The sequence below is a fragment of the Ascaphus truei genome, chromosome 7 (genome assembly GCF_040206685.1).
Source record: "Ascaphus truei isolate aAscTru1 chromosome 7, aAscTru1.hap1, whole genome shotgun sequence".
NCBI lineage: Eukaryota > Metazoa > Chordata > Amphibia > Anura > Ascaphidae > Ascaphus > Ascaphus truei.
Window position 1 is genome coordinate 59,745,039 of NC_134489.1, and position 118,143 is coordinate 59,863,181.

Genomic DNA, 118,143 nt, shown 5'->3' on the forward strand with positions numbered 1-118,143 from the left:
GATTTGGGATCCCCGGGAGGGCTTTTCATGCATCCTAATGCAAGTCGCTCGGAAGAATTACCTGCGTGTACCAGGGTGTCACTAGACAGCATTCCAGATGCGAAATACAAATAGTCAGAAATGACATTAATAAATCCACGCTGGAAAGACAGAACAGGAGAAAGAAAAAGAAAAAAAAACACACACACACAGGTCCCGATTCAAAGTGCTGTGAAGCCGTCTTTCCCTTTCCTGGAGATTTTAGCCCCAGTTATTTCAACAGAGCTGAACTCTTCTCCAGCACGGGGAAGACAGCGTTACGGCATTATGGGGAGAGGAAAAAGGGAGGGGAGCGTTTCTTAAGAACAAAGAATGAGAGGTTGAGTTTACACGGCTTGCCTATGAAGTGGGAGATGCGAGACAATGTGACAGCTCTACCGACAGAGTACGGGCATTACATGAAAGCATTGCAGAGGTCCCTCTGGCACTGAAGCAGTTGACCCTCTCGCTGCCCGACGGGTCTGTAATGTGCAATGCATGGCAGGCCTCCTCTGGCAGGGAAAGGGACACGTCGCTGCTTTCTGCCTGCATCATGCTAGAGGTAAAACAAAGGGAATTTCCTGTATGCAGACAGAGGAACAGACGCTCCTAGGACCAAAATTACACCTGGGTGATTGAGAACTTTTTTTATTTATTTTTTTTAAACCAAACTCCGACGCCTCTATGCAGTTTTAAATCACTTAATTAAAGTCAGTTTGTACACATGGTAAACGGAGTTTTGGAAGGGGTTTGATTTCCTTGTATCTGATGTCACTGTTCATCAAGAGTTTGTGCAGCCAGGACACCCCTCTCCTCATCATTCTTGGTTCTCTGACAAGGACAGGGAGGATTATGGGTAAAAGAAAGCACACGATTGGCAAACACTTCCTAACTCGGTGGTCCCTAAGAAATGCAATTTGCAATTAATATCCAGAGATGGAAAATTAAACCAAATCTTTGCTTTTAGCCCGATTAGATTATCTGAAGGAAGCCAATTAGATTAAGATTTTTTTTTTTTTTTTCTTTAAAGGTTGTTTTGGGGAGCCGGATATTTAGGATTGAACATTTAAAAAAAAAAAACATAAGAGACCGTTTTGGTTGCTGACATTTAACTCTTTCACTGCCAGAGAGACCCCACATAGTTTGGCGTTATAATGCTTTACTTACGGTTAGCGGTGATCACGCACCCCGCCAAAGAGAAGATCATGCTGTCTTCTAAGACCTAAAGAATACAACGGTCTGAATCTCCATAATTGTACCGACTAACAGTAAAATCAGGGGGAATATAAAACTTTACAAGGCACTTAAGGGAATTACAGTTAAAGCAAATCAGAATCGCCTGCAGTAAACGGTTTCACTAAATAATAGTCTGATGTGACTGAAACTCAGATTTTATAGACGTTACTTTCACCAACCATTAAAAGCAGCAATCCAACCCATTCATACGGTACCGGAACTAGGGGGGAGGGGAACCTGTGAACCGCACAATTTTCAGCTCCGGGGGGAACCCCTTGTTCCTGAGATACTTAGTTTCGGCTGTTGACGCACCTCCAGGGTGTTTAACAATGGCAGTCGTGGTCGTCCAATAAAGGCGCCACAATGTCATTATGTGTCTCCCGGACATAAAGGAGAAAAGCGGAACCAAAAACCTGTGCGGATCTTAGGAACCAGGGGGTTCTGTTTAAAGGATTTATTGCACCAGGATGCCTTTTAATTCTCTTTTATATACATCATTTTGAGTTGCGCTCCCCTACTTCGAATGTCGTTCTACTAGACGCAGGCTTGCACAACTCCAGTCCTCGAGGGCCGCAAACAGGCCAGGTTTTCAGGATATCCCTACTTCAGAACAGCTGGCTCAATTAGTGGCTCAGTATAACCGAGCCACCTGTGCTGAAGTAGAGATATCCTGAAAACCTGGCCTGTTTGCGGCCCTTGAGGACAGGAGCTGTGCAGGCCTGTACTAGAGTGAACTCTACGGACCGTCCCTCAATGGGTTTTTGAGCAGCACTGACACACTTTGGTGGTCACTTTTTTATGCACAATAGTTGTCACATTATTTCACTTATTGTGTTATTATCACTGTTATTCACCAATTGTGCTTTGAATATAACTAATTTATATATTATTGTCACATTGTATAGTGGTAAAGTGAAATAAGGCGCAAACAAATAAAAAGTGAACACTAATAATAAGTGACTAATCAAAATCTTAAATAGGTGATAATGTGATAAAATTTAAATGAATACAGCTTCACCCCCTGCTCTGGAACCCACTGGAAGGGGTAGTCTTCACTCTTCCCCCACAGTAACAGCAAAACACACAAAATCCACGGGGAGCATGGGGAGGAAACAAAAATAAATTTAAGTGCAGCAAAAAAAGGCAACGTGGAAAAAAGCCTTCAAATGACTTGGCTCTAATGAATTAACTACTTACAAGATGTAAGAGTCAAATAGGCAGGGTTGACTTAAACAGTCACAGGTAAGTGGATGATGCAGTTGTCATCAGAGTGGATCGGGTCCCCAGGATCACGTACCCCAATGTTGAGAGAAAAACTGGCATAGCACAGATCACTCGAGATAAAATAGCTTTATAACAATAAAATATTATACTCACATTCTAACAATAAAATACGGGCATATCACACTGCATTAGTGTAGGAAGATTTTGGCCAGCTGGCTCACCGTCCTGCAACGTTCCCCCACTCCTCCACCTCAGCCCCCGGTCAGCTGTTACACTGCTCCGACTGGCGTCTGACGTCACTTCTGGGTTCGTCGTGCGGTGAGTGCTGGATCTTCCTGCAACTTCTCTGCTGTATGCTCCGGTCTGAATGAAAACTCCCACTCTACGCGTTTCAAAAGCAACTGCTTTCTTCCTCAGGAGTGTGTTGCTTTTGAAACGCGTAGAGTGGGAGTTTTCATTCAGACCGGAGCATACAGCAGAGAAGTTGCAGGAAGATCCAGCACTCACCGCGCGACGAACCCAGAAGTGACGTCAGACGCCAGTCGGAGCAGTGTAACAGCTGACCGGGGGCTGAGGTGGAGGAGTGGGGGAACGTTGCAGGACGGTGAGCCAGCTGGCCAAAATCTTCCTACACTAATGCAGTGTGATATGCCCGTATTTTATTGTTAGAATGTGAGTATAATATTTTATTGTTATAAAGCTATTTTATCTCGAGTGATCTGTGCTATGCCAGTTTTTCTCTCAACATTGGGGTACGTGATCCTGGGGACCCGATCCACTCTGATGACAACTGCATCATCCACTTACCTGTGACTGTTTAAGTCAACCCTGCCTATTTGACTCTTACATCTTGTAAGTAGTTAATTCATTAGAGCCAAGTCATTTGAAGGCTTTTTTCCACGTTGCCTTTTTTTGCTGCACTTAAATTTATTTTTGTTTCCTCCCCATGCTCCCCGTGGATTTTGTGTGTTTTATATTATTGTCACATCCAGTACGTAGGAGCGCCTTTTCCTTTTTTCTGTCACTGGACCCTGGAGCTGAAAATTGTGTGGTTCGTCCGGTTCCAATGCCGTCATAAAGAAATAAAACCGCTGCTGGGATTGCTGATGGAACGGGGGGAATTCACCCCAAACACAGGTGCTTGCATTTAGTTTCCTAACCTTAGAGCGTTTGTTCTGATGCAAGACGCCTCAAACATTATTTCCACAGTAGACTCATGCAAGAATTTTAACGCGCAGCCAGACCGGCTCAAGGCAATGCGCTCTTGGATCAGCCTCAGGCAGGTTTAAACCCTTCCCTGCTGGTCACCGACTCACCTGTTTGTCACTCAGGTTCCCTTGCAGCAGCGAGTCCATGAAAACATGCCTCCCGGGACTCTTCCCTCTGCGGTCCTTTATGGCTCTTTTCAGCGCAGATTCCATGTCCATCAGAGCTTTAAATAAATAAATAAATGCAACTAAACCATTAACTCCTTCCCTGCAAGAACAACGGCGTGCGTACAAAATATTTGAGGTGCGCCATTCAATTGTATGAAAATCTGCACACTGCAGGGTTTTGGTTACCATTTACAGAGAGATTAGATCATAGCAACACATGATCTGACATCAGCACCAGAGAGAGACAACCTGTGCTAAGTATGGAGCTTTCATTGTGCAGGAAAGACACGGGAAAACACCCAGATCTCTTACATCCCAATTCCCTTTGCTAACACATGCTCCAGTGTTGAGTTAGAACATCTTTTATTCTTATTTCTGTCTGGTACAGTGCTGTATACATTGTGCTGTAAGTAACGCAAACAAGCCCTTAAAACACATCTCTTTACTGAAGCATTTGAGCATCTGTGTTGGCGGATACTGTACATCTCGCATACATTTACCATGACCCCTTGCAGATGCATTTACCGAAACACCCTCCTACTGTCTCCAAGGTCTCCCTATTACCCAATTAGATTGTAAGCTCTTCGGGGCAGGAAATCCTTGCCACAATATTTACTTTTGTGCATGAAGCGCTTATTCCTATTAGGTCTATTATTATTTCACATGTATTACTGCTGTAAAGGGTCATGTACATGGATGACGCTCTACAAATAAAGATATACATACATTCACACCGTGAGGCAGCAGCAAAGTGAAACTAATCTAGTTTGAACGCACAGAAAAGACAACGAACGCTCACCCGCTTCATAAAGCTTTTTCCGGGACGCACTTCTGTCTATTGATCCGTCCAGGAAACCCTTTCCAATTTCTGACCAAATCTAAAAACAATAAGCGAAAAGTAAATACAGATATAGCAGGCGGTATTGGACATACAGATATAGCAGGCGGTATTGGACATACAGATATAGCAGGCGGTATTGGACATACAGATATAGCAGGCGGTATTGGACATACAGATATAGCAGGCGGTGTTGGACATACAGATATAGCAGGCGGTATTGGACATACAGATATAGCAGGCGGTATTGGACATACAGATATAGCAGGCGGTATTGGACATACAGATATAGCAGGCGGTATTGGACATACAGATATAGCAGGCGGTATTGGACATACAGATATAGCAGGCGGTATTGGACATACAGATATAGGAGGCGGTATTGGACATACAGATATAGCAGGCGGTATTGGACATACAGATATAGCAGGCGGTATTGGACATACAGATATAGCAGGCGGTATTGGACATACAGATATAGCAGGCGGTATTGGACATACAGATATAGCAGGCGGTATTGGACATACAGATATAGCAGGCGGTATTGGACATACAGATATAGCAGGCGGTATTGGACATACAGATATAGGAGGCGGTATTGGACATACAGATATAGCAGGCGGTATTGGACATACAGATATAGCAGGCGGTATTGGACATACAGATATAGGAGGCGGTATTGGACATACAGATATAGCAGGCGGTATTGGACATACAGATATAGCAGGCGGTATTGGACATACAGATATAGGAGGCGGTATTGGACATACAGATATAGCAGGCGGTATTGGACATACAGATATAGCAGGCGGTATTGGACATACAGATATAGCAGGCGGTATTGGACATACAGATATAGCAGGCGGTATTGGACATACAGATATAGCAGGCGGTATTGGACATACAGATATAGGAGGCGGTATTGGACATACAGATATAGCAGGCGGTATTGGACATACAGATATAGCAGGCGGTATTGGACATACAGATATAGCAGGCGGTATTGGACATACAGATATAGGAGGCGGTATTGGACATACAGATATAGCAGGCGGTATTGGACATACAGATATAGCAGGCGGTATTGCACCTGCTGGTGCATTAGCCCCACCCCTTTAGAAGATTAGCTCCACCCCTTTTTCACACGCAGCTAATACATTTACAATGGCGGTTGCTCCTGTCTGCACATTGTGCGTGTTCCACTGTAACGCGCCAGCAATAATGGCTGCTACATCTGTACACAACGCCTCAGCGGCAGGAGCGGCCATTGTTTTGCGTCAGCCGGAGCGAGAAGGGGGAGGGGTGAACGCGCCTTTTCACCCGCAGGAGCGCGCCAAATGTTGCAAAAACGTTGGCTACATCTGTAAATAAATACAGTAGGCCCCGCTTTACTGCGCTCCCCTTTACAGCGTTCCGCTCATACAGCGTTCCCAATGTATACCCATATTCACTAGGTTCAGCGTTTGTTCCGTTTTTCCGGCATGACGCGCACAGAAGCAAAGTATCCGGCTGTCACTAAACTGTCACTAAACAGTTTTAGCGCGTGCGCAACTCCTTCTCAGATGCCATTTGTCAGCGAAACAGTCAGTTTACCGCTCTGCATCTCTGTTTTCAAAGGTACAATACAGTACAGTAGGGCCCGCTTTACGGCGGCCTGGAACAGAACCCGCTGTATGAGAGGGGCCCTGCTGTATGAGAGGGGCCCTGCTGTATGAGAGGGGCCCTGCTGTATGAGAGGGGCCCTGCTGTATGAGAGGGGCCCTGCTGTATGAGAGGGGCCCTGCTGTATGAGAGGGGCCCTGCTGTATGAGAGGGGCCCTGCTGTATGAGAGGGGCCCTGCTGTATGAGAGGGGCCCTGCTGTACATCATTTCTTGTTCATATCATAGATATATAACGTGCCAAATGTTTCTAGGAGAAATGTAAATTTCTTGTAGGTCGATCCCGTTTAAGGGACTAATGATCGTTCTCTATAGGTAGCAATATGGTGTACAGAGATGTTTAAGCCTCAGTAGACTCTTTAAGGCCGCGTCCATAATGGACACGATGTCGCGAGCACCAAAACCAAACCAGTGGAGGCCAATGCGCGTGTCCAGCGTGCGCCCCAAAGCGGTGAGACAAACTTGTTTCTCTTTGCCGCTCGACAGCTGGGTCATGTGCACGGTTCAGCCAATGAAGGTGAACAGCTCACGTGACGTCACGGGCACGCCCCCCCTCGCTAAATTAGCACTTTTTAAGTAGCAAGGTTTTTTTCCCCATGTTCTTGTGAAGTAGAGGTAATTGTGACAATTCTCCCTCCAGCAGAGGTAATTGAGAATGTTAAAATCAGGTAGTGTTAGGACCTGCTTACTGGTTTATAACGCTTTGGCCAAAGGGTTTAACTAAATGACCCTTATTCAAGAGAAGAAGTATTTCACTGTGTATTTTTGTCACATTGGATGTAGCATTGGGCTTTTCTGTGTTTTGTTTCAAGCCTGCAGGACACAGAACTCGGCAAGTACAGGCTCACGTGACATCACGCGCGCCTGATCTATGTCCGAGGCTTAAAGTGTACACAATACACTACAAGACCTTTGCAATGTTTCTGAAGCTCTATGGTGCAATATAACAAAGTCTACTTTCTTAAAGCTAGCTGTGATAATATATATTGTGATTTCCAATGTGCTATTTGGAGATTCACTTCTGAGGCTAGATTTGGAAAGGTATGAGACAAATACCAACCCCTGTAGCACACTAGGGATAGCAATAGAGATGGGAAAACTGTTCTGAAACAGCTAATCATGTCACCAAACGAGTAAGCTTCCAGTGACATATCGAAAGAAAAAAGCACCCACGCCTGTGTGTATCAAGGTGTGCTAGGTGTGAGCTCCATGCACGTCCAAGAATAATTAACTCTATTTGTTAGGGAAGGGCTGTGAAATAAATGCATACAATTGAATAAAAAATATTTGCAAAAGAATTGCACCCTAGGCTGTATATATATAATATATAATATATATATATATACTAGCTGATATAACATATTGAAATAAACACTGATAGATAATGTCCCTGTAACTGCAAATTGGCAGCAAACACAAAACGTGACACAATTATGCATAGGTAACAATGTATCCACACAATGCAAGTATTGTGGGATGGGATGTACTGTGTAGAAAAGTATCCACTTTCAGTGTCCCAAAGTTTATGTATAAAAAGGTCTATAGCTGCTGCCCCAGATGTCAGGATACCTACCAATCCTCTTCAAACAGAAACTTCAAAAACAAAAACTAGGGGACGCAGACAGTGCAAACTCCTTTATGTAGAACATATTCAATAACAGGTGTTAAAAAGTTTGCACTCACACAGTATAAAAGTTAATGAGAGTCTAGTCGCCTGTTCTGATAGACTCCAGTCTCTTGTCTCCTCCGTGGGCAATCAGCTTGTGCGCCTTGTAGTTTTGCTCTGGCGCTCGGGACATATGACCGCTGGATGCCTTCCTGGTCTGTGGGATGTGGCGAGGTTCAGTTGCAGGCTGGCGACTCCCGTTGGTTAGCAGCGGTCGCTCCTCTGCTGTGCGATATCCTCTCCTATGCCCGGCCAGCGTCCTGGTTGCTGCGTTGACATCCTGGATGTGAAGTCAGAGAGCCGGAAGGTCTTCCCTGCGTGCGCTCGGCTTTGGTCGGAGCTAACAGCTGATGTTGAATGCCGGCTGAGTGTTAGAGACAGTTTTGGAGTTTGCCAAGATCGTGTTTGCTGCTTCTCTCAATCCTGCGCGTTTCTCCACTTGGTGCGGCTTCGTCAGGGATCCCTTAACTTTTTTACTGTGCGAGTGCAAACTTTGTAACCTGTTATTGAATATGTTCTACATAAAAGGATTTTACACGGTCTGCGCCCCTATTTTTGAGGTTTCCAGTGAAATATCGCCAGTGAGCAAAACATGGTATGTGCCCTGTTCCCAGTCTGAGCATTAGGCCAATCCACTGAATTTAGAGAATCTTGCAAATTAACATATTAAAACGAAATTGTAAAGCTTGGCGAATGGGCGAACCCCAACTGAGCTGCGTTTGTTTCCGCGACAAAAAGGAGTTCATTTTGCATGGCTTGGGACCTCATGCGAAGGGTTTGCCCATCTCTATACAGCAATGCCTTGGAAGACTCATGGAAGCAAAAGGTTAAAATGACGATACAGTGCTTAAAAATGGTACATTAGCTGTTTCATGACCAAGTTTCCACTTGATTGCAACTCCATAATACCTTATGTCAAGTGGGACTGCAACCAAGGACAACATAACTATAAAACACAAGATAGTCTAGTTTCAGGTTCTAATTCTAGTCGAAGTCACTTTTATTTTTTAGAGCTTATTTCCTAGTAATTTCTGGACATCCTTCCAGTCCTCTGACCTTATCTACGTGGCTCTGATATAAGCAAAGAAACACAGGCTCCCAATGTTAGCAGTATGAGCGCGTGCAAGTCTGCCTTTCTTTGTACATGCGTGACTGTGAAATTCTATGCACATCCTTGTGTCTGCGTTTAGGCTATGTACTTATTATTACCTTTGTGTGTGTTCATCAGTGTGTGTTAGTGAATTTGTGCAGTTATTAAAGAGCCCCAGTTGTTGGCATTACAGGGTCAGCAGCTATAAATGGCAGGACCCTGGGAACTCAACCTTTTGCTGCCAGAGGGGTCAGCAACCCTCTGCTCTGCTTGTTATTATATTGCTTTGGCTGCAATGGGGTGATAATGTTTGCTTACAGAATATCTGCCCAGCCTGACCCCCCCCCCCCATCTTATTACTCACAGCATCGTGGTTCTTGCGGAACCGGATCACCTCCTGATCGTCCTCAAAGCTTCCCCCCATGGCAGTCTGTGTGATGGACTTCATGGCAAATCCAAGCATGTGTTGGCAGAGGGGCACATGCTGAGACTCCGGGTATGAAATCCACTTCGCCAGCAATTCCTCTGAAAGCTGCAAGAGAAAAGGAACGAAACAGAAGGTAAGAAGAACCGGGCGTTTGCACACGGGAGGTATATGGGGGGGGGTCGAAGCAAGTGAATAGTCCCAGGCTCCCTTCTAACTTGCCTATTCTCTCTTTGTACTAAAGCCAACACTTATTGAACCCGAAGTTCTGTATGCCATTTATTGGTTGACTTGCTTGGAATACTAACATTTGACAGACACTGTGGCCGGGGCAACACCCTTAGATCAGGTTTAACATGTGATATCTGTTCTTATTTAGCTCCATTCCATGCAGTGTGCTTATATTGCTGCCATCGGTGGCACCGCAAGACAGCCGGGGAATTTACCACCTGATTGGAAAGTGAAGATCAACAGTTGCCTGGTGTAAATGTCCAGCTCGGAGACTGGAAGCCCCCAGTACCTTGGTTATAACGCTGAAGTTGCTTTGAAGGGCCGTGTTTATGCCGTTTTCATAGAGCTTTTTCCGTATGTGGCTCTCGCTTGCTTCCCCAATGACACCAGACTGATACCCCAGTAATGATTTCAGCATCATTTGAAACGGATCAGCTATAAGAATGAGAGAAGGGGGGGGAGAGCGTGAGAACGGTTCCACTTGGGTTTTCCCAATAAACGCTCCCTGGATATCACATGCAATGTAAAAAGGTTTGTCGACTAAGGCAGGGACAGGGATAGCCAACTCCAGTCCTCAAGGGCCAGCAGGCGGCTCAATCAGTCCCAGCTTCAGCACACGTGGCTCAACTAGTCCCTTCTTTGACTGAGCCACCTCTGCTGTAGCAGGGATATCCTGAAAACCTGGACCTGCTGGTGGCCATTGAGGACTGCAGTTGGCCACCCCTGCCCTAAGGGGCCGTCATCATTCCTGATAAAAGGTCCATTTAACATGGGGCTAGATTTGGCTGGTAAAAAAGTTCCTCCTTGATGTACTTTACAAATGTTTCCTATTCTGGCGCATTTTGTCTGCCAACATCTCCTTAGGTTTAGACTTCGTATTCGTGGATATTTTGTGGCTGTTCTTGTAATATTCGTTATTTATTGGGCTTTATGTATTATTTGCTACTTCATGAATTAAGAATGTCCTTTTAAAGCAGCAATCCCCCCAGAGCCCTGTAAGTGTTTAACTCGCACAATGTTGGGTTCTTGCTCTTTCCACCCACCCCCACCTCCCTTTTTTTTTTTAGTGTTACAAATCATAATTTTCTTAATCTCTAGCTTTCTGGGTTACCATAGTAATCTTTACATGGCTCTGGGGAGAGCTCCATTTTAACCTCCCCGACACGCAATAGTTTAAATGCATATCTCCTGAACAGAGCAGTTTACAAATAGAAAAAGGGCAAAAGGAGATATTTTAAATGAAGAAAAAAAAAAAAAAGTTAATTAAAATAACATGGCGATCAGTGACTGCTGCTCGAAATTTATGAGCATTCTTTTTTTTGTAACTTATTTTTTATTTATATTTTGAAAAACTTGGAAAGGATACAGAAAATAAAAGGGGAGGTGAGAAGGGGAGGGAGTAAAGTACCACAACACACACACACGGTGGATAAAAATCAGGCAATAACAACCACAACAAGCCCCAACATACATCAACCAAATCTTCAAACATGATTTTGACTCATTCCCCATTTCTGATCATGTATATCCCCTGGAGGACCATGGCTCCAAGATTGTGTAGAATTTTCTGGTTTTAGATTTTAGAAACACTTAATTTCTCCATTGTTTGTACCTCATTTAATCTCTGAATAATCTCTCTTCTAGATGGGGGTTATTGTTTTCCCCCATGCCCTTGCAATTGAGCATCTTGCCCCGGTCAGAATATGCAACATCAGTTAACTTGTTTTGGTTTAAGTTTTCTAAAGGTTTCCCCAATATTTGCGTAAGTGGGTCCAGAGGAATCCTTTCCTCGATAATTTCTTGTATTAGATTCTGTATCATTTCCCAAATCTTCGTATTTTTTTTTTTTTTTAACAGAACCACCAGATATGGGCCATACCCCCCACACTTCCACATCCTCTCCAACAGATATTCGTGGTCCCCGGAAAGATCTGTCTTAATCTTTGCGTACAGGAGGGCCCCCAGTCATGCGACGGGTTCCATTCTAAGGACCTGCAACAAAGCAAAAATCGCCGGAAAGCGGAACCGGCGATTTTCGTTATGTGTGCATGCGCAGACCGGCAATGCGCCGTTCTACGCATGCGCAACATCGGCAAAAACCCCCATGCTGCGCATGCGCGACCCCGGACCGGCCCATTCTGTGCATGCGCGACCCCGGACCGCCCCGTTCTGCGCATGCGCGACCCCTGTCTGGCCCATTCTGCGCATGCGCAGACATGGCGGCCCCCTTCTCGGTACCGCCATATCGTCGAAAAGCGGGGCGCCGAGAAGCAGGGCCTTGCTGTATAAAACCATCTAAAAATAATGTTATGTTTTCTTTTGTTATTGTGCAAATGGATGTATTTGTTGCATTATCCCAAATATCTTCACAGTCCTTCCACATTATCTCTGTTTGAAAATCGTGGGCCCATTGTTCCATATAACGATGGGTGTAGGAGACATTTATACCCAGAGCGGTGTAAATTTGAGATTTTGAGATAAGCCCCCTTTGATAGTTACCGTTTTTGCATAACTCTTCAAATATTGTGCATTCTGAAAAAATCCCGTAACATCATATTTATAACAAAATTCCCAGACGTTCATTAACGGAGTAGCAAATCTCCTATATTTATAATATTCTTAGCCTTCCATGAGTCAAGCCCATTAGTATGCAACCCCGGACCAAAATCAGGATTATCAAAGATGGGGATACATCTCGAGGGGGTTGATTTTATTTGATATTAAGATTTAGCCCTTTGACAAATTTTAAGGGAACATTTTATAACCACTGAGTCAAAGTGGCCCAGTCTAAAATATTTTACAAATTTTCCATTCCATAAAGGAGCCGGTAATACCACTGAATTGTTGAAGCTTTTTTCTAGGTCTACACATCTGTATTGGTTGTGCTAAAAGAATAATCTGCTTCAGATGGGATGCCAAATAATATTTTGTAATATCTGGGACTGCCATCCCACCTCTTCCTTTGAGTGCAAGCATAACGGATCTCGTTATTCTTGGTCTTTTAATACCCCAAATAAATTGCATGATTTTATTTTGTAAATCCTTAATAACTTTTATCGGTATAGGGAACAGAAGTGTTTGGAAACAATACAACAATTTTGTAGGGACATTAATCTTATAATACCGATATAATACGATCCATCCAAGAAATCTGATGTCCATTCCATATTAAAAGATCACGCTTAATTCTCGTGAAAAGCTCTGGGTAGTTATATTTATATAGTGATTGGTAGTTTTTGGTAAAAAAAACTACCCATATATTTTAATCTTGTTTTGTTCCAGTGGTAATTGAAATTTTATTTGATTAGCTTTACTTCAGAGTCTGAGAGAGTTAAATTAAGAGCTTCTGATTTAGCAGTATTCATTTTATATCCAGAGAGGGAGACAAATTCAGATAGAACTTCTTGTACATTGGGAAAGGAAATCAGAAGGTTTGAGATGGTCAGAATTATATCATCCGCAATCAGGGACAGTTTAAAATTATCCCGACCAATTTGGATACCTTGTATGTTTGGGCTCTTCCCAATTGTGGATGCGAGTGGTTCAATCGTCAAAGTAAAAAGCAATGGGGATAAAGGACAACCCTGTATGGTACCATTTCTAATTTTAACATGATTTAGTTCCCCTCCTGGCATTTTCAAAGTAACTGTTGGAGAACCATATAAAGCTTGGACGCCTTTCAAAAATGGATCTGTGAAACCAAACGCTACCATTGTTCTATCCAAGAACTTCCATTTAATTCTATCAAACGCTTTCTCGGCATCTAGACTCAATAGCATCACTTTAGGTCTAGAGTAGTTTATATAGTCAATTATATTAATGATCTTACAAGTATTATCTGAGGCTTGTCATTTACTTACAAAACTTACTTGATCATTATGTTTTAAAATCGAGGTAGATTTGGATTTAGTCTTATTGCCAACATTTTACTAGAAATTTTCAAGTCTGAGTTAAAAAGAGAGATTGGTCTATAACTAGCACAGCTCAATGGGTCTTTACCTTCCTTAGGGCTGGGTCCCGCTACCTCCGGCGGCGCGTGCGGCCGCCACTCACCATTTCCTTGTAGCCTCCCGAGCCGGTCCCAATCCCTCCTCACTGCATAGCTGACTACTTGCTGTGACGCGTCAGCCAGCAGCGGATACACGAGGATCGTGTTCCCGTGCGACGACGCGTCACATGGTGCGCGAGGGAGCCAATCACAAACTGGCTCCCATCAACCAATGGCAAGCCAGCTAGTGATAGCCAATGAGAGGACATCATTTTAAAACCAGGAAGAGGGAAAACTTCAAACTTGCAAACAGCAGTTACAACACACACACACACCACCCTCCTCCCCTTGGGCTGCTGCAGTGCTGTGAGGTCTATTGTTGTGCTTGGTTGGGCCCTGCCCCCTGTCATGGCCACGCCCCCCAACCCGTTTAACCACACACCCCCCCCGCAAAAATGATCCCTATGGACCGCAAATAGCTTTAAGTGCCTCTCCACGCGCCGCCTGTCTGCAGTGCGGGCGCGTGGTCTGAGGCAGCGGGGCCTTAGCCTTAGGCTAAGGCCCCGCTCCCAGAGTCAGCGCGCCCGCACTGCAGACAGGCGGTGCGCTGACATATAGACCGCGATATGCGGTCTGTAGGGAGCGGGATGTGGGCGGGAGTGGGAGGCTTGACAGGGAGGGGGGGCGTGGCTTGAGAGGAGGGACCCGCTACTCTCCCCCCCTTCCCTCCACGGACTCGGGCTGGAGCTGCTGATGGTAAGTAAAACACACACAGGCACACACATACACACAGACAGAGGCAGGCACTCACGCACACACACACACACACACATACACAGGCACTCACGCACTCAGACACATACACACACACACAGACAGGCACGATGCTGTCACTCCACACTCCTCCCCGCTCCCCGAAGCCTCTCCTCCTCCCGAAGCCTCCCCTCCCCATTGGCTTACAGCCACACCACGTGACGCGTCAACGCTAGGGATCACCATTTTCTTGTGTCCCATAGCGGCTGACGCGTCACAGCGTGTAGTAAGCTGTGCCGCAAGGGGGACCGGCTCGCGAGGATTCCCCTGTTGGTGGGGAACTCGCGTGTGGCCGCCCGCGCCAACGAGCGCAGCGGGACCGAGGCCTTAGGGATTACTACCAGATTTGCCCTAAGGGAAAGCAAGTGCTTTCCCAGGCCTTGGTTAGCGCGCCATCCGGGGGCGTGTCGGTGGGCGGGCCAGTGACGTCACGGAGCTGGTTCGCCCTCATTGGCGTGACCGGCCCAGCGCTCCCATGAGCGCGAAATGTAAAATTTGGATAAGACCTACGCTTGCGGAAGCGTGCGCGAGCCCCTGCTAAAGCCGCTCTCATTGCGGTTGTCAGCACGCGTCAGCGCCTAAGCGCTGACCATGCCCGAGGCCTTAGTTTGCTTGCAACTAATCGGCCTTTTTACCCTCATCATAGTAAGGTTGTCGAGTCCATTTTAGTGCTTTTTCTGTGTCTTCTAAATTAAATCTTTGTAATTAGTCTCTGGATTGACATAGAAATGTGGAAATCTTTTTACACGGGTGACTTTTATGCTTCTGTTTTATGAGCATTCTTAATATAATATTAAATAAATATATGCTTTACGGTTATAACCAAGGGTATCCTAAATGCGAAACATGCTTTTATTTTTAACACTATACAATGTAAGCAGCTGTACATGAAGAGGGAACAAGACTCACAGGTCTTGTTGGGGTTGATGTGCTGCCTTAACAGGTCGAGAGAGCCCAAGCTGACCACGAGGCGACGGCCAAACCAGAAGGAAGCGACGGGCCCGAACTTCTCGTGCAGGTTGACCAGGAACTCGTGCAAGCTCCCGCTGTTGACAATGTCCTGAAGATTCCCATCTCTGAGAAGCAAAGAAGGGTGAGTAGCCGTACTGTTCCTTTCTACCATGTAGTAACAAAGGAGGGAGTAGGTAGTATCCCTTGAATTGGACCACTCTGGATACTTTTTGTTGGATCAACGACTTGTTGATCCAATAAAAGATATACCACCCACCCTCTCCCTCCTTTGTTACTACAGTACATCTCCGAGAGGCGGCTTATATCCGGGTCTGGCAATACAACAAAGCAGACCCACAACTTGAGGGTATGGATAGAGTGCTCTGGAATCCATAAAACACTTGCTGTATAAGACTGTAGGTGTATTGATCGACATATTTGATATTCAATATAGGTAATGTAACATGTATGCCTCTTTCTACCCTGTTTGTTTTCAGCTCTTTCCTGGATTATTTTTCCTTGGTTAAAGAATTTGTTTCGGACACATCATGGAATTGGATAGTGTGTTCATTGGGATGTTATAAAATGGTTACAGTGTTGTGGAAACATTAGTTAGGAAGAGTGCACACTTGTAATTCAATGAACAGAAGGATAAGAGCACATGTAAGAACAGCCTGTAAAGAATCAACATGACTGAACCACTGAATGAAAGCACTTCTACTCATTAATGCTTTACATTAAACCTAAATGAGTAGCTCACTGGTTCAAATCCCAGTGTCAAGTCTTTTTGACCTTGGGCAAGTCACTTTACCTCACTGTGTCTTAAGTTAGATTGTAACAGAGGAGGGGGTATTATGCCTACAATATTTGACATATTAATAATGATGTATATTATTTTACATAGTACTACTATTGAAAGGATGATATAGGGGTACATATTGAATTTTAAATGCTGTTTAGGAGGATTTAGAAAATGTAAACTTTGGAACTGAAAGGTAATTGTAAAAGGTAGATCATGAATTATAAAAGGTAGGTAATGAAGAGGATCACTCACTTCTCCTCTGTAGGGGTGAGACCTGGGATGCCACATGCCTGTCTGGAAGACTTAAGGGGAAGATCAATATTAGAAACAGATGGATATGATACGACACCCTTATATTACTCTTACACTTTAATATTAAACCGCCCACTGCCTATGGTCCCATCCTAACACTGACTCTCCAAAATATAAAATAATCCTCCTTATCCTAAGAATGCCCCCTACATAATACCTACCCAAGCATTGCCCCCTCCAAAATAATAAGTGCCCCACTCTGCCCTAGCACTCACATTTTAAATGCCACTCTCTGTACTAGCACCCTAATTGCCCGTCAATGTATTCACACTATAATAATAATAATAATTGCCTGCCAATATAATCACACTATAATACTCTGAGGGGCAATTATTCACACTATAATAATAATTGCCCCTCCTTGGTTTAGCACTCCAGTAATAGTGACCCCCCCACCCTGTACTAACACTGCCTTCTGCAGAATAAATATCCTTCCCTCCCCCGCAATCATATTAAATGCTCCCTCTGACCGGGTACAGGTACAGCACGGCCCCCACGAGGATGAGGAGGAAGGTGATTGCGAATATCGCGAAGTCCAACATCCTGCCCCACTAGGGCCACGTCCACTGGCCGCTCGGCGAGCGACTCCTCCCACTGGCAGACCTGAGCAATCGATCCACGCGAACCCGGAAGCAGAGTGGACAACCATGAATCCCAGGGGATCACCACGTGGTTTGTGGAGAGGAGACTGCACTAATGATTGAGTCCAATTCACATCTCGCTGGGGAAGAGGCTTGGATGGCGGGAATAAAGATAATGTGATGATGGTCAACTGTCCTGAATTTAGCAGGACAGTGTAATTTGTAAGAAGTGTTAAATGCGCCTAACTCTGTTTAGTGACAGACTGGAGATGCAGTGGGAAACAGAGTCAGATCTATTTATAAAGAAGTGCACAAACCAAAGAGCTTTCAACCTCCCAAGATCTCTCAGATCCAGGGTTTTCTGGACAATGAAAACGTACTAATTTTATAGGCTTGAAGCGCCATTAAAATCTATTTGATGTTGAATGCAAAAAAAAAAAAAATCAACGAGACTGACTCCAAAGCAGTGATACTCACTGATAATATCATTGGTAATTGACATGTTTGTAGAGAAACAGTCTGCTTTCGGTATTTGAAAGCTGGTGACAGACTGTCAGTGATGGACTGTCCTTTTTAATATTAAGTGTCACATACACATCCTAGCGCTGCCCCCTACCTGTCCTTTCTAAATAAATGATAATACAATACCCTCCAACGGTACCCGTTTTTTTTTCTTCCAGTATCCTGTGCATATTATGTACACACACACGCACGCTTCAAATAGTCAATTCAGTTAGAGACCTCAATAAGTAAGGTAGTATTCGAATGAATGAGGCATAAAGATTAAAATATAGTTTTCCATGTAATGCTTATTCCAGCAGATTGAATTGTATATCAGTGACACTGCTTAAATTACTATTACTATTTTCTGCAAGTAGATGGAATTTGTACTTTAAAGGTGCACTCAAACCTACCAGATCAACTTTTTAGTGTACTTTGCTTCCTTAGAAATATTCCATCCCCCTTAAAGTGACCGATGCATTTATTTGAAACGTAAATTTTTGGTTTGGGTTGCTGACTTGAAGCATATCAGCTTCTTACCACCAAAAGACATAAGATAAAGTTCATAAGAACCCTCCAACCTTTTTTGGACGACCATAAAAAAAAGTTTTAAAATGATTTAACAACAAATCTGATTTAATCTGAAAATGAGAAATGTACAATCGGAATGCATTTCATGTGGCACGCAAAAACTGCCGTAATCCATTAGGTAATTCATTGTATACATCACTTTTTTTCAATAACATGTCGGAAGAAAAATCATGTCAGATTTTTTTTTAAATTCTGTGTCAATCAGCTTAAAGCAGCAGTTCAAGCAATATCCTATGTGGTTTTTTATTTTAATAAATCAGTTCTGTACTATGAGAAAATACTTGTAGCATTTAAAAAAAAAAAAATGTTTTAAAGACATTTTTGAACGTTTCTAATGTAGGAAGCATTTCCAAAGTGACAGCCCACATCCCCTTCTGATAGGCTCTGGGTCTTGAGCCCCGCCCTTTCTCTAGCATTCCACCAATTGTATCTAGTAACTGCCCAGTCACTCATATTCCAGGAACTACATTTCCTATAATGCTGAATTAAATAACCCAGAGCAAGCGATTGATTACAGGAGAACGGATTGATCTGCAGCTTAGCAAATCACTTGTCAGTGTGCAGATTGTATTGATGCACATATTGAACGGGAAAAAAAAAATATTTTTTTTTTAAAAACGGCAGCTTAAACTGCAGCTTTAATTTAACCTATGGAACATGTCACTGTCTGTAGATCACTTTAACCCTAGGAGGGACTGCCCCTGTGGGTAGAAGTATCCTCCAGCCTCACAGGGATAGAAATTGCAGATCTCAGCTGTTCTGAAGGGAGTGAGTCACTGAGACACTCGCACTGTCCATTTCCTCCTCACCCAGCAGCTCCCGGAGTCACTGGAACTGTTGTAGCTCCTGAACAGATTCACCGTTAATGATGGCGACAAAGAGGCGACTTCTGCTTATTTCCAACTCCACGCTGCATGGAGGGAAATACTTGGAGCACTGCCAGGACCACATCCAAAAGTTTTTGGGGGCGTAAGTAAACTGAGCCTCTGATGTTGCTTCGGAAAGCGAGCATGGTTCAGGGTAATTACCGATTGCTGCTATTACTCTCTGGTACATGTAATGATGAACTTCTAAAGTGGCAGAGGGTCCTGCCAGGCCACGGAACCTTCAGTACTGGTGGATCATGTGATTGCTTCAAGGTTCCAGCAGCCAAACTGGAAGGGGAGTGTCCCTCCTTCAGTTTAGTCCACGATCAGGGGTGGTCAACTTCAGTCCTCAAGGGCCACCAACAGGTCAGGTTTTAATGGCTCAATCAGTAGCTCAGACAAAGACACAGCTACCTGTGCTGAAGCAGGGATATCCTTAAACCTGACCTGTTCATGACCTGTGAGCAGAGGTTGCCCACTCCTAACCTAAACAAACGAGCAAAAGACCATCATGTACAGCTGTCATAAGGGCCTCTAAGGTGGCACTTTTTATGAGGTATGCTGTACATTAATAATCTGTACTGAAGTGGTTAACAGGTCTGTTTTTGTGCCTTTGCGCTCCTGTGTCTGCTAGTGAGTCTGTTGCTAATGTAGCTCATTTCCTTGTACAGTACCTCTGGTGTGGAGAAATCCTATTCTAGAGATCGAAGAAGTGCGTGCGGTACAAATCTCTGGGGCGGCGTTAGGATGATAAATACAAAATATAGGCAGAGAACATTGTGCCGGAGTTCCATTATTGTGATGCAGACTTGCTTCTGCTCTGGGCTTCATTAACCCGCTAATAATATAAGAAGTCATTCGGTATTTACTAAAGGGAAGTTTACGTTAAACATACTCAAGAACAAATCCCACTGAATGTACAACATTGATTTTACCCAGATGTCTTATGTTACAGGGAAATAATAATACAGAAGTTATCAGGGGCGAGAGAATCCTGCACAGCTACTACATTTAAAAGTCCCTTCAAATATTATTTGAATACATATGTATGGATATTATTATTTATATTTCGCCAACAACATACACAGCACTTTCCCAAATAGATATTAGACAACAGGGAAATTATAATACAGTAAGTGCATTGGACATGATAGGAAAGGGAATCCCTGCCCTAGAAAGCTTACAATCTAATTATGGTGGGAGACAACGATATACTATAAAGAAACCCCCACTTCAGCTTAGTAATGATGCTGATTGAAGAGTAGAGCAAAGGAGCACTGCTGCCAGAAGTAATCCTGAAGAAACAAATATCACGGGCAAACTCCAAAGGTAAAACTGAAGGTGTTTAATGAATAATGGAGACAAAAAAACAGCGCACAACGCAAATAGTGAAGTATGAAAGTGACAAGTGTATATTAAAATAGGGGATAAATATTCTGCGTACATCAAGGTATTAGGTCATAAACATTGAGTGTGTTAAACACACAAGTTACCACTCGGCGACTGCTGGTATAGGAGTCAGGAGTTTACTTCTCTCAGCAGGCGTCTGGGACAGCAGCTGCGATGTTATCCTTTCTCACGATCACCGTCTCTATAGGGGACTCCCCTCTGATCAGCTGGGCTCCCGATCCGTCTGGCAGTCTTTAGCCTACAGATGCGCTCTGTGGTCGCACTCAGAGGGTCCCCAGATTAGTCAGAGAGGGCTGGAGCGGTTCATAGAGCTCTCTGGTTAATGCAGTCACACACGGAGGTGAATCAGTTGGCTGTGAGTGAAACTCCAGTATGCCACGCTGCCGCTCCGTAGCGGGACGCTGCGTGGTGACGTCACCATATCGGTTAAACGGAGTGAAACAGCAAGAGTGTAAAATAGTCTCTAGAGTGCCCAAAATTGCACACAGTGATAAAATAGCAATGCCAATGATATTAGCAATAAACACATAGACCAAATATCATCCTACGCGCTTCGTAGTAACAACTACTTCTTCAGGGAGTTGCGTTCCAGGGTGGATTCGGGCGCACACTAGTGACGTCACCTCATGTGCCGAGGTGAGGGGTTGGACATGATGGGATGTCACAGTGATGCGACGCGTCACTGGTGCGCATGCGCGGTGCGGCCCTGCGGGGCTTTTGTCGCAAAATGGTGGCTACATAAAGAAGAAGGTATGTTTTTACATTACTCCTTGATAAAGTCCCACGGGATGAAATGCGTTGGTGCGTTGGCAATGTTCATTTCCTTGTGAGCTTATTCATTAAACACCTTCAGTTTTACCTTTGGAGTTTGCCCGTGATATTTGTTTCTTCAGGATTACTTCTGGCAGCAGTGCTCCTTTGCTCTACTCTTCAATCATTGTTTCTACACATCAAGATTGCACGCAGTGGAACTACTACTCATCATTGGATTTCTGGACTTCAAGATACCCCCAAGGGCAGGTAATGGGCAATAGCCCTTATACTACTACCTCTGACCCTGTATTGGGGAAGTTTATATTTTGAGAGGGGTGAAAATTTTGACCACGTCTGCGGAAGTCTGGCAGACTGACCGCTAGGGCTTTATTTTGCCCCCCCTTCAATGCATAATTCCTATATGACCTTATGGATGTCATAGTGTTCCCATCTCCAATTATTTCTTCAATATTATGATGATTCTTCAACAGTGTACAGGCAGTCCTCGGTTATCCGACACAATGCGTTACTCAAAATGGCGTTGTAAAGCGAAACGTTGTAAAGCGAAACACGCTTTCCCATAGGAACACTGTTTAAATGAAAGGTTCCGTTCCTGAAGGCATTTTTAACACTAAAATACACCAAATATTTTATGCAGGCAATAAGATATGCAGCGCACACATAAATTATACAGTGTATATACTGTATTATATATATAATATAACATAATAAATAATATATTATATAGTATAATATAATATTATATAGTATAAAATTATATATATACGCTCTTACGACGCTTTGCAACATTGTTTATGTGAATGTGTATATATATACACACATACACAACGTTGCAAAGCGTTGTAAGAGCGTTGGATAAGCCATTTTGGCGTTGTAAAAATGAATATAGGTATGCACTGCACAGCGTTGGATAAGCGAAGCGTTGTAAAACAAGGACTGCCTGTACACACTTATATTGAGCGTCACTCTCCACACTACTTCACATTAGTAATGATGCTGTGATGGTGCTGGTTGGGGCAAAAGTTTTAATCACAACTAGAGAGAAAAGGACTCCAATTGTATAGCACATTTTAACATATGTTCAGTATTTTAATTGTTACATTAATCATCCAATTAGGTGTAAGAGTGCTATACAATTGGGGTCCTTTTCTCTATAGTTGTGATTATGGTGGGAGACATTTAGGAAGGAGTAAAAGCAATTAATACTCAGAGATTTTCAGTGTAACTCGGTGCCGGGGGGTCCTGGCACCTTTGTGGTCACGTACCCTCTGGCACTAACTATCATGGTATTGAAACAGGAGAGTCCTCTCCTTCCGTTTAGTTTGTGGTCAGTGTGGATTGTGAATGCCACCTTTAAAAAAAAAAAAAAGTCAAGCAAAAGGCCATGATATACAGCGTACGTCATGAAGGCCCCCAGGGTGACCCCCTTCAGGGGACAGAAGGGATTAAGGTAGGATCTCAACGTGCACGGTCTACATAAACCTGTCTCTTTTCAGACCAGTGAAACGGGTCCTTTTCGTCCCATACGCTCTTCATGACCGAGACGCTTACGCCCAAAGTGCAAGACAGAAGTTTGAAAGCCTGGGTAAGTGTAAACATTACAATCAAGGTTCTGACCGGTGGGATTTGGCTGTAGATACAGCGGCAAATTGAATCCTGCATGCAAGTTTTAATAACCAAGTTAAAGCCACCATGGGTTTTGTTATTCCTCTCCACAAGTTGTTAAATGCAGGAAGCGAGTTCTGCAAGGCAGCTCCTGGTAGGCAGGAAATAAAAATAAATTAAAAATCGGCTGTGTGTGAAGCTGCCGGAGGTTGCACAATTTGCTTTAAAGTTTGCACTTTAAAACATTTAAAAAAAGCTTGCTGTGCATATATATATATTTTTTTTTTTTTAAATTCCAGCTACGTTTGCAATAAATAGTCACTTGGGATCAATGCAGGAACACTACCTAAGATATTGGGCATTTTTGGTAACTTTGACGTTTTCACAACTTTTGTGAAAGCCATGGATACCCAGAATTGGCCAAGTCTTTCAATGACTGCAAAAATTCAACCTGTACTAAACATCACAAAATGCAGAAGTGTATTTACAGCCCTTCATGTTGTTTAGGCGTTGGAGTTTGTGTTGCATTCTGTGTTTTAGGCACACAGTAGGAATGCAGTTTCGCCCTTTACAACTGCATAGCGATGGGCTTGGGCTAAGGCCTCGCTGCACGCGTCCGCACGGCCGCCTTTCTTGCCGGCGGTGCGTGCAATTCGCTGCACCGCGATCTGCGGTTACATTTTACCGGCGCGGGGGGCACTTAGTCTTATACAGATCGTATGTACACATTTGCAGTGAGCTCTCGAGGGAATGCCCGAGACTGTTAATCTGTAACCTCATTACACACAGAAAAAAAAGTGGGGGATATGCATTAATCTGGCGCAATTTGCTCCCAAACACGGAGCAAAAACTGTTTTCCGTGCAAATTTGCACCAGGGCCACGTGTGTGCAGTTTGTTCTTGTTTCTTATATTAGGTGCAGATATCTCAGCAGCAGAGATTAACACCACCATAGACCTAAAAAAAATAATTTGACGCATTAATTGCAACTATTGATCTCATGATAAAATTATGCAGATTCTTTCCTCCCATAACTACTCCCCTAAACGCTCACTGGTGTAGGACAGGGCTCTTTAATTCTCCAAATGGGCCAGATGAGAAAATATTTAGGAGTTGAACGGCTACAAGCTTATTGTGTAATTTCAGAAAAATGGAGACTTGAAAATTATATTTCAACATTTTGCAAGAATGTATAACGTCTGTACACACCGATACACTTAACTTACAAGGTCATTTCAGGTTGAAAAACTGCACTTAGCTGGCTAAGCAACTAGTATGAAATTTAGCATGAGCAGAGAATTAAAGGGCCACATTAAGGGCTCCCTTGCGGGCGCCAGTTGACGTGCCCTGGTGTAAGGAGCATAATTGGGGCAAAGCATCCTCAGTGATGCAAAGTGATGCTCAGTCAAAAACACACAATTTACACTTTTTTTTGGAGCAAAGCTCCAGTTTGCGACACGTGATATATATTAACTGGAGGGTGAACCTCACTCTGGGAATGAGGAGCTTTAACACTGGGGAATGATCTCAGTGCTGTGCAGAAGAGCAGTTAAAAGGTCTCTCTTTTCTTCTCGTAGGTTACAGCCTGGACAGCGTTCACGAGTCTTCCGACCCTGTAGATGCTGTAAATAAATCTGAAGCGATATTTATTGGTAACACTCTTTCCCCTTCTCCCTTAACCCTTTCACTGCCACAGGGGCATTCAACACTATCCCGCAGGGGTTAAATATGCTGCTATCTCTGTGGATATTGAACAACCCTGCTCTCCTTTTGCCTACAGGTGGTGGCAACACATTCCGTCTTTTAAAAGCTCTGTACGATAATGGTTTGATTCTTGCTATCAGGAAGAAAGTGTTTGAGGTAATGTCTGTTCCTGGAAGGCCTGTGGTATCTGTGAAAGTGCTATAGTAATTTGTCTGCTCATTAAACCTTACAGTGTCGGGACATACGCCTCAATGATGTGCATGACTGTTTTCTGATGTTAATATTTAATGTTTTTCATATGCTGTATCTTGTCAGTCTTTTTTATATATAATTTTCAAAATGCTACAGCACGTTTGTCAGCCTTTTTATGTATTTATTTAAAGATGGGCAACCTCTTGTGGTCCTCTTTCTGACCCCCATCCACATAAAGAAATGTTACTTATACAAGAAGTAATACCTCCGGGTGAAGTTTTCCACTAGATTAATACTTTGGGGGAATATTACATGTAAACTAATAGTTTTGGGGACTTTTAAAAATGGCTGTCCTCATTGGAATTGCTGCAGCATCTTTTTTTCTCAGCTCCATAAAAATCAGTATTTTCAGCCATAACCTGAATTTCACATCCCAAGATCTGTTGCTAGATAGGACAACACCGTGAAAGTCAATAAGGTGTGTGTCTGATATCAGAGTATTATCACACTTCTCTCTATTTCCAGGATGGTGTCCCTTACATAGGCTCCAGTGCAGGGACCAACGTGGCTACCATCAGCATCAACACAACCAATGACATGCCTATAGTATACCCACCTTCTCTAGAGGCCCTGGGACTGGTACCTTTTAATATCAATCCTCACTACTTGGATCAAGATGCAAACAGCAAGCACATGGGGGTATGTTGGACCTCACAAAGACAGACCAAATGACCCATGCCTCATGGGATGAGTAGACAGTAGGCTCCTGTTACAACACATTCTGTTGTAGCCATTCAGGGTTTTTATATGGCAACAGGTGCCAGACCCTCATGCAAAGAAAAAATGGGCTAAACTGCAATAAATCGGCTTAAGGAAATGTGGTATAAAAAGCATGTGTCCCTCTCCCCCAGTTAAAACTTGATCCCATTCCTCAATCAATATTGAGACTGAGCCCTAAAGAAAACCATGCACTTCTCCCACAAAAATATATCTGGTCTAATAAACTAATAGTGAGTGTTTTCCTTATTTCTAATTCCTTTAATCAGAATTCCTCTGGGGACGGGCTATTTTAGAAGATTTTAATTGTTGACAGGTTGTGATTCATTTTATTAGATAAACATAATCAATTATTCATAGTGTATGTGCATAAGCCCTTCAAGGCTGTGTACATCCTTTCCAGTAAAATATTGTACAGCAAGTGTGAACCTTTTGTGGGTTTCACATTGAGTATATTTCACTTGAATCCAGTAAAAGTTATCACAGCCTGAATGAAATTCACAAAGTTGTACATCAATACTCGATATTAAGAGTTTCCCAGTAGAATTATATTAAAGTGAACATTCTCTGGAATGACGGGCTGGACATGCGGTTTCACTGCAGCTTTGTAGCAGACAAAACTATTCTCTACGTTAGTGTCTACTACAGATACTGTAAAAATAATAAATACAGGTTTAAAGCAACAATCCACTTTGCTTGAATGTTTTATTTACTTTATATTTACGTTTTATGAACCAGGGGGTCCCCATGTGCTCAATACCAGTGAAATTACACCTTTTTTATTTTGCCAGTATAGAGAGAACTAAAACTATCGCCATGGCTTTACCCAATATAAAGCTGTTACATCATCTCCCTATGACATTGTGGCTATTGGCCACTGGACTCAAAGCTGACCCCAACAGCCATATTATTCTCCCGGGCAAGTATTCATGTCCAGTGGGAGCCAGGGGAACTCGGTTTGACTCAGGGACCGCCTGGTTCACAAAAGGTAAGAGGGGGGCGGGGGAAGTGGGTAGTGTCTAACAAAATATTTTTAAACAGATGTACTCTATAGGCATGAGCATGTGCATCACTTATTTTTTTTAAGGCACAAATAAGCAAGGACCATTGTCTACTCTAGTACAGGTGTGCTCAACTCCAATCCTCAACCCCCCCACCCCACCCAATAGGTCAGGTTGTAAAGATCTCCCAGCTTCAACACAGGTGGCTCAGTCAAAGTCTGAGCTGACTGTTGGGGGTCTTGAGCACCACTGCTCTAGTACACTGGTTCCCAAATTCAATCATCAAGAACTCCCCACAGCTCAGGTTTTAATGCTTAAGCACACGTGGCCCAATAATTAACAGAACCACCTGTACCGAAGCAGGAATATCCTGAAAACCTATCCTGTTGGGGGTTGTTGAAGACTGGAGTTGGGAACCACTAGTATTACAATGAAGTACTTACTATAATTACTATAATTAATTTTTCTTTTGTCGCTACATTTGCTTGGGAAGGTGGAATAAAATGCTTCAACACCTGCTTTTCATTTTTTCCCCCTCTACCCTCCTCGCAGGAGACACGAGAAAAGCGTATCTCCGAATACCATGAAGAACCGGATACGTCTCATGTCCTCGTATGTATTGCTTTCTAGTGTATATATACATGGTAACATAGTATTGGCATCCCGGCTGCATGTCCGCATGAGCCCGAATTCCAATTTTGATTTTGCAAGTCTCCATTATCCATAGAAATCCTATCAATAACCAGAATGCACTGGAATTGGTATTGGAATGGGAACAGTCATCATGACGTGGATCCGAGTTACATGTAGATGGTGTTACAACCATACTTTCTGTACATGCAAGGCTTTCTAATAACTATCCTAAAAAGACATTGTTTTCCAGACCCACAAATAAAGTAGAGAAAGATCTACTGCATTTTACTCACTCATCTGTGATCAGAGTGGTCACATGTGGAACAGTAACACACTAGACAGCAATGTAGAAAGAATAGTACAGCCCTGAAAGTGTTTACAAGGTAATTGAGCATACAAGTGAAGAAGATTGTATTTTCCCACCTGTTTGTTGCGTACTCTGAACACATGATACATAAAGCTTGGCCCCCTGCAGACGCACTTACCAGAACTCCCTCCTACTGTCTCTGTACTTTCTCCCTACCTACCAATTAGACTGTAAGCTCATCTGGGCAGGGACTCCTCTTCCTTAATGTTACTTTTATGTCTAAAGCACTTATTCCCATGATCTGTTATTTATATTATCTGTTATTTATTTGATTACCATGTGTATTACTGCTGTGAAGCGCTATGTACATTAATGGCGCTATATAAATAAAGACATAAAATACAATACTCTATGGGGGTGAGGAGTGAAACATGCATCTTGTGGGTTATAGTTTGTAACGTGTGCAGCTTGAGAGAAGTCCCATTTATGTCATGCTGTGGTTCACTTCCAATACACCTGTATGGTCTTAAGGTAACAGCTATTTATTTTTTGTTTTTAAGGGCCTACGAGAGGGTTGTTTGCTCTTAGTGGAAGGGGAGAAAGCGACTCTTCTTGGAATAACGAGAGCCCGGTTGTTTTTAAGGTAATGTGTTCACCCAACAGGAATTGACCCAGTGACCCTGTCATTTCCCTCAACACCTTCAAAATTTGGTCTTGTATGCTGGTGTTTCTAAATAATCATGCTTGGTGTGTCAATGACAGTTGCTGAAAATATATGGAACAAAAATTAACTTTTAATATGAACATGTTATTTTTCTCTTTTATAAAAACTTAAAATGAATATAGTGAAAAGCTTTAACAATAGGCCAGTGAATGAGTGCGATATGCAGCATCGCTCAAAAATTCACATGTTGTCTGTCTGTAGTATATAGTTGTGTAGGCTTGTGTATACAGTATCTTTGTACACAGTGTGCATGAGCAAATCTGTTTGTTATACTGTAGTTGATATGTCAAGTGGAACTGTCTCTCCCATACAATGCATCTCTTCACATAAGTGGTGACCAGGAATAAAAGCCATAAGATATATAGAAAATGACAAGCCAATAAAAATCACTGCATTGTTTGTTTGCTTTGTACTGTATAATCAGACATCAGCACTATGTTCTAATTTTCTTTGATGCAGGGGCAAAGCTGCCACAGAGCATGAACCCGGAGAAGACTTCAGCTTCCTTCTTGCCCAATCCTAAAGTCGTCCATTCAAAAGAAGTCTGATAGCTTCTCAAAGCTTGGATCTTCAGTTTGACAATAAATGAATCATCTCTAGACAACTATCTGTGATATATAATAAAAATGTAAAAAATAAATTGTGTAGTAACTTCAACTCTTGCCCTGAAACACAAACTAGAATTTTGTTTACCTGCCTTAATTTAAAAAACAAAACAAACAAAAAAAAAAACCCAGAACATTTTTATTAACCAATTTGCTTCCAGAGGGGCCACAAAATGCTTTAAATGTATTGCAGCTCCTAACAGTAAAGTGGTAAAGGTTTTTCAGCAAAAAATTATCTCCATTTATTTCTTATTGATCCAATTTCCCTGAAGACATCTATAAGTCTCAGTGATGTCAACGTGGCTTGGAGCAGAGGTACACATGTTTTAAGTGGTATTCCACATTTCTGTGCCTTGCAAAGCGTCCAATTGTTTTTAAACAGTATTAACGAAAACTAATGAATACAGCTAGATGTGATTAGTGGTGATAAACATGTGCCAGGTGGCAGTATCTGAGCCGGCACACTGACTTCTCTGATCTTCTCAGGGACCTCTTCCTACGCCCAGGAGGTAGGTTAAGTAAGGGGGAACGGAGCACTGGTGCGTGAGTAAGAAGGGGAGGAGGATTTTGAAAACAGCTCATTGAGAAAACAAAAGCATTCTGCTTTGCCATACTGTACAGAAGTACCAAGAATCCAGTGTATGCCAGAACAAAATGAAGGAACAGCCTACATTCCAGTAGAAAACAATGGTAACAAACCCATTCCGGCTCAACAACTCAAGGCAAGCTTCATTTAATGCACTTATCAATACACACAATGGTATAGATACTTTGACACACTTGGAAAACAGTGGTCGTACTGAGAATCTGGTTGTAGCACAGAACAAAATAAGATAACCACGGGTTGGAAGTTTTTAGGGAAAAAGTGCAATATTAGGGTATAAAATTAACATCAATCAAGATTTCATTTCAAACTTTATTGGCTCCAGACCTGGTGGTACTGTAGTTATGTACAAATATAAATTCAATTATCATAGTCTGTACAAAATATTAAATTGTTACAGTTTACAAATGTTAAGGTTCTAGAAAAGTGCAAAACATTTTAACATCCACATTCACCCTGTACAGAAAGTATAGCCGATATACACAAACGCACACTTAAAATGATTAAAATTAGTACAAAATAGAACAGTTTGTAAAAGACAGGTATACCTAACCTTATACGCTTCAAGATAAAAAAAGAAAATTATTGCACCAAAGACTAAAATCGCAAATTTTATACAAATCAGCAAAGACATAATATTTCAGACTCATTCATTTTATAGATCACGTCATTGTACAAAACATTTTTAAATCATCAGTTAGATATCACAAACAAATTAGGCATAGTCTATTTGTACACACTGCAAATTAGAAAATGGAGAGGCACATTTATAACATCTAGATTTCTGGAATTTCTCCAGCGTATTGCAGACCTATACTTTGCAGCAACGGTATTTTAGTTTGCGCAGAAAGTTAGAGGTGGTATAGGAGTTATTTTATGTGGTTTCGGCTTGTAAAGATCATGATTGCAACACACGGAACTGAAACGATTATGTACACTTTTTTAAAGCAGCAGTTTCTCCCCCCAGACCCACTTTTTTTTTCTTTTTACATAGGTGGAAAGCAGGGTTCAGTGTTATCTCCGGGAACCCCTTAGTTAAGGTGTGGTCAATTCCAGTACTCAGTGGCCACCAACAGGTCAGATTTTCAGGATATCCCTGCTTCAGCACAGGTGGCTGTCTTCAACTGAGCCACCTGTGCTCAAGCAGGGATATCCTGAAAACCTGACCTGTTGAGTACTGGAATTGCCCACTCTTGCCCTAGCTCCTGGAATACATACTGGGAAAGCTATCAGTGCTATGTCCTAGTTGTTAAACCCCCGCGTCATGTAAGCCAATAGGAAGCCGCAATGGATGACATAGCGGCTTCCTATTGGCCCGCATTATGCTGAGATTTAAACCCCATTTGTGTCCCTTGGAATGTATGGTACCAGCGTTACATTTACAGGCAAGTATCTCAGAAAGGGGGGGGGGGGGGGGAGAGAGGTCCCTGGAGCCAACATTAAAGCAGTTCAGCTTCAGGGACTTGCTTCCCACCCATGTAAAAAAAAAAAAAACCTATGATGATCTTCCTTCTCCTTTAAACCCCATGGCTATCAGGGGGTCAGAAATGCATTGCAAAGAAAATGGGTTAAGCTTCCTATAACAAATATTATTTTAATGAAGCAGTTCCTCCTACTTCTCCTTTTTAAAATGTATTCTCCTCCCCCCCCCTGAGATTAACACCAGTATTTTCAGCTCTAGGACCCCCCCAGTTCCTGAGATACCTACCTGAAGTTATTGGGTTTAAATCTCCTTCAGGGGAACAAAATGGCTGCCAAATCTCTGCCCAATCGGAAGTTGCAACATTATCGGTTGTAGCTTCTATCAGATGGCAATTTAAATCCCCTATAAAAAAACGGGCATTAATACCCGTAACTTCACCTGTAAGTATTTTGGGAGAGGGGATCTGAAGTGGAAAATAGTGCAGTTTAGCACCCCCTCCACCCCTCCCTCCCCCCGCTAACTTGATTCTAATCCTGTAAAAATATGGAGGTTAGTTAGGGTGGGTTGCTCATCTGAAGAGTGCATACTGTATGTTGAAATTATATGCAGGTACCCAATGCTGAAAATTTGAATCACCCTTTTTATATCAGCCCTTTCCACAGTCCGAATACTGGAAGACATTGGATTTTGATCTTATTATGTATATGAATAATATATTTTGTAGTTACAGGACACTATTTTAACGAATAAATCAGGGAAATAATTGAATTCCCTTGAGCAAATAGAGTTCAGCAATACAAAACCAGCTATTTAAATTCAGAGTTGTATATCTTGCAAACCAAAATCTATACTTACTATGACATTTATGTAATGATTTATGAAAAATACATATCACATATGTTCATTGCTTGGTATATTTCACCATGGATTCTGCATCAAAAAATTATATTTCATTTAGCAAATCACATAAATAGCTCTTTATCCCATAATATACACATCACAACTATGTAGATATAGTACATTAAATAAAGTTATAGCTTAATTTGGTATATAAACTATATTGACGGCAAATAAAGGTGAAACCAAAGTTTAACTACTATCATTCATGTTTTACAAGATTTGTTAAACTTCCTTTGTGTATAATGAATTTGATTATATGGATACATTTTGGGAGAAATTGTAAACCCAATTCGGTAATGGCGTTAACTGTACTGTATTGATGAACCTGACAGCATTAAATAAATTATATCCTCAAATTGATGTTGATGGGAGTTTTTTGCCATGGGTTTCTCTGATATATTTGTATATAAATATGTTAACTAAAAGACTTGCCTGCCACTGCACTTTCACCAATACATTAAAAAACAGAAGTTATCCATTTGATTTTGAGCCAAATAAAATGGCAATAATTCAATTTAGATTTCACCCCCTTGGATTTGCAATAACTTAAGAGGTATAAATGTTAAAACCAATGCGAATATATACATGCTCAATTCTTCTAATAATCTGAAATACATGCACGCTTAGCACTTTCCTGTCTCCCAACAAGAAGCTTGAAAGAAAATATCATCTGTAATAAATGTTAAGTCAAACCAGTATTCAGTGTTAAAATACACACTTCTAATCTTTTCTGTATGAAATTACAACCGACTTGTTTTGCAATTTCAGTCGTTGCTATTTCATGGTTTTCACGCTAATCTTCGTACTACACTAGTGCTTTGTTGTAGTGTGAAATGGGGTTTATGCTGCATGCTACCAGCATGGCAGTTTAAGAGGCAATTTGAAATACTTTATGAACATACTGGGGCAACGTCCACACTGTATTACTTCTTATTATTTCAAAGTTATTAAGAATAAAAAAAACTGCCCGATTGTGGCAAGTGCAACAAAGATAATATATGTATTCTTAGATACAAATGTAATTATGTCTGCAGCTTCTTCCAGTTTGGTTTAACCCCTTTTTTGCCAGTGGTGCCTGCAACTCATTGATTAACCAGTAGGTTCTCTCTCCTCAAGGGAAATTTAGTTATTCTACCCTCTTCAATGCAAAGCAAGTCGTTGCAATGACATCAGGAAATAAAACGAAACGAGCGTACACACAAACAAACTATTGTTCTGTACATTACAAAGTATCATTTAGACCGCAGGAACATTGTGCCCTACAAGTGGAACTGAAGACTGGACAACAAGAGATTTTGGGTTTAATGACAGTGTCTGTAACATGCACCTTGATTAGTAAAATCAACTTGTATATGTATTCCTTTAGAAATAAAGGAAAAAGCCCCATAGATCTGGTAGCAGGACTTTGAATTATATCCTGCCATTATATTTATATTGGCAAAAGGCTTAATTATGACTTTCTATAGACTCTGTAACATGCATTACATCCGACGGTCACTTATATTAACCTCCCGTACAGAAAATCCAGCTTTTTGAAGGCAGCTAAAAATCCAGCCCTAGAGTAAAAGAATAGTCCAATGCATATGCTACTGCAGCTGTAAAAGGAGTTACATATTAGTGTTGCTTATATTTTTATAATACCTCCTATACCAAGGAAGGAATGTAGTCACACATCCACATAGTGTTTGTAAGCCCTTGAATGTTAACAGTGATGTGCTTAATAAAAATGCAGGAAGCAAACGTTTCTTTCAACTGGTCCAATTATGGTCAGTAAATGAGACATCTTTGATCTCAATAAAGTCATTTCATGTAGTGCAATAAAAAAAATGCCTGTTAATTATAAAAAAAGAGGAGATCTATGTAGGATCCTGTTAACAAGAGGGCATTTTGTAGCAGTTTAGTAATAAAGCAGCAATTTGACTGGGCAAAATAATTACTTGGGATCACATCCTCTCAACCCCACATGATGTGCCCATATCAGCCTCTCAGCCTTAACATAACACAGAGGATTTCCATCTACAGGTCAAACAAACAGTTGTCCCGGAACCCAGCTGAGCTTGTTTTCTCATACTGAAGTTCACCTTTCAATAATGGTGGGGGCACCTGGGGCACACCCTGACATGAAGCAACAACTCAAACAGTGCCCCATATAGAACACAACAGGAAGTAAAGAGGTGGTCTCTTTACCAATCCCACTTTTTGAGCATTTCCAGGAAGTAGTGCAGGATCTTTACGAATCTTGAGTGTTATATTCGGTCTCCCCGGATGAGATCTGGCTAAGCCGCCTGCTGGATCCCCAGAGCTTTCGGGAGATTTGACCCGATCTCGCCTGTTTAAAGATAATCAAAGTTAGAATGTGAATGTATTGCAGTCACAATAAGGCACTGCAGGAACAAAAAAATGTCGCCTTCGTTACCAAATTAGAAAACACTTACAAATAAGAACAATGATTAAATAAACCAGCTCATTGTCTTAAGACAATTGCACAAAACAAATAAACATTTGAATTAGACTGTACCCATTGGAAAAAAGGCACCATCTTTAAAGTTAGGCAACCTGTATTAAAGCAGCAATCTCCCCCAGAAGCCTCTGAGTTTAACTTGTATAATGTTAGTATCTTGCCCCCTGATCGTTCCCTGCTTTTTTCCCCCCTTTCTTTTTTTAAATAATACTTTTTTTAGTGTTACAAAACATGATTTTAATCTCTAGTTTCTCATGGTAACCTTTAAACTGCAATGAGCTCTGGGGAGAGCTTAATTTTAACAACTTAATATTTTAATCGCTTACATCTCCTGAGTGAAGCATCAGATTTATAAATTAAAAACAGTTGTGGACAAGAACAGACCTGTTCAATAAAGTGGTGATCAACGGGGATGTCTGCTTTAAGGTAAAAGCTTTCTGCGACCTTAAGCAATACACTTAACATCACTTTTTCTCTCAACCAACCATTCCACTGTGTGAAAAACTGCATAGGCTTTAGTTGTTGTGCAGGAATAAATGATAAGAATACAAGAGAAGGGGGTCGTGGAATACATTAAACCCATTAAAGAGAAGCGACAACAAAAGGGAAGATAGAAGTAGATTTAGTGCAACATCTTGTTTTATGTTACAAGTGCCAAACAACTTGCAATGTTAGCGCTGCTAATTAAACTAAAGTTTAATTAATAACAGGAGTTACCTCTGCTGGTTTGCCAACACCCACGATGATCAATTTGCCGTCATCCAGCCCCACCAGAATGTGGCTGCTCTCTTTGGTTACGGAAACGCAGTGGATTGGGACTCGCATGGCCAAAGGGGAGAGGCTGAGATTTAAGCTGTGACAGAGGAATGGGGTAAAGGGAAAGTGATGTAGCATTGCTTGCATGCATCCTTACCAGCATGTTATATAGAGTTGTGGGCCCCAAGAAAAGCTTTAAATCAAAGGGTCTCGCAGTCAGTTGTGGTATCCCCATAACAGAAAAATCCAATAGCTAAAACCCATTCATTTGCAACGACCCTTCTTACTGAGCAAGGTTTAGCACTACTTTGACTATAAGACACTTTCACCTGAATGGGCCTTAAGGTGTCCCGGAAGGTGACTAAGGTAGTGGCAACATTTAACTTATATGTGTCAATGTGGGGTTTTTTTACACTCCAAGCTGCTTTATTCTACCTTTAGATGCCTCAGTAGGAAAACTACATTAAACTGTAAAATTCTTCAGTGGGTTTCTGCTATGAAAATATTAACAGAACTTTATTTTGCGGTCCGCTAAAAAACAAAAACAAAAAACCCCCACACATAATATCTAAAAACTGCTTTGTACTATGACTCAGCCCTAGTCATAGCAGAGTTATTTCTTGAATTGCAGTAGATCAAGGCCACTACCTGGAAAACATGGTGTGTTATAGGATATTTTTTGTCCTGGTACTAGAATCAAAGTTTTGAACCTAAATTTACAACCCAGTCAAACATGTTTTGAAGTATAAAACAAAGGCTAAAGGGATGGTTAAGGAAAGCAATACAAATCTTACCCCTTTTTGGAACTGCACTATACGTTGCAAAGTGACACTGCCACTATAATATGCTAAATATTTTACTCCCAACTCGAGAAATTATATGATTCTGCTAAATAGAGTATGATAATCAGGTAGAAGAGGCAATGGCACGGTGTTTGTAGTGGAAGAACAAAGTTTTAACTCGAGTGCCAGCTCTTTATTATTGTGGGGAAATCATTTACACCGCCCATGCTTCAAGGTTGCCTCTAAGGTCTTAAGGGAAGAGACTCATTGCACCTGAGAAATGCTATATATAGTGCTCTGTCAAAGTATATACGACGAAGATTCATTCTTCATATTAACCTTTCGAGATCTCGTATGGAGAGAAACCCTTGTCTGCTTCCCAGCACGATGTTCTCTCCACTCACGCACATGTCTGTCACTTGCTCCTTTAGGCTTTCAGAGCCCAAATACTTGCCGTTTACACTATACAGATGTAGGGCATTCTTGTTCTGCAATGACAGGGAAATCACTAAAGGAATCCCCACCATTGCTATGCAAAGCAGGTCCCTTCTGACAGCAATCGGGTTAAAGTAAGTTCAAATTGGAGGGGAGGAAAGTGACACAGACTTGTTATTCTTAGTTCTTATATAGCACTCACGCATCAGTGTCATACAACACAGAATGCAAACATTGGGAAGACAAGGATATGCACGGCCAATACAAGTTAAATGCTGCATACATGGATATCCAATGGCTACAAGATTTGATTACCACTATCTGTTGTGCTTAGTACACATTACTGCCTCAAGATGAGCAAAGTACAAAGTGCTACAGGATATCTCCCAGTGTTTAACAGGACAATCCCCATATAGAAGTCCATGTGTGGACATCATCCTGATAATAAGAACATTAATGACTTGCATTCCATTTCCCTTAGTTGAAAACATCTGCTATGTGCAGTTTGTACCCATGTGACGCAAGACATGGTAACTCTTTAACATACCTTGAGAGTACCTTTCCCTTCAAGACTACTGTGGATGACAATGTGCCCATCCCAGGATACAGCTAGGTTAGGAATAGTTAGGACAAGTGAACTTTCACAAGGAGGTTTCAATGTCCTCATATACTGGCCTCTTCGGATGGTATGAATGATTACGGTGCCATCCTGAAAAGGAAACAACGATCAGCTTGACAGCAAAGCACCCACTCTACACTTGAAATGAAAAGGTGTGAAACACTTTCACTTTGGAGTCACACTACATGGTCACTGTTTTTCCCCATAATAAATAATTGTGCCTAGATACACTTTACATTGCTTTTCATGATGAACTTCTTTGTTTACAATTTTAACAAATGTCTAGATTATATCAATTTAAATCGTTTTATTAATTTTTTACTAAATTCAAGTGTACTCAAAAACAAAACTATAAAAAGCTAGAATGTAATGCATCGTAATTACACTATTGAATACTGATGGAGATTAAAATAGTTGAAGATAGGGAAGTTGGCATGTGAAAGGCAGGGACTGGCCTGTATTAATCTGCTGTTTTACATTACACAAGGGATAAAAACACAAACTATGCTACATTTTATAAAGATATTGCTGTTAATTACAGTTATTTTCCATGAGAAGGCAGGTGGTGGAGAGACACTGGAGTATAGGATCTTGTTTGGGTAAGTACATCATATCTCTTGGCCTCAAACACAATGAAAAATGTATTGTAAGGTCTTTGACAAAACTGTGTGTGTATAGAAAGAGAAATGCTTACTCTGGCCCCCGACACAGCCATATCAAGCTCTGTGCTGATGCTAACACTGGATATTTCATCTGTGTGCCCGTAGAGAATCTGCATGGGTTTGGGAGACACGTCCCCAGAAGCGCCACCCTGTCAACAAGAAATAAGAAGGAAATACTTATATTATGAACCAAATCTAATTAGGTGTAGCCTTTCAGTCTAGAGCAATTCAGATGTTTGGGTACCATTCTATAAAACTCTAGTTAAGAGACAAAAACTTGGTCATTATCTGAAGGTACCCATCTCCTGAAGTGCATGTAGCAGCGCTCAACCAAAGAGCTGTGAAAGGGTCTCTAAAACTGACAAAGCAGTTATATCCTGCAATAAGATACACTTCTGATGCCGAGATCTCTACAGTCTTGAAAGCTAATGCACAAGAAAACATTGTACGATTGATATGTTGTTTCATTGAAAGGTATCACAACCTACAAAGTATCTTACTGTTTCTGGGACCAGTACAGGTAATAGGCCCTTATATCCTGGAATGAAAGAACATCATGTGACGCTTTTTGAAAAATCTGTATTACATTCCTGTGGTTCTAGATGCTACAGGAGCCTATACAGTGTTTCAGTAATTTGGACAGCTCACACTAGAGGCAGTATTCTCAGAGTTGACACTCTCCTAATGGGCAATAGTTGCTGTGTAACACAACTGTTTAAGATAAGGAATACCGTACTGTGCCAAGAATATTCTGTCAATATCAGTTATTTTGATGACCAAGGTTGAAAACGTTTGCTTTTTCCAAAGGGCAATAAAACAGTGTATATTCTGGCATTACTGGAGTAAAGGGATGACTTCTAAATGGGTGCAGTAGTACAGATTCTGCATTGTATAAGATCTATCACAGAATATAAATATGTTGGACACTACCAATATACAAATTTACTTTAAATCTTGCTTGTGCACTATAAGCAAAGCAGGAAAGAACAATGCAAGTGCTTTCTTGTCTGTGAACAGTTGATTAGACGTAACATGATGTATTTTTAATTAGACTTATTTCTTCATTGTTTGAGAAAGCCCTAACCTAGAAGAACAATAGGTGAAATCTTGCAACAAAGTTATCCCCAATTTACTCACCTGTTGTCCTATTTGCCAGATCATGCACGTTGTGTCCCTAGATCCCGATATTAAGTGAATTCCACAGTAATCGGTAGATAAACAAGTCACAATGTCTACGAAGATAACAGAGAAAGAGATATAGCCTGTAGTGTAACAGACTAGTCTAGAAAAGAATGTGTTACTAATCAGTCACACACTAGTTATCATTTGCAAATACTGCAGAGACAAAAGTTTGCCTACCCCTCCACCACTGAAAGGATTAGTTACCTTGCTTTTGCTCCTATAAACTGTAATGAATACTACTAGACATGCAATGCAAAAGAAAATAGCAATGACATTTCTGAGACTTAATAGTATGTATACAGTATATTTCCAAGAAGGCTGTTTCTCACTGTTCTGCTAGACTTCACCACTGCTTTAACTTGGTGAACTATGTTACACAAATGTGACGGTACAGCCGGGCATCATAATGTAATAGCTATATACTACTATGGACTTTGTACTCCAATTCACGTGATCGCAAGTGTCGGGGGAGCCATGGAACTCTGGGGCTCTCAAAAGGATTAAGGTGAATGGGCTATAAGGTGTTTTATGGCTTAATAAATATAGCTCTAAACGTTGAAAAGGTTATTTACACTTGTCAGATTTTCTGAATGTGTAAGTCACCTACATTTCACCTATTAAACATGTTACTCCCATTAGCTCCATTTTGTTCTAGGAGGGAATGTCACTTTTTTAACATTTGCTGAAAGACTGAAAGCTTTATTACTGTGCTACGTTCCTGATTAATTTCCGTTTATTCTTTTTTTTAGTCATTGAGATCAAGGTTGGAATATTTGCATGGCTTGCCATTTCTGTTGTAAAAAGTCTCGGTTTCATGCACTAAACCGTGCTATGGTGTAGTTCTGCGTCAAGAGGGTGGTGTGGTTTAGTGAATCAGACCCTTCTGTGTTTTTATGATACCTGTGGGACTACAAGATAACTGCAAGCAAAACACATTTCTAGAAATCACTGGAAACAGAAGAAATATAACATGCAAGGTGACTTTTCAGGGCACAGAATTTCAGAAACTTTTCAAGTGAAATTCGGCATTGGATACCATCAAGCTGACGGTAGTGAAAAGGTATATATCATGGATACTCAAATTGCAGACTTGAGTCCGGATTCACATCTCAAGTCTACAGATAAAAACTGGACTTAATCAGAGGGCTGAGGCCTGTGCCTTATTGTTCAGAGACTTCTAACTTGACAGAAAGTGGATCTTTGTGGAAGATAATTAAACAGTCCTGGTTCATGTTTATACATTTAGACCTTCAACAATAGCCCCATTCACTTCAGTGCCTTGTAAGCAAAGTGGCTTCCTTATTAAGACTAATTCTATACACCTTTACACCAAACCATGGTCAACCTGACACAAATGCAATTTAAGGTGGCAAAGTATGTAGTGTGTAAAAAGGAAATTAAAAGATTCAGTTCCTTACCCATGTGCCTAATGTGCTGCCCAATTACTTTTCCCTTGGTGAGAGATGTTACTCTGATGCTGTTGTCCCAGTGACCACCACTGAACAGTAACTTCCCATCGTGTGACACCACAAAGAGTTTGGAGGTGATCTCAAGGCCTGGTGCAAAGGGGCCAGTCAGGAGACGTTGGGTTCTGCAGGCAAGGTTTACAGTCGTTGTTTTAAGAGGTTATCATGACACTAGTAAAGTTCAAGTGGCCATAATGATCTTTGGGGAAAACATACGCATGTTGCAGGCGGTTATATCTTTTTCTTTCAACCAAATGATTCATTTCTGACGACCAAGCACCACGTAAACACAACATAAAGTGGTAGCACTGTGGCTTTTTGGAATAGAAATAGTGTACCCTTATAAAATGTTATCTTATTAATCTGATCTGCACAATCCACACAAATCATCAACATCCTCTTTAGGTTGCGTTTATAGTTACAGCTACAGTGACGTGACCGCGTGACGTCAGCCGTCGCTTTAGCGTTTCCTGTACTCTGGTACAGGAGACAAGAGAGGGCGACAGGGAGGTGTGGCCGTGAGCAGTTCGCCCTCATTGGCTGAACCGCTCACGTGCCACCGACGTCACACGGTGATCGCTGAAGAAATCAAAATTGTTTGACTTCCACCGATCGCGTGACGTCAGCTGTCGCGCCCAGTCTGGGCACCTGCGACGGACTGCATGTACTTGCTACAGCGCTGCGCAACGTCGCAGTAGCAAGTACTATAACCACAACTTAGGCAGAATTCTCGGAGGCTTTACTCACTTTGGATTAGTCACAGTCGGATCCCTGATGAACGTAAAATAGTTGGAGATGGTTCTATCGTAAGGCAGCCAACCATGGGTTCCAATAACTGAGTCCCGACTTACTGTCACCTGCAAGGAGTTACAGAGAAAAGAAAAAACACAGATGAGAACTGGGAAATACCAAAGTGCATTTACTGCTAAATATTGCATGTGTTTTTGTTAGGCAACATAAACAAGGCAAACCAAAATAGTTTTATAAATAATGTTAAGAGATTTACATTCTAACTTGTTATCACAGTGGAATACAATTAGTTTTTACATCCACTCCCACCGTGTAACCTATTTGTCCAGGCAACATACATCTTTCATTTGTTTTCTGTTATCATAACAAATGATCCGGCGGGTAAAAAAAAAAAGCTCACCAATACTTCTGGGCTCCCCTGAGACATAAAAGAGCGTAACTGATTCTTTGGGACGATGGCTTTGGCAACAGGAATTCCATCACTAATCCCCTAAAAGAAAAGAGCGACACGTATGTTTTATTTCTCTAAATCTACAATATTTTGCACAAATATGGAGCACAGGCTTCATCTAAACATTTGGCAGTAAAAATGTTGACACTACAACTAAACAGTAAGTGTGAGAGGAGCCCCCCCCCCCCCCAAAAAAAAATAACATCTTGCATAGAGAACTAAACACAAGAACAAGTGTGGATATATTATGTCTTTGTTTTATTTTAATTTTTACAGCAGTAGCAGAACAAAATGATCTGTACCCAACAATGCCATTCCAGGATTGTGTGTGTGATTTCCTGCAATTAACTCTTCAGGGACTGGTTCCAACTGTAAAATATCTGTGATATTGTGTACCCCATTATTGACATTAAATTAACTCAAACACAGAAGGGCAAATTCTATATACTCCGCAGCGGCTGGTCTGAAAATGACCCGAAGGGTGGCTTCAGAGTGTATACAATTTACCCAGAATGTTTTTATAGGTTCAAGTTGAACACGCTGGATTAGAATCGTGTCTCATTTCATTGGCTGATTTGTTAATGAATAATGTGGTTTGAAAACGAAAACACAGCATTACAATCAAAATGGAGATTTATTTCGTTTTCCAAGCTAATCCTGACATCTTGATAGTGGGTATGAGGAGTTCAATGGTTACCTTTATAAAGAATGACTTCAGTTCGGGAAGGTTTTGGAACAGGTTCAGTGTTGTGCTCTCTAGTTTGGCTTGTTTTAGTATGGCTTCTTCCGCAGAGAGACGCACAGGGTGAGGCTCCTATGTTGCAATTGAAAAAGAAAACAAAAACCTAAGAGCCATGTCCCTCTAAAAAAGATGGGATTTATCATTTGGTGGCAACAATGCACCTGACATTAAAACAACTTAGGTGGAGTAGGGGTTACTTCAAGTATAGGAGATCTGAATTATGTTTAATGAAATGAACAATGGTGACAGTACACAAATTAGAATAATGGGGAAAACCGAATCAAGCATGCAATGTCTTGCATATAGTATTATATTGAAAACCTGCTTAGCGAAGACATTATTGTATAACAAAAAAAGTTTTCACTACTGCTTTGCTTACAGACTATGGGGCCTATTAAAACCCAATCAGATTTATTAGAGAAAAGAAATCCGATAGAAAGCGAGAGTTTTTCCTTCGGTAAATCCAATTCTTTTGCACTGGTTTTGCAGCCAGGTGACTATAGTAAACAACCCACTATGTTGATTCCAGGTATCCAAGGCTATGAATATCATATACCTTTAGCAGCTGACAAGGCGTCTGTCCAAAATTGTTGATCATCCCTTCTAAGGCTTTCCTTTCTTTTTCATCTGCCAAGGCATCGAGATCCACGGCTCCTGGTTTGGCATTTATGGGAGCAAAAAGTTAAAATGTACACAGATACACAAATGTTCTAAAAAGCACCTTCAAATATACACCTCCTATATTACCTATCATGCCTCAAGATTGTCTTTTTAGCACATATCAGATAAAGAAAAGACTATACACGTGAGTGATTAAGAAGATGGATAGAGCAGAGTAGGTAGTATTTGACAGTCTCTAAATGGTATTACACATTCTCTGTCCATGATCCCAGGTGTCCTTCAAAAGGTGTTCTTTGCTTTGTGAAAGGTGATGGATTCAAGAGTTTACTCAAGAAAAAATAGGGAAGATGCCCAGACTGTCTTCTTGTCTGGAGCACTTTCTGCTACATTATGTGCTCCTATATTAGAAATATTGGCACAGTCATTTTTTGTCAAGGATGATGTACATCAGTCCAGAAATAAATGGTACTAAAGAGCCAGATACAATACCTTCATAGCTACAATAATAGAACACATTAAGTGCCTCCACTGCAGCTGGTCCCCTCTGCTTGTAGCCAAAGATGAGATCTATCCATTCATGGAGGTGGGCGGACACATACTCTGACTCCTGAGAACATAGATATTGTGTTTAATAATCAATACCCATGATCTAACAGACCATATACAGTGCATACAAGGCCAGATGATCTTACTAGTGCCTTCCTGTGCTTATGGATGAAATCTTCTGGTGTTTTGGCCCATTTAGGAAGAATGACGTCATTCACTTTTTCTTTTGAGATCTGTAAACGACCCAAATCAAATCCTGAAAGAGAAAATTCACTTGGCTGCATAAGAGGTTTAGCGAGATGATTCATAATAAGTGTGTGCTATGCTGTAACATTACTCAGGGGGGGTGTCTTCAGAAAAAAGCTATTCTATATTACATACCATGACATTCACTATTAGAAACGTGGATAGGACGTGGTTTGATATTAGTGCCCCAATGCCTGGGGGAGGGGGAGGTGCTGATTACAATGCAGCACAGTTGAGAAGTTGGTTTGACAAAGGGATCACTGTTGCATGAAAACTTGGGAACTCCATTCTGCTCAGTTTCAACCTCTTTCAAATCTGTTTTGGAGACTGTTTAGAACATTATAGACATTGTAAAATAAGATTATTTTCCTTAAGTTTAGTATGTGCATCATTCGCAAGTTTATTTCGTCTGATACACATGTTCTTCTATTTATTATGGTATTTGTTAGAACAATGTCTCATCTCAGAATACGTACTTCATAGTACAGGTGTGATTAAGTGCAAGCAAGTCATAATAAATGAAGTGGCAATTAAAAGATTTACCATTCTTATTTTCCAAGAATTCTGGGAAATAGAAAAACTCTGGTATAAGTTCCTTCACATCGTTTGGGTTATCTATAAGAGCCTGCCAGGTTGCAGGGATGGAATGGAACTGGCGATCAGCACAGTCAAATCTATATAGTGACAAAGCAGAGAGACGGTTAGGTCATAGCGATGACATCAAGTGGTGCGCACTATACCCAAATTGCGTTGGAATTACTGAAAACAAGCGCTTTACTCAACCAGAGACCAATAATTAAATACTCCACTGCAAATCCTCTTCCACCCCTTCGGCACAACAGCATATTTATTGTAAACATTGTCTCCCCGTTTCTCCCCCAAGCGATCTTTCTAACCTCTTTCATTACATGTTGTATGCCCGATTATTTTGTTTTGCGTCAATGTAATACAATATAATGCCTATAAATTCCTGTAAATCAGATGCCAGCATTCTCTTTTTTATTATATACAGACAGTAAAACTAATCTGGATTGACCAAACCCCTTCAAATGGCTATGAAGCAGTAGTAAGAAATATCCAGCAGTTTCACATTAATGGTGGTGCAGAGCGTTTCTCTTATTGTACTTGATTTCCTTGCAGCCAAATAAAAACAATATCTAGCATTTTTTTAAGGTACCTTCCACTCTGGAGCTGGATGTGCAGCGTGGTGAAGGGTTCCACTCGGATCAGATAATGCATCACGCCAGCAGAGTTCGAGTAGTGAGTGCCATAATGGAACTTGTCAATGGTCCCCAGGGGGTCTTCAAAATTTTCAAACCTGCAATTGCACATGATATAGGTAACTAGAATGTCTTTGTTCTAATTCTCCTACATGGGAGGTTGATGCCTTAAAGCGGCAATTTGTGTTTAGGCGATACAATTATCTTCCCCAGTCTACAGAAAATTTCAGTATATCTATACACTTTTGACCATTCTCCTTTGCAAAGAAAATTCTACTTCTATAAAAGATATAATTTAGCAGCACATAGTTATTACTGCATTTTTAACTCCCTGTTATAAATGTGTATTTGGTCCAGTTTACTGGTTTGTATATGGCCCTCTAACCACTACAATATACAAGAGAATCACTCCCTTACAGCATATTATTTGCACATTAAAGGCAGAAATTCCAGGCTTTTCAGAGAATTTCAATGTTATTTTTTGAAGATCTGATCTTGAAAGAGAAGAAGCTTTGTGGTAGCAGAAACATATACAGTAGCAGTTCTATAGTATTACTTTAATCTCCAGCATGATCAAGGTAAACTATGAGACTAGTAAGCACCCAGAGGTGAATTCATGCGTCATCTGTATTGTTTAACTGGAATTTGTTGCTCAAATGTGTAAGCACAAACTAAGAAGAAAAAAAAAACTCACTTTTCCTGCACTGCTATTGCGTTTTTATCATTTACTACTCCGATGGGTTTGGATAGGTCCCTAAACACTGCTGGGTTATTCAGGTCCAACTCTTCTGATGTATAATCTCGCAGCACCCAAGGGAACTAAAATAAACAAAACATTTTTCTTAGCAAGAATAAGCCTACAGTATGTTTCTCATTCTGGGATCAGGCCATGCAAGGAAGTAAAAGCAAAGCAATTTACCAAGGGAATTAAAAAAAAACAATATAAAAAAATACCAGTGATGCACCTTAGGAATTTACCTATGATCTTAAATGGAAATAAGAAGTTTGCATGAATATGTTTAGAACCTTCAGAACACTTATTAAAGGGCACTCCGTACAATGCAACTTACCACAGGGTATTGTGCAAGATCATTATATGTTCTCCCGGCTATTGTGTTTAGCTGAATAAGGTAGTCAAAGTTTGAAATCTCTCTGTTCACCCATTTCTAGAACGAACAAACAAATACACAAACAATAAACATCACGATTCTGTCAATTTGAAGGTGCAGTTAAAACGTTACCAGTTTTTTTCCCCCACTTACTATCTTGACAACCTTTCTAATCATGAGCATGTACATCTAAGCTAGTTGCTATTTTAAATATAACTAGCTGAGAGACCCGGCGTTGCCCGGGATGTTTGTGGTTTGGGGGTGGCATTTGGGTGGTTGGGTGGGGAGTGGTCCACGCGGCCCATGGCGGTGTGCGGTGGTACTGCAGCTGTGGCTGTAGTGATGGTGATTGTATCGGGGTGCTGATTTGGGAGGGGTTGGTGTTGATGTGGGGATGCTGATGTGGGTGTGGTGATGGGGGAGGTGCGAAGGTACTGATGTGTGGGTGCTGATGGGGGCTGGGAATGGCGGGGGGCAGAGAATGCCGGTGTGCTGATGTGGTGGTGTTGGGGATACCGTGTGTGTGTGTGTATATATATATATGTGTATATATATGTGTGTGTCTGTGTCTGTGTCTATGTGTGATATATATATATATATATGTGTGTGTGAGTGTGTATACGTGTGTGTGAGTGTGTATACGTGTGTGTGTGTGTATACGTCTGTGTATACGAGTGTGTGTGTATACGTGTGTGTGTGTATACATGTGTCTACATGTGTGTGTGTACATGTGTGTGTGCATACGTGTGTGTGTATACATGTGTGTATACGTGTGTGTATGTATACATGTGTGTGTATACATGTGTGTGTGTGTGTGTGTATATACATGTGTGTATATACATGTGTGTATACATGTGTGTGTGTGTGTCTACATGTGTGTGTGTGTGTGTCTACATATGGGTGTGTGTGTGTGTCTACGTGTGTGTGTATGTGTGTGTGTGTCTACGTGTGTGTGTCTACATGTGTGTGTGTGTGTGTGTCTACATGTGTGTGTCTACATGTGTGTGTGTCTACATGTGTGTGTGTCTACATGTGTGTGTGTGTCTACATGTGTGTGTGTGTCTACATGTGTGTGTGTGTCTACATGTGTGTGTGTCTACATGTGTGTATACATGTGTGGGTGTCTACATGTGTGTGTGTGTGTGTCTACATGTGTGATTGTGTGTGTCTACATGTGTGTGTGTGTCTACATGTGTGTGTGTGTGTGTACATGTGTGTGTTGGAGGAGGGACGGAGGGATGAGGCCAGAGAGGAGGGAGTGTGTGTGTGGGGGGGGGGGGGGGGGGAGCTGCTTACCTTACAGCATACAGCCAGCAGCAGCTCCCTCGTGCAGCCCGGGGGAGTCGCACCCCAGCTCAAGTCATCTGCTAGGGAGGGGCGGGGATCGGACGGGAGCCGGACGGAGAGCACAGAGGGCATGTGGAGGGAGAGGGAGAGGGGGGGGAAGAGCTGCACAGAGAGCACAGAGGGCATGTGGAGGGCGAGAGGGGGGGGAGCTGCACGGAGAGCACAGAGGGCATGTGGAGGGAGAGAGGGGGGGGGAGCTGCACGGAGAGAGCTGAGCCCGGAGAGCTGCAGAAGGCATGTGGGGGGTCCCTCCTGCAGGTGAGGCGGCAGCTCCGAGGAGCGTGCGCCTCTGCTCGCTGGTAGTGTTGCTGGAGGCGCTGGGGTTTGCTGTGACGGGGAGTGGGGAGAGGTGAGGCGGTGGCACCGAGGAGCGTGCGGCGATGCCCGTGGGTAGCGGTGTCAGTGGCTGGTGAGTATGACCAATGAGAGGTGTGTGGGGGCGGGCGGGCCAGGGGAGCAATCTGACTGGCCAGAGGCTGAGTGACAGACCGACGGACCAATCAGATTGCCCCTAGACACGGACATACAATGGTTTAAAAAATATAGATATAGATATAAATAATACATAATGAATACTATACAATATCAATGTAAAAACATATATTTGTTGCCTTAGTTTAAAGCCCAACCAGCCCATAGTGAAAGTCTGTGTTGTATAATTTGTGATATTTGTTGTACTGCATGAGGTCAGGGCTTGAGGCTTAATCCTTTGAACCTATAAAGCAAACATTTAAATATTTTGAAGTAAGGTGATTATATGAATAAGGGCTTTATTTTACTGCAACCCCAATATGTGTTGGCACCTTTAAATCGTCTTGACGTACATTTGATAAGCTGTACACATTACAATCTTGAAAAGTACCAGTACAACGGAGAACTAGCATCACATTTTCTATAGGATAACTCTGGGCTCTCTAACCTGTGTAAGGCCAGATGTTTTCAGTAATTCTTGTGGTGACCGGGTCCCATATATATTTGGAAGGCGAAGAGACAGAATCCGACTGTACACTTTATTTCTCACCTGTAACAAAGGACAATCATTGTGCAACATGTAAGAAGGATCATAAATGCAATTTTCCATAGGCTGAATATTTTGTGATCACAAAAAGGACAAAGAATCACAATGTGCATGTCCGGACTTCTAATTGGGTCCAATTGTGCCCTTGCAGAATTGGACTTGTTAAGGCATAATAAACTTTACCAATGCGTTGCTCACGGTATAAAAAGCACCTTGGAGGTGGACAAACTTTGGAGAGAAACTACCATTACTGGCCTCGCGAGTACATTTTTTTTTTCCTTTTTTTTTTTTTAAATGAATTCTGCCTATTCAGTTATCTTAACAGTTATTACAAGAAAATAATACATGTAATAGTGGAAGAAATATCCCAATTCACTAAATGAGGTTATAATGTATTTATACTTGCTAAAGAATTGATTAAAAACCGTTCTAGTTTTATCAGAGAGGGATGAAACATTCTAACAGCGGCACAACACTGTTTATGTTAAAAAGAAAGAAACAATCTTTCTCTTAAAAAGTTATTATTTCCATGCCATTGTATGTTTTGGTAGCGTGTAATCCTGCACACTGGATTAAAAACTCCCTGTAGATTCCCACACAACTCTGTAAATTCACTAGAAATTGACTCATACCTCTTTCTTGAAATTCAAAAAGTAATTAGTCTGGTCAATCAGAAAAATCTCCAAGGCGGACCTCCTTAAGTTGTAGCGACGCAAGTGCACCTCTCGGATTTGGGAAAGGAGCCACTTAAAATCGAACCCCACACCTACAAGCAAATGAAGGAATGACCTAAACATGAACTCAACTTGTAAACCATTTCAATGAATAAATCATATGTGTCAGTGGACCCCATGTCCTTCAGAGCCAATAACAGGCCATGTTTCTAAATTGCCTTAGTGATATTCAGAGCTAGGTTAACTTATTAATTATGTGTTAATCCTGGAAACCTGGCCTAGTGTTCGCCTTCGAGGATTGAGCTTTAACCAGTCTGATCTATGTGGAATCAAGGAGGACGTCAACATTTAAAAGTGTCACAATTAAATATTTTCATTGTCTACAAGAAGATTTAATGATGTTCACATATCTAATGGCTGGTGTCTAATATGAAAATGCCTCTAATTTTTACTCTTAATTCGTGGATTTCTGTCTTATTTTGGTCCACAAACATATCATAGCGCTAGGGCCTATAAAGCTATTAGATGTCTACGCCATAATAAGTCAGTGCAGAAAAAAGAAATGTCAAATATAAGCACAGCTTCCCACCTTCCTCTTTGTCAGTGCTGCCGTCAGAGAAATAAATGTGCTGAGTGGTGACTTCCAGGCGGCCAGGGATCACATCCATTACTGTGATGAGCTCGCAGTCCTCCAACAGCACTAGCTTTTCCTTCTGACTCTGCTCCTCCTTCTCATTTCTAAAGCAACCACAAAAAAACTGAATTTGAATTCAGAAAATAAAGTAACGGAGAATCTTTGGCAGCAAAGAGGAAATGGTGCAAATGTTGCCAGTCCCTCACATCTTAGACAGAAATCTGAATGCTGATCTGTTTTACGTACACGTTTCCTGTAATGTCCTCCTCTGGGAGTTCAAGTCCGTCATCCTCAAGGTCACTGACTTTAACCTGCTTCACGGCTTCCAACAGCAGTGAATCACTTGTAGGTTCAGACTGCAGGACACCTGCAGGATACATACAGAATCATTTGGACTATAACTTGATTAACCTTTCAGACACAATTATTATGGCTTTACGCTGCTGTTCTACTCTGTGTGATATAGTCCCCCCAGTCACATGGGACTCCTGAAATGTTGATTAAAAACCTAGCCCACTGTTACCCAGCCGGTGGTTCACGCACCCTAGGAGTTTTTGAGGAGTATCCCAGGGAGTGAACAGAAAAAAGGGTAATGGTGGATGCAGGGCAGTGGAAGTAATTCTCTGCACTCTGCAGTATCACATGCTAGCGACTTGAAGAGTTGCCTGCGTATCCCCTTAGGGTAAGGGGTTAAGGTAACAATTGCCTGCAGCGACTAACTGCCGGTGACCAAATGTCCTGGCGAGAAAGAAAGAGTACAGGCGGGGGGGGGGTCGAGAGTGAGAGGACGGAGGGGGGGAGGAGAGGACAGGGGAAGGAGAGGAGGCGAAAGAGAGAGGACAGGGGGGGGAGAGAGGGGGAGAGCTGGGAGAGAGAGAGATAGGAGACTGGGAAAGAGAGGGAGATGAGGATGGGAGAAATGGTTTCACTGGGGTGACGGACTATGCGTGGCGCCCAATTGTTCCAGTTATAGGGATTAACCAAACAAATATTTTCTAGCAGGCGGATTCACAATGTAAAAAAGGTTGGGAACTACTGGCCTAGATCATCATGTTCCAAATAGGTCTATAACGTTGATCATGTTTGCACATTTAACCTTTTAATTCATACGGACTCACCTAGGTTGTCCCTCAATGCACTGGCTTCCAAGTGGGGATCAAAGTTGTTATTCTGCACTAGTTTAAGCCTCATGCGCGAGAAATTTTCCACGTTGGAGAGTTTCCAGTGGTTCACATTTTCTTTCCTATATAAAATAAGGAAGCAGATAGATTTAAAAAAATAAAAAAATAAAAAAAACTGTGATTGGGAACGTATTTAGAACTGCAAACAATGTGGCGCTAAAGTCACAAATATATCAATAAAGCCAGAAATTGCTGTCGATTCATCTGGATTGAATATCATAATGAAACCACAGCAAAACATGTTACAAATAATAAATGCAATTTTAGCGTACAAAGATGCACAAAATGTGGTACATTCAAGTAATATAATCAAATCAATATGTGAATGTAAACTCACCAAATATAGAAAGCAAAGAAGGGTGGGAAGCCGGACTGGTCCTTTCTGCCATGTAGTAACTAAGGAGGGAGAGGGAGGAGGTGGTATGATACCTTTTGTTGGACCAACAAGTAGTTGAAATGTTAGAAGCTTTTGAACCTCTCGGGACCTTTACCGGGGCACCTGATGAAGGACCACAAGAAGCTTGAAAGCTTGCAACATATCAACTACTTGTTGGTTCAATAAAAGGTATCATACCACCTACTCCCTCTCCCTCCTTAGTTACTACAAATATATACAGAAATGTATTTAGAACACATTTATCCAGATAAAATACTATACTACTGTATATAAAATGAACAAAGTATAAACTCAAGTGTGGATCACATTGCAAGTTTGTATTAGAAAGAAGGGATATCTACACAGACTTATTGACGTAAATCACATTTAGTTCTTCTTTTTAGTCTCTTTATTTAGACTAACAAAACTAGCTTCAGGCTGCAATTGAAAATTATTTTTTTGTTAAACTAATGTAACCAATTTGGTGCAGATGATGATCAGTTGGCCATATAATGGGGATGTTAAATTAATGTCAAAGAGGATAAAAAGTAAGTGTAAATCCAACCTGTCTGCCCATGGTCCACGTTCCCAAGAGAGGTATCTCTGTGCTGCTTTCCACTGCCGTAACATGGCTGTGCACTGGCTGTTGATTTGCTTCAGCATGCTGTTATAACGCGAGTTCTCCTGACGCCCCTTTCTGCTGAATGGCTCTAAAAATAATTCCTGAATTTTAAGAAAAAAAAAAAGTTAACCCATGCAAAATATATTTAAAGACGTGCATTTCGGGAGACTTATTTTATAGAACGTAAATGTTAGCACTGGTTTTAATCTGACAACTATGAAGGAGGCCTGCCCAAAAATGCACTATATGCACCTCAGAGAAAACATTACACCAGAAATCCCGTCTGCTCGTTTTTAATGTTTGTTTGTCCGGGGATACTTTTCATCCTGGGAAATCAAACTGCATACCAAATCACAGACCAAAATAAAGTGGCAACGGATGACATCTTTAAAAAAAACAAAAAAAACAGGAAGTGCAAATGTTTGGCAGGTGTATTGCGGCTTTAAATAACAAGGTGATTGCAAGCTGGCTTCCATTTCGTGATACATGATGGTGATCGAAAGCTCATGTGTAAACTATATTTAGGAAGAACACCTATATTAGCAGTTCCAAATTGTTCTTTATCGCCCACCTGGCAAAACTCAAATCAATTATGTGCACTGGGTTTCTATTCCAAAAACTCCCAAAGTAATGATTGCTAAAGATTGGAATGCGCTGGTAACACCAACACAGATATAGATTTGTTTCTTGTATTTCATTGCGCACTTGATACTATTTTCCATTGTCGCACCTCAGTAATGAATTCATTAAGAAATCCTATGGCTGGCTTTAAACCCGATGGGATCCATTAGGTATTATGACTTTGTTTTTTTCTTATTCTCTATTCTTTTATTTTAGCTGCAGAATTTCTGTCTAAAAAATAAAGATTTAAAAAAAGAAAATGCAATGGGTTGCAGGCCCCTTTAGTAGCAAAAAAAAAATATATAACAGCATCTTACCCTGCACAGCAGCTATATGAGAGGGAGATAAAATATATATGTGCGCTTTACCTGAAATTTCAGCTTGCTCTCACCCCGTTCTCTCTCTCTTTTGTGCATGTTCACCATTAGTGCTTCATAGCAGTCCTTCCAATATAGAGCCATTTGTTCGTGGCCTCTGCTAAATGTGGTCACTTCATACTGCTTCATGTATGGAATAATCTGGTGCAACAGAATCGAGACTGAATATGAATACATTGCAATAAAAGAAAATCTTCAGCGACACTTTACATATGACTAATCGCTGCATTTAAAAACGTCTCTCTCCATTACGGTCTTAAAAGGAACAATCCAAATTTTGTTTATTTTTTAACATGGGAATCAAGCAGTGGGTTTCTGGAGCTGACCCTCATTAATTTCAGCTACGGGCACCCCCTGCTTCCAGAGATATTTACCGCCAAAGCGAGTGCTGAGATCTCTTGCAAATTTAAAGCTCCCACACCCCGTGGGCCAATAGGAAGCCTCGCCAGATGTCACAGCGTCCTATTGGCCTGCAGGGGGCGGGAGCTTTGAAAAGCGGCCATTACGTGATCCCTGCTAGCCGAGCGGTGAAATTAATGGGGTTCAGCTCCGGAGACGCCCTGCTTCAAACCCATGTTAAAAAAGAAAAACATTTGCAAAAAGAAATTGCCCGCTTGGATTGCCTCTTTAATCACTTCTATATGTCAGGCCATGTACTGTAGTGTTTTGACGCCGAGGATTGGCAGACTAATACGGATAACGTTTCCCTTACAATGTCACACTACTGTAAATGATCATTTTACTCCTTTCAGAGGCGAGGTGAAAGTAAAGGACAGCTTGAGAGACACATAAGGATCTCTAAAGAGTTAGGAAGTAAACTAAAGGAGTAGCCGAATGGTAAAAAAAAAAACACTGCCTTGGCATATAAAAAAGGCAAGAAGTTTACTGTATTATAATGAGTCGTTAGCGAAAATCCCGAAACACCAATATGGACTGAGGTCGGGAGGACTGCAATATTGTACTGTCATTGTGTCAAATATAGGAGAAGATGGTGAGCAGGTCAAGACAAATATTTAGTAAAACCCGCAGAATATGCATATTCCCAAATCTAAAATAACATGGTCTATAAAAATAGACTGTAACATCAAATAACGCCACCAATGCCAGAGAAAAGGTAAGGGGGGGAGGAGAGCAGGCAGGGAGGCGCAAACAAAAAAAGTTTGCGCACCCGTGATGGAGGTAGTTTCAAGTGTTGACCTGAAACCCACACATCAAACAATATTTGTGAATCCCAGGATAGGGTCAGCAGTGCTACACGCAAAAGGAACCCGCACAGCTAGTGTTAGACCACAGTGAGGTGCTGACTGGATGGAGACGTGATAATATCATACAGAAGAAAAAGGACCCAGTCTTGCAGCACTCAATCACTCGGAATGTAATGTTGTAAATTTAAAATATACTTTATTGATAACCTTGAATAAAAAATAGGGGGTTAAAACGTAATTAAATGATGATAAACAGCTCGTGACTGTATCCTATATACCCCACCTACGGTAAGGTGGGTAGGTGTAAATAGAATCCCTAATAAATATTGGGGATCAAGCGCTACGGATAGTAGCTACCTAAAAATATAGGAAAAAGGAGCCTCTGAGAGCCCACTTGAAGACACTCTCCTTGCGAGTGTATCCAGGCGTATGATACGTACTAAATTGATACACTGAGGATAGGTACAATATTTAGTATGGCATAATGTGCGCTTGGTTAGACCTATATGATGTCTGTCCCTGATATAGATATACGCTGTGTGAGCCAGGTCTATGGTGAGAACCTGTGTAGCCCCCACTATTGATCATAGGTGCAGGCTCATGGACATACTGCGTAGAAAGATACAGGATAGTATGGCATTGGCTAAGGCATAAAATAATCCTCTAGACACCTAAACTGTAGGTGAGGTAGGTTGTTGTTGACCAGGGTAAACCTTAACTCGTGTCAATATAGGTTGTCAGTGTTATCTGCTGTTGCTGCCCAATGGACGCTGTATAAGGAGCCAGATGCAGATACTAGGTATATATATGCAAATACCCTGACGTGAGCGTGATACTGTGCTGCGCACAAAGGGTGAATTATGGCATAAAGGCAACTTCCAACGTGTATGCAGCGGCACAGGAGGGTTAGCACTAATCAATGAATGTGATGTTGTAGGCTGTAACCCCCTGCATTGCTGTTCAGCAGATAAAGGGTTAATATATAATATAAAGCCAAATGTTCAGCTCAAAGGAGTGTGGTGTAAGGATGGTTGAACCAGGGTTTAGTAAGTGAAACCCATAAGCGCACCACCCTCCCTCTCAAAGATCAGATGACCTGTATCTGTAACCAAGTGGAGGAACTAACTAATAACGCACAGTCCCCTACATCAGCGCTGGTCCTGGTTATATCAGCGCTGATGTGCTCGAGGACTTGCCTGTCTGAAGGTGAGCAACTCAATAGCCCCTCTGGCTGGAGGATCCCGCGATAGTGTTATATAGCGCGATCCCATGTAACATGCACAGGCAGGGAAGCTTAGGATGTACACAGACGCTGATGAATATCAGAATGCTGCTGCATTTTAAATAAATGAGCTTCCCGCGTGTGCAGGAGGTAAACTGCCGACGCGCGCGTTTCACGTAGTGAACGCTTCTTCAGGGCACGTACGTACGTGCCCTGAAGAAGCGTTCACTACGTGAAACGCGCGCGTCGGCAGTTTACCTCCTGCACACGCGGGAAGCTCATTTATTTAAAATGCAGCAGCATTCTGATATTCATCAGCGTCTGTGTACATCCTAAGCTTCCCTGCCTGTGCATGTTACATGGGATCGCGCTATATAACACTATCGCGGGATCCTCCAGCCAGAGGGGCTATTGAGTTGCTCACCTTCAGACAGGCAAGTCCTCGAGCACATCAGCGCTGATATAACCAGGACCAGCGCTGATGTAGGGGACTGTGCGTTATTAGTTAGTTCCTCCACTTGGTTACAGATACAGGTCATCTGATCTTTGAGAGGGAGGGTGGTGCGCTTATGGGTTTCACTTACTAAACCCTGGTTCAACCATCCTTACACCACACTCCTTTGAGCTGAACATTTGGCTTTATATTATATATTAACCCTTTATCTGCTGAACAGCAATGCAGGGGGTTACAGCCTACAACATCACATTCATTGATTAGTGCTAACCCTCCTGTGCCGCTGCATACACGTTGGAAGTTGCCTTTATGCCATAATTCACCCTTTGTGCGCAGCACAGTATCACGCTCACGTCAGGGTATTTGCATATATATACCTAGTATCTGCATCTGGCTCCTTATACAGCGTCCATTGGGCAGCAACAGCAGATAACACTGACAACCTATATTGACACGAGTTAAGGTTTACCCTGGTCAACAACAACCTACCTCACCTACAGTTTAGGTGTCTAGAGGATTATTTTATGCCTTAGCCAATGCCATACTATCCTGTATCTTTCTACGCAGTATGTCCATGAGCCTGCACCTATGATCAATAGTGGGGGCTACACAGGTTCTCACCATAGACCTGGCTCACACAGCGCATATCTATATCAGGGACAGACATCATATAGGTCTAACCAAGCGCACATTATGCCATACTAAATATTGTACCTATCCTCAGTGTATCAATTTAGTACGTATCATACGCCTGGATACACTCGCAAGGAGAGTGTCTTCAAGTGGGCTCTCAGAGGCTCCTTTTTCCTATATTTTTAGGTAGCTACTATCCGTAGCGCTTGATCCCCAATATTTATTAGGGATTCTATTTACACCTACCCACCTTACCGTAGGTGGGGTATATAGGATACAGTCACGAGCTGTTTATCATCATTTAATTACGTTTTAACCCCCTATTTTTTATTCAAGGTTATCAATAAAGTATATTTTAAATTTACAACATTACATTCCGAGTGATTGAGTGCTGCAAGACTGGGTCCTTTTTCTTCTGTATGATAGGGTCAGCAGTGCACAGCAACCGGAACAGTTCCGGTTGCTGTACACTGCTGACCCTATCCTGGGATTAACAAATATTGTTATTTTCATTGCTGGAAGCACACCAAAAGGAGTCAAGAATTTCTCATCTACTGTGAGTACTAACCAATACCAAGGTGGTTTCACCTATCATCTGGGATTTACTATCCACATTGTGTTTTGCTTCATATACTGTAAGTGGTTACTCCGTGTAAGTGGGGTCGAGAACAGTTCAGACTGGTCTAACAGGCGACATCTGTCCCTATTATCCATAAACCCCATTTGGAGAGAAAAACATTTGTCTTATTTTTCCACTAAACTTTGAGTGAGATTATTATCACACACTACTATCAAAACAGATGAACGGAAATCTCCTGAACACCTTAAATATATAATTCTATTTTCTGGACTGATATGGGAACACACAGACACACACAGACACACACGAGGTTCTGTAGCACTGGTTTTCTGGACTGTGGTTCGATATCTGCTATACATCAAACAAGCCTGCAGTTCCCACTCCCTTCTCAGAGTCGCTTGGAAGAAACTCTGCTGACTTCAAGGGTTGAACAATCATTACTCTTACTTCAGACTTTAAAGAGTGAATGTGCGGACCCAATTTAATTAAAGATATTCCAGTCCAAGGGGCTTACTCAATAAAGTGAAATAGTCCTGATTAGGAACTACCACATGGAGCAGGCATTGGAACAAACCAAATACTGTGTGCGAAGATGTTACCCAACTGCCTTGTAAAATAAAATAGGGCCTGGGAGTGACTTACATATTTATCAATGTAGATTCTCCATTCATCAAAATTGCAATACTCCTGGAAGTCTTCAAAAAAGGAAGGGCTGCCGTTGGTTATGGGAAGTGCGGGAAGGTGCAAGTTCATGTAAAGCAGGTTGTAAATCTTGGACACCAGAGTCCGCACAATTGGGATAAGGAATGTATACGTTTCAGTCTTCTCCCGGATAGATTTGCTGAGAATGCCTTCCAGTTTCCCTAAGAGGTAACATGCTTCCTCTTGATTCTCAATCACTTTGGTCTGTAATAGGGTATTCATCTTTGCTGTAGCCATAGCACATATCTAAAGGGAGAATACACAAGCCATAATACAAAGAGATCAGCATGTACTTTGTGTAAAAGCGATGTTCAGTAAAATAAAGTTTGTTAGCTTCAAAGGAACAATCTAAGTGGGTGATTTTTTTTGGTTCAAAGGTTTACATTTTGTAATATAGGATTGAAGCAGGGGGTCTCTGGACCTGAACTCCATTAATTTAAGCTCCAAAGACCCCCTGCTTCCGGAGGTACTTACCTCCAATGTGGGTGCAGGTTTCCCTCTGCTTTTTAAAGCTCCCGCGTCATTTGGGCCAACAGGAAGCTCCATCGGATGACGTCACTGCTTCCTATTGGCCCACAGGATGCGGTAGCTGTGAAAAGCAGTCATTACGTGATCCCTAGAACAAACAAAAACTGGGGCGCTCCCTAAAAGATGTAACGTGCATAAGAGTATAACACAATCAAAAGACCAGAAAATCAATACTGTACTGGACCCTTCAAAATGCTTTGCAGCTTGACCCAGAGAAGATCAACCCCAGATCTTCTTAGAGCGGCATGGAAACGGGATAATGGTCAGCGCAGACTGTCAATCTCAGAGATTTAGAAAGACAATAATAAAGGCAACTTGTTAAGGTGTTAACAAGTTGCCTTTATTATTGTCTTTCTAAATCTCTGAGATTGACAGTCTGCGCTGACCATTATCCCGTTTCCATTACGTGATCCCTGCTAGCCGAAATGAGCAGCTACCAGCACTCCCTACGGAGGTACAGTAAGTATCTCTGGAAGCAGGGGGTTCCCGGAGCTGAAATGAATGGGGTTCAGCAAAAATTGCAAAACAAATTGCCTTCTTGGATTGCCTTTTTAATTCACTAGGCTCTCATTCAAAACTGGAACATGTGACGGGTAAGGGGTAAACAGGCTACATAATAAAGGTTACGCCCTCTGGTTACCCCTGAAACCGTGGTGTCCCTGGTAGCTACATAAGCACCATAAACCAGGGATAATACATGTAGAAAATAAATTGACCCCTGCTTTTTCTGTTTTCATGTTCCCTTGGCCTTAGAACTGTGTGAGTTCTTGGGTGTCAGTTTTAGGGGGGATATTTGGGTAGAAATGCAATTACTTTGTTTGCAGGAGTAAGGGGGCCGAAGTTACCGGTAGTCCTTTAATTCTCCCCGGCGCGCAGGCATGATTTGCCGGTACGTGGGGTGAATAACACCGGGGCAACCCAGTGTCCCCCAGACTCCTGGATTTCGAGCCCAAATATCCCAAATCCATTTCCCTTATAAATATAAGGTTCCTCAATGTGTATACTTTATTAAAGTATACTTTATAATGTTTTAGACATTTACTATAAGGCTCTATACAGTCAGCCAGGGCATCAATATAGACGCCGACATGTCTGTATAGAGTCAGTAGTTCACAGAGGAGAGAATGTCCAGAGTTGAGAAGACCGTTGATGGGCGAGGAAGGGCAAATTGTCAAGTCTGGAGAACAATGGGCACACTGTGGGGACACCTTTTGTATCTGCTCAACTTGGTGAGCCTGCCCAGCGGGTGGCAATGAGTTAGCTGGGGGAGATGCAGCTCGTAGGCGCTTCTCCCATTGGCTAAATCATATTTCCCACTCACCCGGCTTTTCTAGCCGGCTTGGCACGCCTCCTCCTCTGACGTCAGCCCAGAGACGAGCCCCTGTTTCTATTGGCTGGCGGGAGGAATTCCCACACTCCGATTGGTCACTCCTCCTTCCTCCATGCTGAACATGGCTTCACGGAGGATAAGTAAGGAGAAGCCACAGTCAGAGAACCAGATGATTTTGTGGCTTGAGTCGATGAAGCTAGGGCGGGCTTTTCAAAGTTGCTCTGTCCCAAATAAAAGAGCAACCGGCTTCATTTTGAAGCTAGGAAAGCCTTCCCTGCAGATACTAAGTCAGACGTGAGGACTAAGTTCTCATTTTAGAATGTAGTGGTCGCGGTCAGGAGTTCCTACCGAAAACAGTTCCAGGAGTATCGGGACTAGATCCCGGTCAGGAGTTTCTGCTGAATCTCGGTCCAGGACGTCCGGAACAAGGTTCCGTTCAGGGTAAGCCCTTGCAAGCGGCAGCCCTGCACCTAGGAAAGGCTAGATCTCATACCCCAGACCCCAGTAAGTGTGCATATTTCTGCATTTTGTTGTATTTCCGAGGTTTTATCCAAATAAACCCCATTTTATTTCACTGCCTTGTTTTACCTATTCACTGATCCCAGAAATATAAATGTGTTAAGAGACATGGTCTACCGTGACAGCATATAATGGAAGACAGTGGCAGAAGGTGACTACAGGACACGTCAGCCATGAGAAATATACAAATATAGGATAAGTATCTGTCATCTAAATTTAACATATATTGAACTAGACATAAGTATTTTTTCAACCCCATCTACGATGTAACTATGTAAGAGTAGGAACCTGGCACATGGCTAATAGCACCCCCCACCCCCCAAAAAACGGGACAAGAATTGTAAGACAAAGTGGATGGAAGAAGGGAGGACATAATGAAAATAGCAAGAGAGGCTGAAAAGTCCGGGGGATAAAATAACCTCTTTTACCACTTGTTGTAAATCAAGAATTGAATGCTGTGAAATGGCATGTTCTCCTTTCAAGAAAAGAAATAAGGCAGAAGCAACTGTTACACGTTTATAAAATCAGTGTGAGAAAACCTACGTCGTCTCTGACGAGATTCGGTTTCTAATTTTTTAAGGTTGCTTACCACAAATTCAATACCCATAACACCATGTACAGACAAAGCATAAATGAGCCATTTATGAAAGGTACTTCGTACACAACCAACCTGCAGATTGTCCTGTGCAATGAAACCAAGCAAAAGATGAAACTCAACTTGGGTGAGGGTCTCCCATTCTGGGCCAGCCGAATACCACACTGACAGGCTGTCCATGAGAGTCACGACCTCTTCCAGCAGCTATTAAACAAATCAGACATACGCTGTAGATTAGGAGAATGTTGTCAGATCAGCTACTTCTATTAAAATGATACTATGGCACCATACATAAAATGACATCTGTCTACAAGGTATAGGTAATATTGGGACTGAAATTGGCAGGCATGCTTTTAAAATCTGTAACCTGGGTGCCAGCCATATACGTTGACCAACCTTTTCAGTCCACAGGCGGGAGTTGACCAGTCCCTCGGCCCGTAGAAAATCCTGAAGAATGTGCAGCAACCTGTTTGCATTTTCAGCATGAACGGGTAGCGATTTCGTCTCCGTCACTACCCATTCTGGCATGTTCTCTAACAAGCTGTAAAAAACAAAAACATGCATTTCAACTGAGTGGATACATCAATATAAAAGAAAAATGAACTATCTCTATATAGTCTATAAATGTAATGTGACATGTTATAAGTGGAAATGTTGTTGCCATGAAGCAGTGCTGTTAAAGCAGCAATAGTTTTTTTCATTTTTTATGTATTATAGGATTGAAGGGGGTCTCCTGAGCTGAACCCCATTAATTACCAGCTACGGGAACCCCCTGCTTCCAGAGATACTTACCTCCGTAGATGCTGCCGGTATCTCTGTGAAGTTTAAATGTCCATCTCAGGTGGGCGAATAGGAAGCCGCAACAGATTATATCACAGCTTCCTATTGGAATGCATGTCGCGAGACATTTAAACACCACCATTATATTAGGCGCACAGGCTCCCTGGCTGCAGAGATACCGGCACCCCTATGGAGGTAAATATCTCTGGAAGCAGGGGGTTCCCGGAGCTGAAATGAATGGGTTTCAGCTCCGGAGACCGCCTGCTTCAATCCTATAACAAACAAAAAAGAAAAACAAGCAATGCAACATGGATTTGTGCTTTAATACACCGTCCATGAGCTCTGTACACACTCAAATGCTAAGATGTTTTATAACACATTCACTGCAGCCAAGAATCTGCCAAAGATCATTTGTTGCAACAAAGATTAAAATAAACATATGCAATCAGTCTGTCTGTATAAAATAGGGTGGGAGGGTGAGAGGGGTGGAGAGCCGGGACAAGTGCCCCGGGCCCGGTGACTGCAGGCGCACTGGGTCCAGCTTCCAGCGCACACCGGCATGAAAGAGAGAGGCCCGGCGTGCACCGGTGTCAGAGGCTCAGCGTGGGACAGTGTCACTGTCAGTCAGGGTGGTCCACAGCTGGGGAGAGCCAGGGCACGGCGGCAACGAGAGAACCGGCAGCCGGGCAAAGAAGTTGGGCCCAGCCAGAGATCGGCCCCAACTGCTTTGTCCGGTCGCCAGGCCCCGGCTATCCCCAGCTATTCCTCTCTCTGAGGCCCACACAGCTGGGGAGAGCCGGGGCACCCCCCAAATGAGTATGTATTTGGGGGGTGAGGGGGGTTGTATGTATTTGAAGGGGGGGTTGTATTTGGGGGTTGGGGTTTGTATGTATCTTGCTTTTTTATTTTTTATTATGTACTTGGGGGTGTTTTTTTAATGTATTCGGGGGCTGGGGGTTGATTGTATGTATTTGGGGGGGGTGGGGGGGGGGTTTGTATGTATGTATTTGGGGTTGTTTTTAATGTATTTGGGGTTTATATGTATTTGGGGGGGGGGGTGTTGTATGTATTTGGGGCAGGGGTGTAGCTATAGCCTGGGCAGTCCCCTGTGTTAAAGGCACTAGCTGCTGAGGAAGATGGCAGGGGAGGATCGCCCCCTAGCAGTCTGACCCGGAAGTCGTCTTTACTTCCGGTGTCTTCTGCCACATCTCCTCTGCCGGCTGCTCCTCTGATCATCTCCCGCCAAAGAGAGGGGGAGAGGGGGAGAGGGGGAGAGGGAGAGAGGAAGAGGGAGGGGGAGTTCAGCTCTCAGGGCCCCTGGTTACCAAAACACATACCGGGAACGCTAGCACCGTTACTTCCTAGTTATTTAAATCCCCCACCATGGGCCAATAAGGAGCTGCAACGGATGACGCTGCAGCCTCCAATTGGCCCTCGTATCGCTGGAAATTAAAATCGCCATTTTGTTTCCATTGGAGTTATCGCAGCTAGGTTTACAGGTATGCATCTTGGGAATCAGGGTGTCCCCCGAACTGAAACGCCCCCTTGCCTCCCATCTATGTTAAAAAGCTGGACGTGAGGTAAAATTAAAGAAAACGAGTAGGGGAAACTGCTGCTTCAAAATTAGACACTGTCTCTCTCGTCCCGTAGAATCAGTGTGTATGATTTTGGGAAACTTTACTTCAGTTTAAGTTCATCAGAAGGTCGTAACAACTCATTGGTCATCCCCAGCTTGGTCAGTGCGGAGAATACTTGTCCCCTTTCAATCCAGGTGGCTTCATCGGACTTGTCAAGGCCTTTCCACATTAAGTAGAGCAGAATCTCAGTCAGCAGTTGCAAAAGTTCCTCCTCACAATCCTAGGGGGTCAGAATATGAAAACATGAACAATACCTAACTATAGCTTTATTTACCTAAATGGGCACAGCCACTTTTAACAGAAATTGAAATTAGGGCATCCGGCCCAGCTGAAATTCTAGCATAAAAAAAAATCCTAAATCATTTACAAAATTACCAATATGGATTCTGTCCAAGCTGTATATCTGTTGACCCTTTTTTCATATAAAGGAGACATCAGAACATGTTTATGTCATAAGCTACACCTTGACCCACCTACAGCACAGAGTAATGTAAAGGTGGGAGTGAATGTATGCTTTGACCATACCTCTATACCCTTCGAAAGAAGATACTGCATTGGGAAAGTTAATTTATCGACGGGCAGATCATGGTTGAAGTTTGAAGTCAAGGGAATTTAAGCTCTTTACTGTGCCTGTAAACTATTCTGTGTACCCCATCAGTGCTAAATAAGAAAACAAAAATATTATTCAGTGTGATGCTGGAGAACTATACTACAATTTCATACTATCAAGTTCCACGAGATGACTATGCAATGTTACAGGCCTCTATGGCAACAAAGAGGACTCAGAAGAATCTGACAATTCCTTACCTCTCTGCTTTCCAAGTTCACACTGAGAGAGAGGTCATCACTGAAGAGTCCGTCATTTGAGTTGCTGAACTCTTTATCCGACTGATTCATACTGAACGACTTTGACGTCTCTAGAGGTGATGGAGTACTGGTCAAGCTTGCTGGTGTTTGGTTTCCGCTATCTCCCACCAAATCAAAAGGAGCTAGCTCCAAAGTCAGGTGTGAATGGTCAATGGGCCACAACTCTTCTTGGTCCTCCACCTTTAGCTGCGTCTCACTAAATGACGCCTCCTCCTCCTCATCCAGCAATGTGCATGTTGACTGGATACTTGAATTCAGGGATTTACTTTCCCCAGAACACCAGTTTTCACACGAGTTGTTGGTTGAGGCAAAGCTGTCTGCTTTATCCCCATCTCCCCACTCAGGCGAAGTCTTCTCTGGGGTCTCACTTATGGTGTTCTTGTACTCCTCCTTTCTACAGTCCCCATGGTTCGCTCTAAAGATGTTCTTGGACTCTGAGTTTTCTTTGAAGAAGAATCTCACCCATGTCTCCTGCCAGCCTATTTGTTGAGTAATCTGATGAACTGCATCTGGTTGGAGCTTGAAAAGCTGCAGGATCTGCACAGGATGCAAGAAACTATGTGTTACAGGTATTTTGAGGCATATGCTACCAAGCTTGATTGAACCTCTTCCCTACCAGAGATACATGCAAAGCATTGAATAACATCTGCAAGTAGAAGGTCTAATTAATAGTTAAGTATTTTAATTATGTTAGGTATAAACCGAAGATAAATAATCAATGTCCAATGAAGCAATACAAATTGGTCATAAAAATAAAAATAACTAAGAAATTTAGCGCCACCAGACTCGTTTCACAGATTCCAACACCAGAGCAATATCTAAAAAACTAAGTAACATCTAGAGAAGTGACCGTCCTTTGTCATTAATCACCTATGTAAGTTACAATAGTTTGGTATATTTTGGCTATATCAATTGCTTATATAAATCTAACATGTTATCCCTTTTGGCTTAAAAGCTGTTATTCAGAGGTTTTCACAATCATCCCCTAACAGCCACTTAGTGTCAGGGAGGAGGCAATCAATCCTTTTTTTTAATTCAGATTGGTGACATTTAGATTCAAACACTTGAACTGGTCATCTCTCTCTCTCTCTCTCTTCTCATTTTAATAGCTCAGCTAAGAACAACCTGACAGACTATAAAAGCAGAATGAAGACTCTATGGTTCTTATTCTATAAAATGCAATCATACCCATGAAAAGCCCTATTGACTTCAATGGGGCATTCCATATGCTACAGTCAGATTCACACTAAGGCAATTTATAGAATAAGGGCCTGTGTGTTTTAGGACTCCTGTCACATTAGTTGCCAAAATTAAACAAATGAAAAATGTGTTAAGTAAACTGACCTTTTTGCAGATGGTGACTCTCACAGCTAGGGGCGCTCTGTGAGCCAAGTATACCACAGCTAGTAGGTCCTTGTAAATAACCAAGTCTGTTTTTTGGGAAGAAAACATTTTGGATTCATTGACATGAACCTAATACAAATGCATATTTTATACTATGCTCTACATTTATATTGTGCAATCCATCTATTACCTGTATTTTAAATAACAACAATTTGTTTTTCCACATTAAGAAGTGGCACTAGACATTATTATACCTCACCAGGCCCTTTAAAAACTGCTCCCACTTCAAAGATAACACAAGCTATGGTCTGGAAATGTTCACACACTGTCTTTTTAATCAATCAACTGCTGTTCCCTTTTAAACTATAATGGTTAGAAAAAGAAATGCTGTTCATCATTGTGTAGTTATTTCAGGTTATTTAGCATCTAAAAAAGAACAAAATCTTTCAATCAAAATGCAGCTGTAAATGTAACCCCATTTTAGTTAACGGGAGCGGGTTTGGCATAAAATATGGTTTCATAAGACAAGAAAAAATTGAAGGTTAAAGGGCACAATGGATTTTCAATAGAATTTATCATCTCATGAACACATGTTCACGAGATAATAAATTCTATTGAAAATCCGTAGTGCCCTGGAACCTGCAATTTTTTCTTGTCTTGGAGTTTTTTCACTGACAGGAACTCCCCTGGACCAGGAGCACCGGTAACAGCAAGTATCTATTTCCAGTTTATGGTGTGCAGCATTGTACTTGTATATTCATAAGACAAGAAACATTATGGTTGAGTATCTTTCACTTTCGAATTTTTAATTATGAGACGATAAAACCTTGGCCTTGTAGAAGGGGATGCAAGAGTAAAACATTACAACATGATATTGATCTGAACTTTCCATCCTCTAGATACATTTTTGAGGGCATTGGTACCCTATTAATAAATAGCATATGGCTATATACTAACACACAAGTTTCTTTATTATACATTTTAGGAGCTTACACCACATTGCAAATCTGATAATGATGCAATAGCCAAGGTTAGGGGCGATACACACTAGTTATTTTCCTGTACATATCTATTAAAGAAAGAACATCGGGCCATATTTGCCAAACAGAGCTATTCCATAAGACACCTTCCAGAGACACCAGGGGTGATATTCACATTTGTAACAACTGGTTTTCTCCTAACAAACTTATGGCCTCCTGGAAAGACATAGCGCTGCAAATGGTCCATATCATTCCCCGCCCCCACCTCACAATGCCCCCCTCTCTTTTTCCTTCCACCCCCACATTTCGCCCAATTGCTCTCTCAACAGCCAGCTCTTCCTCCACCTCTCCATATCTGCTACTCCAGCTGATAATCGGGGCTAATGAATTCACAGCAAAGTTTTCAACATCTAGTTCGAGACCCAGTGGAAACCAGCTACACTTGAATAGTCCATAAAGTGTCTTCTGGTGCTGGACGGTGCCTTGTGGAATAGCACCTCGTAGTAAATATTGCCCACTAGGTGCAACACTTCCTCAAATTACCCGAATTGAGAATTTGGTTCAGAAGTCCTCTTATTAGTAAAGTGGTAACAGGAGCTTCATTCAGGAGCAGACCCAGACCGGAGTATCCAACTTCTCGAAGACGCATGCGTTGTTTACTCCGCTCATAAACTTTATTACACTTCAGCAGCTGTTCTAATATCTGCAAAGACAATGGGTTTTAAGATCGTTACACAGTAAATGAGGTTGAAAACAGTCATATCTCCATCGATTCAACCTATGTTACATTTAGACGACAGATACTCCTCCTATATTTGTATTTACAGTATTTTGATCCAGAGGAAGGCAAACAAAAAACCCCAGTGAAACATCATCCAATGATGCCTGATAATATTTCCCCTTAATTCCTTCCTGACTCCAAATAATGGCAATCAGATTACTCCCTGGATCAACATCCTTCCGATGTTTAATTATTTGGTATATCCCTGTACACTTTCCCTTTCTAAAATAAAATGTCTGATTTTTATTTTTTTTATTTTTTAAAGATATCTATTGTAAAGAGGAACCATTATTAACATAAGAACATCTGCACACTTTATCTTCCTAAGAACAGACACGTTCTTAGTGGACACATTTGTGCATGATAAAATATTGACATTTCTGAATTGTAATGGTGTTCCGTCTGCTAATTCAATTAAGAAAGATCAAATAGAATTAAACGACCAATTTGCAATTAAGATGTACCTCCTTTTGTAGGGAATACTGTAAAAGTTAATTAAATGTCAACCATTACAGGAAATAAATCCTCATTAAGTGATACTGCACAGCTATTATCTGTAGACAGATACTTACAGTAGATATATTTATACATCTTCATAGCTATCTGGATATTGACAGTGTGTGTGTGTGTGTGTGTGTGTGTGTGTGTGTGTGTGTGGTGTGTGGTGTGTGGTGTGTGGTGTGTGGTGTGTGGTGTGTGGTGTGTGGTGTGTGGTGTGTGGTGTGTGTGTGTGTGTATCTGTGTGTAAAATACATCTTCAAAATAAATGTCAGGAGCACATTTTCAGCCCATCTTTATAACCAAGTTCTGGCATATTTCAGGTAACGCAATTATTAACGATTACTTTATAGCGGGTTGGCATTAGCAGTTTAGTTGATACTGTACCTTGAAGACAAGTTCTTTCAGTCTATCAGAGTACCTCTGATTCAGCAGCAAAGCATAAAGAATGTCAGCATTTCCGGGCTCGAAGAGTAGTAAAAAAAGCTGGTCCTGTGTTGGGCTGGTATTAAGTAGGTTAAGGAGCATCTCCAGAATACCACAAAGCTAAAAGAAATACAGAAGTGAAGATGACAGGGGATTTGCTGCATGTTCCTTAGCACTTCTACTACTTTAGTAGGATCTCTAAACCACAGTCTGGCCTGCCCTCTGCACAATAGGCTGTGGGTCAGGAAGGATCCTTCATCCATGTGGTGGAACTGCTCAAAGATTACTCCTCTGTGGAAATGCATCTATAATTTGATTAGTAGAGTCCTTAGTATTTCAGTTCCGCTTGACCCATGGTCAGACCTACTGGGAAGACCAATTCAACATCAAACTGATCACCCATATGTATATATGGCTACCCGTCTTAATAGCCACATAATGAAACAGAGACTACATCCCTTCCATCATAATAATTAAAGCAAAGATCTGGCACACCTTCCAGGTGGAGAAAATGACGGCTATGAGCAACGATTCCTGTTCTAGTGTCTTCTAAATTTGGGAACCCTGGGCAAGATATAATGATCTGTTTGGCTCAACCTCTGGTATGATCATAATCTAAATTCATAATCACATTTATATCCTTCCACTCCAATATTAATGGGGTGTTCCCAGCTCACCACTGGAGGAAGCTCTTGTATGCAGATTGCTTATAATGCCATGCGTTTTTCAACTTTGAATAAACAATAATCCTGTCGCTATGTAATGTTCCTGTTTGTACTCTCTGTATCTCGAACAAATGTTTTTTAATATGGTGGTGGTTGATGGTGGTGTGCTCCCCTATTCCTTCCCCTTCCCTATATTTTTATTATTTTATGTGGTGTTGTATGATGGTGCTGTGATCTCCTATTATTTCCTTTTATTGTCTTCTGTACCGTTATCCCCCAAAAGTTTATTGATTTAGAAAAAGTTAAGTATAAAAAAAAACAACCAATCTGGCCTTATACAGGCTAACATTAACTCTTTCACTAAACTGTATGCATCGGGCAGCAAAGGGATTAACACTAATTAAATGTTACCTTTACATTTATTAAGCAACACTTCATTTCCATGTGAGTTTCCTCCATTACAAAGTACATTCATGTTAAAGAAACACACATATATACATTAATTGGAAAAAAATAAATATAAGTAAAAAACAAAATCCCTCTTTAAGTACCTGCTCCTCATCATTGATGGCAGCTATGTATCCCATAATGCTCTGAATCTCTTCATGCGTCCCACCTTTGCTTAGGAAATATTTGATCAGTCCATACAGAGACGTTCTTATAGTTGTCAAATCATCTGGTGTCAAAGAGTTTTCTTTACTGATAATTCGAACAGAGGGGAAAAAAGGAAATACCATTTATATCATGCTGTAGGTTTTTAGAAAGGGCAATGGATCACAGTGCACCATAGGTTTCATTTGTAAAGTACAGATTAGATAATATATGACTAATATTAAAATAGAATAATTTACCACAGGATTACACCAACATCATTTACTTTTTGCCGTATTGATAACTGAGACACATTTCACTTTTAACATTTAAAACATACGCATTGAGGCTAGGCAGCAACAGTTTCTGTAGGATAATTCAAGTTGATACATTTTACATTTATCCATTTTAGTAGCAACCAAAAATACATTTGAAAAATAAGGAACACTTAAAATGACACAAGTCGGGTAAGTTTATTTTATGGAGGTAGGTAGATAAGTTGGTGCTGCTTTAAATGTCACAGACATTTTGTGCTAAGTAATTGTTTCATACCTGTAATAAATCCTGATGGTGTCTAAGAGAAACTGTACACCATACTTCTTTCGGAAGTGCTTCCTGCTGTCTTTGATGATGGTGGAGAGGTATTGTATGTGTCCTGTAATAAAATAAAAAGAAACAGCAACAATGGTTTATAGTGGGCATTCAATGAAGGAATTAATTAATGTATTTGGAATAGGCTTGCACAGTTTGTTTTAAGTAGCATATGTGAAGACAATTGCTAATACAACACGGCTGTTCAAAGCCATGTTTAGAGGCACACAAAAAAAATAATCGCAAAATACTTTACCGAACATAATCACAAAGAGCTATATTATTGTTACATAGATTAAAAATTGAAGCAAACAAAAAAGAAGCCCAACACTAGGCACAGAAACTCCCACTAAAGACAAGGACACTCAGGGGCAAAGTGAAAAGATCATTCATATTTATTGGATACAAAAAATATAAAAACAATTAAAAACAGAGAAAAGACCATCAGCAGGTAAAGCACACAAAATAATGTGCATAGAGACACAGAACCCCATCTGAATGAATGAATGAGGAAAATGTGGAGACCATTCATCACAAGGGGCAATCATAGTGATCCCTTCATGATAAATATGAATATGTACCTGGCTACAGAATTGCAAACAGTGTGGAAAGCAGTGTGCCTACACAGGGGAAGCGCAAAAAAGCAGTGGACTAACAAAGTCAGTGGCACTAAAAGTGATACAAAAACTAGTGCAGACACGATAACACAGAGGAAGGGAGAACTGTAAAGCGTAAATGACTCAGGTAAGCATTGCTCAAGTTAAATAGACACAAGAGCAGCATGATGGAAAAACAACCTGTCCTGTTCGCTGTAAGATGGCAGTTTTCAAACTTTTTTCATTTCAACTTAATTACATGCAAAGTTTAAAAAATAATAATTACCAATTCGGAAGGCGAAATCGCCACGATTCCAAATACGGAAGTCAAAAAGCAAGTACTGGTACATCTGTTGTAGAAGCGGAGTATTTTTCTCCACAGATACCTGCTCGATTAGTAGCTGTACAGCCATCAGCACATTCACATCCATAAAGTTACCGGGCACCTAATGGCACAGCAGGAAAGAAAAAGACTGTGGGCCATATTTACTAAGCAGTCTTCTGCCATCGGACACCTTCTGGTGTTGGAAGAACCTTACAGCCCCCATTCATGTCAGTAGGCTGGAAGGGGTCATCCAGCCCTGGATCAAAGGCTGCTTAGGTTAATATTAACCTTCATCTCACATGTATGTATGTAGACCTTTATTTATATAGCACCAACAGTATACTTAGCTTTACAAAAGTACAGGGAATTATAATTCAAGTGCAACAAACAAGATCAGACAATAGGATAGGAAATCTAAGTGGTATGTGGGAAGACTTATAGAGACAGCAGGTGAGGGATAAGTGCAGAAGAGGGCAGTGCTTGACCGCAATGGGTGGTAGGAGCAACTGTGTGTGGAACAGTAATCATGGGTCTAGGCTATTGAAATACTTCATTTAGGAGGTGAGCTTTAAGGTTTTAAGGGGGAGAGAAGGTGATTGTCATATACTGAGTGTGAGGGAGTTCCACAGGCACGGAAGGAGCAGTGAGGAGAAAAGGTTTAAACGGAGAGAGAGAGCAGTAGAGGTGAAAGAGGTGGAGATGAGACAGTTATGGGAACAGTGCAGGAGATGACCAAGGACATAACAAGAGATCAAAGCTGATATGTAGGGAAGAGCAGATGCGTGGAGAGCCTTGGAGAAAAGGAGACCTTTGTTGGTGATCTGAAACTTGATGGGATGCCAGAAGAGGGATTTAAGGAGCAGATGAGCAGTAACTGTTTTGGGATAAAGTTAAATTATTCTAGCAGCAGAATTTTGGATAGATTGCAAAGGACAAAGTTGCGTGGCAGGGAGGCCTGTTAGCAGTATGTTATAATAATCAAGACGGGTGAGGATAACGGCATGCATTAGAGTTTTAGCAGTAAATTGACAGAGGAAAGGGTGGATCTTTGCAATATTACGGAGAAAGAAGCGACACATTTTAGCCATGCCGTGAATGTCAATGGCGAAGGAAAGGGAGGAGTCAAATGTCACTCCTAAGCAACGGGCCTTGGAGACAGGATAGATGGTAGAACCATTTACAGTGATTGAAAAGAGGCTATTAGGCCCAGTTTAGCGGGAAGTATGAGGAGCTCAGTTTTAGACATACAGTGTAACCCCGTTATAGCGCGATTCACTACAATGCGGATCCGCTTAACGCGGTGTGAGCGTGGCTCCTGATTAATTTTTTGCCAAACTTTAATAACACACACACGCACACGTCTCTCTTCCAGACAGTGAAGGGAAAATCCTCAGAGATGCAGAGCAGCCCCATGTATTATCTGTGTGACCTTTGCAGAAAGTCCCCAGCCAGCAGGTTCCAACTGGAACAGGTTGCACAAAGTTTGAGGAAGTGCAAAGCGATCTCACAAAGTGGCTGCAAACATCAGACCGTTTCCCCTCCCTCATTTGACCGAGTTACCAATTCAACCCATTGATCCTTGTTTTCCAAGGTTTGCTCTTGGAAACATATTTACCAAAACGTTATTCCCGGTTCGCCACATATATATATATATATATATATATATATATAGACATATATACATACATATACATATTTTCTTTTTGCCTTTTTTTTTTTTTTTAAAGAGAAAAAAATAAGTATACAATGCTGCAACCAAAAAAAAGGAAGAGAAGCAAACACCCTCCTTGTGTGATGTTGGGTGGTCGTTATTTGTGCTTGTAGGCAGCAGCAAAGCGACATGCAACAATCCAGAACGCACACACACACTTTGTTCCAAGCGGTCTCATTCTGTGGACCCGAGCACCGCGTTATAACGGGGTTCAGCTGTATTAAGTTTAAGGAGACGGAGCACCATCCACAAGAATATAGCCAGGAGGCAATCTAAGATCTGGGACTGGATTACAGGAGTGAGGGTCAGGGTGGATAGATATATCTGTGTATCATCTGCATACAGATTATATACCGAAGGCCAAAACAGTTTATGAGGTCACCATGACAAAAAGTATTGTACAACAAACATTTACATGTCCAAATGGTAATGTGCATAAGTCAAACTTTGGTTAATAGATGAGGAATGAGACAAATATTTGAAACAAAAAAGTGTAGGTTTTCATATACCTTCTGTAACAAAGCCCCTAACGTGGCTACTCCATGAGAGTGAATGAGGTTCTCCTGATTGATGGAATGTCTCTGAATGAAGTGTTTCACCATCAAAATGAAGGTAGCTACAATATTCTTTTCCAGACGGGCCTCTGCAATATAATACCATGCTTGTTGTTCAACACTCTCAAACACATTTTGAAATACAAATAGCTATGTAACATCAATAGTTTAGAAATATGAACATTCTGATGCAAAATAAATCCCTACAGAATTAAACAATAAAAAAAAGTTTTATACAGGTTGCCCACCAGTATGCTTACATGACCAGACTTATTTAAAAATGTATAACGCGTCCATAGATTGTACAGAGCTAATGCAGTGGATTTGCTTTCTTGCCTCATTCGATAGGTACATTGGCCGAGTTAGAAAGCCATCCCCCAAGCTGATGAGAATGGTATTCTGGAGCAATTTATTAATGCACTTTAAAGATTATTCTGTGAATCTGAATATTTTTGTGAAGCACAGGATGGTCTTTAATACTCTGTTATACCTGAAGACTTCGTGGATGACAGAACCACAAAATCTCCTTCCAAAGGTGTCAGAAGTTCAGGGGCAAGAGCAATGGTTTCCGATTTCTCAGACGGGGGCCCATTTAAGCAGCTGATCTGCTCTAGCAATGGAAATAATGTATTTAGCCCACCAATGCAGTTAATCATGTCCTGCAAGAGAAACAAAAAGGCAGAGAAAAGATGTTGAAGTTTATATTAATGTTTTAGACAAAGTACAATATATTTATCACCTTTGATCTCAAAAGGAATATTACTTATCTATGGTCATTACACTGGATGCCTCACTGGCAGGAATTTATTTATATGTATACCTTGATATCCCAATTCACAACTTTGTTCCCAGTTAATCTGCCATGCAAAAGGTTGGGTGATAAATCCAGGCAGATGGGGTTTCTGCAAGCCTGTGTAAACAAGTAAAACAAAATTATTAAGCATAAATATTAATTTACAAATGAGAAACAAGCACTAGCAATGAATTGAGCATGATTTGATCAACAACAAGAAACAAATTATGCCTTTTTTAATTAATGAAAATGACACAACTACCAATGCTATATTTTCCAACATGTTCCTTAAATAAAGATCATATATATTTAACATTGAAAGCAGGCTACAATAGCTACACTTGACGTTGCATCTTCTCTTAGCATAAGAAGTCTTACATAAATTAATAGCTGCTTGTTAAGGAAGCAGATCAATATACATATTTTATTAAAAGCTCATGACTTCTTATAATTCACCTTGGGTGTGTAATGGAGAAGCAGTTTGCTGGGCAGATCTGTTAACTCTGATTCCTGGGATTTCCATGGACTCAAGCTATTAGGACCTAAGAAAGAAAGTAGTCCTACGTCACATACTTATGTAGCGTATATGTACAGCATTAGCAGATACGGTCACTCAACCCCTTTGATGCCACAGGGCAGTTGAAGGAGTTACACTCTTTCAACATAAACTTGTCGTTTTTACTGCAGTGACCAGGTCAACGCATCATATTTCCCAACTAATAATAAAAAATAAATAAAAAGAATTTCACAAATGTAAAAAAAAATAAAAAATAAAGTGAAACACCATGAACAGATGTTTTTGAAGATGTGACACTTACCAGCCAAGTACAGAGCCTTCACCTGCGTAGCTGGCAGTGCATCGTGGAATATAAGAACGGATCCAAGCTGACCCTCCAGTGACGTTGGAGACCCCCACTCACTATCCTGAGTCCCTGCCGAGATTAACTCGGTTTTTCCCAGCAACCCGCTCCATGTGGGGGAAGACAGAATCCCACCCAGTGATGACCTGCTGGCCGTATTCGGCAGAGAGACGGGTGGGTCTGGGATCTGAGAGGGGGGAGGAGTGTTTGTCCTCTGACCAGCTGATCCGATGCAGCAAGAAGTGAACGGCTGCAAAAGAACACGTTAAAAAAAAGGTAATGAGTGATGGTAAAGCAAAATAAGCAAACAACAAAAACATACCACTGAAAACTACCTCTGTTTATTCATTAACATCTCGATTTCTGTATTGTGTTTGTTCAGCATTTGATCCATATTACCAAATTATCAATATTGTTGTTACTTCATCTCTTTTGTCAAATCTCTTTTTTTTTTTTTATGAATAGAAGAAATGTCTACAAGAAAGAATAGGTCACGTACTTCATTCATGGAAGGAAACTTGAGAGGGGCAGACACTTTCTGCTGTCCGTTGACATAGATATATACAAGGCTTTGTCCAAAGGGTCGTTTTCCAGGCACATGAACAATTGCTATACTGTGCTGTGGAGGAAGAAAAAAAATGGAATGAAATAAGAAAAGACACTGATGAGTATATTCTTGTAACCTTGCTAAGCACCATTCCCTTTTTTCTTTAGGGAAAGACGTAATAAAGTAGCAGTTCATGTTTTTGTCCCCTGCCAATACATGATAAACATACTGTGTTGTAAATAAATATAGAGGTAGGATATCATAATCCCAAACTTTCCTGGACAATCACAGGACGATACTCCAGTTGGTTATTACGTGTTGGATAGATTAAGGTGTGGGGACAACACAATTCTGCATGACACAACTGGAAAAAGTTCACAGAAAAGGATCTGTGTGAAGCTGGGAATCTACACAGATACTCAGCACTAACCGAGGGGGTCATTTAAAAAAGTCTCCGGGCTATGAAACTAGGGCAAAACCAGTGCAAAAGAACTGCACCAGATCCAATGAAAAACCGCCAATTTCTTTCAAATTAATTCATTTTCTTTAATAAATCTGGTGCCTCAATTTTGCAGCCGGAAGATTTTAGTAAATAGACAAAAGTCTTCTGAGTAATAATTATGATACACTAGTAGCTACATACAGTATGTTTCTGGCAAGCATTTTGCCTGTTGAGCCGTAATGCCCCTGTCAATTACACACTGATGTGTGTTAATGGCAGTTAAAGAAGTCATAAGTCAGTTAATAAATATACTTGGCTACCAAATGAACATTGGTACACTAAGTTTGCCTTACCCACAACGAATCACAGAAGCAATGTTCAGGTAGCATAACTGTTGCATATTCCTTCTTCGTACACACTGCAACAACTAAAACTCCAGATGACGTGATAAAGGCTTCAAATCCCATACCACTGCTGGTAAAAAAACTGAAACAAAACAAGCAATCAATGGTCTAGAGATCCTTTGTACTAATCCAATAACTTGTAAATAAGACTTCTACAATTCCACATTGTAAAGTAAATAAATACAATTTGGTGATGCCTTTCCTTAAACCTACAAAATGGACAAAGGACAATCCCAGTGTCAGCTCTCCTTGCGACCTTGAGTATGTCCCTTTATCAACCTGTATCAGACAGCAAAATTAGTGTAAGCTCTTTAAAGCAGGGACTCGTGCATGCAAAATTCTATGCACACTGCTGAGTACATTGCCAGCACTATATAAGAAAATATATTATTATTTATTATTATTATTATTATTATTGAAAAATAAACTTAAGATAGACAGGTGGGATTTGCAGATTCACTTTCTTTGCTTTACTAGTTTCTTGGCATATCTGAAGGATACACTTGCGATCTCTGAACTCCTTATATGTGTGTGTGTGTGTGTGTGTGTGTGTGTGTGTGTGTGTGTGTGTGTGTGTGTGTGTGTGTGTATAAACTGCAGGTTAGGCCTGCACAGATCTTGGACACATGGGTAAACAATCATACATACCTGTATAACTGTTTTCTCTTCAGTCCACTGCTGGAAATACCAAGGGTTGACTGGTCTTGGTCCACACAAAACCAAGCACAAAAAGTAAATGAAGAACCAGGCCATTTCTGAATGGTGGGTACAGCAATGCCTGCCAAGCTGTGAGACAAGTTGAAGTACTGCAAGGCACTATCCAAGCCCTGCTTACGAGCTACAGTAAGCACTGCACGTGTGACGGGAATGACATATGGGTGGCTCTGTTTGGGATGGTCAGTCCTGAGCATGCTGATTAGATGAAACAGTTCCTCCGAGCTCATTGATTGACTGCCCAACGAACCTAAAAGGCCAATCAGGTTCTCTGCACAGCACCGATGGAGAGAGAAGTGAGAATTCAGAGTGTCTATGATACAGATCACCATGTTGGCATTGACACACAAGGTGCGACTTTGCTTGTTTATGCAGCAAATCTTCTTCAGCCAATCGGAGATTAAAATCTGCAGATCGTGCGATTCTATCTCTGGGAGCCATTGTATAAGCAGCAACAAGGGTTGGACATTACTGATGCCCAAGATCCCCACATTAGTATGGTCTCCCTCAACAGCCTGCAAATGGACATAACATTACATGTGTTGGTTTGACAGAATATACAGAAAGTGGGCAATGGGCAATGACATGCAAGGAAATAATACACAACCTTTTGTTTCTTAGCCATGCTTATTTGTTGTGCAAGTTTCAGATGCAGCGGTCGTTATCCAACCATTTCTCAAATTGTTTTTCAAGATCTCCCCAGATCCTTTCAGTATTTGCCATGACAAACTAAGGGCCCATCGAATTAACACAGCAGGGGCCCTGTTGTGTTAATCTACCTGTCTGTAAAAGACGCGCAGTAAGAGATAGGATGAATCAGTCACTCTACCTGCGCGCCTCTAACAGGCGATTGCAGTTCTTTCATTTCATTTTAAACACTACAGTATTGTAGCAGGGGGTCTACTTCCCAAGTTACAGGCCCTGTTATGCTGTGTCGATATCCCCGCAATGTTAAAATCCTGTGGAAAACGTGAATGTGGGATTTTAACATTGCAGGAGATACCGGCACCCCATAACGGGGCCTGTATCTCGGGAATTACAGGTCCCAGAGGCTGAAATCAACTTTGTTCAGCTCATCAGACCCCCTGGTCCTGCACACTGGTATCAAACACCCCCTCGCCCCCCCACCAAAGAAAAAATCATTACATTAGCAGCTAGCTAGCTTTACCAGTAAAAATCAGAACATATTCTCTAATTCACCACTATTTGTACTGGTTGTGTTTTAATTCATATGTTGAATAACTTTGCAAGATCGGGACCGAAAGCCTAATAACAATACACGAGTTGAAGGAAGACTGCAGCAGCAATGACGGGTAATGGCGATAATGAAGTGATGTGGGAAATTCAACCGAAAATAAAATAAATCACTCACAGTGTCTTTATGTTTTTACTTGAATATAAAGACCAGCAGTGAAAGCGTAAGATTAAAAACATAGAATATAGCTCACCATATTGAGAAGCTCTTCCAGCAACACCCGTGATGGTTGACCCAGAGATTTTAATACCTCAAACAAATGTGTATAGCCAATTCTTTCCTTAAATACTTCCTAAAAAAAAAATTAAAAAAAAAACACAGAGCAAGGTATTCCATAATGTTCATGTTATAGTAGAAAAGTTACATATTATCTGTGATCAGGGTTAGAGGATTTATATTTATGGCATGCATTTTCGGTCTTGTGGGAGACCGCTAGATACTTCACAGTACAGGCAGTCCTCAGTTATCCGACATGCGTTACTCAAAATGGCGTTGGATAGCGAAACGTCTTAAAGCGAAACACGTTTTCCCATAGGAACACTGTTTAAATGAAAGGTTCCGTTCCTGAAGGCATTTTTAACACTAAAATACACCAAATATTTTACGCAGGCAATAAGATATGCAGCACACACATAAATTATATAGTGTATATACTGTATTATATATATATATAATATAATAATATATTATATAGTATAATATAATATTATATAATACTGTATATATTATATAAACATAAACAACTTTGCAAAGCATCATAAGAGCGTTGGATAAGCCGTTTTGGCGTTGTAAAAATGAATATAGGTATGCATTGCATAGCATTGGATAAGCCATTCGTTGTAAAACGAAGCGTTGTAAAACGAGGACTGCCTGTATCCCTTTTACTGTGAGCCCCCAGTGTAATGAGACTTATTGCTAATCAAACACCTAAGCACCCTATGAATTTAAAGGGCTATTGAGCACTCATATGCCAAAGCAGACAATTTTCATTTCACATAAGTGCCCTTTCACCTATCATTGTAAGGAACCATTTGATCCCTTCATGTTATGTTACTGTATGGTAAGCAAGTCTCCAGCAGGACAGTAATATGTTCATTTCATTTGCCTTTTCTATCCTTTGCATGAAAGATCTCTATGGTTTAGATTAAACAGTGGTCTCGAAACTTTTCAGTACGAGGGACACATGGTATTTTTTTCTGCACATTTTCGCAGGCCAAAGAAAAAAAATCTTTTTTATAATTTTTATATATTTTATAAATGAATGAATACGTTTTATATGGATCTTTTTGGGGTAACCAGCATGATATGATTCAGAACAAAAGAGAAATGTGACAATTACAAAGAAAGGATGCCGTGCTTACACTGGGAAATTATATATAATGAGCAAATATATATATATTTCAAGTTGCTGCGGGCCATATAAAATATTGTGGGGGGCCTGATGTGGCTCCTGGGCCGTAGTTTGGAGACCCCTGGTTTAGAAGATTTGATCAAGCACTTTCTTTCATTCTAAACTTCAATTATCAAAAATGTTCTTTTAACTGAATTTATCCCACAGACAGAATTCACTTACTGTGATCGAAATTAAAGTATTGTTTCTTTTTGGGGGGGATTAAAAAACAAATCTCAAGGAGTGAGTAAAGGTTACATGTTTTACCTTTGCAGCTGGCGATTTATGCTTCACTGCTGTAAGTGCTTGAATGGTGGTTACTGTTAAGCAATCCAACTGTTCCTGAAACACCTACAGTGAACAGAAAACAAACATTATTGCACACAAAAGTATATTTTTATTTTGAAAATCAGGGATTCCGACCATCAAAACAAGAACATTTTAAATCACATTTCAAATCTCCTCTCCCACAGAGCACCGATTTCACAACTTCAACTAACCTATTCACCACTGGAATAAAGAATGTCCTTCCACCAGCACAAGTAACAAACGTTTGCCAGCCAAGCAATAGTAGAAAAGAAGGACACCAACACACACACACACAGATTAACCAGGGCCCGTTCTAATGTTTCCATGAAGAAATGTGATTATGTTTTAATCCACATGCAGACAGGACGTTCTGGGATTCATTACAGACCAAAGCTATTTAATGTACAAACAAACAAAAATGAAAGAGGAATATAGCTGCTCTACATCTCTCATAACAAGGGGACCATTTCATTGGATATATGTTCCCCATTCACACCTGCATCTCTCTCTCTCTATCCATACATCATTCTTAAGTTTGGGTCTCTTTGCACAAAATGCTTCATGCCACCAATTAAGACAAACTCGGCACATGATTTGATAAATGCTGAATAGCACAGATTAGCCGAAAATTAAATAAATGTTGCTTTTCTTAGTATTTAAAATGTCTTTGCATCTTGAATACACAGGTGATGTTATTTCACATGCAAGAGACATAAGTATTTTTCTAATAGAGCACACTTCCTAATGATGATGATGATAATAAACATATAGCCGTGTGCACTACACGGCAGACATCCCATTTACTGAGACACTCTGCTGCTCCTCTTAAATATCTTGTGCTAAGCTAATATGAGCTACCCCTGACATCTATGAAGCAGCAACCAAGGTTTTTATATTAGGCTAATATGGCCTACTAGAGAGGAGTGGCACAGTGAGTAAAGACACAGACTCTAAACCAGGGGTGCGCAAACATGGGGACGGAAAAATTTTCTGGGGGGCGCGGCCAGTTGCAGAGGCCCCACGCTCTTCCCCAAGGCATTTAAATTAAATGCCAGGGGATCGCCTCTGCAACTCTATACTTACCAAGATTCACACACTCTGACACGTCGCCATGACAACGTGGTGTCATGGGTCATGTGACATGACATCACACGCGTCAAATGACGCCGCGAGTCACGTGACGTCACATGACCCGCAAGGTCATTTGACACAGCTCTAAGGGAGGGAGGGGGGGGGTCACGAGCATTGAGGCAGTGCAGACAGGGGACGCAGCAGCAAAAGTTTGCGCTCCCCTGCTGTAAACAATGATATTGAGTAAATCACTTTATTTCCCTGTGCCTCAGGCACCAGAAACAGATAGTAAGCTCATCTGGGTAGGGACTGTGTCTGTAAACAATTCCTATGTGCTGTGTACTGGGCACTATACTGTAATTGTGAAGCACTTTCAGTCCCATTGGGAGAAAAGCAATATATGAAATAGTTATTATTACAAAAATAATTTGGGTTTGGCTCAATGAAAGCTACAATACAATGCATGCGTCCGTTTCTCACCCGACTGAATTAAAATAATATGTAGATTATTTAGAGTGTGGAGGACCTTTTTGTGGTTCAACACTGAATAACATTCGTAGTTGTGCATAAGCTCTTTGAAACTAGTTGTGTCTTCCTCATATGTAACTTAAAAAAAAAAAAAAATGACTGTGTGGACATGAAATCTCTTTGAGGATTGACAGCTAACTACAGTACTACATTACCGCATGCCACGTATTATACTGATAAAGATTCCTTTACTAATTATGCTTAATGCTACTCAGAAGCAGCCACTTCCTCCTCACAGATAGAGTTTGTAAATGGTAAGGTTTTAGATTATCAGACCAGGTCTGTGCACCAATGATCATGACAGTGGATCCAGTCACACACAGATTCACAAACATACACAAGACCCCAGAATACCAATGCACCAAAATGCAGAAATAGAGGAACAAAGTTAAAAATTAATATTGCCACCACTACATAGTATCGATTGCAAAATCCATTTTCCTGCACGTTACTTCAACTCAGCTTGATAATTTCATGTCCTAAAGCAGCAATCTGTGCTACTCGATTTTGTGGGGAGAGTTCTTTTTACTCTATACCTTAGTAACTCTAAGGTCAGCATTGGCAAAAATCTACAAATATGTCCGCGGGGGTTTCAACAATTGAATAGCTGTGATGTCATCAATCAATCACGTTGCAGCTTGCTACTGCTGATCCTGGCAGACATATTTGTAGATTTTTTCAAGATACAACAAAATAGTTCATTTTACCAGCAACCGGGGGAATAACTTGAGCCAAGAGCATCAAAGTCGAGCTCTGCTGGACCACCCAGATCTTTAAGTATAGGAAAAACATATATATTTTTTTGAAGCAAAAGGTGGCACTGTGTACTCATTTGCATGTCATTTCCCCGAATCCCTTGCTGCAGTGGAAGCACTGTATGCTGGGTGATAATGGTGAAAGGCGGGGTTGCAGACCTGTCTAAGACATGCAAATGAGCATACAGTAAAATTTCCTTTTGAGATATGTATGTATATATATATATATGTGTATATATATATATATATATGTATATATATATATATATATATATATATATATATATATATATATATATATATATATATATATATATATATATATATACACATATATACACAGTGGTTGACAAATCACCAAAAAATCTACTCGCCACCTAGTACCAAACGTGTGCTGCTTGGGCCAATATTTACTCGCCCGGGGGTTAAATCCACTCGCCCGGGGCGAGCAAATGTATAGGTTTGTCGAGCACTGTATATATATATATATATATATATATATATATATATATATAACGGGGTTAATAGTATATTGAAAGTAACATTAAAGATGCTCCTGCTCACACTGTATTAATTTAATAGATTATCTATCACATACATTTTTTGTGAATCATTTGTGGATAAGATTTATGGAAGTGGGGACAACAACCAAAAACATCTTGAAGCTAAAACCAGTGCACTACATGAAACCCTCAAACATATATACCTTTTGATAGATGGTGATGAAAAAAAATAGTATATGAAAGTGAGGGTTTCACAGTTTCATAAACAACACTAGAGAAGTAGCGGCTCAGTGAGTAAAGACACCGATTGGCACTGAGTTTGAAGCAGGGGAACCTGCTTCAATTCCCAGTGTCATCTCCTTGTGACCTTGGGCAAGTCACTTTATCTCCCTGTTCCTCAGGCACCAAAAAAAGATTGTAAGCTAAACGGGGCAGGGATCTGTGCCTGCAAAATGTCCCTGTAAAGCGCCACGTAAAAAACTAGCAGCGCTATACAAGAACATGCTATTATTATGAACAGAACAAATTATTTATTACCTGCTACAATACACTTTCAATCAATAATTCTCAGCGCTATAGAAACACATACAGAATGTTGTCTTTTTCCTTCTGTAAATTCTATACACTGCTGATTCACTAAAACTTTCTATTACATGGAGTTCAGAAAATTCAAAGCAAAGATTTAAGCCGAGTTTAAGTAAGGTACATGAAGTGTTATCCTGCGGAGCCTTCAGTCCAGACTGAGCCATAGCGGACTAGCTGTACCTGATCCACATTCATTTCTGTCAGTAATTTGTTTGCAAGATCTTTTTCACTCTTGTCTGCCCCTCTAGTGTTAGCGCTTAGTAAGAGCTGCGGGATGGAAACAAGAACATTGCAGAGAGGTGGATTAACAGTTAGCAGCAGCCAGGAAGGGGAAGGGGAAGGGATTGTCACAGCTGGGTATCTATATAATTACATGCAGCTTATGATTTCTGTATGTTTAAAAAATCACCTCAAGAACTATGCCAAATGGTCCATTATGTCTTTAACAAAGCTTTAATAACAGCACATTAGTACATAGCTTTGTATGGTCCAAGTTAACCTACTCCATTTGGGCACCTTCAATGCATTCTGCTATATATTTTAAAGATCTTCTTCCATCTGTCTTGTCACTTGTAATAAAAGAAGTTCAGTTATCTAAAATAACAGATGTATTACTGAGGTTCACTCAATTGTTTAAGTCCCAAAAGTTTCCCTCTTCCTCCTCAGCGAGTATTTCATTTTTGTAGTCTATTCATTTTGCAAGTCAGGAAAATATGAGATCTTCAAAAAATAATAACTCGAGTAATCCACATTTATTTTTAAAATACACAAACCTCAAACACTTAAAAAAATTTTTATAATTGTACAGTTGAAGAATGAGCATAAAATACATGCCCTTAAATTAATGAGGACTTCTCATGGATGAACTTTAACAAACATTAACGTCACCCACAAAACCAAATTTATGCTGCTATTTGCACAAATTAATTGATGACATCCGTGTACATATTAATTATTATATTATTATATTAACATATTATTAATCTAAAAGGTCAAAGAAACAATACGTCTTTGTAGGAGTTTATAATACATAGTTAACCCGTCTGGATCAATTAGGTAACAGCCAACAATAGTTTCCCAGCAATGCTGCAGCTAGAAAAACTTCTGCCGTATCCAAAACAAAATAAAGGTCAAATGAGGCCAATTAAGTTTAACAAGATCACCCTTTCTGCACAATGAAGAAAACAAGCAGAGCCAACATAATGTAAATATAGATCAGAGTAAAAAATGTTGTAAGAAAATGAGCACCTCTGACTTCAGACCCTTACCCTGCAATTCTGTAGCAGTCTAATGAGGTGCTCCAGGCAGTTGCTGTTAAGAAAAATAGCTTGCAGTACCGGCCTGTCTGTGCAGTTTAACATGGATTTCATACAGTCTGCAAAAACCAAACCAGAATAAGATACTGTAGAGATAAAGTGGCCAGCATACTTCTCAAAGCCTAACATTTTCATGAGCAGAAAGAATAGGTGCTGTTAAATACATCCCAGCATTACATGGACTTTATAACTCACTTAAACAAATTAAAATGGTCACATGAATCAAAAAGTATATAAACCAGGCATGTCATACCAGAAAAACCATGGTGTACACACCAGTTTAAGCTGGCTTGACAAAAATGGGTGCATTTCATTTGCACTGGTTTTGCCCAAGTTTTGGGGCTGGAAGACTTTAGTAAATATTGTCCTTATGTTCACATGATTTGCAAGTTGAGTGATCAGTGAACAGTTATATATCGACTCTCAGAAAAATCCTTATATCCCTAAAAAAGTTATTTTACATAAATATTATAATGGAACCACAGCAGAATGTTACTATACAAAATGAATTAAGTAGAAATGGCTGTGTTAGTCCAGTTGTGATAATACTTATGTACTCATTTACTCTGCACTATGCATAACGTAACTTGTATTGAAGTAGAGGTGGAACACCATCTTTACTGGGTTGTTGGTGGACTGGAAAACGTACTTAGCATTTTTATCTGCAGCGCTATGAACCTGCTCTCCCACTGCCTGGATCTTCTCAGGTTGGGTAACGCTGAATGGTCCGAGTTGAGCAGCTTGAAGTAGTTCTCCAGTATGTTGCTGATCTCCACCTGACGCTGGTCAGAGCTGCTGATCAAGAGGATGTGCACAACTTCTGTTAAACACTTAAGAGTAAGTTCCGCCTTTCGACTCACTTCCTCTGGGTCACGGTCATCCGACGTGTCACAATCTGCCAAGACACGCATCAGGACCTCCAAGGTGGCCGGTGAGATGACCTGAAGGGCATTTCTCTGCAACCAAATATATGCAACACAAATGAATCGATATACGTGTGTGTGTGTGTGTGTGTGTGTGTGTGTGTGTGTGTGTGTGTGTGTGTGTGTGTGTGTGTGTGTGTGTGTGTGTGTGTCTACACACACACACACGATATTCATAAATCAAATGTATCCATGATGAAGTTATTTATATGTTATAAATATGTATAAAGTATTTTCCATTGCTGTATTATGTTTGGCGTTTAAAGATTCTTGTCAATATTTTACCCTCTTACCTGCCCGCCAGATAAAATCGCTCCAAAGAGATGCAGCAAGCAGCATTTTAAGCTTTCTTTGAGGTGCTCACTTTCTTGAAAACACTCTAAAAAAATAAAATAAAATAAAGATTTAATATAAAAAGATATATATACACATATATATATTTATATATATATATATATATATATATATATATATATAAACACACACACACACACACACACACACACAATATATACATACACACACACACACACACACTATACATACACACACACACACACACACACACACACACAAACTGTGCACAAAATTATACCCCAATCTAACCAAGAGACATTGGAGTTGGTTCTTGCTGACTTGCAAATAATATAAAAATAATACTACTCACGGTAAAAGAAAGGTATAAACTCCACTGTGAGGGGGGCTGCTTTGTACTTCTGTCTGCTCTTTTCCACAGGACTGAGAATTCTTCTGTGCAACAAGAAGACATTTGTAATTAGAAGTGAATGCCTCAACTTACCTTACAGCAACGTTCGTTACATGCGCTAAATGTAAAGAAGTATGCGGTGGTCATGACCTAGTGTTTAAAATGCAGATATTAAGAGTCTGGGAGCGGAGAGAAAACAAAATGGAGCACATTAACCCCATGGCTGCCAGGCCCCTATAATAGCCATGGGGTTAAGGAAGCGAACAAATGTTGCTCAATGTGCTTCAGCCTTTTGCTACCAGATTGCAAGGAGCGGCTGGTTCCTCTGGTAGCGAAAAGGGTTAATTCAGTACACAAAACACAATGTTAAAAGAACATTACCGGTCTCTCTCAAACAATACAAAGTTTGGAAATGCAGAGTTATAGTGTTTATTCAGTACTGTACATGAGATCTCTCATTTTTAAGGCATAATAAATAAGATTTCAGTGTTGCTTGTACTGCATATACGTACCCTGCAACTATTTGCCTCCAATTTCGATAGGGATCATAGAGGCTTTCACAAAATGCCAGGGCATGTCTTACAAACTCTTCAATGGGGGCTTGGTCTGTTACTTCTTTCTCTTTAGTTTTGCTTTTCAACTGCAAAATCAATCATTATTTTTAAATCATAAAATGTTCTGTATTTATTACATGGAAACCATTAAATAATGCTAATAATTATATCAATCATAATAATAATTATTTATTGAATGGATTCGTAAAATCATACAAAGAGCCCAGGCACTTCATATAGGGATGTGTTATCAACATATAAATAACAAATAATGCAATTGAGTTGTTCAGCAACACTACAAATTGTGGTTGGAAAAGTTTTAGCTTAATGTAAACAAGCAGTTTGTATAAGCATTAGTGCAATAGAAGGTACATTTATATATACATTGATAAATAAAAAAAACCTGTGCGGTTTCCATAGGTCTGTATACACCAATACATCTATGAAGAAACTTCTTGTTGTTTCATATGCGGGTATTACACTAGAAATCTTTATTAGAGGTTTAATATTCCTGCAAAGCAATATTTCATCATATATTATATTTCTGTGTACTCCAACAATGAACAAATGAAATATATATATTAAAATCCATGCTATCACTCCAAAATATTGTAGGTACACTCCCGAAAACATAAAACCACCACTATTCAACAACAAGGGTTAATATTACATTAGTTAGAGAAAATCTGCAGAAAACAGAGATTACAGTACCTGCTGAACATAGAGTGTTGTCATTGTGATCACATGCTTAATGTAAGAACAGCATCCAATCTCCTCTACGTTGGACAGATTTCTGTAAGAGAGCAGTTATAACTTTATGTTAAACCAATCTGTAATACAGAACAGTTAAGAGATAATAGGCCCTATTTACTAAGCAGTCTTCTACCATAAGGCTGCGCTTATAGTGCCGGCGACAGCGACGTCACGGCAAAACAAATGCATTGCCGCCGTCGCGTGCGCTTATAGTAAGTGCGACGCTGCGACGGATTGATCGCGATCGCTACAAGTCATCTCTATTTGATTTTCCAGCGACCGCCACCTGACCGTCGCGTCGCCGTCACTATAAGTGTAGCCTAAGGCACCTTCTGGAGCTCGAAGACACCTTACAGCCCATTCATGTCAATGTCCTTGATGGTTCCAGCTATGGAACGGTGTCTTATAGAAGAAGACTGCTTAGTCTATGGGCCAATATGACTATGGAAAGCACAAGTACCTGCAAATGATGATGAAAAATTTAACAAGTAAGAGCGAGAGGGCCTGCTGCTCGTCCTCCAGCCCATCAGCCGTTTTTTGCACACAATATATCAGCTGGAGTCTAAGGACTTGCAGTATATGATCAGGAAGCAGTGATAATCCTGGGGGTTCATCATCAACCCTAAAAAGATACCATTATAACAAATCAAATCTTGACTGGTGGACACAGCAGAAAGAGTAGATGCTCCACCATCCACTTGTTGTAATCCACAAAAAAACAACAGCATATCCTATTAACTCTAGTTAAAGGGGAGATCCTTCCTAATACCAAAGTTTATCACCTTTAAGTATTTTAAATATATATATATATATATTTTTTTTTTTAATTAGTTTGTAAACCTGACAAGCTAAGACAAGGGTTTTATTTTCTCTGGCTTTTTTTATGTACTATGTATAACAAGAGGTTGCGCAAGCAAGGGACCCCTAACCCCCCTCCCTCAACTTTATTGGCTCCCTGATAAGGACTGGGTGGGATAAGGGTAGAGGAAACTAGGGCTACAGTGGGCCAGGAACATGCCGGTATGCTGCTATGGCACCCATACTAGCAGTCGGCTTTAGGAGAATGTACATGCCCTTATCACACATATCAGCAGTGCTGTCCATGACCGCCGAGCTCAGAGAATCAGCTTCCAGTTTGTGTGCACCCTCCATGTACCGCCCAGGCTCCTACTCCCTACATGTAGTGAATAAAAAAGGCTGGTGGGTGAATCACAGCGGTAGATTTCATGTACAACCCCCATATTATAAAGAAAACTTTATCTGTGGGTTCAGTGCTTGACATGGAGTCTATCCTCACATCTGGCATCCTCCCAAATACTAATCTAATTATGTAATGTTGGGAGGGTGACGTTTGATCCATGATAGTTTAACTTTTTTCCATGCAATTAGACGCACATCTATAATCTCTCCGTACTGAGGTCTCCGAATAGCATTACCTTCATGTCTGATTGCAATCTGATCTACAGTATGTGAAATTGGATACGTATTGTAAGATTGTGTACCAGAATGTATTGCCCTTACACAACTCTAGTTGGTCTGCGTTGCTTGTTGAACCTTAAGGACAATTCCCCAAGTAGTTCAGTCTACATTTTTTAAAGCTATGTTGAAGGTTTTACGAATTGTATGTGTCTGAGGTCAGAGGAGATTGTGATAGATGTAACCGTTTTATAATCTTGTACTAATGATTAAAAGTCTTCTAGATCCACTAACTCAGTTTGCCATTCTCCTGCAAAAGGGGAAATTAGAGACTGACGATTTGTCCCTGCTAAAGGAAAGGACACCAAGACGGTCCTAAATCCCACCATACCGGCCTAGTATAGTGCAGATATTAGTGGGAAGAGCACCAGGAAACTATTGATTGGATTTATTAAGGAATTCAAATAATTTGCAAATAATTGTGTCTTTGGTAGATTGTATTTGATCTATAATTGGTTAAATGACAAAGTTTTCCTATTGTGATTCAGCAGACCCTTTGTTTTATGCTTAGACAGTAAATGGTGCTGTGTCAGTCTCCTGATAGGAAGTCTAGGTTACCCTGTAGGGGAAGAATAATGAAGGGGAATGCGTATACATTTCTACCGCAATGTTGTATTTAGGACCAGCACTGGAAGAAACATAGAATTGATCGAAAAAAATAGCAAAAATAGCATGACATACCCAGTATATCATCAAGCTCCTGGTGTGCCAGCTCTTATGACGTACAGAGCACATCATAGGTCACTGAAAGTGCTAAACATGTCACGGCCGCTGGTTTATTTTGGTACTAGAAAAGGACAGCACCTTTATACAGGGGATCACCCAGAGAAGAACCATCTCTTTCTTACCACTAAGAGCTCCCTAGTTGAAGAGATATTCACTAGTTAAGTCCCAGTCCCCCAAATGTGTAACAGTTTAGGCAATTTATAAATGATTTGTCAGTATTGCATTTATGTATAGGCTAATTAGCCATGATGCTTCTGGCGACCATTTTGAATTCCCAAAGCATGACAACCTTGCTACTAAATATTTGCTCAACCTCTGAAATTAAATTCTTGCTTCACTGTGAAGTTCTCCCACTGCCTCTCTGTTTTGGGTGCAAACTTTTTCTCTTGGGACCTTGACCTACCTGGTTGGCATCTCATCAAAGTCGACATCAAGGAATTGTTCATAGCTTGAAACAAAACTATCCAACCACTGCCGCAGGTAGTCCGGGTCTTTCTATAAAACACAGAATTGAGTCATTTATTACTACAGTTATCAAAGAGATCATCACATAAAAAGCTAAACTGAATTTATTTTACGGTCAATACATGTAACAGATTATGGCAACTAGTATAAACAACAGAAGTGTGCTAGACAAAAATATTCTCTTTTTTTGTTGTTGTTACACTGCTACAGAACTCTGTCAGTACTAGAGAGAACCTAAAACTGTAACAAAACAAACATTTTTTTTTTACATAATAGTAACAATGTATGCGGAGTTTTACACCTGCAAGTCCAAGTTCTGACAAGTTTGAAATCCAATTTTTGGTGTCAGCCACATGTAAAGGTAGACAGGACTTACCCAAGGTCACAAGAAGCAGACAATGGCATTCAAAACAAGTCCATCCATTTCAAAGAAAGTCAATTTACCACTAGGCTCACCCATGTATTTATATTTGTGCTAAGGCTGGTATAATAAACAAAAAATGTGGTAATAACAGTGTCTTGAAGCAGCAGTCCAAGCTTTTCTTATCATGGTGATGGACTGCACTGTGCAGTAGATGTTAAGTTTGTTTATAGAGTCAGATTCATCACACCAACCATGTGGTGTAGCAGCTAGAGAATTGCACTAGCAAATGAGATCATGGGTTCAAGTCCTGTATGTCTATATTCTAAAATGTATTCACTGTTGGGCTGTCATTGGTCAGGGAAGGGTCATGTGACCCTCCCCTGCGCTTGAAAGTCAAATTGAACTGTCTCCCCAAGCACCAAGCTTGGTTCTCCTGTGGTCGATTGGCGAAGATTCGGCTCGGGGTTCACTAAATGGGTGCAGAGGTGTATTCTGCAGTCAGTGGAATGCATTTGCATATTAATATGACAAAGTTCTGTGGGGAAGATCATGTGACCAGGCAGTCACTAGATACAATTGGTGCACTGCTAGAGAGAGGGCATGCCTCAAAAAGGGGTATGCCAGAGCCTGTTTCAGAATAGGAATGGGATATGACTTTGTAAATGGTTGCTATAGAAACAAAAATGATTGTTACATTATAATACATTAAAAATGTTATCTAGAGCGGTTTAAAAAAAATGCTACAAGTATTTTCTCATAGAACAGAACCGATTTATTAAACTGGACTGCAGCTTTAACTATTAGGAACACGCCCTGGGACATCCACAGAATTCAAACTCACGACTACTTAATACTCATAACATTGGACATTTTTAATACCATATCGTACACGTAAACAAATAATTTCATGGGTCCAATATTGAAATGAACAAACAAATAGAATGTGGAATGAGGGTTGCAATAAACAAATAGAGCAAACCTTTTGTTGAGATTGGAATAGAGATTTAATAATTAGATTTCCACAGTTAAGTTTGATAGAGAGAAAAGCCCATAGACCTTTAGTAATACTGTATACAGATAATGCAAAGGCAGATCCCAAAATTAATTTAAAAAAACAAACATAGGGCAGGTGGAGAATTGTAAACAAACCGTACTGATTGATGTATAAGTTTTCTTGAGCAAATAAATCTATGTACACAGACACATTATGGTTTCTCTAACCATAGAAAAGAAACGAAGTTCTGCATGAATACAAAGAAAACACGTAATTCGTTATACATGGTACAAGGTGACCTAAATAACTTTTGGATCGCCTCCCAAGTCTCTCGCCCATCGCTTCTAAAAATTCGCTTTTACTTGGGCAGATTTTTAAGTGCAGTGTTAGTTGGTTTCGTGGAGGTTTTAAGGAAAAATCTACTTCCTGATAATGCATATTTTGTGCTGTCAGAAAATGAGTGTCACAAAAGGAGAACATCAAACAGTAAGTTTCTTTCCATGGAAACATGAAAATCTTATACTAGAGCGGTGTTTTTCAACCAGTGTTCCTAGGAACCCTTGGGTTCCCCGGGCATCCTTAAAGGGTTCCCTGCAATTTTCTGGGCATTTGAAAATTGTATCAAATATAGAAGAATTTACAATGCATCTGATCAGAGTTGCTATTAGAGATGATTGGAGGTTCCTCAGAATTTCACTTGCGGTTCCTTAACCAAAAAAAGGTTGAAAACCACTGTATTAGAGTAACCCGAAGCAGAGTGAAATCAAATCAGTGTGCGTGGGAAAAAAACCTCACAAAAACAGTGATCTGTGTGACCACAACAACTTGAACACACATAGGAAATGACTGGAACTAGTGAGGACACTGATATGTATTAAAAATATATATAATTAATAGTATATATATCTTTTACATTTTATATTTTATTCAGGTATATCGACTTGACGTCAGTAACAAGTAGAAAACACTGTGCTATAATGTAGGTTTTAATGGAAATTTGAATAAACAAAGTCACAGTTTTAGTAGAAAGCGGTCAACTGAAAGGGTAAGTGCGGCTGAAGTGATTTAGGAAGTGCCAGCCAATCCTAGGAATGGGGCAATGAGGAAGATCATCGTCATCTCGAAAAAATACAGATTGTGTGACAGTGATTGCTCTACAGCAGCACAGAACACGATCTTCCCAGGAAAATGAGCAAGTGGAATATGACGTAGCTACTACGTCATGGGGACCCTTCAGTGCCAGACTCCATGACTACGTAGCTACGTCAAACGGCACCAAAAGAGTAATCCAATGGAGCATATCCTTATTTATATTTGTAATGACACAAAATGGTAGCTCTATTGAGTCATATGCTGATTGTATTTTCAATACCAGTAATGGGTTAATTTTTTTTTAAATTAAATGTCAACTGAGTCACATAACCTAATTTACTAAAGTGGGAGGAGGCATTTCAAGGCAAAAGGTAGTGAATTCATCCCCATTGTCATAACACAGATCAACATTTTCCTCAGGAAAAACAGGCTGGGAGCAGAGCCAAAACAGAGAGTTAAGCGTGTGGCAAGAGGGCAGGGCAATGAAATTCCTTCCATGTTGCATTATAACATTAATCCAAACTACGTAATTCTGTTCACACTAGCACACGCTGTAAGAGTTTAAATGAGATCATCCATATAGAATGAATATTAACAATGCATACATGTACATGTATATCAAGTAAACTTTAGTTTGACTTCACAAAGAATCCAGTCAAGAGTTTAGTTTAGACATTGACAAACCTTTCACAGCATTGTTAATGCTCCATACTATCTTCTCTTACCGCCACACAGTGGTGGGATGAAAACATTTTAACAACCGGTTCTTACCTGAGCGGCGGGCGGCGTCTAACAGCATCTCCCGGCATCTATTTCCCTTCTCAAAATGGCCGTGCAGCAACGTAGTTGCCATGACTACGTGATGCTGTGTAACGTAGTGATGTCGCGTTGCGTCCCATTGCCATAGCAATGGACGTCACGTGGCGTTTCCATTGGCATGGCAACGCAGCGCCATTTGACACTGCACGGCCATATTTAGAGGATTTGCAGGGAAATAGATGCAGGGAGGTGCTGTCAGGCGCCGCCTGCCACCCGCCGCCCCAAATGAAGGTAAGAGAATTAAGCACCGGTTCGGCAAACTTGTAAAATTTTAGTAACAGGTTCGCACGAACCGGTGCGAACCAGCAGAATCCCTCCACTGCTGCCACACCTATCCTGACCACAGGATACTTACTTTTCACTCGCTTGATTTTTTTAAGCATGAGCATTTTAAGCATGAGCCACTTGGGGACTGTGTATTCATGCAGCTCACTACAGCACTAACGGGGCTAAACAAAATAAAATAAAACTAGGTTTGTCACATTTAAGTTTTTATAATACGGGACGCCGAAATCCAGCATGAAAGTGTGACGTCATATTGAGAGATGAATGATTTGCAAATGCTTCGAACTGAATGGTATCTCCTGCTTAACCTCTATATTCTTTGGTTTTTATCCTCTCTGCTCTAGGCAAGGAAGGGAAATACGCGCACTCAACTAACAAGTAGCGGTGGGAGAAAAAGGAACGCCTATAGGGGTGAGTGTCATGGTATTATGAGATGACCAGGCAGTGTCCTAACTATTATTGTCATAATTTAGTAAGGAGACATCTATTGGAAAAGGTAACTATTACACTCAAGTAGAAATATATTATGTTTTTATGAATGATTTCATTACAGTCATTTTACGTTCAGGCATTTCACATCAAGGAATAAAAATATGGGACAATTATGTGTCCTGACAGACCTTTCGGCAACAACAGGACAAGTCAATGAAATAAGTGACAATATATATTATATATATTCTGGCAACCCTAATAAAATAAAAAAACACATTTAACTAAAATCTATGACCACATTCAATTTTCTCCATGACATTCACTGCATGGGTTAGATTGAACACTGCATGACAAAAATTAATTACTGCAATGAAAAGATACATTGAGAAAGACCAGACTTGCTCCTTGAATATATACAACCATAGGCTAATAGCCAGTGCAGAGAACAGCTGTTTGTAGTAAGAGACATAAATTAAGAGCAGGTAGACTACGAAATGTCAACAGTCTAAAGTATGTTTTAATTAATCTTCAGCTGCAAACCACTGAAAATTTTGTAGATTTATTACATCATCATCATCTGTAAACCCCCTTAAATTTCACACAATCTTTCTGGATTGGATAATGACTGTGCAATCAGAAAATAACTGCAAGGAAATCCAATCTATTAGAAGTAGTAGTTAAATAATCATAAATAACAAATAATACAAATAACACAATGGAAAAAAGTGCTTCAGACATAAAAGTAATATTTAGGAAAAGGAGTCCCTGCCCTGAAGAGATTACAATCTAATTGTTAAGTAGCAAGAGACAGTAGGAAGGTGTTCTGGTAAGTGCGTCTGCAAGGGGCCACCGTCGATGTATGAGGTGTATAGTATCAGCTACGGAGCTACTCATATGCTTTGTTAAGGAGGTGTGTTTAAAGATGGTTTTAAAGGCACTAAAAAGCAATGTTCCAATCTGAAATGCAAAAAATCTTATTGTGGGTTTAAATCTGGAGATCTCATCTCTTGGGGAGAGAACTGCAGTCCCGGAGGAAAATATGGACTGAGTGGTTTCTTTCCAGAGTGTGATGGATAATGAAATAGATAATTAAATACTGCCCCTCAAAGAACAAATATCAGAGCAAACCGACAAGATGAGGACCTGGATAACACATAGCGACGTAACATAAGGGTCAGGGGGATCCCCGAGTCAATTGACCAAATTAAACACACCTTGACTGTTTCAGGGACACCTCACATCCCTATCCCCCATTTAACTTTCTGGGCTGTGCTGAAGCAGGGACTCCTAGTGGTCAGTCGCGCAAGCGTTTTCAAGGGGAGATATTACCGAGGCAATGTGTCTAAATGCAGCCAGGCATCCGACCTGATTCCTGGGTATATTTTTATGGGAACCCGCAACTCTGGACCCTTACTAGATAGACACAATCTGACAACACTTTCTCTGCAACCCCCCTGAAACTCATACCACACCAATCCCTGCTTGTTGGCATCCCTGGAAAGGTAAAAACACAACATTCTTTATTGTTGCATAATTACAGGTAATGCTTTAACAACAGTTGTGTCCAAGAGCGGACACTCCTGAACCCCAAAACATGGATCAGAGGTACCCAAACGGGCTTAACCTTTATTAGTGAGCCTGGCTACCTCTTCACCGTCACATCGGTGCCTGCTGCTCTTAGGCGCACATCGAGTTCAGTGTGATGTGCAATTTAGTTATCCCCACTGTTTCCCTTGTTATTATTATTATTATTATTATTATTCCCTTGTTATTATTATTATTCCCTTGTGTTATTAATGATTAATTTTTACTGTTTCCTTCCCTTTACATTTGGTCGCCATTCTGGTACTCGGTTAAACTGCTGATCAATTGACAGAGCACTCAGTTGATCTCATTAGCTATTGTCAGTTGTGCCCCAGGTAATACACATTCTTATTACTTGTGCGGATTACACAAACCAAGTTTAATAGTTATCATACTTGTCTCACCATGCCCTCTATAAAAGTTTTATCCCATAACACTAGAGGCCCAAATAATCCTTGCAAGAGCAGGATGGCCATGTTAGATTATAACAATCTTAAGGCTGAGGCCCCACTGCACGCGCCTGCACGTCCGCCTTGCGACCTGACGGCACATGCAGAGCGCTACACCACGATCTGCGGTTGTCGTTCTGAGGTGAGGGGGTCGGGGCCACAACGCCGACCAAAAAACAAAAAAAAAAAACACACACACACACACACACACACACACACACACAGCTCAGCATTCTCCCCCCCCTCCCTCTCTGATTGGCTCCCAGCCACACCACGTGACTCGTTGCCGCTCGGGATCACAGTGTGCAGTGAGCCTAGGAGCGCGGAGGGACCGGGCACAGCCAGGGAGCAGGTAAGGGGCTGGTGAGAGGCGCTCGCACGGCCGCCGGCTGCACTGCGGACCTACGCTTAGGCTCACATGATATTTCGTCAAGAGACGCACTTTGGTGTTAACTCTATGCCCAAATATTTTGATAAACCCATTCTGAAGGTTCTTCCTCACTTCAGCCAAGGTCAAGAAAAGAGGAGTAGTGATCCTATTCCATACCAACACTCCCTCAATCCAAATAACGTGTTCACAGATGCGGAGGGAAGATATTTGATAGTAATAGGCCTTAGCGGCGACCAATTCAAGTGACCATACCGCTCAGCCTAATACTAGTAACAAATACTGAATTAAAACAGGGTGCTATAGGAAATACAATAGGCGTTTTAACAGGGTGGGTCCAAAGAGAACCCCAAAAAGTTCCTATATCTAGCTCTCGCTGTGGCAAATTTCCTTAAAAGATTGGCTAACCATCAGCTGACATATATAATACATATATGTCCACATAGGACTAAAGTGAGAAAAAAAACAACAAAGTTTTAATAAACATGAAAATAAATAATGAACATATGTGTGGTGTAATAAAATCCTCTTAGGAAGTGGGCGCCACCTATAAAACAGTTGGCATACACCTCATGTATGAGAGAACAAGGAGAATAATCCCAAAGGATGCACTCACTGGGAATGGAACTCAAAATAAATAAATTTTAATGATATCAAGAACAAACACAGTTTCTATTAAAACCTAACACAAGGAGCGCATGTTTGTCTCAGCGAGGTATGGAGTGCTAACTACAAGCCTATTCCCGGATATGAACACTGTATTAGTGATCCAGGCAAAAGGCTAGGTAGTAAGAACCTGGTGGTGATAATAGGTGAGAGTGTTATCTGCTCAGGTACGTATGGAAACTATCATCAGATATGTTTGCACTTAGTCAAGGAATGGGACAGGTGCACAGAGCCAGATATGGTGCTGGTGTGCCACTTTCCCCTCAGGGAAAGAGGGGGGGGGGGTTTAATTGGCCTTAGAGAAGCTCTGTTCAAATGAAGGGCAGGATATTAAGTGGGTTTGGCTGACGTTACAGCCGTAGTAATGCTGTAATCTGTTGCCTATTAGTAGTTTAGGCGTCTGATTCTGCTGCATGCAGGTCAGACAAGATTAAGAGAGACCCCACTATTTTCCAGTTCCCTCGTGGGAAATAACACTGATCATAAAGGCCGCGGTTAGACAGAGGCAGTTGGTCATAGAACCCCTCATACCCCAGGACGTATCACTGGCAGAGTACCTAAAAACGCTGAGTAGTTTCCACAGAAATCCTTCACCAGCGCATGTTTGTCTCAGCGAGGTATGGTACTGTTGGAAATACGATCATTCACCCAGTAGCCCAAGCATGCTGCCTAGGGGTTACACTTGATTCCTCTCTCTCATTCTCCTCTCATATTCAAAACGTTTCTAAAACTTGTTGCTTTTTCCTCCGCAATATCACAAAGATACGCCCTTTCCTCTGTTACTCGACTGCTAAAACTCTGACTCAAGCCCTCATTCTCTCCCGTCTCGATTACTGCAACCTCCTGCTGTCCGGCCTTCCTGCCTCTCACCTGTCTCCCCTACAATCTATCCTAAACGCTGCTGCCAGAATCACTCTACTCTTTCCTAAATCTGTCTCCGCATCTCCCCTCCTGAAATCCCTCTCCTGGCTTCCGATCAAATCCTGTATCTCACTCAATTCTCCTCCTCACAATTAAAGCGTTACACTCTTCTGCCCCTCCCTACATCTCAGCCCTAATTTCTCGCTATGCACCATCCCGACTCTTGCGTTCTTCTCAAGGATGTCTTCTTTCTACCCCCTTTGTAACTAAAGCTCTCTCCTGCCTTAAACCTTTCTCACTGACTGCCCCGCACCTCTGGAATGCCCTTCCCCTCAATACCCGACTAGCACCCACTCTATCCACCTGTAAGACCCACCTTAAGACACATCTGCTTAAAGAAGCATATGAATAGCACTGGATAATCCTGGACACATGATATATAAAGCTTGGCCTCCTGCAGACGCACTTACTAGAATTCCCTCCTGCTGTCTCTGTACGTTCTCCCTACCTACCAATTAGATTGTAAGCTCCTCGGAGCAGGGACTCCTCTTCCTTAATGTAACTTTTATGTCTGAAGCACTTATTCCCATAACCTGTTATTTATATTATTTGTTATTTATATGATATGTATTACTACTGTGAAGCGCTATGTACATTTATGGCACTATATAAATTAGACATACAATACAAAAGCCAGATTGGAATTGGCTAGGGAAATTTGTTTTGGTATAGTAATCGCTTAATTTGGAGTGAACACATTTTTCCATGACTTTGGATAGTATTGGGAGAAGAGAGATTGGCCTGTAGTTTGAGACAGTGTTGGCCCAAATAATGAAGTATATCTAGTATGTGATGTCCAAAGAGAGGCTCATGAGCTTTCTGTTGGATAGGTGCCCTAGTTTCACTAGGATGTGGGACTGATGGCTAAAATACTTTGACGATCCCTCTCAAACAATGAGACCGCTCTATGGTTGGGCTATATACTATTCCTGTGGTGGCCCTAGTGTGAAGTGTTTTTGTTCATTCCATTGTACAAGAGGGTATGTCTATGGCAGAGGTCCCGAACTCCAGTCCTCAAGGACCGCTAACAGTGCAGGATTTAAGGATAGCCTCTCACTAGCACAGGTGGCCCAATCATTTTGACTGAACCACCTCTAGCAGGGGTATCCATAAAACCTGCACTGTTAGTGGTCCTTGAGGACTGGAGTTGGGAACCTCTGGTCTATGACATCAACTGAACCTTTCCCTTCCCCTTGGGAGTACAATGTATATCTAGATCAGGACCTTGTTTGTAATATCTTTTTGTTTTGTTTGTATTTTTACTAGATGTCACATTTTGTATCCCCTCTTACCTGCTTTTGTATTCTGTTTCATAAATAAGTGTTTAAAAACGTCTCTTTTGATTAACTTAATTTAAAGGTTTACGATCTTTTCAGAGGATTTATGGTTTATTGCATAGTAAGTTAATAATTGATTACTATGGTATCTGCTCTACCCAACACATATGGCAGTCCACATCTTTTTGCTCCCAGAAGTAAAGGGGCAATCCCTCCTAAAACTAAAGTGAACTAATTCAAGTGACACATTTAAGGGGTCACATATAGGTAATTTATAACTTTTTTTTATCCAAATCTGGCACCTATAAGTATTTCTAATATATATTTTTTTTAAGCTAAACTTGTGATGGGTTTCATTTCTTCTGGCTGCTCCCTTCTGTGATGTCACTGTGTGATCAGCAAGTGCGTGTACAGCCAGAGTACCCCCTCCCCACATCTTTATTAGTTCACTGATAAGGACAGTGTGGGATAAGACTGACTTGATTGATAAACACTTCCCCATTCAGAGGGCCCCTATACAATGTAACTGGCCGACTGTGTTGTATTGCACCTTTAATACCTTATGACCTTTAAACAGAAGACGGGTTTGTTACAATAACAGGAAAAGCCTGTTGTTGCCACATGACTGTTTAATACTAAGTACACATTTCATTCATGCTCTTATTCTTCTACATAAATCCCACACATTATTTGATCAAACTTCCCTCTCAAAGTGAACGGTCTACCATGCAGAAAGCCTTCCAAACTCTACTTAGATGTCTGTAAGAGGGAACACTTTATATCTCCCCTCCCCCTTAGACATGTAATTCTAATTCATGTGAGATGAGATGGGGATGGACTTTACTTCCCACCAGGCAAACACAGCTGTTCTTTCCTGAAGCACTGGAGTGGGAAAGAGTACTGAAATGTATTATACATAGAGTAATTAGAAGGGGAGTTCATTCTATCTCATTGTACTTTAAGCATCACCGGGGCAGTGACAACTTGTTAACACTATTATTCTTCTAGGCACAATGCTGTCAGCAGTGCATAATAATAATAAATTACTATTATTAACCACCTTCGCTGCTCCAAGCTGAGCCGAGCACTAGCTGAAAGCACAGGAACTTATCAGAAGAGGAGGTTCTCAAAGACCGTGCACATTTAGATAACCACAGGCATTTGAGTAAAACTTTTTATTAGTATTGGAGCAGTGGTCCTGTCATTTAGTATAATTTCATTCCACTATCAGGTTATTGGAGAAGTCATAGGGTTGACAGTCAGGGGAAAAAAATTATGGCTCAGTGGCTGTCACGGGTCAGTCACTACATGAATGCCCTAGTCCCCATCACAAGGGGTCAATTTACAATGCAAATGTGTAAGTGAACGAAAATCAGAAAAGAGGGACTGAAACATAATGAATTTGCTCCAGTGATCCATGCCTGATTTGTTTAACACATTCCACTCTCGCCGCCCCCCCCCCCCCCCACCTTCAGCTTTGTTATCACATCACAAATGGCATCTTATAATTGCAGAAGAGCTTGAGGAAATTAGTTGTGGATGACATTTATGACATGATAAAGATATGAAAATTGACTTGAAATATTTGCTGGAAGCAGGACTACGAATGTTTGAACAATAAGAAAGAATTAGCAAGTTATAAGCAAACATTGGAGGAGTTTTGGACTGCATCAGCAATGTATAAAACGGGGAAAAAATAAAATATCAACATTAATGCATGGGCTTTAGAATGCCAACACTACTAGGAATACCTGGCAAAAAAGTCTGACCAGACAGCATACATTCAACACTACACATCAGAATAATAAATTGTGGTTTGAGATGTACTGTATATGTAAACTGTATCATCAGTTTGACAATCCATGTGCAAAAACAGCCATACGTTTGCTACAACGGACTTCCATCTATTGTGTATTTAAAAAAAGAAATGCAAATGTGTGCAGTTTGTAGCTGCACAAGTCATATTCAAGTTTACCAATGATAATAAAAAGTGTTACGGGCTGCGTATTTCAGCTGCGCAAATGCTGGGAGTTGAAAAACAAGATTCCAGTCAAATCAAGAGGTGGCTGGAGTTACCAGTACCTGTTCGGCTGCACGACTTGCCCACTTTAAAAAAACAGTAATATTACAAACAACAGAAGAATGCAGTGGCTGAGTACTGCACAGCAACACAACAAACACTACACTTTGGGTATTTAAAGCCATGTACAAACATCACTTTCCACCTGGCCAAAGGTCACCCCACCTGTTCTCTCTTGTTAATACGGGTACATGCAACTGAAGGCTATCTCATAAACGAGCCTATGCTGCCAATTTATCATTAAAGTTTAATTTGTATTTGCATTTTAATGGAATTGCAAGTCTGCTAGAAAATGCGGTAAACTAATTAATGTACTGTATTTGGCCCAATGCCGATTCCTACAAAGAAAATTATATGTTGCACCACCGATCAAATACATGCATTTAAAAGTACTTTAGAAAACTTTAATGTAGCAGACAAAAACATGTAAACTTATTTATCAACAAGTACATACCAATGACAGATCCATTAACTAACTATTCTAATCACAATAGAGATTGAAAGCAGTAATCCAAGCTGCCGAGTTTTTTTTTTAACATTTTATTTTTTCCCCCTTTAATATGTGCAGCAATACAAATCACACAATGATAAGTAATTCGCTAAATTGCCGATAGATCTCCGTTCTCCTGTGATCGATTGGCGAATATTCAGCCCGGGGGTTCACTAAATTGCTGTCAGTGCGGTTGAAGAGGAGTTCAAAAGCTCTGTGGGGACGATCATGTGACCAGGAAGTCACTAGATACAATTGGTGCACTGCTAGAGAGAGGGCAGGATTCAAAAAGGGGTGTGCCAGCGCCTGTTTCAGAATAGGAATGGGATCTGACCTTGTAAATGGTTGCTACAGAAACAAAACATGCTTGTTACATTATAATACATTAAAAATTGTATTCTGAGTTGTTTTTAAAAAAAATGCTACAAGTATTTTCTGATAGTACAGAACTGATTTATTTAAATAAATAAAAAAACACATGTAGGATATTGCTTGGTCTGCAGCTTTAAACATTGGTGACAATTTATTTTCTTATTACCATGATCTTTGGAGCTGGAAAAAAAAAAACGCATCAGGGTGTCCAATTTGGGAGGATAAAAATAAAGAACCTCCCCACACTACGAAATGAATATACCTGTGCGTCGTATAAGGCATTCCGTTTGTTTAACTGGTTTAAAAAGTATGGATTAATCACAGTCTAGGTTTTACAGTTAGCAGGTTTACAAATATTACATGGAAAACAGCAGCCTTTATTATGTAAGCTCCACATTCCAGATATGTAGCATACTGAAAGGACAAAAAGCTTCTATAACTACAGCTCACACAGCATATTGAACTTGTTTGACAGAACTTTTGTAGTAAACCACTAGGCCTAGCATGCAACTATAAAACCTATTCAGAAGGCCTTGTCCCACATACCATCCATTATACTGTCCCTGCAGATATGATAAATTACAGCACATTGATTTTTGGTGCAGTAGGACTCATGCTGTGGTAATTTAAACTCCATTCCACTTGGAACAATCACAGTGATCTTTGAACAATATTTACGACATGCACTTAATCACCAAAACACGGTTTGTAAACCCTGAACAATGTATTTATAGCACTTGTTTAAGATAAAATGCAGAGTCTACTAGACATACTGCATTCTAAATCTGCCAGAAACCAACATCAGACACACCCAATTGAATAATCAGCAATAACATAGCCACTTGTAACTGAAGGAATGTTTATGGACCAGCTAAAGTGCTACAGGCCTAGAAAAGAGACTCAAAATTATGTTTTATAATAGCTTTGTCCTGAGACCTAAAACCCCAATTAGTTAGCATGTTCGTGTAACCTAAAAGACACACAATCTATTTGCTAAATTCTGCTACAGTGTATTTTAACTGAGAATGCTTTTTGTGCCAATAGAATAATATTGTTAGTTACATTATGTCTGGGATTCACCAAGCGCTATATCACACCTTATCCAGTGTTAACTGGCATTGACTTAAATGGCAGTTAACACTTGATCTTCGTACAAAACCTGCATCAAAGCTCAGTGAAACGGCTCCTGCGTGTTTTTTAATCCAAACTGGTACTGAGCATAAATAGAAGAATTGACCGCAGCCAAACAGTTTAAATGCATTGGGCAAACAGGTACACAAACACTTGGGTAAGGAATCATTTAATATAATGTTACGAAAACCACGAGTTCACCAAATATTTAATGTGTTTTTTTTTTTTAATACTCATTGTTTTGGTTTCACAAACAATACAATACTTGTAAAACAATGAAAATAACAGGGGCGTTGGTTGGGAGGGTGTACAGAAGGGGGGGAAAAGGGGGGCGTCAGGGGGGAAAGGGGTTCTTAAATCTAGTCCATGCTTTAGTGTAAATCGTAGCATCAAGTCTCATGACCAAATCATGGGTACAAAATTAAGAAAAATTACAATACAGATAGGTACTTTTTGAGTAGTTACAGGTAGTTGTGGGGCTACAGTCTCTGGCGCTCTGATCCAGAGGGCAAAGGTGGCTCTTAGGCCGAGTCCATAGAAGGGCAGGCCGCGCTGAGCCGTGCGGACGCTCCACGCTGAGCCCCTGCATCCTCAATGAGGATGCCTTGAGAGGGGGCTCACGCGAGCGTCCGCAGGCGTGCTGAGGCGCTGGATTTTTCAGCCGACAGCCAAGCTGTTTTTCAGAGCGCTGTCGGCTGAAAACATCCAACCAGCGCGGAGCAGCGTCAACGTCACGGCGCCGTAACGTCGGCGCCGTGACGTCGGTGCGTTGTGGGCGATTGGCCCAGCAACATCACTGCCCCGCCTCCCTCAGTCTCCCCCCACCTCCGATCACGCCCACTGGCTCGCCTGCATGGGCATGAAATCGCGCAGATTTCAGCAGGCGAGCCTCAGCGTCAGCGCGCCTCAGCCCTGCTACCCTCTCTATGGCCCCAGCCTTAGAGCTAATTGTCCGTTCATGGACCCGGGGGCTTACGGTCTTAAATTAGGACTGTGAAGCTAAAGTGATGGGGCCATTGAGCCTTGCTCAATTAGCCACGGCTGCCAAACCTTCTGGAACCTGGGGCATGAATCTCTTAGGAAACTTGGCGCTCACTTTATTTGGAGAACAGACCAGATTTTGTTTTTGATGTATACCATTGAGAGGAGGTCTGCTTTCTTCCAATGTTGGGCAATGTCATATCTTGTTGCTGTCACTATGTTAGAGGTCAGTTTGCTAATGGGTTTGTCTAGATCTTGGAGTGCTAAATTGAATAAACAGGACCATGTAACACCTAGGACATTCTGTATCAGCCTGTGTACTTTGGTCCATAGAGAAACAATCTTAGGGCAGGACCACCACATATGTAGAAAGTCAGCCCGTTGTCTGCACACCCTTTAGCAAATGAGAGAGGAGCCTGGAAACATCTTCAAAAGCAATAATGGAGTTAGATATCATCAGTATCGGATCTTATAGGCATTTTCTTTTATAACCGTACAAATGGACGTTTTTTGAGGCGGCCTTGAAGATGTCCTCCCCTTCCTCAATATCCTACCTAAGTCCGATTTCTACTCATGTATAAACCTGCTGGCCTCCTGAGTACAGATGAGAAATATAGAGGTGTAAAAAATAGAAATCAATTTTGATTAGGGGGGATTAAGGCAGATATCCTGATACACTGTTAATCACGATTAAGGACTGCATTTTTGTGCAAAGCCTTTTAACGGTTATCAGACAATCTCTCCACTTCCCAGGCTATGGTTAGTAGACAAAGATTCAAACAGTTTGGGCCCATTGTCAGACATCAGATCTCTTATCTGTGTCATTCCCTTAGTTATCCATTCTCTGAACGCTATTGGGTTCTGACACAAAGGAAACTCTGGATTATAGAACAATTGGATCATCAGTGAACGCTCAGTAGTTATGCACAATTTATTTTTGTTCTGGGCCCAGATTTTCAGGGAATGTGATATGGCAGGTAGAAGGGTCCATACCCTTTCTCTTATTGTTTTAGGTTGCCAGAGCACCAAATCTATTGTGTGTGGGTGTAGGAACGCTGCCTCTAAGTCCACCCGCCTCCTCAATAGGGGGTTTGCATGCCAGGTTACTAGCTGTGCAGCTTGGTAATATGATTTGATACATGGGAGGCCAAGATTTTAGGTTATTTTTATGTCAGTGTGTGGCACAAAAATATCACAACTGTAGATGGGGTCAAACCCAGTCATGACGTCATCTCCTGATGAGCGAGCCTGAGCCCAACGGCCATAACAAATATTATGGCCTGGTGGGCAAAACCAGTTATCGTATATCCTCTCGGGAACTGGGGGATCCTGGAGGTTTGGGTCACCGCAAACATCTGAGGGCCTCCCAGGCCGATGCTTTAAGACAGCTTGTATATTTGAAAATACTGCTAAACATCCCTTGTTTTGGCCATATTATCACTGTATTTTCACTCACAAAATTCATGTGTTTTCTGTATGAAAAGGTCACATCTATATTTGATTTGAAAACTAGGACACAAACTAAAATGAAAAAGGAATTTCTTGACTAACTTGCTTGGCTTTATATTCTCAGTTTGGGATCTTTTAACATTTTCATGCATAGCAGCACAATAAGCACTGAATTAGCAATCTGCAAATGTAATGTATTCTGCATGCAAACTAATTGCATGTGTAAAACTATTTTAAGCACTGATGTACACCTAATATGTATAGTATGAGAACGTTCCGCAAACACCACCTATATTTTTGCAGCCTATGGGGGTTATTCATTACACTGCGATAATGGCGATCGGGGCACTATCGCGCGGAAACTCCCACAGAAGTCAATGGGCGTTTCTGTGTAATAGTGCCTGGGTCATCACTATTGAAGATTAATGAATAAACCCCCATGTAGAAATTTGGACAAGCATACTGTACATTCTTTTTCTTTAGGGGGAGGGAGGTCATCTTGATAGCATAAAGGACCTGGTTGTAGAATGGGAAATTATAAAATTGTTACGTGTTTTCTTATTGTATGTGAACATATAAAAAAAAAAAAAAATTTGATAAATACTTTTAAACCATTATTGAAATTTTGAAAAAACTTTCCAGTTTTCATTTACGACCCAGACTCTGAATGGGAAGCCGCCTGTCAAAATATTCTCCACCTCATTTTAAAAGTATTTGAATTTATAAGGATAATGGAGACATATGAGGAATACAAGGTTGGGATCGAGAGCAAAGTCTCCATCTTTGCTGATGATACTAAATTGTGTAAGGTAATAGAATCAGAGCAGGATGTAATTTCTCTTCAGAAGGACTTGGAGAGTTTGGAAACGTGGGCAGGTAAATGGCAGATGAGGTTTAATACAGATAAATGTAAGGTTATGCATTTGGGATACAAGAATAAAAAGGCGACTTACAAATTAAATGGAGATATATTGGGGGAATCCTTGATGGAGAAGGATTTAGGAGTGCTTGTAGACAGCAGGCTTAGCAATAGTGCCCAATGTCATGCAGTAGCTGCAACGGCAAACAAGATCTTATCTTGCATCAAACGGGCAATGGATGGAAGGGAAGTAAACATAATTATGCCCTTTTACAAAGCATTAGTAAGACCACACCTTGAATATGGAGTACAATTTTGGGCACCAATCCTAAGAAAAGACATTATGGAACTATAGAGAGTGCAGAGAAGAGCCACCAAATTAATAAAGGGGATGGACATTCTAACTTATGAGGAGAGGCTAGCTAAATTAGATTTATTTACATTAGAAAAGAGGCGTCTAAGAGGGGATATGATAACTATATACAAATATATTCAGGGACAATACAAGGAGCTTTCAAAAGAACTATTCATCCCACGGGCAGTACAAAGGACTCGGGGCCATCCCTTAAGGTTGGAAGAAAGGAAATTTCACCAGCAACAAAGGAAAGGGTCCTTTACAGTAAGGGCAGTTAAAATGTGGAATTCATTACCCATGGAGACTGTGATGGCAGATACAATAGATTTGTTCAAAAAAAGGTTGGACATTTTTTTAGATGGGAAAGGTATACAGGGATATACCAAATAAGTATACATGGGAAGTATGTTGATCCAGGGATTAATCCGATTGCCAATTCTTGGAGTCAGGAAGGAATTAATTTTTCCCCTTAATGGGGTTTTTGTTTGCCTTCCTCTGGATCAATAAGTATAGATATAGGATAAAGTATCTGTTGTCTAAATTTAGCATAGGTTGAACTTGATGGACGGAAGTCTTTTTTCAACCTCATCTACTATGTAACTATGTAACAACCCTCCCTACACGTTCTTACAACGTTTACAAACATTTCCAGGATAAATCTTCTGAAAGTTTATGTCTGACTGATTTTCAAAAAGTCACAAACCACATAGTCTGAGTAAATGCACTGACTCTAAAAAACAATGATGCTGACTTTGAAGCAGGGGAGTCTGGTTGAAATCGCAGTGTCAGCTCCATTTGACCTTGGACATGTTTGCACTGTATCTCACTGTGCCTCAGGCACGAAAACACATTGAAATTTCATTAGAACAGGAGCTGTGCTTGTAAAATTCTATGTACAATGCAGCGTACCGCACAATATACTGTAATTGTGAAGCCCTTTGACTCCCATGGGAAGGAAAGCACTATGCAAAATAGTTATTATAAGTTGTAAGTTATTAAACACATTACACATTAGTTCAACTAGAAAAGAGATTTTGTCAATTACTTATTAAACAAAAAGCAAATAGCCACAGAAAAGCTGGTATTCATGTAAGCCAATAGCATTGGCAGAAAACAATATTATCTCTACAGTGGGGTCAAAAAAAGCAGAGTCTGGAATGCCACTGCTGTAGAACAGCTGACCTTTCGAGACACCAAACATATACATGAAACCAGTCGTCAACAAATCTTTTTGTGAAGCAAATGAATCACAATAATCATTACTCTGTTAACAAATTGGAGGTGTGGGGGGAGGGTAGGAGGAGTTTGATAAAGCTAGAGCATTATTAAAAATAAAGGTACTTTTTTTCTAGTTTCTATTACAGCACATCCTGTATGTTTAATTAAACCCAAATGCCTCATCCAAGTGTCTTCTTTTGAGAGGAAAAGACAGTCATTTTAACTGTGGCTGAAGCATACACATTCGTAGTACGATATACATGCAGTACTCTAAAGCCTAAATTAAAAAGAAGATAAGGTCACGGTAGAAAGCATGAAGGCACATGTTAAAAAAGCTACAACAACAAAATAAAAATGTATTTGAAAGTATACTGTGTGGGGAGGGCTTGCACCTTTACAATATTAACAAAATGTAAAAAAAATTAAATGTGTCAAAAGTTTTTCACCGACTGAATTTCAGTTTGTTTAAAACATTGTTTGGTAATAATTACTCTTTAGGCCGCGTCCATAGTCCATGGCGCAAACAAAAGGCCGCACCTCAATGAGGCCGGGCATAGAGAGCGCGACCGCGGGTGCGATGGAGTGCGACCGATTTTTCGCCCGACAATATTTTTTTATTTTATCACGCGATGGCCGGGTCACGTGCGCGGTTAATCCAATGAGGGCGAACCACTCACGTGAGGTCACGGCACGCCTCTGACACGCCTCTCCATCCCACGGATCGCCTCTGCGCGTAAGCCTACTATATCCGAGGCCCTACTTGCCATTACAGTCACGCCTGACCAAACTCCTGGAATCAAATGTAGATTTTAAGCTCGACAGGAATCTATTGCTTCTTCACAAATGCCACTATGGTTTAGTTACTAAATCATCAAGACACACCATTATTCTTTTTTTTTTTTTTTAAGAGACCCTGAAAATAGTTTACAACAATGAAAACGTGCTGAAGGTAAATTGGAAAAAGGTTTACAGACCTTGGTCTCCAGACTAAGTGGAACTGAACCTTTAGTTCTCATTAAGCCTTTTCACTGCTGGAAAGATGTCAAATGAATAGAGGATTATTTACTACCAATTCAGTATGCAATTGAGAATGCATGGCACTCACAAGCCATATGTTCAAAGCCAAAAAACATCTTCTCCTTCCCACTCACCCTAATGTGTTCCTCAACAATGTTCTCTGGGTCAATTAAAATGCCATTTAACAGACCACAAGCACCATCCATCATTCCAAGAGCACTAGCAACAAACACTTGACACCAAGCACATGTTTTGTTGTCAACAACTGTGCAATGCATATGTCCTTTGTATTTACCTTACACAGCAATTGATATGCAACGTTTGTGGTCCTACTCTGTATGGGCCAAACCAAAAATAGCACAGCATAAGGCTACGGCCTCAGTCCTTCCTGCTGCACGCGGCCTGGCGGCGCGTGCAGAGACTACAGCCGCGATCGGGGGGAGGTCTAGGGAGATCGCAGGGGCGTGGCCATGACGGGGCATATCTGCCCTGCCATTGACTGTGTGCAAACACGTGACCGCGGCACAGGAAGACAAAATTCTTGTCTTCCCTGCCAGCGTACGCGTCACAGCGCTTTGCGCGCCCACACACACACAGCCACTGGGGCCTGCCCCATAGAGGGCTGTGCTGTGTGGCGTGCGCTCCCAGGACCACCAGAGACTCAGCCATAGAAACTATATTGGAGTACCGTATATACACCTTCATTTAACTCTGCTTGATTTACAAAGTGTTGTTCCAGAAAAGATACATTAAAGCAGCAAGCTCATGAGCGGGGCCCTCATTTCCTCTTTGTATCTGTTTGTGCATGTTTGTCCTTATTTGTATGCAATTCAATTTATGTAATTATCAAACCTCTGTACCCCACTGTGGAATTTGTTGGCGTTTGACAAATAAACAATAATAATAAAGACTATACAAGTATCTTTCCCCGGAGCAGGACTTGCTCTTTAAAAAAAAAAAAAGTTTTCTAGTATTAAAAATCATCATTATCTCTAGCTTCTGAAGTGACCATGGTAACCTTTAGAATGCACTGGGCTCCATTTTAATTACCCAACATAATATTTCTAAAGATTACAACTCCTGAACAGAGCATCAGATTTAAAAATAATAATAATAATAATAATAATTGGAAAGTGCAAAAATGCGAAAGAAAATGGCAAACAGCGCAGAGTGCTGCTTTCAGACTCACAATCTGTGTTCAAGCATGTTCTGCAGTGAATATATACAATCATTATATTGAACAAAAAAAAAATCAATAGTATATAGAAACCATCTATGTTTCGCTCAAACAGCTGATATGCCACATTACCAGACAACAACCAACTAATGCTTATTCAGCAGGGAGTCCATGCATAGAGACAAATTGGAAATCTAATATATTCAGTGCCAGTTCTTGTCAAAATATTTCCAAGGAAATATTTTAGCACTGACTAAGTCCCTGTTCCTGCACATACCAGTAACCATGCTGTGTTTTATGAATTGTGCTTAATCCTTGCGGTGTTGCTGTAGAAACAGTTTTTAATCTTTCAGGCGCTTGAAGACAAATATGCACTTTCAGCCCCAACTGTTGCCATGAAATAAAAATGTAACTAGTAGCAGGACTTGCTTTTAACTGGCTCAGTAGAACCAGACGCCAAGCATTAGTTTGGGGTATTGGTGCAACCTAAAGAACCTCCAGTATTTACCAGCCCCGTCCCAAATCTGATGGCCTAAACTAACAGCAAAAAGAGACCCGGCCTTCTCTCTTCCTTGAATATCAGCCGAACTCTTCTATACACCTCTGTTGTAATTGGGCCGTAGGCAGACAATAGTATAAAAACATATTAAACATAGCTCTTTACTGTACCATGTTATTTTTAGGGGGGTTGGGGGGGTCAGGATATTTCAATCCTTCGTGCTATAAACATAATAAATTACTAGGAGAGGAAGTTATTATGTAACTATTTACAATGTGCTTCAGTTAATATGCATCTTCTTAATTCACACAGGATGCTCCTGTCTTTATGCACCTTACTACCCTTCCTCAGTTTTCTCTGGCTATTTCTCTCTTCCCTGCAATTCCTTCCTTATTCTTAACAGCTTCCGAAAAGGCTCCTGAACCAATTTACTGTAGAAACTCTGAATCTTCTGTACTTGGTTGTGACAAACGGTCATATACAACTGAAATATGTTATAAGTCTGCCATGTAGGAAGAAAAAAGATTTACCTTGCTGCAGTACAGCATCCAAAGTTCGTAAAGTCTCTCTCTGGATGCCATCCTCTCGTCTCCTCTACCTGACCTGCAGGAGATTTCTTCAGAACTTGTCTGTCTTCATTGCTTACTCTGTTTCATGTTTAATCGTTTACATTTCAATTTCCCACAGGTTTACTGAAAGACTCTCACTAAACAAAAAATGCAGAACGACACAGGCAAGTTGTGTGCAGATCAAACCAGCACAAACCCAGCTTAACAGGAGTCTGACATGCTCAGAAACACTGGTCTCCTTTTGTAATCCATTTGAAGTTTCAACAAAAAAAAAAAAAATCTAACCAGAATTTATAGTAATATCATACGCAGGATCCAATAGTTTTCAAAACCAGCAAGTCACCAGATAATTTCCTCGCCAATTCCAAAATGTCTTCATAAGATCTTGTATTAAAGTCCTGCGATATATATTATCCACTGATTAAAATATTGGCACACGCATCAGGAAATTGTCCGCTTGTTTTGAGAACTCTACAAGAGATCTGAAATGATGATTCACCTACAGAGAAGAAATTTTTCATTATTCAACAAGGAAGTGGAAATATGCATGTGGATTTCTAAATATTCTTATGGCTTTAAATCACTGCACATTATACATCCAAGGAAGATGGTTTATTTGTCTAGAATTCATTTGTAAGCCAGCAATAATATATTTTAGTATTATATGAAGGTTCTTTATTTGTGAAAATGTTCTCGAGTTCTAAGGCTAATTTGATATTCTGTCTCTCTTATATAGTGTGACATTTTGCCGGTTTTGCAAGCTGCATCAACCTTGATAATATTCCATCATGCTGGACAGTATTTGTATATCTTTGTTCTAAATACATATGCAACATTTACCACTCCTCTTAGTGAAAAAAACTTGAAGGAACATATTCTAGGGTTAAAGAAAGGTTTACATCTATTACTACCTTCTCTTGAGAAGCAAGTTTGTGTTTAGCACCAATTACAGTGCAACAACTCGGCACTGAGGGTGTTAATGCCAACTAATCCTGAAGGAAAGAGGAGGGGAAAGAAGTATTTGCAACATCCAAAGAGAGTAAAATATGTCAGAGTAGATTCCTTTGCATCTGCTGCAAGTACTGTATGCAACACAGTAGCTATGAGACTGCAAGTGAGCAGTTTCACGAATTATCAATAAAGACACGTTGTAAACTCTTCCACCTTGATAGATGGCTGTGTGGCATCATATGCACAAAATATGTGAATTACAAATCAAGGCTTTTAAAATATTTTGGGAGGTCGCAGTTAGCCAAGTGCTACATGCAGCCTTTTTAGAGGTCAAATATGCAGCAAAATGCATATTATACATCTAACCTAGGGCTGTTACCACAATCGCTCTCAGGCAAGGGCAGTACAGTGAATGAAGCCACATAAAATAATCTCATTTTTTTTATACCATGACATTTAATGCACCATATTTTGAAATTATATGACTAATTCTTATGCTAAATGGTTTACCACTTTTTAAAATGTAAAATAAATATATAACATTTTTTTTATCTGAAGTTTTTGGTAAATGGACTCAACATAATGTGAAGGGCCAGACCTTTGCCACTATGACTTGTTAATTTTCTACCATTTCTATCTGTTCTCCTTTATTTTGACAGGAGAGTGACATGCATCATAGATTAACATTAACCCATTGGATGACAGAGGGCAACAATGGACGACAGAGCAATGTTATATGGTCGCCTCTGGCAGTTCAGTAGTTAATGCATGTCTGAAACCTGTCCTGGTCCTGAACTGGCTTGGCTCAGCAGAAAATGCCAGCTCATTATTAATGGGTAAACGATCCCAGCGTCAGGAAGTTTTTCAGTGGCAGGAATGTCATCCATATCTACAAAGTCACATTTGGCCTTGGTAGCAATAGGCACCACAGTAGTTCAGTTACCAGCACATTTAAGCTTGTGTATTAACTCTCAGACTCTCTATGGCAGTCTCTCTCCCACAAATCTGTCTCAGAAGGTTTCAGTCTCTCCCTAACTGTGCCATGCATCTGTATTCCTGCCAGTTCTTTCTTTCTTTTCTCTCTCTTCTCTCTCTTCCTCCTCTCTCTCTTCCTCCTCTCTCTCTCTCCTCTCTCTCTCTCTCTCCTCTCTCTCTCTCCTCTCTCTCTCCTCTCTCTCTCTCCTCTCTCTCTCTCTCCTCTCTCTCTCTCTCCTCTCTCTCTCTCTCCTCTCTCTCTCTCTCCTCTCTCTCTCTCTCCTCTCTCTCTCTCCTCTCTCCTCTCTCTCCCTCTCTCTTCCACTCTATCTTTGTCAACATGTAACTCTCATTCTTCAGTACATCAAATCTCTCTCTCCAACGTCACTCTCTTCCTTGGCTTTACTGTCTCTTCCTCTCTCTCTGTGTCCCACTCAGTGACATTCCTCTTTTCTCAGCCACTAATTGCATCTCTACCAATATCTCTCTCATTACCTCTCCCTTAGTGACAGACTCCCATGGTTTCTTTCCTTCACTCCCTCTTCTCCTCTCTCTCACACACACACACTCAATAACACACACACACACACACAAGAACACACACAAGAACACACACAAGAACACACACAAGAACACACACAATAACACACACAATAACACACACACCCTCTCTCTCTCTCAGCCTCCCTCGGTTTCTTTCCTCCGCTCTCTCTTCTCTCACTCACTCACTCTCAGTATCCCTCTCAGTGACAGCCTTCCCTCCTCTTCCCTAAAACTTCCACATCACCCTCCAGGCCGCGTTTCGCCGGAAGCCGCCACCCCCCTCTCTCCTATTACTCACCCCTTCTCTCTCTCCCCCTTCTCTCTCTCCCCTCGCCGGTGCCCAGTGTTTTTTTCGCTCTTTCCACGGCTTCGTCACTCACTATCTCCCGGGCGGCTCCGTCCAGTCCTCGCGCGCACTCGCCTCGCGACCTGTCACACAGGGTGCGCGCGGAGGCGGCGGCACGTGGAACCCTCTCCTACCCCTGTCACGCGCCGACCAAGCCACGCCCCCCCTCCATCCCCGCAAATTCCGATACGCGCATGCGTTTAATACCCTGCCACCTGAAACCTCTGCTCAGGTGTCTCCTACCTCCCGGTGCGCACGCCCTTTCATCTCGAAGGTAGAGGCCTGACAGGATCGAAACATGTATGTGGGTGACATCTTTTTTGGGGGGTAGGGTCACAAAAAGAAATAAATTTGTAGTTCCACCTCTCTGAATACAGTATATACCATTGCACTCTTTAAACCATGGTGCGCAAACTTCTTGAGCTGCGCCCCAGCCGCAGCATTTACAGCCCCTCTCCAAGGACTCGGCCTCAAATTACATCGTGGGTCATGTGATGTCACATGACGCCGCGTTGCCTTGGCGATGCGTTGCTGAAGACCCTCCAGAGAGCAGGTAAGGCTGCGGTCCCAGTAATAGCCTGTGCGCACGGCGCGGCGTGCGCTGTGCGTGTAAGCACCGCCCCTCAATGGGGCTGGGCCCAGTACGCACCGTCACGCTGAAGGTGCAGCCGCGCCGTGCTGCAAGGTTTTTTCCAACTCAACCAAATTGAGTTCAAACCTTACGACGGAGGCAAATCCCCGACCACGCTCCCTCCCGTCGCCAGCTCCCTCTCTCCCCTGAGGCTGCGGTCCCAGTCATGACTGTGACACGCACGCCCGGCGGGGGGGGCGGTGCATGCACAGCGCTAACCGCGATCTGCGGGGAGAGAGGGAGCTTGCGACGGGAGGGGGCGTGGTCGGGGATTTGCAGGGGCGTGGCCATCACATTGGGTGAACCGCCGGTGGGGGCGTGGCCACGCCTCAGTCGCTAGGAGTAAACTCAATTTCCCCTGCCTCCCTGAAAAGCTGTCGTGCAGAGCAGGAGGCGTGGTGATCAAAGGGAAGCGCAAACATGTGGAGATATAAAAAATAAAACTGATGGTGCAGTATTGTGACAAATAAATACGTATTCTTCTTTAAGTGCTGTTATTTATACTCACAAGTGTGAGGATGATACTGTGTACGTAAAGGTATCTTTGGGTATATGTCTGCAGTGATGATAAGCTGGCTGGAACCTCGGTGTGGGAATATATTCCTTAAATGGTTAAACACAGAAAAGCCAACATAGCGCGATCTGTTTAAAAACTGTATTCAAGTGGTTAAAAATATAACATTACACTCACATGATGTATGCTATTTAAAAGCATTTAGATACGCAATGCATCTCGCCTCCGGTATCTTGGTGCAGTTTTTCCTTCCCTCTTCTCGGCGTGCGTCTCACTCCTGCGTTCCGGCAGGGCGGATGTGACGTCAGTGAGACTTCGGGAGTTCCGGTTTGGAGGGCTGGCTGTGAATCACCTTCACTCTACGCGTTTCTTCCCTTAGGGCTCCTGAAGAAATCCTAAGGGAAGAAACGCGTAGAGTGAAGGTGATTCACAGCCAGCCCTCCAAACCGGAACTCCCGAAGTCTCACTGACGTCACATCCGCCCTGCTGGGACGCAGGAGTGAGACGCACGCCGAGAAGAGGGAAGGAAAAACTGCACCAAGATACCGGAGGCGAGATGCATTGCGTATCTAAATGCTTTTAAATAGCATACATCATGTGAGTGTAATGTTATATTTTTAACCACTTGAATACAGTTTTTAAACAGATCGCGCTATGTTGGCTTTTCTGTGTTTAACCATTTAAGGAATATATTCCCACACCGAGGTTCCAGCCAGCTTATCATCACTGCAGACATATACCCAAAGATACCTTTACGTACACAGTATCATCCTCACACTTGTGAGTATAAATAACAGCACTTAAAGAAGAATACGTATTTATTTGTCACAATACTGCACCATCAGTTTTATTTTTTATATCTCCACATGTTTGCGCTTCCCTTTGATCACCACGTCGCCATATTCACCTGGGATTGAGAGAGCAGTCCTGCACTGGGTCACAGCAGCATTCAAGGATTTGTTTGTATCACTTATATTTATTCAATTTATGGTTTATATGTTAATATTGGATTAACACGTGTTTAAAGCTTATAATAGAGCGCCACTTTTGATATATCACGTTTTGCACGTGCAGAGCAGGAGGAAATTGCGCGTCAGGGTAACAACTAGGACCGGAGGTACTGGGGGCGGAGTTTAATCGCACAGCGCACGCCAAGATGTGCGCTGTAGTAATGACTGGGACTGCAGCCGCAGATCGCGGTTAGCGACAAAGACAAAGGCCAATGTAAGCAGATATAAGGCAATAGAATGTTACATCCAACTAGTTTCGTAGAATTAACTACTTCTTCAGGGAATAATTAGGCCATTACCCAGAGGTCTTAAATACCTCACATAGATACCTTATTGGTCAACCAATTAGGGATAGACCAATCATCTATAATAGGTAATAGTCTGCGTGATAGGGAAGATGTGTAGTTTACTTTTAATTATTCCCTGAAGAAGTAGTTAATTCTACGAAACTAGTTGGATGTAACATTCTATTGCCTTATATCTGCTTACATTGGCCTTTGTCTATGTATTGGCCTGTCCTGTTTTTATTTCATCCTGTGTGCTGTTTTGGACACTTGTGAGAGACTTTGTAAGACTGTTCAAACTTCCCTATTGAATCCACCACTGCTGCATCGTGGCACGCTGACGGCACCCCAGCAAGCTGCGTTTTAACCTCTGTGCAGAGGATACACCTGCCGAGGTACAGGAGCAGCTTCATATCGGCCAGGAAGCAGGAGCGATTTCACCGAGCCCCAGTACCAGCTGCTGAACCTGGCTGCATGAAGGGAAAACCCCTTGGGAGTGAAAAGACTGACGTCCTGCCCCAGAATCAACTGAGCTGCAGCAGCAGAGGGAAGCAAGCACCTGAATCTACAGCTAACAGCTGCCGAGTGGTAAACAGTGTGATACACACTACATGCCTTTTACCAACTTTTTTCATGTACGCAGATATATTACCCCCTTTTTAATTCTATAATATATTGTTGAATTTGCTTCACTATTTGGCGTTGTGCGCTGTTTTCTTTTGTTTCCATTCTCTTAGTGTGTGTGGGGTGCTGAGCCACCCCTGCGTTTACAGCTGCAGATGCCATTATCCCCAACACGGTTATGTGGCACTTATTATTTAATGTTTAATTATCTCACTGTGGGAGTTGTGGTTTAATTTTTTATAAATTTTTTATCACTAAATTGATGGTATAGTCACTGCACTGTATATATTTATACATTTAAACTTTATAGGTAGTTAGGTAGTAGCGCACAGTTTTGTTTTTTGTGTTTACGCTATAGTAGCGAATGCACGGTAGCCCACAGATCACCAGTAGACTGCACGCTATAGTAGCGAATGCACTGTAAACCACAGATCACCGATAGACTGCACGCTATAGTAGCGAATGCACTGTAAACCACAGATCACCGATAGACTGCACGCTATAGTAGCGAATGCACTGTAGACCACAGATCACCAGTAGACTGCACGCTATAGTAGCGAATGCACTGTAGACCACAGATCACCGGTAGACTGCACGCTATAGTAGCACCGAATTTGACCTGCCCAATGTGACAATGAGAGGTGGTACTGGCATTAGAACTGGGTTCACATACTTCAAATGCATTGATTATTACGACTGACCTACTTCTTCAGAGTTTATCTTTAATAAATCATGATATTTTGAGATTTCAAGGTTCAAGAATTAAAATCAGTGAGAGTTTGGGGGCAGGGTGGTAGCCCAAAAACAGACATTTTAGTCTCGGTCATTGAGAGTTGGAAGGCAGTTTCACTCAATAAAAGTAACTATCAATTGAAAGCACTCAC

At 41.2% G+C, this 118,143-nt stretch overlaps 3 protein-coding genes across 6 annotated transcripts in view; 1 reads left to right on the forward strand and 2 right to left on the reverse strand.

Moving 5' to 3' along the window:
* The window catches only part of CYP20A1 (cytochrome P450 family 20 subfamily A member 1), a 24,265-nt gene extending 7,028 nt beyond the window's left edge, over window positions 1–17,237 (reverse strand). The window contains exons 1-8 of the mRNA XM_075608578.1: window positions 17,100–17,237; window positions 16,570–16,619; window positions 15,474–15,640; window positions 10,053–10,198; window positions 9,473–9,640; window positions 4,654–4,732; window positions 3,795–3,910; window positions 1,186–1,240 (exon numbers count right to left, since the gene is read on the reverse strand). Coding sequence (XP_075464693.1) covers window positions 1,186–1,240; window positions 3,795–3,910; window positions 4,654–4,732; window positions 9,473–9,640; window positions 10,053–10,198; window positions 15,474–15,640; window positions 16,570–16,619; window positions 17,100–17,171 — 853 coding nt within the window. The 5' untranslated portion in view covers window positions 17,172–17,237. The remainder of the gene's footprint in view (window positions 1–1,185; window positions 1,241–3,794; window positions 3,911–4,653; window positions 4,733–9,472; window positions 9,641–10,052; window positions 10,199–15,473; window positions 15,641–16,569; window positions 16,620–17,099) is intronic.
* A 1,516-nt stretch (window positions 17,238–18,753) lies between these two features.
* LOC142499361 (alpha-aspartyl dipeptidase-like) lies at window positions 18,754–28,934 on the forward strand. Of its 2 annotated transcripts, none has more exons than XM_075608584.1 (8): window positions 18,754–19,271; window positions 22,849–22,937; window positions 24,534–24,608; window positions 24,737–24,816; window positions 25,378–25,551; window positions 27,183–27,242; window positions 28,131–28,213; window positions 28,754–28,934. In XM_075608584.1, the coding sequence occupies exons 1-8, from the start codon at window positions 19,168–19,170 to the stop codon at window positions 28,815–28,817; spliced, it is 729 nt and encodes a 242-aa protein (XP_075464699.1). In that variant the 5' UTR covers window positions 18,754–19,167; the 3' UTR covers window positions 28,818–28,934. The 2 variants fall into 2 exon arrangements, with proteins under 2 accessions (XP_075464699.1, XP_075464698.1); XM_075608583.1 differs by lacking the exon at window positions 18,754–19,271 and adding an exon at window positions 21,357–21,598.
* Window positions 28,935–29,801: 867 nt separating this feature from the next.
* Window positions 29,802–114,338, reverse strand: NBEAL1 (neurobeachin like 1). Of its 3 annotated transcripts, none has more exons than XM_075608579.1 (56): window positions 114,149–114,338; window positions 111,343–111,880; window positions 89,852–89,943; window positions 87,707–87,868; window positions 87,205–87,286; window positions 86,452–86,579; window positions 85,901–85,983; window positions 85,527–85,612; window positions 84,960–85,266; window positions 84,263–84,369; window positions 83,175–83,261; window positions 79,511–79,594; window positions 78,047–78,145; window positions 76,533–77,113; window positions 75,834–75,966; window positions 74,991–75,110; window positions 74,450–74,741; window positions 74,088–74,173; window positions 73,659–73,748; window positions 73,329–73,497; window positions 72,794–72,927; window positions 70,535–70,694; window positions 69,614–69,716; window positions 69,022–69,169; window positions 67,767–67,925; window positions 66,644–66,803; window positions 65,121–65,206; window positions 63,717–64,313; window positions 62,954–63,129; window positions 60,889–61,033; window positions 60,568–60,696; window positions 57,461–57,766; window positions 52,716–52,865; window positions 51,670–51,827; window positions 50,666–50,790; window positions 49,794–49,914; window positions 49,503–49,651; window positions 48,872–49,005; window positions 48,141–48,242; window positions 45,836–45,931; window positions 45,460–45,584; window positions 44,723–44,863; window positions 44,089–44,219; window positions 43,446–43,555; window positions 43,243–43,360; window positions 42,689–42,786; window positions 42,088–42,204; window positions 41,340–41,429; window positions 40,937–41,046; window positions 40,142–40,314; window positions 38,679–38,773; window positions 37,574–37,690; window positions 36,808–36,969; window positions 36,165–36,313; window positions 35,005–35,140; window positions 29,802–34,155 (listed from the first exon to the last, which is right to left on the reverse strand). In XM_075608579.1, exons 2-56 carry the CDS (start codon window positions 111,391–111,393, stop codon window positions 34,057–34,059), a joined length of 8,148 nt encoding a protein of 2,715 aa, XP_075464694.1. In that variant the 5' UTR covers window positions 111,394–111,880; window positions 114,149–114,338; the 3' UTR covers window positions 29,802–34,056. The 3 variants fall into 3 exon arrangements, with proteins under 3 accessions (XP_075464694.1, XP_075464695.1, XP_075464697.1); XM_075608580.1 differs by having other exon boundaries at window positions 114,231–114,323; XM_075608582.1 differs by lacking the exon at window positions 83,175–83,261.
* Between the last annotated feature and the right edge of the window lie 3,805 nt (window positions 114,339–118,143).

Coding starts and splice junctions, on each gene's coding strand:
- LOC142499361 (XM_075608583.1), top strand. CDS start 21,372: ATGCGTTGGTGCGTTGGCAATGTTCATTTCCTTGTGAGCTTATTCATT. Junction 25,552..27,182: donor CAAACAGCAAGCACATGGGG/GTATGTTGGACC, acceptor CCCTCCTCGCAG/GAGACACGAGAAAAGCGTAT. Junction 28,214..28,753: donor AGAGCCCGGTTGTTTTTAAG/GTAATGTGTTCA, acceptor TCTTTGATGCAG/GGGCAAAGCTGCCACAGAGC.
- NBEAL1 (XM_075608579.1), bottom strand. CDS start 111,393: ATGGCATCCAGAGAGAGACTTTACGAACTTTGGATGCTGTACTGCAGC. Junction 85,267..85,526: donor CGATTTTATCTGGCGGGCAG/GTAAGAGGGTAA, acceptor ATTTGGTTGCAG/AGAAATGCCCTTCAGGTCAT. Junction 50,791..51,669: donor CGTGGACCATGGGCAGACAG/GTTGGATTTACA, acceptor TATTTTATATAG/GAAAGAAAATGTGAACCACT.